Source organism: Amblyomma maculatum, chromosome 10 (assembly GCF_055883805.1).
Source record: "Amblyomma maculatum isolate TAMU_Amacu chromosome 10, ASM5588380v1, whole genome shotgun sequence".
Taxonomy (NCBI): Eukaryota; Metazoa; Arthropoda; class Arachnida; order Ixodida; family Ixodidae; genus Amblyomma; species Amblyomma maculatum.
The window spans coordinates 20,401,257-20,536,746 of NC_139353.1; the positions used below are offsets into that span (position 1 = coordinate 20,401,257).

Consider the following 135,490-nt stretch of genomic DNA (forward strand, 5'->3'; position numbering starts at 1 on the left):
TTGCGCACCTAGAAAAATCGCCCTTCGGGCAAGCTGATTTTGCCATCAGCGTCACACTTGCCGACCGACAGCAAAAATTAAATCACGATACAATCAAACAAGACACCTAGTCCATGTTTCAACGTTTATTCAACGAAAAACAATGTGTTTCAAGAAGGCAGCCGTAGCGGTAGAGTAAGATGAAGTATTTTACAAAATTGAGGACAATGAAGCATGCAGCGTTAGATTGACCTGGCACAATACAGGACACGGTGTCTCAAAGCACTGAGGCGAAAGCATGCGAAAAATATACGATACAGAGAATAAACTAGGTCACTTATCTCGATACAAGTCAAAGAGCGGACAAGACAACAAACTCGAGCAAAAGACACAATCAATGTTGGTCACACAACCCAGACCGAAGCTAAGCGAAGGATTTCCTCTAGTGGTGCGGTTTATCGGTGACACAGCGCTCTCCGAATGGGACGCTTTTAAATAGAGTTTTGAACGTGACGTTCGTGATACGTGCTGAATGTGACACGTGTTCGTGGTTTGCTACAGGAACGCGCAGTTAAGTACAGCGTTTAAGAGCTACAATATTACGCCTATCCAAGCTTTTTTTTACTTGCCAAAAACATCAATTCCCAGGAGGAAACTATTTCATGGGCAGTATTCTATTTACATGGTCAAAAACACCAAATCGTATGATTTTAGGCTATGCGAGAACAGTTAAGCGTAAGCGTGACGGTACGGAAACTTTTAAGCGTGACACATTGTCATCGCGATAGTGAAACGTCGTCCGTGCATAACCGCGGTGACTTTAAGGGTGACAGTTATACTTGCGGTTTCTTCTGTACTAGCTAAGCATCCGCTATGCGTGGTTAAAGCTAGATTTTATCAATGAAATGAGTGATGCTCACCCTTATTTCAGTCAAATCCAACCAGTGAGGTATCAAAGTTCTATTTAGAGGTCACACATCAGTCGAATGTCTCGCATCCTTCAGTAGTTATCCTTATTCACATCGATTTCGGAGGTTTCTGCCTACGTTCTGTGCTCACTAAGACAAGCTTTCTTTTCGGCTATATTACAAAGATGAAAGTGGTATCAAGCTTATCGCATAAGCAAGATTCGGCAGCCGATTAGTACTAAACACGATTTCCCCAGCACAAAGTTATTTCAAAATTAGCTACGTTAACGAGTCCTGAGCGAAGGAAACACTAAAAGGGGGAAAAAATGTGGAGATGTCACTAACCCCGAAAAGCACCACTAAGTAAAAAAATGTTATCAGTCTAATATCCACCGCCAAAGGTTCGTGTATTTACAGATAATTAGTGCCTGAACAAATTGATACGCGAGAACTCTGGAAATGTGACAACAGGGCGCAACATTATTTTACATTGCATTTTTTTTAATGCTTTGTGTGAAAGCAAATATCCAATTCGACGGTGTCCACATCAGTGCATCTAGAAGTAAGGTGTCAGGTAGCGGCGAAAATATGACAGGGGCTTACTTGCTAGGCGTAATAAGCATGTAAGTGTATAACACAGCGAGTGGTAGTTCGAGTTGTGAGATAAAACATCAGAAACGACAAGCGTACATGTTAGTGGCCATGGTTTTTACATCAAGACGCCTTAGAGACACGTTTCATTACACGAGATGGCGTGGGAACGCTATATTCTATCGAGGTGGTAAGTTGAAATTAAATCATGAAAGACGATTTAGAGTTAGGTTGCTAGAATATGCAATGTAATATGCTGCAATCCAAAAAACACCGCGGTGACATGCAGCACGGCTATTTACACAATAAATAGACACAAAACTGAAGGATACGCGTCTTAAAAGTGTGACACATATGTCACAACTGTGAGCGCTAACCACTAGAGGAGATGAAGCCACAAATATTTTATTTATTTCTAGACAAGCTACAACGTACAGCAAACTAGCTCTTATTTACAGATAAGCCACACTCCACCGCTTTCATCTTCAGAGCCGCCGTGTCGCGCTCAAGACCGTGGTCATCCCAAAAGCACATCCTGCCCCATAGAGCTCTCGAACATCATTCGGCCTTCGACGCACGACACAAGAGACAGATGCAGCTCGGCCCGCGTAAACTACAGATAGTACATTATCACAATCACGCACAGCACTATGATAAGCACTAATGCATCTCCTTGTTCCTTCTTGCTGATGTCAAAATTTATGGAATGCATGGGAGACCATCACGGAGCGTCGAGGGGTACAAAGTGCCCACAGTGTGAGGTGGATAATGATTGATTTGGTTCGTAGGGTTCAAAACCCCAACGAAACACAGGCTATGATTGTTATTAAGGGTAAATACAATAAAGAAAACGGGCTCCGAGACACCAACACAAGAGCCACGTCTTGCGCAACTGAAACAACAAATGTGTTAGTTCTTACAAACATCGATTCTCTGTAAATATTTCCGTCGACATCGACACCAGGCCTGTGCTTGCGCTTATACTGAACCTCTCAAGTTGACGTTCTCACAAAGTAGGTCACATAAAATTTGACAGCACCGTTCAGAAGGCGGCTTGTAAAGCCATGACGTGTCTCCACGGTAAGTCTGGAGCGTATTGAACGAAAGTGCGATGCTCAACTAAATTTATGGACACATTGATACGTTTAAATTAGCAAAACTAGCGATAATGTGAACAGTTTGACTATAAATGAGGTTAAATGACCAAATTAATATGTATCGGTGCGTTCCAGATTTTAAAATCCTCACTCGATAAAACGGGCCAGCGCTTACCGAATGCTGGTCACACTCCGTAAATCAAGTCAAGGGCGTGGTCTCCCATAAGCGTCGCATGCGTCAGTTATGTGAAACAACAATTCAATTACGCACCTAGAACAAACTTCACGAGACAGCGCCAAGGACTACCTCTCCACACCCTCAAGTACAATAATTAGACAGAGACCTCGTACACACGAGGAAAACACTTTACAAGGATAACGACACTGTTGCAAGAAGGAAAAATGTGACACACTACGACGACCTATGGTAGTCCTATGGATTTTATCCCTCGTCACCTCTGATTCAGCATTGCGACTGAAGGATCGCCCTCTGCAAGTCGGAACTCTGAGAAGCGGTGTCACGCTTACAGCGCTGGCCGTTCGTTTCAGCTTCAGCTGCAGCGTTGTCACGGCTAAAAGGAGAGCGAGCGGCAAGGACGCCCGTAAACACGGCGGTAGAACCTGCGTGCCAAAGACCTCTGCGCACCGCCAAGGCGATATTGTAGCGAACGTCTGCCCTAACGTACGCTTCACAGAAGAATCACGCTTAAAGTTGTAGGACACTCGTCGGGCTCGGGGGAAATATTACTGGCAGAAAGATGGTACGTTTGAACCTCAATGATCGAAGGTGTGTCGCACAAGACTATGCCTTGCATAATGCCTAAACCTCACTGCACGAGGGAGCCTCCCCACGTCTCACGTCGACGCAAGTTTTTCGAAGGATCGAGCGAGTGCGCGGATGGGCTCAGTGGCACCTCTTGATCGTTCGAAAGCAATTGGACGTTGCAGTCTACTGCAAGGACCAACGCGGTTTCGTTGATCTTATCACAGGCCGTGTGTGGAAACAACTCACCGAGAACTCGTGGGAAGTTTGTCACTGGAGCAATGGAAAACTGACCAGCCTCCCTAGGGTAGGACAACGGATCTCACGCCTTTACCCCTTTATTGAAAAGAAAAAGGTAACCTTTGAAGCAGGTCGAAAAATTCCCCCTAAATAGGGACCAGGCATGTACTGCCTAGTACCTAGATCTTGTCGAGTCGTTTAAAAACGCTTTTTGGTCAAGAATATAACATCCTTGTGGCAGAGTATGCCAAGAGTGACGCACGCTTGCGGCGACGAGAGAGCTGTTAGCGACCGACCCGTTTTTCTTATTCACCCACAGTACGTCTAACCCAGTGGCGTCTCGAGGTTAATTGCCTACCCGTTATCAAGGGGCATATAATTTAGTCTAGGTTATCAACAGCGTGATTTTTATAACCCGTACAGGGGGCCAAAGCGTGACTCTTATATATAAGGCAAACGCCAGTAAGCACGAGAGTGAGTTCATCGGCTACGAAGTAACAGTCGTAAGTGATATGTTCGTCATCGCTCTAATCCGCTGCCGCCACGAGGGCACCACGGCGTACCCTGAACAATTCAGTTACAAGAGCGTTTGAAACGGTCATTTGTTGAGTTGTGAAACTCAGTGCCAGATGGCGCCACGCGACGTGTCGCTGCCAGCGGCGCAGCTAGGAAACGCATAGGCAATGCCACAACCTCTAGGAAACATCGGCACGGAACTGCGCTTCGAGACGCTTTCCTCCGAGTCTGAGCCCACAAAACTTAATTATGGACTCACAAATCACAATCGGCAAGTGGCAGAAATAGCAGCGGTAGTATAGTATCAGTCCAAAAGTGAAGTTGGAAGTGACAATAGATACCACGATTTGTATTATTAGAGGAGCCTTCAGTGACACACGGAAAAAAATATTTTGTAAACGATTAATGCCAACCAATTTATTTACCTAACGTTTCAATGGTGAATTTTCATCTTCGCTGTGAAAAATTTGGTCTCACCCAATTATTTCAAGGCTGCCGAAAACCCATCGAAATTAATGATGTAATTAAGATGGTCAATTCACTCGCATTTTGGCATCACATTATGAGACCTGTTTAGTGCGAAACTGATACCGCGTAAGAATGTTTCAAATGAAATAACTATTGACCCCCCCCCCCCTCCCCCGCGGATGCTATGTGTTGCTGAAGGACTCGGGATACTACCTCTTGCCGGCATTACGGTCTCTCTAGGGCGGAGTTCAGGTGACCGCTGGTCCTAGGGTCTCGGTGAGCTTTCTAGCGGCGCCGCGGCTTTTCTTCAAAAACTCACTTCGGGTGTATCCTTACGCAATGTTCCGAACGTTCTCCTCCTTCAGTCATTTCCTTCCAAATCATGCATAACTGTTAGGCTACGAAACAATATTTTTTACGTCGATTTGCTATTAACGCGACGTTTGTACGTCGTAGTGGTTTTAAAAGCAGGCGGCGCGGAGCAAATTTCGTTAACGAAATTCTAGGAAACTTCGGCAACACTTCGTCACGTGACATTAAAGCCAAATAATGATAGAAGGCGCGAAAGGAAAAAAAAAGCATACTGTAAGTGCACTTACCCGAAGAAAAATCAACTCACCGCAGCGGTTCCCGAAGCTTTTGTTAAAGAGTGCAACGCATACAGTGTTACAGGTACCGCCATATTGGTTTCACACTCTGGGAGGCCGGCATAAAGTGGGCCGCACGGCGCTCTGTGTTTTCGTTGTGGTCATTATACGGTTCTGCTTCAAAGCGGGCCCTCAGTTCCTTGACGATAGGCCTTTATTTTCTCCACTTCTCTCTGACATCTACCATAACTGGCAGTCACAACTTCGCTCTACAAGTGCCTAACGAAAAACAGCAACAACACAAACGCTGCGCATTTGCGGACTTGAGCAAAATTCGGCGTCCCTTTGTAGACCAGTGCGCGCATCTTTCTTTTTTTTTTTTCCTCTCGCAAATAGCAGGCAAAGGGAACACCTCAACATGGAATGTGCTGAAAAGTACGCGCTGCGACTCGTTCTCTTATTTTTCGGCATGAATAGGGAAAAGTGAGACCAAACACACTTGCAAATGATGGGTCAGTTGTGCGTATAGGCATGTGTACAAATGCTGTAGGCCCGGGACAACTCAAGCAACATGGAGTAATTTACAAGTTCAGTTATGCGCATTTTTTCATCCGCAGACAGCTGCAGCACACGGCTAAGTGTGAAAACAAAAACCACGAATTCTTCCACGGATGGAAACAAAACTTACATCTAGCCCACGTGAATTGCTTCACAGACAGCTCTCGGAGGAAACGAGAAGCCACGCAATGCGCAAGCGCCGTAATTCAATTTTAGGAAAACCACAACCTTGGTCACGTGAACATTAGTAGCTTACTTCAACAAGCTCGGGAATGCTTTGCTTGTAAGACGCGGCGGTACATCGAATAGACAATATGTTTAGACAACTACTGCAATCGGTAAATGATGCGAAAGCGATTGACATAAGATATAACTGACGCGGACACAGAAATAGCTGACGAAACGAAGCAGACGACTTTGCGGAAAACCGCGGAACAGTCGACGACGACGACGACAACAGCGACGAGGTCGCGGGCGACGCCATCTTGGCGCCGGGCATCCGGACTCGCCGCCACCAACACCAACACCTCCACCACCACCGGGAACCACCACCACTGCCAGGTGCCGCTCAATCCTTGAGCAGCTTGGTGGCGCGCTGATTGGCCACCGAGATGCGCGACTCGTTGGACTGCGCCTGCGCAAAGGAATTTGCATTGGCCCACAACCAGTGGCGAAGCCAGAGCCGCCGCTAGGGGGCTGCGCTGCCGCGATGACGTCGCCGTCTGCGTGGCCGCGCCAGTGGACGTCGTCTGCTCCGGACTCCCTCCTCCACCACCTCTCCTGCGGCTGCGCAGTCGCGCCCCTGCTTCACTTTAGCAGCTTTGTAGCTCGTTTGTTGGCCTCTTCGATGCGGAGCTTGTTGGACTCCGTCTGTGAGTGTTTCGGTGGATTGCGATGGTGGGAGGAGGTGGAAAGGGATGGGCAAAGTTTGGGGGGACAGCATGAATGAAGTGTGTCTGTACAGTGGGTATCGTGACGCAAGGCCAGCCGACAACGCCACACACTGTAGGACAAGGTTAGAGTCCCACCGCTGCCCGGCATCAAACGTTTCCATAACAAACTTTAGTATTTTTTGGCAAGTCTACACCACATTTTCTAGGGTACTCGGGAGCCAACAAAGACGTGTCAATGCCCAACCAAATAATTTTAATTCAGAGACTTATTTATAAGCGAATGGGTGGCACAATAATTCGTACGCGCGGTAAACCTCAGAGAATTTATCTGAAGAAATCTAAGTGGACACGGTAATGACGCGTCTAGAATGAGCGCATCAGCACCGTTATGTGGTATTACTCAACATAAGCAAGAGTTCTCTGAGAACCCTCGACTGTTCATTTCAGCCGCTAATAGCTTACCACTTAAGTTACGACCAAATGAGCCATTTGTCGCTCTATATAATCAATGCTGGGAGATTCATGTCCGACCATGTCCTATAAGAAGGTGGCGTTGTCAAAGTGGCCAGACTAAGCAAATGCTGTGATTGCAAGATAAAAATCAAGATAAAAGAAATAAATTGTCAAGCAGCTACAGGTGATAAGGGTGTACATGTGAGAAGTGAATGCATTCAACACAAGTGTTGCTGAAATAAAGAAGCAGCGAATAGTTGTAACTAGAAATGACGAGGCTGAAAAAACGAGCTTAAATGCAGATATTTTGCGACAAAAAAGTACCAGATGCAGCCTTGCACGGATAAGGCACTAATGCAGAACAGAAAGAGGCTTGGTATCTTAAATGGGAGATAACAAAATGCTTTTTAGAAACGTGCAGTCTACCTGCGGACACAACAATGGACGATGGCGAAATGAGAGAGTAATGAAAAATAGTAGAGTTACAAAAAAAAATAAAAAAAAGAGGTGCAAATAGGTCAAAACGTAGTACTCGCGTTGATCTCAGTGAGATACAAAACCCAGATAGTTTCAAAATTTCTTTATCTGATCATCAAAAACAAGTTATGGGTTGGTAAGGAAGGCATTGTTCAGGTGACTGCAACCATAAAATTTTCGTGAAGATGCAATTCATAGATACAGTTGAAAACATGCAATGAAAAAAATTTACAGAGAAGAAAATCATCAGTAGAGCCAAGCAATCAATAAAATTGCAAGAACATTAAAACCCCAGCCGAACATATATCACTGGTTTACTGCCACCCAGAGTAAATAATATGCATTTGATGCAAACATGATCATAAGCCTACAGCAAGAACACAAACCCAACGAAGGCCCCTACTAAGACAAACAAAAGTTGTCATAATCTTTCAAGGCCGAATACCAGTAGCAACTCCTACAGCGAGTAGGAAAGCAACCAAACCTTCAGAGCAACTAGCGACTGCGTCAACATGTCAACAAGCACGCTCAACACTGAAGACAATATAAACGCCGTAAAAGGACGATGCGGGCGATATAAACGAGCGACCGAAGCGCCACTGCAAGACGGAATGGATTGGCGCGCTTTTCCCACCCAAAGTGCCCCTCTCACTAAAACTTGCAGCTGTACAATAAAAACTCCCGGTTGAGATCGGTACAGCATTCAAAACTATCGAACAGGCGGAGCATGCGGGTCTAAAATAAAGAAAACTATCGCCTTCAGCACTTACCATATAGCAGCCCCATGCTCAAGCCACGGCCATCTCGTATCGCGCGCAGCGCGACCTCACGTCCGCAATCGCCCAAATGTACCCTTATCGCTCCACAAGACGCCTGTCGCGGCCCAGCGTTGGACAAACAGTAGAGAAATTTAGCTTACCGCGATCCGCCAACGCGCGTTGCACTGCGCATGCCCAGATCCCCTTGACGCCGATAGATGGCGCCACATACTTGATACCGGCACATAGACCTGTCGCGTCGGGACCAATCAGCTTGTGCGCCCCGCCCACGCGCGGTGGCGGATTACGGTAAGCTAAATCTCTCTAGTATAGTGGCTAAAAGTGGTGCTTACGTCACGGCAATAATGGAGTGCCCTCCGTGTGTTTTAAAGCGCCTCAGCAGCTACAAACTGCCACACTGAACATTACGCAAGGCTGCTTCTCGATAAATCTGCCGTTGCACAAAACTATCAGCACTTTATACGATAGAGAGTCAAATGATTTGCGACCCTTTAACTTGCAAATGGTCCCGCATACGTCCCGCTATCTCACAGGTGTCAAATCCGTAGTGATGCCTTAAATTTCCGAGACGTTCGTAGTAAAGATGAAATTACTGCTATTATGTTAAAAATCAAATTGGTAGTAGTAACTTACTGGAATACGTTGCGTACCATCTTTCGGAACTGTCTATCGAGCTTTGCAACATTTAGGCTTAGCTATTTAGCCTTGATACGAGGCTCCGGTGCAAGGCTACACCTACCGTTGGCACTCCTCATCCCGCTAACGTACATTCCGGGCCAGGTCGTGTTCTAACTGCCTGTTAGCGCAACTTTCCTACTCACGGACCCGTTCGGAACAAAAACCACACCGCGCCAGGAATAACGAACACATCACTGCCACGACAAACGCGTCTTCTCCGACGAAGTTAGGAATGCATTGCTGTGTTAACTACATAAACTTCTCTGATCTACGCGGTTACGTTAAGTGTATTGTACAATGTTGCCAACCTGCCTAGCAGTGATGGCAAGCGTGAGCAAATGTTACTAAAGGAAGCTCTAAGCGCTTGTAATCGGCTATGGTGGAAGAATACTAACAAAGCCTACTGCAAATGGATAAGCGGAAACATTCGTCACAGCGTTGCCGGCGAGCAAAGTGGACTCCCATTTCCCACGTGCAGACAGACGATCGTGCTTACCCATCAGGGAAAAGAAAAAGAAAATATTGGAACAGTGCAGGAATGCAGTGTTCCATGCTTGTCGATACATTGTCAACAGTGCCCAGTAAACCTGGCAAAAAAAAGCAGCCCCGCAGTTACAGTATGGAGCAGGAAAAGGCTCGGCCAATACAACATGAGGATGCGAACAGTGTGTGCAGCAAAACAACCACGAAGAAAACCGAAGCTAAAACAAAAAGGCAATTTAAACCTGCACAGAGCTCCGTTCGTCGTGAAGCGCTGAACTACCGAAATTCTCCCCCATCAGTGCGCGCAAACTTGTAAGATGTAGCGTAAGAGCTAAATGGGAAACGCGGCGAAAAAGGAAGCCCGCTACTGCATTCTAAGCGCAGCTTACGCAGAGTGCAAAGGAGAAAACGATAAGCTAGGAAAATTATACCATCGGGGAAGGTATCTATATAGTGTTTCCCGAAAGTTCCCCTGCAATTATTTATTAAGTACACAATGATAAATGGGCCTAACAGACCTCATGCAAGGCGCTCGAAAGGCTCTTCGGTTCGTGGTTTGCGGCAAATTAGCACATAAGAAAAAATGAAAACATTGAGAGAAACAAATCGCTACAAGGGAAGATAAATCTTATTAATGGGAAGAAACTACGAAGCTCTGCGCATGAATTGCTAACGTTAAGTTCGGAAAAGTAAAAGATCCTAAAAATCAAACGATGGAGGTGATTACGCCAAGAAAACAGTGAAATAAACTTCAGAAAGGGGGTTGAAAGTTTTCAAGACAAATTACACAGGCAGGAAAAAGGGGTAATAATGAACAAAATTCCCTCTCGATTCGTTTCCATTAAGACCCCCCCCCCCCCTCCCCCCGGCCCTCGTAACACCACTGACCAAAACAAACATGAGAACCATATACTACCTTAGGTGTTTCAAGCGTTTCAACAAAGTTGAACAAATTTAAACTCGGAAGCGGCAGCTCCGTTGAGGTAAAGGATTACTGCAGTAGGCTCCAACCTGACCATTTCCTTCCGCTCCCCTATATCGGATGACGACCCCTGGCATTATAAACGGACGAGCCTTTCCGGGAGAAGTTCCGGGGACGTGCGGTCACGTCGAGTTTAGATCCAAGCCAATCCAACAGGAGAACGTGAATGCCTTAAGAGCTCGAGAAGAGCCTAAGGAACAAAGTGCGGGAGGAAATAATAAATTAAAAAAAAAAAAGAGGCAGGGCCAGAGCATCTGGGGAAGATCAGTGCAGAATTTAGGGTCAATTTTCTGGAGTGCTGCGCAGACACAAGCAAAAACATTCAAAAGGATCCCAAGAACCTACCGAGCGCGGAACACGACCTTGACATTCTGCTTCCTGTTCAATACGCGAAAAAAGTGCGGGAAAGGATGAGCGAGAAATATGGCTTTAATCTACTCGCCTGGAATGGGTGTTATTAATCATGAGCTTATAAAGCGGTCACAGCCAAGGGGGGACAAACCGACCAGCCACCACAGAGCCTTATGATCCTGTTTCATAAAGACATATAAACCTCGCCAAAAAGGCTGCTCACCATTTTTTTTCTTGGCTCTGCTTAAGAAAATATGCGGCTGAAAAAAACGAAAGAACAGCTCAATTCCCCAAAGCCTGACTCTGACGTGCCCTTGAAAAGGGATGAAGACCTGCCTATTCTCCGAGAGCAATCAATCCTGCGCTTGCCGAGAGAGAACCACGAAAAAAAAAAAATAACATTTAGGTCTACACACATCTTAAACACACATAATAGAACCTGAAATGCATTTTTCTTGCGTTCATGTGCTGTAGAATTGAGTGTTATTAACTTTAAACAACTAATGCCTTTATGATATATATGGTAAGGTGTGGAAAAGAAGGTAAATGAAGGCCGCTAGAGAAACTAGCTGCCTAGAGTACTAGAGTAAAAAAAAAAAAAAAAAAAAAAATGAAAGCTATAGGAAGTGCTCAAAAATGCTATGGTTTGCGGCGATGTGCTCGAAAGTGAAACAGGCATAATACACACACCCCAAACGGCTGTGCTCATACAAAAGCAGAGGTTGAAACAAACCAAACCGCACAATTGCATTAAACGCGAAACGAATCCCCAGAAGCAGAATCGGGGAACACACTAATAAACACAGAATTCTGTACGCACCTTGCCGATCCAGCAAATCAGTTAAAAAAATTGCAAAGTTATGTCCTAGTTAAACCGAACACAAAATGCGGAAAAGCTGTTTCGATCATAGCAAATCAAACAAAATTGAGAAATTGAAATTTGCATCAAATGCGGCAAAATAAAGATGCAAGCATTTAAAAGAAGTCGGATATGTAGGTATAATTTTTTCAGGACCAGAATATTTTTTTTTTAGTTTGATAGCTCTCACAGGAAACCTAATCTAGACATGAATCCAAGATTCGCAGTTTTGTTGACAGCACGAAACACATATATTAAAGTAAAAAAGATGTTAAAGAAGCCTTGAAGTGTATTGTTTATGAAAGGTAGGTAAAAGCAAGCCTAATGTTTCAGTGCTTGTTGCACTATCTACAAAACGCCTATCAGCATTATGCAACAAGTATCCGTACCATTTTGCGATTTTTAACAGCAGGTCAGCAATATACAAAAAGAAGGCAGTCCCGGCGTTTTATTTTGCTGAAGTTGCAAATAATTAGGCATTCTGAATCTCTGAATCAAATTTACAGCTGTTATGCTAAATATAAAGTTCCCAAACAATTCGCGCGCACACACACACACGCACACACACAAAAAAAACATCCGCACATAACTTGCGCGGTGTAAAAAGTGCAACAGTTTTCACTTCAACACTCATACGCTTGGAACAGGACTTCTCAATTCATAATCTCCCCTATCACATGAAGTCATTACCGCCTCCTAAAACTCTGCCAAAAGAACAAACAAAACGAATAAAAATAAACAAACAATAGCGATTACCAGGTGAGATAAGATGTTTAAAACCAAGAGAGCATGCGTCTCCCATGTGGGCTGCCCCCGCGTTCCACATGCATGTGACAACAAAACTCTGCACAACCGGGCTCTCACACGAACCAGCTCAGGGACACAGAAAAGCCAAGCGCAAAGTCCTCGCAACCGGACGACGAAACATTCACTCGTTTGTTGTTTTGTTTTTTTTTTTTTCTCCACAACGCTTGCGGTGCATATGTCCAAGGGAAGAGCACACGGTGACCTCTGCACGGACCGCGCTTTCTCTCCTCCGTGCGGTAGGGGTTGTCGGTGTGTGTAACATGTGTGTAGGAATATAAAACCGTGAGTGTGCAGCCGTGTGTTTTTTTAGTGTCAGTGAAAAAAAAAAATATATTCCGGCAATAGGAGCGACGCTCAACTCTTCATGAGCTTGGCTGCCCGTTCTTGCGCACCCTTGACGCGGACGACGTTGGAGGTTCCCTGTTCGCGCGAAAAAAAAAGAAAAGAATAGAAGGGAGGGGAAAAAGGAAAAAGAAAAGGAGGAAAACAAGAAAACAAACAAACATAAGCAAAATAAACAGGTAGGAGAACGTGCAAAACTTAAAAAACCTTAAAAACAGCAAGTCAACTACAGGATCCTTTACACAAACATGCCACCGGGGCATACATGGCAAAATTACCTTTGAAAAGGAATTAAATTACATTGCTCATTACTGCTCCCCAAAAGTAATGAAATTACATTACAATTGCTTCTACTGAGTAATTCAATTACATTGAAATTACTTTCTAGTTTCCATAAATGCAAAAACTAAGTAAAGCTATTAAACAAAACAACAACTTGTTCTCCAGAGTATTCTAGTTGACTATAGTTCTGCTCAATTCTGTCTCCTTCTGCCAATCCGTTACGCTGGCTTCGGATTGCAGCACGTCGTTCCTGCTTTCGCGCCCTCTACTTTGTTGTCTGTTGAAGGAGTAGTGGCGCACTTTAGTAAAAGTAATTTCGAGAGGAATTAATTACTTTGCTGCGAAATTACTACTAAAAAGTAATTCACATTACTAAATTACCAAACTGAAAAAGTAATTCATTACATTACAAATTACCGAAAAAGTAATTAACTTACTGTAATTTTATTACTGTAATTCAATTACTGCCATGTCTGCACCGGGGGACGCGCGTCTCGTTCTTTACCTCTTTCCCTATCCGGCGGATCAGCATTGCTCGCCCACTAACTATACCATCGTGCGACGATACGTGAGCCTTCCGCATTGTTTACGGGCACACTGCGCCATTTGGTATGCAATAAGACAACCAAGTTTCGTTTTCAACATTGTTCTCTTCTTTTTTTTTTTTTTTTTTTTTTTTTTTTTCTCCGGGCGCCATAATTGGCCAGCTCGAACAAGTTGCCAATCTGGTGGCTGTCTCTAGTCTGCGGTCGGTTTCACCGACACCCCGAGCAGCAACGAGTCAGAGCCTGCCGCCTTTACAGTCAGAATTCATACGAAGATATATCTCACCGTCAAATCATTCAAGTGTGTTTAGTTCGTTCAAGAAAACTTAGAATTCAATATGAGAAGGCGCGCTCCCAGTGGCATCTGACGTCAAGGCTCCGGCATTTAGCGCGCTAAACTGATCTCTAAAGCCATGCTGCAAAAATACTTAGAAGAAAGGCTAGCTTAACTGTTTCTGTCAGCCTGTCAGCAAAGCAACGCTATGCGTTCTATAAAAACACGGGCTAAAAGCGAACACTGGAATTGGGTTTTCGTAATAGTAAAAGATGGCTGTATCATTTTTGAAGTACAATGCGCCAGAATAGCAGCGGAGAGAAAAATCGGAAATATCAAAACCACTAAGGGATAGCTACTAGCTACAAACTGATACTGCTGTTATAGTACCGATCTGCACTACTACTGTTACTACTACTACCGCGAGTACTTAACACTATTATTAATAACGCTACACTAATACTACAACTACTGTAGCTACCACTAAAACAAGCACTATGATCACTACTAACATGTCTTCTACTGCCAGGTTGGCGGTCGAAATACACACAGGCATTGCAAGCGAGCGGTTGAACTCGCCAAATTTAGCGAGCACCACTCGGAGAGAGAGACTGCGCGGAACTACGTAACTACAAGAGCAGGCACTACTATCGACCTAAATGCAGGCCTGGAAGCATGCTGGGGCAGTGTGCCTTTATATCAGCGCACTAATGCTTGCCGCTGCTCCATAGCAAGGCACGATGCTGGCATAGCTACAGTGCGACTACTATCAATGAAATGCTGGCAATGTTTTGGTCCTGCCAACAAAGTCCCAATATTAGGGACGATTCGTACTACATGGGCGTATAAGAACAGAAAGCGAGGAACACATAAAAAAAAAAAAAAAAAAGCTCTGTAATCGATATAGTAACGGAGACCAAAAATTGATCATATTTTTTTAAGACATGGTAAAGCTGCATGAAAGGAACACGAATGAGACAAGGTACGGGAGAAGCGAGAACTGGCGACTGATTTCATTGAAATATGTCTAATCTCGACGCACCCCGTACACTGTCTCGCGTGCTTTTGTTTCGCGCAACTTGACCATGTCCGATGAATTACACCACTAGGCTGACATGATCTTTCCTAGGTAACATTAGATGGGAAAGCGAAGAACAGAACGCGAATACCAAGCAACTGAAACAAAACAAACACTTGATATACACAGCAACTAAAACGTACGCAACAAAAAATAAAAATGCTTATTTGCAACTTGGCAGTACGCTACAGGAAAAGCCTTGCGGTATAGATAAGCCTGTCTCGCCATTTTTTTTTTTCATTTTTTCGCTGGTACGGAAACCCAAGCGGACACTTTTATTGTATATGCCTACGCACGGTTGGCGATTGCTCATAGAGGAAGGCACCATTCGACAATAGGGTCGATTTTCACGGAAATATATCACAGCGAATACCAGAAGGGCCAGTAAATATTCGGAACTGAGGGTGAAGTTGGCAAAAGAAAAACAAACAAACAAAAACAAGTACGAGAGAATTGAAGTACACACACACACACACACAAAAAAAAAAAGAAAAAATCAGGCTAAAAAAAAACCTTCGATGTTGAAAAAGTCGATATTAAACGGCAGAGAGCAGCTCCGGTAAATTAGCTGCCTTGCCAAGATGCCCAGCATGACATCAAGGCTCTGTTTACCACTCGCTTTTACGCAATTACTGGAGAACAGCACAGCCTAAAACTTCAAACAGGATTCATTCCCTGCTGTTCCGCTTCGACGTAAATGCAGATACGAGCTGTACGATAAACCATCAAGGCGTAATCAGCGTGATAAAAAGTTATCTACGCCCGCGCCTGCCAGAAGACGTTGTTTGTGGATCGTCCAAAAAATTTAGAATAAATAAAAACAAAAAGTGTCAGACTGGGCTGTGCGTGGTGCAGAGTGCGTGAGGCGAGCAGTGCGGGTGCAGTGTCGGTGTCCCGAACAACCTTTACCGGCAGCGCGGCCGACATGACGCTGCCAGCTACACCGATGCCACCCAAGTATTGGCCGAAGTTTGACAGCGAGTCCAACGACGGAATGAAAGGTTGATATTTCAACAAATCGCCGCTGCACAACAGCTGACCCCAGTCCAATGACGCGGTCGTAAGAGAGGTGCAACAAAGCTCCACAGAACAATGGATAACTGCGACGGCCTCACAAAGCTTATTGCGTTTCATCCCTCGAAAAGAGCACATCCGAATGGCCCAAGGCCGACATGTTCGGCTTGAAAGCAATGAGAACTACGGCACGAAAAGCTACAACAAACGGAGGAAAACGGGGTAAAAAAAAAAGAAAAAGAAAGAAAAGCCCAAAACAACCCGAGAAAAGCGGCCGTCACAAAATGGAATTATTTTTTTTTTTTTCAGCCGTTTTACAACAATCAGGTTAAGCAACCGGGCATACAAAAGGGTAAACAATCAGGTAACAGTAGAGCTAACAATGGGGCAAACAGCCTGGTAAACACTCGGGCAGTACGATTTGGCTAGTCTGAATGGCTAACTACACAGTATAACGGGATAACAGCGGGCCGAGCTTTGCGGGATTCTAACAGAAAAGGAATAAAAGTTATAAACAAGAAAAGAAAACAAGCATACAAAATAGAAGCGGCCTCGTAAACAGTCGGGCAGGCTTGCCGTACCGTATACGCTTGCGAAACCGCCGGGTATTGCCTTCGCGTCTCGACAGGTAGCGCGGTGTTTATACGCCATCCGTCTACCGGATTTCCTTGGCCCGAGCCCGTTCGACAAACAAGACAATGGAGCAAGGAAAACAAAACAACGAATACACGAAACTGGCGTCGCGCACCAGCGCTGTAAACAAACCCCGCTAGGTGCGTTCAACAAAGAGTAGTCCGATCCGAGCGCCAGAGATGAGCAGCGGCAAAAAAAAAAAAGAAAAAGAGAATAAGTTTGTTTACAGGCTAAATGTTTATTGCTGCCGCTCTCCGTCTCAAATGCGAGCCACATTTGGAATGGCAAACTAGTTGAGAAAGCTTCGAAAGATCCCTCGTCGCGTTACGAACTGCGCACACGCACGCACACGCGCACACACACACACACACACACACACACACACACACACACACACACACACACACACACACACACACACACACACACACACACACACACACACACACACACACACACACACACACACACACACACACACACACACACACACACACACACACACACACACACACACACACACACACTTTTCTTTCTTTTTTGTATGGGTAATGGATAAGAACCAGGTTGTAAACGCGCGCCGGAAACTGCTCAATAAAACTCTAACGCAAGCCCAGAGCGGAAAACAAGTTGGTGCCTTAAAAAAGGCGAGGGAAACATTAACTCTTAAGTGAGGACAGTAAACACGTAATTTCGAAAATAACGAAAGCGGAAAAGCGGAAGTGAATGGGATTGAGGTACGAAGACGATAAAGTTGCGCAGAAAAAAAAGAAAAAGAATATCATGCTCAAGAAGTGATGACTTAAGGCAAGAGGTGCTTTGCGCCATTAGCTAAAACAATTCAGAGGGAAAAAGAGAAACGGCGTATAGGACGCATTTTGCAGGAGTTGTATACGTCACCGTCCTCCGCACAGCTTCTGGTGGTGGGGAAAGAGAAGGAGTTCAGAAGAGAGTGGCGGTAAACAGGCAGCATGCGAACGGGTCAAGCAGAGAATAAGAGAGACGAATGACACAGAACATGCGGATACACTTACGATGACGTCCTGTAGCGCACCAAAAAACACCAAAAACACCAGTGCAGAAATCACTAGGAGATTTTTTTTGGATGACGTCCGATGGCGGGGCACACTTGCAGGCGGAAGCAGCACAGCTTCAAGCTGAACTGAAGACTATTTAATCTCGATCAATCGTGTAGCGTACAACTTTTCTCTTTCTGAAACATCGCAGAGCCTACCAGCACCTGCCAATATTCATCACACCGTTCACCGTCACACGCAACGCCATAGTGACGCAGGCGACAACCATGGAGTCATATAATACGTGTAGCAGACGACAGCGTGAGCCAATATCGTCTAGCTCATAAAACCTGTCGCTGCGAGTAGCCTGCTTCGCAATATTCACGACGGCAGCGTGACAGCATGTTCAATAGCGCCACAGCGTTTCGAATCTCTAAAATTAAGTTACGCTTAATGCGTCGCGCAAGCCCGAACCACCGGCGTTCGCAATATGCAGACGTTAAAGCCTTTACCAAGCCAGACATATGGCCACTACAGAAAAAAAAAAGAGAGAGAATTTAGACAAGAAGCTCAGAGTCGAATTGACGTCGAATAACCAAGGCACTAACCTTATAGTATGCTAACATGCTGGTGCAGAATATTAAGCGCTTAATATGTAATCAATACGCATCGCACGAGATGAAAAAGAAAGAGTTATCAAAATAACCGCTTGAGGGGCTAGTTGGTGCTGCATATTACCCAGAAATGTGGCGCAACAAACACAAACAAACAGCGCGTGTGTTGTGTCTCTTCTCATGTGTTTGTGTTTGTTGCGCTACATTTCTGGGTAATAAAAAGAAAGAGGTTCGCTAGCCCAACTTTTATGAACAGGTTAACGGTGCCCAATGCGCTACAGGCTTCCTGACGTACTGCGCCTATAAGATTTAGGGAAAGTGTTTACATACTAACCAATTCTCCTTCCAAGGAGGAAAAAAAAATACAAGCGTCTGAAAACCGAAGTTGCATCAAAACAGCCCTCCATCGAATCGAACAGAAAAAAAAAAGGTCGCAGACGCATTTAAAAAAAAAAAAAAAAAGAGGTAAAAAAAAAAAAAAACACCGAGAGAACCGCACAACTTAGGCCTGAAGAAGCGAGAGGCAAAAGGTCAGACCGATTCGCTCCAACGTTAAAAAAAAAAAAACGATAAAAATAAAGAGGAACAAGACTGCCCCACTGAACGCCAAAGGCACAGGCAATACCGGAAATGCCTCTCCCCAAAGCAGGACGTATCGCTCGACAGCTTCAAGACACTATGCGGAGCTTCTGCCGAAGGGCGCATCTGAATTGAGGACAATTTATCTTCTTATTTCACCCCGTTCTTCGAGCACTACCCTATTTCTGAACCCTAAAAAGGGAACTTGTTTTTCCTTTCGTTCGGCTCAAAACTAACGGGCATGTGTGCCTATTCCGCACGCCACGGCAAAAGTAGCCTTCACGCTGTGGACTAAAAGATCTTTGCCGCCCAACGGCCATTTTACCCTCGTTGTTCTTCTTTTACAACTCTCCTCTGGGAGGGAGTTCTGTTCCTTCGCGCAGCGCGACAATTCTGAAGTGGCGCCTGGAGCTTATTCTATTTTGTCACGCTGCGCTGGACTTCGCCCAGCCTTTGGGGCAATACGTTGCCTGCCGTCGCGAAGAGAGGCTGAATAAAGACGCCCCCGCAAGAGCAAAGCGTAACGGGACATAAGAGTGCATTTTTCTTTCTGCCCCGTTGCAAAGGGCCGCTAAGGCGATAACCCGCGGCATTAGGTGCTTGGGCCGAAAGACAGAAGCCCTAACGGGTGAAAATGAAAAGAAGAGTCAGTGAAGAGTTTTCGCCAGAAACGAGGTTCCCGAATACGAACGACGCTTAGTCGAGACCATTCGAAACGAAGTTCCTGAATGCCGAAGCTTGGCCATATGGCTCGAGAACTGAATGAAAAAGCGCTGAATGTGTTTTCTTTTTTTTTTTTCTTTCTTACTAGCTAGACTTTCCGGCTAGCGGAGGCGGGAACCGAATAAAACAGCTCGAACATACCGTCACTTGGCGGTGAACTGAATTTCTGCTAAGCCTAGCTGTCTGAAGCGAAAAACGATATTAAAAATATAATATTCGAGAGACGCTGTAAAACGCGACGAAAACCGTCTGCGGTGCTGTTTTATTCAAGTAGCAGAGAAGCTCTGCCAATCGAATCAGGGGCACTTTATTTTAGCGCCCCAGAACTTACAGGAAGGATACACGCAAAGACACAGTGTCACAGAAGTTGTGCCTCTAATGGCAGGTAAGGTAAAGCTAAAAAATTAAAATAAATAAAACTCCGATTAGGTCTCTAAGCGCGACTTTCGCCTTATTGTCTAGAAATACAGATCCTTTAACTAAAAAAAAAAAAAAAAAGAAGATTCTGCAGGCGCTTTCGTTAGTTCTTTACTAAGAATAACTCTAGGAAGGCCTACATAAAATAGGCATAGCGAGCAGGCCTCTGTGCTCTACATGTGATGTGTGTGAAAATTTTGAACATTTGGTAACCTCCTGTCAACGGTTTACTGCACATCGCAGGACACTGCGCAATAATTTAAGCTTACCTAAAGAAACAGCCTTGCGCCTTGAACATGTCCTGGGTCCTTGGTGCGACGGATCGTCTGCTGCGCGAGCTACCAAGGCCTTACTAACTTTTCTGAAGGACACAGGGTTGATTAATACCCTTTAAAACTCATCTGTGTGTGATTATGTGCGTATGAAAGTTAACTTTTCTTAAGGACACAGGGTTGATCAATACCCTTTAAAACTGATCTGTGTGTGCTTATGTGCGTGTGAAAGTGTGCGACACCGATTCTCTTTTTTTTTTTCTCATTTATTTCCCCTTCGCCTCCCACAATCTGTCACCCTCATCCCTCAACCCTCATCAGGAGTAGCATGCTAGGCTTACCACCAGGCAGACATCTCCTGTTGCCATTAAAATATATCTCTATCTCTATCTCTCTAGGAAGGAAAAAGACAAATGATGCTTACTTCACTATCGTTATTTACAAATGCGAACGCTTTGAACGAAGCTAAGACAGGAAAAAAAAAAAAAATCCTGTTCGCACAGCAGCTTCCCTAAAGGCATTTTCATTCGTGCTCACATTTCGCTTCTTTGAAACAGGTAATGAAATTTCAGCTGTGACAAAAAAAAAAAAAAAAAAAAAAAAAAAAAAAAAAAAAAAAAAAAAAAAACGAAAACATTGTTCTTTCTGAAACTTGTTCCGCTCTCAATTCGTAGCGCCATTCCGGAGAGCTACAGAGCTCAGATTACTAGTTTATCAAAAATGACAGCCGCGCGCGATCAGGCGGCAGGTAACGTCATCACTACAACGCGTAAGCAACAGTAATGGGAGTTGACTATTTAATCTAAACCGCGATAGCGAATAAAATAATTACAGCTGAGCGGCAAACCCGTATCTGAGGAAGTACGACTAGCCCGGGCGTAGCCACCGCGCATGCATCTGCAGCTATCAGAGACAAGTCTACGCATGCGCGATAACTCCAGCCCTCAAGAGGCTTCACGCTATGGGTATCTAGAGTCAAAAAGCAAAACTGAACAAAAAGACAGACTACCCACATGACAGGCGAGTGAGGTGAGACAAGTCACGGGTGAGTGAGTTAGTGGGCACGAGAGTGAGAAAGAGTGGGCGAGTGTGGGTGAGTGAGTGAGTGGGAAAGACGTGTGACTGTGTCGAGCGCGAGCAGACGACATTGATGAGGAAGAGGTGGAGGCGCGCTGGTGCAGACGACGACCACGGCACATGTCCGGCTTGACGCCAACGGCACCGGCGGCAAGAGCAGTCAGAGATACACACAGGGGAGAAAGAGAGAGTGAGAATGGCGGGGAAGAAGGAAAAGGAGGAATGAGAGAGAAAGAAAGGGAAGAGAAACACAGCACCAGACACACACGAGACGAACAGAACACCACCACCAGTAGCAGTAGCAGACGTCACTGGCTACGTCACGAGCACCATCACCACCACTTTTTGCCAAGTACGTTCGCGCAGCAGCATTTCGAACAAGTTCAAGAAATTCCTTAGTAAAAAAAAAAAAAAAAAAAAAAAAAAAGAAATAAAAAAATAGAGATCCGCACACAAAACGTGTAGACTTTTTAGTCATGCTGCTAGTTTAGACTAAGAATACCGCTAAAAACCAGACCGACGCAGTAACTGCGTCGTATCACGACACGTTGCTCACTCAAAGCTTAAATATTTGTTGGACAGATTACTAATGTCACGGTCACATTTAAAAAAAAAGCGGTAAAAAAAGAGAAGCGTCCGGCAAGCCGTGGTCTCTAGAAAGGTTTTAGCAAGAATGCCGTACGCAAATGAGTACTACAAACCAGGCTATAACGGTTAACTGGTTGAAGGTAAACTTGAGCACTCTAGAGAGCGAAGTCAGCTTACGAAGACGTCAGTAAGTGCGCGCACTGCTATAGCTCGCACTACGGCAATCAAGAATTTGAACGGTTCTATTTTCTGGCCACTCGAAATTGGTACAGCGCCTCGGATAAGCTGAATCCTAGATCAAGCCAAAAAAGTAAAGGGTTCAACGCTGCTGAACCAAATTTTGAGCGAAAGCATTAGCTGCGCGTGGCCGAGCGTTCTTCTCTTCTTCTTCTTCCTCAGCCCACATATAAAGCCCCGCTTTAACCAAGCCGTATGAACGTGCCTTAGTGGCATATAGGCGTAACGTGAATACCAGGGTCCTAGCATGCCGATTCTGAGAGACTGAGAGACCCAAGTTGGCAGCTCCTACCGACCAATTGAGTTGGTAGCCCAGCTCTCGCCCTAGTGTCACGTGGGGTGTGACGTCACAGCGTCACGTGGGTAAGACGTGGCTACCGGCCGCGCTACGCTGGAGGCTCGAAACCTAGAGTAGTATTGCTTTCGCAATAAAAGAAATGAGTCGCTTTGTTTCCCGAAACTCGTAGCCTTCGTGCACTAGATAGATGAACACATATCACAATCACAACAGCTAGGTCCGCTGTTCGACAATCGCCTCTCTCACTCAGTTCCAAAGGAAGTGGCCTTTGTCCGTCTGCGGACGTAGCTTGGCTGGCTATGATAACTGTGATTATGAAAAAAAAAAGTCACTTCCCAAACTATACGGGGATAATATAGTGTTAATACAGTGTTCTTTTAGGCGGGAAATCGCTGGAGTAAGCCTTCCATAAGCGAGCCAGAAATAAAAGCTGATACTTTTTCGGCACAAGAATAGTGCGAATGGTGCGACTACAAAGAGCATAAACAAAACAAACAAAAAAAAAACAAACAAACAAAAAAAAAACGAGCCTGCCGGTCCACGAAGCGAGAAAGAAAACACTAGCTGTCAGACGATGGGGGAATTTATTTTACGTATAACACACACAAAAAAAAGAAGTGCTCGTTAGTTACGTGAAAGAGCAAAGTGACTGCCCAGGCTCCGATTCCGACTGAATGACATCCCTCAACTAGAAACCGAAACCCAGTATGACTGTGCCACCCCGAGGAAGCCGCGCCACAGGAAACAGTGGGAGAACGGTGGCGCCTTCAGTCAGGGTTCTTGTTTGTTAACGGTGACGTATACGCTGGCATCGCAAACATTGTTGGTCGTATGAGTGAGAGACAGCCGGGTGCGGGAAGGAAGCCGGTCGTTCTCGGTCTCGAATAACGTAAACGGCCTTGGTCAGTGGCTCTTTTGTAATACACCGGCTATCCTAGGGACCGTCCTTTTATTCCTTATTTCCTCGTTAGTGGCCACGTAAAACAAAAACAGGCCGCGTCTTTATACACACTCGCGAGCTCCATCTATGGGAAGAAACTGTAAGAAGAGCATTAAATGGAACAAAAGATGTCCGCTTTACATCCGCCCTGCTGTCTAGCGTGAACTGCGCCAGAAAGCACGCTTGAAACGCCCTGATAGCGGTGAAACAATTCGCAGAAATTCCTGCAACCAGTCGCAGCTTGCGGCTAGTTAACCCCTAAAGGCTAGCCGAAAAACTTAACTGCATGTCTGGGAACTGCATGTCTGGGACGAAGAAGAGCGGACGGACGGAGAAGACCGCAAAACTAATCCCAACTGGAATTAACTGCTGGCGGGAAGGGTCAAGAAACGGAATACATTATGTTCCCGTTAATGCTGACCTAAACCAAAACGGAATCCCAGTGCATTAATTTATCTTTTCGGGCAGCCTGAGAGAGAATTCTTCGGCTCTTGAGCCTTTTTTCTTTCCCAGTTCCAACCCTCGTATTTGTCCTTTTCGGGTGCGCCGGCGGCCCAGTGACACATGCAAATCCGATAATACTCTCTCGGACAGAGCGGTCGAAAAGGCGCTCCGGATCAGGCGACCCCTTCGCGTTTCCACTGTGTCAGAAAGTCGCTGGCCGCCAACTCCAATTTTCCTTTCGTTTTTTTATTCCCCCCCCCCCCCCCCCCCCCGAACCAAATCCGCAAGTCCTTTTCAGGCGCCTCACTCAATTATTCTGCCAGCGAAGCGGACGTCGCCAGAGATCATGAACTCGCCGTTCCTAAACTACACCAGCACAAACTCGCCGACACAGAGCTAGCTAGGACGGGAAACTGGTAATGCAGCTGAATTTTTCATTTTCTTAGAGCTTTCAACGAAAATAAACTTTTATTCAGATGCTGGCGCGAGTTAAACGGTATTTACGCTGTTTCGACGTTCTCACTCATCCTCACTCACGAGTTCCACAACGGAGAAAAACGAGCCACAGTCGTTATAAACTACTCTCTTCTAATCTCCGTTTCCAGAACGCTAGTAATCTTAGTTTTCCTGGTTCTGAAAAGCAGACATCGAAATCCAGACTAAACGAGTTCTACCATACATCCTGCAGACTAAGTGAAACACAGCAAAGAAAAGAAACCGAATCACCGTCCGCGCAGCGAGCGCGATTGGAATGCCATATGCGAAAACCCGCCAGTTGTTCAAGCCTAGCGTTGCACCATAAGGGCGCCTAAACAAATTAACTCCGCGCGCCAGCGCGTGCGTAATGCTTCAAGTGCGAGAGACGAGCTAAATCGGCACCGAAATTTTCAAACCGCGCGTATCGCAAAGGCATCCCACAACGGTCTCTCTCGCGCAGCGGACGAAAGGCAGCGCGTCGTTTTCCTGAATAAATTAGGCCTCGTTAGGCGTGTGCGAAGTGCGATCCTTCCGAGGCCCCCCGTCGGACGTCTCCCAGCAGCCATTCGCCAGAATTGTTCGCCGCCACAAGTGCGGTACGCGAGAGGCCACGCAGAGAAACAGTGGCCCGGGGAAGAAATGGAAATCGGCTCGGCTTCCAAGGCGGTGAAATATTTACGAATTAAGAAGACGCGGCGGCGCAGCGTTCTTTCGCAAGCTCTATAACGAGCGGGTCGTTACGGCGGCGACTGAGGGAACGTAGCGGGAGCCGCATCGTTAAAAACTTTATAACCCGAAACAGGTGGTGTATATACGCGCATCGAGAGATGTCTAGTTAGCGATTTCGAGCACCTTCTCTCGGGATGAATTTGCTCCGCTTTCAATTTGAAGCGCCCTCTGGCGGTTCCGTCTTCATTTATTTTTGCTGCCCCGATGCAAGGATTTTTAGGCACACGCATGCTGTACATGAACGGGCTCACCCGATAACGTGCACGGTAAAAAAGCAACGTGGCAGAGCCGCATTATTGTGGGGCAATGTTTTAAAATTCGCTTTAAAATTAGCTGTACGATAAAATCTGTACAGGTAATTTCAATCATTCATAGGAGGTGTCGTAAACCTGCGTTTAGTTACGCGAGTGTTGGTTACTACGAAGACCTGTCATTTAAGGGGGTGCGCCCGGTGAGTTGCGCAAACGCGAGTAGATGAGGTTACGCTAGCTTGGTCGCACAGTGGCGGAAAAAAAAAGAAAAGAAAAAAGTAAAAAATGAACAGAAAGCCCTAAAGTCTCTGTAATGCTTAGGAAATTTAAAAAAGAGCGCGCAGATAAGAACACAAGTCGCATAGACGTGTAATTTTAGGACGGCACGAGGTAGCAATAGGACGTTGTTAGGGCTCGCGAATTATGCCTTGATTCGTTCCCTGAAGGAGTCTTGTAGATGCAGTGTGCAAAAAAATAAAAATAAAAATAAATAAATAAAATAAAAATAAGACTTGAAGGTTACCGCGTGAATTATGTTGCTAGGAAACGGGAAGAAGGCTACGAGCCCACAAATTCAGGGACCATGAAGGGATTCAAATATAAACTATTTTGATTGAATATAACCTAATGAGCGGAATAGTAAGCAAAGAACTGCTCCTTGTCTCCTTCTGTTTGCTATGTAACAGAAGCGTCGTTCGGATGGGGTAAAAACGAGAGAGGGAGACAAGTATCCTCCCTTACAGATATGCGCCAGCACGGACCGTCTCTACAAACTTAAGCTCCCTCCTGGCAGTTGCCACGTGCACGCAAAGCTCCGCAGCGGGGCTTTCAAATAACAGCTCCCCGCCTTAAGCCACGTCGACAGCTGACCCAGTGCGACGACGTGTTAAAGAAGCAATATGAACAAGCATTGTACGCCTAAGAGTACCGCCCTGTTTCAACAAACGATTCAAGAAGGGCACAGAGTAAGCGTATCAGCGCATGTGACATCGAAGGAGCCGAACAACCGGAAGCTTCGGGTGCTCGAGCCGCGCTGGAATGCGCTTGGCCTAAGCGTTTATTGAAGGGTGCAAGGTTTGCCTAAATGACGCTTCATTGGAGACGGGATTTCCAGCGTGCGCTTCGCGAGGCGCCACTGGTAACGAACACTCGAGCTGGGCGCTGGCAGTTTCTCAACATCACCTAGAGGAATAAGGGGGGACTGCCTCCTACGCCAGGGATATCGTTTTGTAAATGGTTTGGCTAGTGTTGGGCCGAAAGTATCGCCTCTACTGGGGCAATTACGGCTGCGCCACACTGATGTCCCATGAGAGAAAATTAATTGACCTCATTACTCGGGAACGCTCAAATCGCAGTCAGATCCCTAAAGGAAAACCAAAACTGACTGAAACCACTAAATAAGCTATTTCCTAGTACGCAATACTGATACGAATTATGAATAAAATTAAGAATAAAATTATTAAAAAGATAAAGTATTCTTCGATTAGTGCGCTTTCCGCCGACTTTTCTGCCCTTAATGCTAGTGCACGTTTGGCGATGGACTCGCACTAATGTTACTAAAGAATTTCTTAAATGTATGCCCAGAGGAAAGTCGCAGCGTTCACACCGAGTCCACGCGAGCGCCGAGCCCTATAACCAAACCAAATACGAAGCTTGCACTGCTCGGCAACCTTGCCCCTGCCGGTTAAGGATGCGACAGCAGAGCCCATTTCTCCTCTGGGGGAAGTCTGAGGACCTATACGTGTGCTGTACCAACACAGCAAGTGCTCGTGAGAAGACGCGGTGTGGAGTGAATGAGCGTGACATGCGCCGGTGGGCGCGTGTGCTTGAGCGACAGACACGCGCTCCGTCTCGGCGACTACCGCTCGCAAAGCACTCACCCGAAGTTCTCTCGTAAAAGTTGCTTAGCCGAATCACAGTTATGCCACAAGCAGAGTACGGATGATGTTAGACGAAGCGCAGCATGGGACAGAAGGTCGATAAAAAAAGAAAAGGGCTACTAAAATCTTGAGAATAGACGAATGTATTTGAAGCCGAAATGCATTGCGGCAGCATGGCAGGGCGGCTAAAGGTGAAGCCATGAGCACAGGTTAGCAGCCTATCGCAGGCGTTGATAGATCGCGCGGCCTGCACTTTAAAGTTTATTACACTATTTCATACGATTATTCCTTTCTGATTTCAAATTGGATAATATTCCTAAACAAAGATTTTGATGAAAAGTCGGCCTGGCTGCGTATATTAGTGAATAAATTACCTATCACTGATCATCTATCTTGGCAAGCCATCGTCATCCTGAAAAGGGTCGGCTTAAATTCGCGCAAATTCGGTAATGCCGAGACGGAGCTCGCAATGTGCGCAGTAGGGCACGAGTACCAGTGACGTGAAGTGTAGGACGATCCTTTGCGTGGGCGAGCGTGCGTTTGCGCTGCGCTCGCGCCGATGGTTTTTGTTGTCTGTTTTTCTTCGCCAAAGTCTCGCCAGCCACCTGAGGCCGTGGCGGGGGGCGCGAGTGGCAGCGAGAGGGGTGAGGATGAGTCGAGGGAGGAAAGCGTACCTTCTGGTTGATCCTGTCGATCTGCCGATTTTGCGACTCAATCTCGCTGCCCATGTCGATAGCCATATTGCGCAGGTTCCCGATCATGGTGGACACTTGGACCATGTTGTCCTCCATCTCCGTCTCACGATCATCATTTGTAATCCTGGAGAAGAGGGAGGGAAAAGAAGATAGAAGGGACAGAAAAAAAAAAAAATCACACACGATTAAAAAGGTTCGCGCGTCATGTATGGGCGTGAATGTTAGTTTTTAACAGCGTGCTGTATAAATATGTTATCGCCTGCGTAAAGAAATGACAAGCATTAATCTTCGTTTGGCAATCATTTATTATGCCGAGGCAATTTTCTTTTAGGTATCCTCCAACCGACCAATACCACCTGCCAAATACATGTTCGTGATTTTTCCTGGCCATGAGGCCCATGAGAGGGAGGTAGGGGGGGGGGGGGGGGGGGGGAGGGGACGGGTGCAAGGGTCGCAGCGAGTGCTATGCTCATCTCACCCTTCCAGATGAACGGCGCTGCCTAAACTTGTAGCTCTTTCCAATTTGACCATTGTAGCTAACTTAAAAAGGTTCAAAACTACTTCATTTCCAACCTTAGTGCCAGTAGCGGGTGAAGCTTCTCGTTCCCCGCCAAGCGTGTGATAAAACAGACACAAAAATAAAGCCTTCGGAAGAATCGTACCAAAAAAGTGTCCCGCGGAAAAAAAAAGAAAAAAGGAACGTTTCATGAAAAGATAGTCCCCATTTGCGATTTAGAAAAAAAAAAAAAACAATTACAGGATTGCACTTAGCTTCACTTAAAGCTTAATGGCGAAAGCCTTTACTCCTCTTCTTCCTCTTCTGTCTACCTCTTCTCTTCTTTCTCTATCCCGCTTGCTTGTATACTCGTTACAATTTCTTTACTTTCTTTTCTTTGACCTCGTCGTCAGGACCTATTGCGCCGTCCCTAACAGGGAAATTACGTTCACGTTAAAACCTATTGCGACGTCTCGCTGACATCTCGTGAACACATCTGGCGGACATATCTCACAAACGTGTGATATTCACCAAGAGCCTAGAAAGGCTTTTGCCTAAAAAAAAAAAAAAAAAGAAACAATGTCCCCAAATGGGTGCCATCAAACCTCCTGTAAGCAAAATGCAACGAAGCGTACGGTCTAGTGAAGGATATTGATTTGCGCTTTATAATGTGCAGGATCATTTTTTAAGCTTCCATTAGGGTCACTTTTTAGTCATTTTTTAAGGATTATCTGAACTGTTTTCGGGTACTGATTTCCGTTTAGAACTGCGTGGCTTATAAATCTTATTATGCGCGCGACATTGAAGGGGTAACTATGAATGCTGTCAAGGCAGTCCTTGGATATGCTGCCATGGTCATTTGTCGTTACTGTCTTCCAAAACAGCTGGAAGAATATCGAGAGCTCGGTTTGGAGTAGCTTTACAGGCAAGATCAAGAATCGTGTACTTAGGAATGCCGGACGCCCTCCTCTTACTAGCGCTCGACGACGTCGGAGATGGAACAAGTGTACTGAAAGGCCCAATTCCAGAAGCTGTGCGATAAATACAAAGTCTATTTTCATACAACACATGTCGCCGGTACCTAAAGGTGAGTAAACAGAGCTAACATCATGGTTGCTTGGAGGCAAGCGCTTTCCGCTGATAGCCCTGCGATGGGGCGCGTCCACTCTTGATGGAGGACACGGAACAACAACAACAAAAATCATGTAGAAGCTTGGAAGAGAAGGCTGGGAAGCACGGTGGGCCAAAGCCGCCCAAAAGCACGGAAATCCATTGGCGCCTCGTGCTTGGAAGAAGCTCTAGTTTTCCACTGTACTACCAAAGCGTAGCCTGAGTTTCCCCGTGGCCAGTTACTTAGTGCTTAAAGTCTGGCTCCATCGGAGGGGGGCCTGTAGTGATTGTAGCACTAGTGGAAAGGGAAATAAAGATGGAAAGAGAGAAAGCGGCTGGTTGCCTCTTTTGCAAATCGTTTTATACAAAGGGGAGAAATCATTATTTTTCTCCACCTCTGGTTTTCGAAAATGTGCTACTGGTTCTTATTAATACTCACTGCGAAACTGTCGAAACAGTAGAGAAGAAATCTTTCGATTACACGATTACGCCACTGACAAGAACGAAAAATGGTTGCCTGCTTTGTATTCACGCATTCCTGGTCAGGGGATCTCGGACCCCTCTTAAATGTTACTGGGGGGTCTTAGACCCCCCCAAGACCCCCCCGACTTTAATCCCTGAAGCTACTAGACTGCATGCAGTGCGTAAGAAATCAAGCTTGACAAGTTGATGTTGGTTCATTAAAGAAAGAATACAACTACGATAACAAGACTAAGACGCAAGAACAGGACACGCTGCTCCCTCAATCGGCATGGAAGTAATTAAAAACAAAGCAAACAAATGACGCGGGACGAGCACCGAGAGAAATGATGGCGATGGAAAGGAAGTGGCGGAGGACAAGTGGCTTCTCTGGGCCGCCCTGCGCTTCAACGAGTTAACCGACGGAAGGGATTTTTGACGCGTTTCTTTGTGGCATCACGTGCGCTCCTTGACCATGGTTCATGTCTACATCTTTTCTCAAAGCAAACAAAGTCCACAGATGCGCAGGTTTTCGTGAAGATCGTGATATTTTAGAGATTTCATTCTTTTGAGAGTTTTTCACGTGACACCTTTTTTCTGTAGACATTTTTTTTCCCCCGTACTCATATTTAAAAGGTGATACTGTTCTGTAATTAAAGCAGAAAACGGAAATACTGCTAACAAATTAGGAAATAAATGTCGATTCACTGAATAATCGTTGGCACATGACGCTCTCCTTAAAATGAAATCACTAGGAGTAACGGAGTTATGATTACAAAAGAGGCAACTCTACGAAGTATACAGGTGATCATGCAAAAAAAAAAAAAAAAAAAAAGAAAGAGAGGAAAACAAATCTGCTTGCAAAAGAATGCGATAACGGATCAATATTGTTACGGAGGGCCCTGATATGGCCAGTTAACCCAGTCCACCTCATCTAGCACCGCGGGAAATACAGTACCACCCAGTTAACTGCGCACACTTCAGCGTCGTCGACTCTCAGTCCAATTCTTTAATTCTTCTTCGTCACAATATTCCTCCATTTGCGTTTAGGCTCGCATTTTGCGGCAATTCGTTCCTGCGATCGACTGATCTAGCAGCGGAAATCTTGGCTCGCTAATTTCAGCGCGTGCGACCGGAAAGGCGGGTACGACTTGGCGGAGAAGTGAAAAGCGGAGAAGTGAAACGCATATCCGGCACAGCTGTGGGCGGAGCATAGGTGGCGGCCACCTCGTTCGTTACCGCGTTTCCTCATCGGAAGAACCTGACGCAGTGAACACCCGTTCCACCTGGAACGCATCGCCAGTTCCTTTTCAAATTGCTCAGCAGAACGGATATCCGCAACAGCCGACGGCCTATGCATAAATCGACGTTCCGCGCCGAAGGAACTTAAAATACTCCCCCCCTTCCGCTAGCCAGCAACCCCCTCCCCTACCGCCGTGGCGGAGACCGTGGGTGCAATTACGGAAATCGTTGCAACGGTTGACCGTTGCTTCAGAGCGGGCCCGGCCAGGCGATCGAAGTCGCCGCGGAAAACAGGAAAGCCGTAAACAGTCCCGCTACCGGAGGATCAATGGTAGGCAGGCAGGTAGCTTTCAGCTTCACGACGACGCAGGTATATAGACGGACAATGCACCGATCCATTAATGTAGCAAGGAGATTGGGCGGAAAATGGCTTTGACAGTTCACAAACCCCCTCAAATAGGAGCGCGCACGCTCATGCTTATATACGTGGCGTGACTATTATGCTGTGCTGCGGTGACAGCGGTGACACGCGCGCGGTTCGAATTTAGGAACAGGCCCCCGTTCGATTGCCCTACGCGGTGTGCATAGAAAACGAACCCGTTAGCTGCTTGCAGTATGATTCAAGGCGTGACGCTACGCTTAGCGTTACGCCTATTTTAGTCCCCGTTTAGACGGCACGTAGTGAGCGTGGAGGAAACGACGTTTCAAGTTCTTAAACACCACAAAAGCGTGAACAGGAAAAAAAAAAAAAAAAAAAAAAAAGAGGAAAAAAAAAAAAACATTCGAAGGGTTTAACGCTGTTGAACCGAATATAGAGCGAAAGCATTAGCTGCGGGTGACCGAGCGTTCCTCCTCTTCTTCTTCCTCTTCCGCAGCGCCAGCTCGGGGTCCACGGACACGGCACAGCGCGATGAGCGGTTAGACCTGGCGTAGTATTGCTATTGCAATAATAAAGACACGGACACGGCACGCAGAGACGAGCGGTTAGACCTGGCATAGTATTGCTTTCGCAATAAAACGGAAGTACCCCGCATTCTCGATTACGCCGTCACCGCCGCCAGGGCATAGGTACTGCACGTTTGTTTCCTGTTGTACCGAGTTTGAAAGACAGTTATTGCGCCCTTTTGGTCTCTCACCGTGTGTCCGATAAACGGAAACCCAGCGTGAAAGTTTGTATAACTTTGACCGTTTATAACTTTGACCAGAATGACGAGCTGATTTAGTTGAAACCCAGCCCTGGAATGGCGGCGCTAACAGAGAGAGGGCAGAAGCGGCACCGTGATGTGAGGACGCACTAGACCGCAGAGAGAGAAAAAAGAAAGAAATGCAAACAAGCTTTCGCTTTTTCTAGGAAACGTGACGCACAACGTCAAATGGGCCTACATGTACTTGCGTCTGCGCAAGATATCGCTCGTCTAGATATGGTCGCAGCACAGTGACTCATAAAGTGCAAATTTCACTTGATCAGGGTGGATGTACGGGGTAGTTGCGACGTGCACCGGACCAGCGGTGAAACCGCTGGTCCGGTGCACGTCGCAGACTTGAGTCAAGGCTTCGAAACCTGGCTCAAATTTTGTTTATTCACCTTAGAAATAAAGCGCTTTGATGATAAGGACAAAACAGAGTGCGCACATGCTGCTCTTTGGCTGCAAACGCTGTATTTCCATGAAAATTTCACTTGAATGTCCGTTGGTTGCAGGCGCCTTTGTTTGTACTGTGACACCACTCACGATGAATCTACAGCTTGATAAAAACGCTCCAGCCCCGTTTGGCGCGTTCCTATCCATAACGTCATCTTTTGTCGTTTGCACTTGAGAAATAGTCTTTTTAGTGAATCACTGCGTGCTCCGCAATTTCCTCCGCGTCTTCCTTCTTTATGACGCCGCCGGCTCCCACAGATGGCGCCACGAACGAACTAGCTTGAATGCCTCTACGTTTGCTGAGCATTTGATATCGTGTGATGGCATACCCTGATGCAAGCAGGCGTTCAAATCAAAAGGCCATGGGAAGGGAACCGATGCTCGCCTCGACCGTTGAGTGCTCGGTGTCTCCTACGTGCTGGCCTAAACATAGGTCTCTAAAACAACGACGCGACCGAGGCATCATCGACCGAGAGTCGTAAACACGAAGCTGAACGACGGCGGAGCCAGATACCAACAACACGGTTCCAGGAGATATTCAGGAGTGGCGCGAAAGACGCGACTACCAAGAATCCAAAGATCACCAGCCTAAATATAAAGGCATAGAGTGAACCGTCTTGATCGGTTCCCTTGGGGTGAGGTGAAACATTCGTACTCCAAATACGCATTCTAAAACATGACGCGAACTCTTTCAACTACGTGGACGTCGCAAGAAGTTACCTGACCTGACGACCTACCACCGTTTACGTCAGTTCGCCCCGTTGTAAGCTTAGCAAGACGTTCACAGTCGGCAGAATTAATGCTAGCTAAGAAGAAAAAAAAAAACGTACTCTAAAAAGCCACATACCCACAGCATAATCGTTGCGGGAGTATTTGCGAATTAGCTCTAATTATTTCTCTAAAGGCAGTCGCAACGTCATTCAAAAGAATTTCACGAGCTCGTCGCTCCGTCTTACTCGTGGTACTGTATACGGTACGGTACTCACGGTACTCTTGACATCCTGCATGCGGTTACAGCTAAAAAAAAAGTATTACGTACTGGTAAATAGCCAACAACGCAGACCATCCTATCAATGGCGCCAACCTACTGTTTCGAGAAGCCACAGATGCCTACCGCTTTGGCGCCTGCCATAACTGCTATGGCATACACAACGTAAAAAAATAAACAGTAGTTGCTAACTACGGGTAGTGGTCCGCACCGCCGGTATTACTCTGCTGAACAGTAAACAGGACCAGTTTTTAATATTTGACTATAGAAAACGAGCCAGAGGTATCGAAACTCATGAGGTTTTAATTCGGTCTGATGGTTAGCTTTTTATTTACGCAACCAGAAAAGCCTTAACAGAGGACTAATTTCTCTCGCGGAGGAATCTTGTATGGCGGTTACTGCATACTTAAGTTGTATCTGAGTATAGAAAGTGGACGCACGCATTTGCAAGCTCGCTGACAGGCATGTCATGGCATCAGGTCGACGCCATTGCTTGGAAGGGCCCAGTTTGGAGACCCTTTGTCGGTTCATTCAAACACGAGGCACTAGTTGTAGTCAGGACGTACGACCCACTGCAGTAATGTCTTCTTTATTCTCATCAGACATCCACAACACTGTATTTCTCTCTAACCCAGAGCGACTTCGATCGTTCTGTCTGTTGCAGCTCTAACTTCGCACCTCTTGCCTCAATGCTTTTAGCCGGACGTCTAAGCATATATCTAGCCATATTTCTAGCCGTACTATTGTCCTCGAAGCTTGGGGGCTCCAAATAAGAACAGGGTAAAAGCGTGTGAGAAATTCCCGAATTTGCCTCAGCGGTTGTCCGTTTGGCTCTGAATATTAGTGCGCAAAGTATCCAACTATCCACTATAAAAGCAAGCCAGAATAAGCATTGCGAGTTTTGAATTCCTCTTTTGATTTTTTTTTTTGTACGCTTCCTAAATAGTTTTATTCAAATGCCTCCTTTCAGGAAAGCTGTACGAAAGCACCCCTAGTTTGCATACGAATAGATGCAGCAGGAAGTCGCCGGGAACACGGAGCCGCCTAAATTTCCAGCAGTACATCTTATCTTATTCGACCCTTTGAACCACCGCGTAATGGTAGCTTGGTGATTGACTGTTAAGCCATGAGTTAAACTTTCCGGCTACGAAGTAATAAATAATCTTCCAGAACAATAAAAAAAACAACAACAACAACAACAACAACAACAAAAAGTTCTGGTTTAACTCTGGCTAAACCTAGTTGAATTGCGAAAGCAACGGCGTAAACTTTTTTTGCCTGTCACATTATTCCCCTATCACGCCCTATCAGTGTAAGGTCCTACATTATTGGAGACACTTAAGCTCATCCTTTAAGGATATGACGCGAGAGCTTATGCTACCAGCTCACATATAAAATCACGCTTCAACCAAGCCGTATGGACGTGCCTGCGTGTTGTAGGGGTAACGAGAATGCAAACGGTTCTGGCAGGCTGATTTTGATATCACCCTCCCATATGAAAGGAGCGACCCGAGTTGGCAGCTCCGCAACGGCGTAGCTCCCACTTCACGGCGTAGCTCCCAAACCGGACAACCAGCCAGTGAAAGAGCGTCGCAATCAAGGCTGCATTTTCAGCACACTGACCTCGCTCGAACTTCATGCAGAACAGTCAGTGCCTTAAGCAAGCGCAAGATCTTTCCCTTGCTTTTCAATTTCACTGCATAAAGTATCAGAGGGCAGGCTAGACAAACTTCACAGACAGGTCAAAAATACAGCAGAATCGACGGGCTTGAGGAAGAAGACCAGAAAATCTAGCTCTACACCGCCAAGCGGCAGCAGTCGTTGTCGCCTAAAAAGACGCCTAGCAAAACGCGGAAGCTTCGATGGCAGAGACAGACGCCACTCCGTAATCGGGACGCCGAAAGGGGGTGAGGGGAAGGGGGTTAACGGCAGAATGAAGTGTCGCCACACTAACGATTTCCGATCGCGCCGCAAGCACTGCCTTTCAAAACAGGCCGACTTCCGGACTCCCCGGGGCCTCCCTCTCTCCACCCACATTCTCCCCGTCCCTTCCCTACTATCTCCCTTAAATTCCCCACATTTCCCCTTCTATCTCCGAACTCCCACGCGGCCATCGCCAACTCCGGTATCTCAGAAAGAGGAGACAACAGCGGCGAAAACAGTTTGCGTCCAAAGCGGGCCGCCGACGGCTGCGATCGAAGATGAGCATAAAAGAGGGCGAGGATAAGGAGAGCATTCCTATCGCTCGCTGCCTCCTTGAGCCTACTCGAAGTTGTTAGGTTTCTTCTGAGCTAGAGAAGATGCACCAGGCTGAAGCCGCTGGCCTGTTTACGAACACGGAGAAGATAAGAGAGAGCTGTCAGAACTAGAACAGCGCGCGGTACGATGGCAGATGACGGCGTCGTACGATGGCAGATGACGGCGTCATACCAGCGAGGTCCAAGGAGAGGAACGAGATGACAATTTAATTCGACGTTGCGGAACAGCGTTTGTGAGGCGGTATTGGGTCGCGAGGAGAAGCGCCGCAAAGACCCTCGCGCGCAGCAGTCACGGAACCGAATCGGAGGCGGAACTCGGAGAGACGAAGATTGCAACCCACGAAAAGTCAAGCTGTTATTCCACGCAGAACTTACATACCTCATTAGCGTAGAGTTAAACACCAAGCGGCGATTTACGACGTTACAAACGATGTTCCACGTTCTAAAGGTTGATGTTACTATCTGCCTATATTTGTAACGATTTATGTTATACTGCATCGCAGCAAGGAACGCTGCGGCAAGATTATGCGCAGCAGCAAGATGTGTCCTTGCTTTGCGGATTAAACTCATTATGGCTATGGGGGTGGGCTTCCTCATTACGGAAGGGGAGTAACTGACCAGAGCTCTTGCATTCCATTTTTTCAGCTTGGAGAATTCATTTAAACAACCACTTCTTTTCTTCCTTGACACTGTATTTAGATTTCTTTGTCTCACTTTTGAAAGATGCGCAATTTTGTTTCTTTTCGCAAGTGCACCATTTGTTGGTTCTGTTTTCATATTCTATTGAATGATCCCATGCATGCACACCCTCTGTAGCGCCAATAGGCCTTGAGGGTAAATAAATAAATAAAATAACAAACAGCGCAAACGCTACGACAAAAGCATTTGTTGGGCGAGTTGGTGTTTTTGATGATCCATAACTACAGCGCAAACGACAGGACAGAGAGGAAGGAGGGACACCACACAGCGCTGTGTGGTGTCCCTCCTTCCTCTCTGTCCTGTCGTTTGCGCTGTAGTTATGAATCAGCAAAAGCTACGGTTTACTACAGTAAAGACCGAGTAAAGATCGAGATCGAAGCCTTCGCGTCCTTCACCTTGAGAAGAGAGAGAGGGGCGGGGGGGGTGGGGGCGAAGGAGGCACGACGGGAACTAGACACAAAGTCACTGTCACTGGCTAGGTTTTTAAGTACCGAGTTTCAATCCCCACATTGCACAGCTGGGAAGAAATATGGCTACCGCGCGGCGATCGTTGCCACGAATGCAAGCAAGATAATTCGCAGGAACTTCCCCTAGAGCGATTCGCTTCCTGCACTTCATTTGTAGGACCGGCGTACATTCGCCAGCTGTTTCTCCAACAAAATGCCAAAAATTACGGACTCCTGCTTATGCTCAGTGCCCATTAAACGTCATTAGCGATGCCACCTGTGCCAGCTACACAGCGAACGACTGATGCGACTGTAGCACCAGAAACTTTGCTCAGAAGCAGCCAAGAAGCTTTCACGTGCGTCACGTGGAGAGGTGAATCGCGATGCTTTGAAAGCTTATAAACTGAATCCGGTAGACAGGAGAGTCGCTTGACTCGGTAACTCTGGTAGATAGGTACCGTAAGCGGCGCAGGCAAGGAGGACTAGCGCGCACAGTTAGCCAACAGAGAAGAGCCACTCACTTGGCGATGTATCCGCTGGTTGGGCCGGCTCCGTTGCGGTCGTCCATGACCCTGGCAGGCTGACTATTCACCACCTTGCCGTCCTCGTTAGCCTTCCACGTGCTGGCATCCTCCTTGAATTCTTTGCCCCTGTTAAGTTCGCAGAGCAGCACCCAGGCGCGGTCATCATCATCAATCCACACCAACGGGAATAGGCTTCGGAACCGTACTTCCCGCGAAAAGAGCCGTGAAAAGCTTTTGCGAGACGTCTCCGGAACATGACTGCTCCCACCACCTTACGCGGGCCCAAGAAATGCCAGACTCGACGAAAGCGTATAAGCTATACCAAAACCGCTGCCCCAACTTTTCATGTCGCAACTGAAGAATACAGAATAGGAACTAACAAAAAATAATAATAATAAAAAGAAAGCATGACATTTTTCGAGATAAGCCGAGCTCCCTAACGTGCTTCGCGTTGGCAACTCGCGAAGGGATTTTCGTTCCCTAAGGCACCACTGAGATGTGGGAAAAGAATTGTTTTTCCCCTGCGGCCCGAATATGCAAGGATAGAAAACAATAACATGAATTGATGCTCTCGACGTAAACGCGATAAAATGCAAGCCAATTTTCTCCCGTTTCAATTTCTACGCAGGTGCCTCCTGAGTTGACTGCTTAGCGCTATAATCGCTCTGCCTACCTGAACAATAGACTCACCTCTGCAGCCGAATCACTGTGGACTACATTTTGAGACCGCGTGAAGCACACATGCTATGCAGCTACCATCGTTTCAGCAAATTAAGCGAATAACCACAGCATGCTCTCACTGCAAGCTCCCCTCCTCAAGCGTGCATACGAAGAAAGATTACCACGATTTTCACTTGTAGGTTTGATAAAGCTTGCTCAATGCAAATTGAATTGACACACGCTGAAGAACCGCCCTGTTTGCTCACGTTGGTGACAATGTGCAGCCTACGCATGCCCAAAGCGGAGACATAAGCGCTACTTTTAGTTTGATGAAGCACTACAAACATACTTCATACAGTAATACATTGTTTACTACAATTAGGGAAATTTAAAGCCGCCCCCCCCCCTCGTAAACAGACAAACAGACGGCTGTTGTATAGTATATTAGATGAACACATCCGACCTTTCTTTTTTATTTTATTTTATTCGCAAACGCCGAAAGTCATGACATAGGTGTCAGGCCGAAGAGGCGCAAATAGTCGCATTTAGTTCATTTAACGTTGTTACCTTTACAACTGGAAAGTTGTAAAGGTAACAAGTTACAACTGAAATGTGCATCCAGCTTTCAGTGGGAAAAGACAATATGCACATCAAAGCATTCAGGAACACTAACAAGAAAACAGTAAAACGCTTATCGACTCTACCGATGCGGGCCTATATTGCGCCCAACGTGAGCAAACCAAGAAGGTTATATAATGTTTTATGTAACCTCCTTAGAGCAAACTCTCACCACTAACGCCCGCAAGGTTGCTTTCCCGCATAAAGACTTAAGATGCGGAAAAGCTGCCGGTAAGGCCGAGATCAGCCGGAAAGTAGCAAGGTACGGCAAGAAACGCAGAGGTGCATTGGCGGCTATAACAGTGGTGTGGCCTCAGTACGAATAGGCTATCCTCCAGTGAACGTGCAGAATGTAAAACTACAACAAAACTAAATCAGGAGGCCCGTTTCAAATTAACACAAGGGGAGAAATGATGCGTTTTACTTGCTAGCTTGATGCAACTTGGAGTTCAGCTACGCATCGGTGGTTTTCACCACAGGGACTATACTGATACGAAGACGGCTTCACAACCAATAAAACCTCGTCTAGATAGCTCTCACTAATTCGGTTACTATGCCTTTATTACTATTTAGTACGGACGGTAAAGTTGAAACAAGATATAATACTACGGTCACCTAAATAACTATTTAACCCATCTCGTAGCTCTGTCAGTTGCTTCTCTTACTACCTGGAAGAACGAAACAACTGTGCAATTTAGAGAATGAAATTAGTTTCCGTCACCAAAAAAAAAAAAAAAGAAAAAAAAAAGCTAACAATCACTAGCATGTAAGATCGGGGACAAAAGTCTCCAAGACGAGGGAAAAATGACCTGGGGGCACAACTGCCATTTTACAACAGTCTAGACCAGAGCCTTCTCGACTGGAGCGACTACAAGGGTAGACTCCAGCGACCGGGAGATGACAGAGCTGCTGGCTAAGGTCAACGCTCAGGGAGTCTAGGAGACTTTTGTTCCCAAGGGAACATCGAGTAGAGAGAAGAAGACAGACAAGAGAATGGTCCTTAACCATGTAAGAAAAAAAAAAATGGTTATCAAAGTGCGGCTAAAAAAATTCAAAACAGTGGTACACGTAAGAAGGCAAAACAGGTTTTCTCTACGAGAAAACGACACACGGAAATCATGTGCAAGTAATGGAAGCTTGCGCAAAGCAAAATGCATAGCGAGGTGCAAAACCCAACCACCAACGAGACGCAAATGCAACATGAGAGACATCCTACCTCCACCAGCACTCAGCCAAACAGACCAGCTAAGTGGGACAACGAGATATAGAGTCTTGGTCGAAAGTCTTCAAGCCGCATGGCTGACCTTTAAACGTGTACAGGAGCCACTTTGCACTCCGACTTCGCCACTTAAAACTTTCGAACGAACTATAACTAATATCTTGAGGCTGGGGACAAACATCGTGTTTACACTTCAAGACCTAGCCCTGCCCCGTTCGCTCAGTGGTTACGGCGCACGACCGCTGAACACAAAGACGCGGGATCAAGTCCCGGTGGCGACGGCCGCTTTTCAATGAAAGCGGTAAGCAAGGCGCCGTGTGCCGCGCGAAGTCAGTGCACTTTAAAGAACCCCAGGTGGTCAGAGCTTCCAGAGACAATGGCTACGGCATCCCTCATAGTCGAGTCGCTTTCAGACGTTAAACCCCATAAACTAACAAAACCAACTTCTAAGGTCCTTTGGCTTTACATTTAAAAGGCGAGCCATGTGATCTGAAGACTTCTGAGCTAGACTGTATGCGTCCCGTTATCTCACAAGGGGCTAAGGTAAAGAGGCAAACATGACAGTAGCCAAGATAAGAAGGCGCACACGACACACACACAAAGAGACGCACTTTCCCGGCGAATACGCAATACGGGACATTTACGTGAGCGTCAGAGCCACTTCTTCGGCCCTAACCAACACCCTGAAAGTAGAAAAACAGGTAAAAAGAGACGCTGCAAAGAAATATGTTAAAACATTCGGGGACACCAAAGCAATTTGAGAACTAAAAGCAAGATATACAGCAACGATGGAGAAAGAGAGAGCTCAGAAAGAGAGAGGGAGAACCGGACAGTGAGAAAGATGGTAATGTAAAAGGACGAGAGAGGAGCTTAGACAGCAGACAGAGTGCACTGTAACGAGGATTGCTAACGTGCAATTTAGAAAACATCAGTTCAAAGGGGGAAACTAAATAGTGCTTACAAAAATACGTGCGCTGCTTGAACTTACACAGAAAAAGTTAAAAGACGACATAAACGTTTAGGCGCAACGTTAGTGTCGTCGTTTAACTCTGCCTTTGTCAAACTAAGCAACGCCGGCAAGGATGCTTTCCCACATAGAGACTTACGATGCGGAAAAGCTGCCGGCAAGATCGATATCCGCCGGAAAGTGGCAAGGCATGGCAAGAAACGCAGAGGTGCGTTGGCGGCTATTCCTAAACATCTAAAATAGCTTCATGAGTGATGAACACCGGGAACTTCTCTGCTTTCACACAGGAAAAGCCGGAGAAAGCTACTGTTTCTAAGCAGAAAACGCTATACAATACAGACTAAATGCACAGTTGAATGAATAAAGGGCCACCGTTAATGCAAGCAATACTAGGAGGAAACTTCCACCGGACAGTTAAGTGGAGGACAGACGTACCACAAGACAACCCATGTCAACGGCAGTCCGAAAATGCAAAAAGCAGCACCACATCCAAGCGTTAACCCAAGTTGCCAGACAGAAATACCCATGTAACAGACTACCAGAAAACGTTGTTAAAGAAAGAGGCACGAAAACATGGCACACACAAGACCCAAATCATGTAACGAGGGGTCCACAGAATGACGCGGGCGGTTCCAAAAGACAAAGTTCCCATACTCACCATACCAACGTTTGCATAATAAGTCTTCATAAGAGAGACTTAACTTCGAGTGTTACTAGCCACTTGTCTCGGCTGTAGGTAGGGTTGGCTTTGTACAGGAACGGCATGGGTTCTGCTGACGGGCACGATGGCTACAGAGGCACATCACAGCGAGGTCTTTCTCCTCAACCTCGCTTCCTAAGTGTTAGTACAGAAAAGAGGCTACAGTCTGAATCGTTCCGAACCAGAGAGGCCCTTTCGATGGGAGGTCATTAGTCACGCTGGCAAGCAAGTAGGTCAGGTTTCATGTTATTTGGGCGATATATAGTTATCACCAGTACTGGCGAGCGGAAAAGCTACTTGATACACTTGTGGGCACTGACGAGCAGCGTACTGCACATCGGGTCATACCGAGAATCCTCTACTGTCCTTAAGAAAGAGGCCGTGGACTTGTGCTTGGAATTTACAACAAAGAAAGCCGAAAGCGCGAAAAGGAGTCGCTGCTGGACTTTTAAGAACGGGCCATTAAGTACAAACCGACGCAACAGGCACACAAAGACAAAAAAAGGAGATAAGCTACGAACGACTGGAAACCGAAAAGGTGACCAAAGAAAGAGCGACCCCCGAAGAGAAAATGAACACACAAGCCACTTAATGTAGTTTGGTTGCCAAACTTCCTCTGCCAAGGTACGCTGGTAAAAGAGAGAATATATCGCTGACAGCGTCAAAGGTTGAGGTACGCAGCAAGAAATGCCATCTCTTTTTAACAGTGGGTTACCATGACCTTGCGTGGACACAACGGGACGTTTAGTTTTGTCCGACAATTAGCAAAAACTACGAGCACAAAAAACTGATGGCAGCTGATCATACGAAAAAGAAACCTCAGTGGTAATGAAGTTCACGAACTAATGCTCGTCAAATAGACAATTTCAGCAACAAAGTCGACGCAATTCAAGGACGGAAAGTCGAACCGGAAACCTACGTGTCTAGGACGTGACGGCACAAACGCACGAACCACTAGAACGCAATCTGCCGAAGAATGGTACTGTAACTCGAATAAAAGTGGAGAGACAACGAAGAAGAAGAAAACAAAAGATATAAGGAAATGCACTACAAGAAAACTAACGGAAAGAAAGAAAGAAAGAAAGAAAGAAAAAGAAAGAAAGAAAGAAAGAAAGAAAGAAAGAAAGAAAGAAAGAAAGAAAGAAAGAAAGAAAGAAAGAAAGAAAGAAAGAAAGAAAGAAAGAAAGAAAGAAAGAAAGAATGGGCGGTTCCAGAAAGAATGGGCACCAGGAAGAAAGAAAGAAAGAAAGAAAGAAAGAAAGAAAGAAAGAAAGAAAGAAAGAAAGAAAGAAAGAAAGAAAGAAAGAAAGAAAGAAAGAAAGAAAGAAAGAAAGAAAGAGAGTCAGGAAGTCGTGCGATCACGACCCGTCACGAAATGGAACACTCCTTTCCGACAGTGCTAGCGGCGGAGCGTTTCCTCCCATTAGAGGGAAAGCGAGCCCATTAAGAGGACGACGGAGACGGTGGGTGATTGTCAGACAAAACTCCCAATTCGAGGGAGAGGGGGGTGACAAAAAGACGCGCGCTGCTTGTGTTGGTTACGTTTCCGACTACTGAGCACTAACTTCTGTACGACGTCCCACGCAAATGACCTCAGACACAACTGTCCAAAGAGGAAGCGCACACAACAGCGGACTCGTTGAAGATGGTTTTCGCTCGACTAACTATTCGCGCATCCCGCCAGTCCCTCTTCGCTCCCACTGCCTCCGCGCTCGACAGCCCTTTTGCGGCCCTTATGATTATGGAAGCAATTCAAGCCCAACTCGGTCTGTGTTCTCCCTTGGTTTCGTTTCTAGCGGAGGAGGCATCGATTAGGGTCATCCTCGTAAGAACCTGGAAAACTGGTCCGACAATGGCATTGTCTTGGTTTGGAGTTTCTTCTCTGGAGCGACCAGAAAACAGTGCTTGCTCGGGCATGTTTTTATTTGTGTTTGGTGTGCTCGTGATTTTACATTGCGAATTCGCTCCACAAAACTATACCTGCGTCGCTTATAGAGCCTTGCGGTATTCATCGGGCCAGCTCGCTCACGGTGGCCGATGGAGAGCGTTCAATAAGTCTGGTAAGCAGGCGCCCAGGAAAGGACTAGCCAAGGAGAGATGAGGTGGAGGGAAAGAGGTTTGTTCAGAACACCAGTTCCCGTAAGAAAGAAGACGCCTTGAGGTTGTTGCTGCTTGACGACGCACCGATAAGCGCCTGGAGGCGCAAGATGAATCCGCCACCCATCGCGAGAACCCAAGAAGACATCGCACGGAAATGCGCGAATGGAGAAGAGTCCGTTTTCTCAGTCGAACTCAACCAAAGAGCCCCCAGGACAGGAAAAGGCGGCGGGCCGTCTCTAGCGAAGAGGCTTTCTCGATTTGCCTTTCGTTCGGGCGGCCAATATCCCCGATCGAGGAACGCTGACGGAGCCAAGAGTGCAGGCTCTTATCGCAGACTTCGGCGTGATTGATCAACCAATCGACCCGGCAGATGTCATACGTCAGCGGACGACGCACACAAGAGAAGGTCCGGTTAACGGGGCGGGCGGAATGAACGAACAAACCGTGCACAAGTGGGGGAAAAATCGCGCCCGAAAGGCACGGACGATGAACGCGCATCTACTAGCGTATTCTCGTCGGAGTAACACGAAAACTTTGACCGATGGCTGTAGCGGAGGTTTAGTAGTCCTGCAATTTCCTTCTCTTGAAACGCTTATTGTATACGCTCGTTACAGAAAGTGCGCAGGGGCAAGAAGAAATGCAAACACTATCGTACATAAAAAGAAGAAGAAAAAAAAAAAAAAAAAACGTCGAACAAACCTTCGAGCACCCGTTAAAGTTCTCCACATGATTTTCTTAGAAACAGAATGCGGAGGGTGGGGAAGTCGTTTCGTCTCGAGGTGTTCAAGTAAATATCTCACGACACCATGGTTTGTGTGGCTTTGTAAGAGCATTTCGTTCAGATTAACGACTGAGTGTCATCTTCAAGGATACCAGGGAAACAAAAGAAACAAGCGATGGGGGTCTGCCGAAACAAGAAATTCGAAAAGTAGGAGAAAAATCCCAATGCGCGATGTATAAGTCCCTTGACTTTACGGAGAGGGAGAGTGACCAGGAATGAGGAACCATTACACGACGTGAATTAATTTGAGCACGGAATAAGTAGCTGTGCTATTCGTAACAACTTGAGACGAAAGCGACGACTAAGAATTAGCAAGGTAAACACCCTCACGGTTCGCTGAACGATCCCACCAACCTGTCAAACGCCGGAGCAGCTGTTTGCCGCTGCCTCGAAAACTGCCACGGCTAAATAGAAATGCGAACCAAGATTACGATTCAGAACAGCAAAGTTCAACGGGACTCAGCTAGCCGCATAGCTTCCAACGGACGTCATTAGCGCGCTCGTTAGGAGCTCTCTCTCTCTCTCTACAGCCTTGCCATCACGTAAGCCAGCCGTAGACAACGCGTGGTTGAACACTCACGCATGCACAACAACTGTGTCTCGTTGCGAGAGCCCGAGCCCAACAGCCATGGAATGCGACTCCTCAATGCTGGCTAAACAACGCACGCGGTGAATGTCATGCCACACCAACTGGCGTCAGGAATTCTCTCACTCTCTCTCTCTCGTTTGTAGCCTCGAAAGATGGCCGGAATGAAGGCCGAAACAAGAACACTGTGCCGGCCAGCCGACATAAAGAGAACGCTTGTCTCTCCCCCAACTCTTCCCGCGCGCGATGAGATAATCACCGGAGGAATAACGAAGCCAGACAATGCGGGCTTAAAGCGCGAGACGAAGCCGGCGATGCTGCGGCCTTCGGGCAGTGTTTATCATACTACGACATCGGATAATTCCGTGCAATGCGCAGTAAGCTCTGGTCGCTGTTCCCTCTAACAGGGGCGGCCGTATTGCACACATGCTATTCTAACCGACACTTTTCTTGTAACTAATATCACAAAGGCGTACTGCTGACGTACACCTCGCAACCTGCTGCATAGCAGTGGTGGTGGTGGCAGTTCCCCCGATACTGCTTGCTATGAACTGCGACTAGACGATCCAAACCACAGGAGGTATTATTTTAGCGAGCACATTCTTGGAAAATAAAAGTTATACAAGCTCGAAGGACAGTAGAGAGACAGGACGCGCATGGCAAGCATCGACTCTGAATAAACAAATTTCTTTCCATAGAGAAAAAAAATAATCAGACAGGTATCGGCTATTAACATAAAACCAGCTTATTCATTATGATGACCGTTCGATTCTAATACAGAAGGGGAAGCTCTGGCGACGTATGCATTGGGCTAAGGTGCTCTTGGTCTAAGCGGTGTGGTTGACATAGACAGACTCCCCCCAAAATTTCACCCAAGACAATCATCAAGGACAGAGATAAATCTGCTTTCGAAACCTTTGGGATCGAACCTTACATCTTCGGTATAAGCGAAGGACGCTACAGCAGCTAGTCTGCCCCTGCCGTGTTTATTACTTGTCCAGTGGGAGACGTTAAATCCTCGCAAGGAGGAATCCGGACACTGAAAGACGTCGCTATTGGTGTGTTATCTGCCTGCAGGCCCACGAGTCCGCCCCGCTTGCGACAATACAGCAAAACCAACATGTCCAAACGTCTACGCACGGGTCGTTCGAAGGCCGACAATATTTCTATGTGGCCCAACAGGGAGCCCGAGAGTGCGCGCCGGAAAGCGCTCTCAGACTTGTTCCTCCCCTGTGGTGCGTGGAACAAGCGCTGCTGCTGCCCTGGCGTAATGTTCCGTTGCTAGCGTGCGCTCGCGCCACGGCTGTGGGCAGCGGAAGAACTAACGAAGGGCGACGCCAGGCGGGAGCCACCCTAATTGCCAGCGAAGTGGCTTTCGCGGCCTCTAGGTCGGGGTGTTTGCGGGTCAGGGGGAGAAATGCGATACCAGGGCCGAGGCCGGACTGGCTCTGTCGTTAAAGGAAACGCAAACAAACAAACAAACAACAACAAAACGAAGGCCCCGAAAGTGCGAGAGACCCTGCAACAAAGACCGCCTTTAGAATCGGAATCTCTTAGCTTCGACGTGGACTCTGGCTGGACACAAGGAGATTGTGGCAGGCTTTTTAATTATTCAATTTTTTTTTTCATTTATTTCGGTGTCATCGGTGCGCTAAGGCCGCTGCAGCATAAAAAAAAAAGAAAAGGTCAGGAACATATAAGATACAACTGGTTACCATTAATTGCATACAATAGTGTTTCCCATTATTCTCATGTACCTTTTTGGGGCCTGCGAGCGCGTGTTAGCTCTCCTGTTTCTTCTTCCACGTACTTTTTCACGCAGCGCCCGTTACAACGCATGAAGCACCGGTTCTGACGGCGTCACGGACTTCTACTTCACAGTTGGCAAAACAACTGCGTCCTACGTATACGAGTGGGCAATAGTGAACCGATAAACGCAAAATTAATTACGGGCTTGAGAAAATAATCATGCGGCTCGCCGACAAGAGTCTACAAGCAACGAAAACGAAAGAAAGCGTAAGCGTATATGTTCGCCGCCCAAGAATTAACGGTATGCTGAACGGGATTATATTTTTTCCTATGCAGGCGATAATAACAACAATAAAAAAATGCAGAACAATAACAATAATAATAAAAAAGAACATTCGTGAGCTATAATCGCGTTTGAACAGCACGCAAACATCGCTGTTGTGTGTCGCGCAAATTTACCAGCCCACGAGATTCCCTTCTGAGCTATGCAGTCAGACAGTGACAACACACCACTGCTTCACAAACACCCGCACTGGTTCATAAAAAAGACCCCGTTCAAACTGATGCCTCAAGGCCTTCAGCTTTCCAAGCGCGATGTGCAACCGACCACAGCGCTCAAAAGCAGATCGCGTAGCCCGGGGACCTTTGCTCGACGTTGTACAGTTCAACTAGGCGGACGATAACCTTGACCGATGTCAGGTGCCTTGAAAAGCTGTTCCCTGGAGCTCTGCGTAGAAATACCCCACTGCCCTTTCTTCTCTTCTGCGCAATGTACGCAATTTTTCCAAAAAGTTATCCAACCCGGACGCTGTACGCCACAGAAGGCGAACTCAGCTGTTGAAGCCCCAAGGGCCTCTTAAATCCGTTCACGGGCGATCACTAACCAGCAAATGATAGAGCGTGCACAGTGCGACATCAAGCTCTCCAGACTCATTAGTGCACCCACTCGAACGGGGGCCCATAATTCATTGAACTTCAAACTCTCTCGAGAGAGCTGTCGGTCACGTACACGCTGGCTGCAGCCCCAATGGTCGAACGCGTGGAAAGGAAATAACTGTACGAAAAACAGGTGAACAAATAAGCCTTAGCATCCACTGCTGCGATTCGACGGATGGTAGGCTGCTATCGGCGGGAACATCGAGAGGAACTAGCAGCTTTGGGAAGATAAGGGCGCAACGGAAGGCAAACCGCGAGGGCGCGAAAGTCAGTTTCCACTGAGGCTTGCACGCAGCCAGATGTGTACTGAACTCACGCCACACGACCTCTGGGGGATGATTTGAGCTCTTTCGTCGGTAATAATTGCGAAAAGATAAGCGAGAGGAACGTGCTACACGGACAAACAAAGATACCGACCCGGCCACAGAATGCGAAGCAAGAACCCGGTAATGCCAAAGAGAGAGAGAGAGAGAGAGAGAAAAAAAAAAAAGAAACTTACACTTCGGACGAAAAGCCGCCGTCTCGTGAAAAAGAAAACGTCCAAAGGCCTCGCAGCTGTAAACGCTTATAGAAAGGCGGACATCCTTGCTTTCGATGGAAATTTCGATAACTGGGCAATCATTTCTATCTCTCTTTGACTACACGCGTTGTGATCGATGCTTCTGTGCCGCGTTCCCGTCTACAGCCCTGCTCTTCCTCCGCCTTCTTTCCCGTGTGAGCCTTCAGGACAAATAAGGAGGCAAGAGTGCAAAAATCTACAACAGCGCGCTGAAAAAAAAAAATAATAAAAAAAAAGGAAAAGTGGGGAGGCCGACGACAACAGCTGGAAACATACCAGGTCACGCGAGGCTGCACGAATAGAAAATCAAAGGGTGCCCGGCAACCAAACTAGCAACATCCGGGCCCACGATCCGAGAACAAAAACAGCACTTAGCAGCAAAACTCGGGAGACCTACGAACAGCGGCGCCAAAAAACGCCCGCGGGGAGACGCTTCGCGACAGCGGTAAGCAGGCCTAATTGGAAACACCCAAAGGGAGGAGGCGAACACCGAATCGTCACGGGTGCAAAGAAAGGGAACAACAAAATGCCGCTCTATAATGACGCCCCGGGGAAAAGGGTTTTCGGGAAACAACACGGCCAGGACAGGAAAGCAAGCATAAAAGAGGCAGCTTCACATAACGCTTTAAGAGAGCGTGGCGCTCATCATGTAGCGTTGCAGCTAAGGTTGCCTACAGAACGTCCCCATTCTCCTCCTCCCCCTTCTTCATTAGCAACAGAAACAGTGACGCTCGCCGGAATCTGCTAATACAGGGGACGAGGCACGAGAGAGAAGCGTGGGCGTTTAATTGCAGACAAGAGCTTCGATCGGGCGATTGCCAAGGGCCGAAAAGAAAGAAGAAATAATAGAAAGCAACCAAGCTCTAGCTGGCATTTGCAACACAAAAAACAAACATAACAAAACAAAACAAAAAAACAACAAATTTCCGCGCGGCTACAAACAATGAGAGAGTGTAATGAAGAAAGTGCCGTCATCCTTACTTTCGCACGGGGGATGAAAGACAGATAGCAATAAAAAAAAAAAAAAAAAAGGATAAACTGGGTCCGATAGAATCGAACGAACGACAGGCGAATAACGGGGACTGAGCTAGATGCGAAGAATCCACCGAAAAAAGCACCGAGAGAACAGAAGCGATTCGGGAAGATGCAGATATATCCAGCGAGACTGACACTCCAGCATTAAGTAGGCGATACGAACCAAATTAAAATATTCAAGCCAACCGGTACGAAAGATCACTCAAGCACAGACGCCCGCTGATAAATGAATACGCGGGAAAGGGAAACGCAAAAAAAGGGGGAAAGTTTTAAAAACAACCAAGATAAATAATAGAGCGACAAGCCCAAAACACAAGCAATGCGGATACGCTGAAAGATGTAGGAATAGGAACGCAACCTTCCATCAGGGAATAATTTAAATGAGCCAGCTCAAGTTAGCATGTCTGAGAGAGTACGACAAAGTCCGAGTGGAAAAGAAAAAAAAAATCACAGCGTACAGACAACGATACACAATTCTTAAGAGGGAACACCGCCGACTCGACGTACAAGGGGAAAAAAAAAAAAAAAAACATTTCCAAATGAAGCGCATGCGAACATGGCAGACTGTTGACTCCGAAACTGCAGACCCGCGTAGGGATAAGGAGGGAGTTTTTACAACCCCCAAATCCAAACCATTCGGAGCGTAAGCCGCAGGTTATCCTGTCCGCAGCACAAATACGGCCACAGACGCGGCCATGCGCTACACAGCGAGAGGATCTAATCAGGACGGAGCTCGTTAATTGCGCATAAAATTTGCAAGACGAGACTGCGCCGACTGCTGATCTGTACAGCTCGAGGCCGCGAATGGGCCTTATCCGCTGGGGACACGGTGCGCGGGATGGAGGGTTGGGAGGGATGAGATCCCTAAATCGTAATCCAGGCTTCGATACAGAGAGCGAAAAAAAAAAAAAACAACTTCAAAGGTCAAATACCGGGAAGCCGAGTTCTCCCCCCCCCCAAAAAAAAAAAAAAAAACAAACAAACAAACAAACGATGCAAGAAGGGAGGAAAGTCAGTGACAAAATTCACGAGCCAAAAATTTACGCCAGCCCGATCCTGCGTGCTTGCGGCGATATCATGAAACAAGTTCAAGCCATCAGCGCTCTGTTTCGACAAGCTTTTCGTGTTGTTTGCACTGTTTTTAAGGCATATACTTAAATGAGCAAAGAGAAACGTACGCATCGATAGGGCTACAACGAGTGCATTCGGAACCGTGGACACGATATAAGGGAGATAAGAGGAATGAGCCAGGGATCGTTAGGCAATTAAATTTAACGAAATGATCGCGTCGTTTTAAACAAGCATTTAAACGTGCATTGTGAGGTTGCGGAGGCGGGTTTGTGGAAAATGTTCAAAGTTAGGAAATCGAAAGAGTTGGAAAAGAAAGGGGAAAGGGGGAACGTGAAGAAAAAAAGAAAAAGAAACAAGGAGTATAAATTAGTGGCACTGAAAACAATACACAATCAAAACAAAATGAAGAATGTTTGCAACCGAAGGAATAAAACAGAAAGTCAACTTTAAATTTAAAAGTAATAAGAGAAATTGGCATACCAGGCACTGCAAAGGAAGAACAGAGAAATACAAGCACAGCAAATAATACAAAAAGAATCAAAGAGAAAAACTCTCCACTGAGCAACGCTAGTGCTGCTCTGTGCATTGGGGCCTGCTGTAGTAATACAAAGTGCTAACTGAGGTGCCACGATTTATTGCAATGCTGCCAATAATATTTAGCCATTTAAGTACCTGCTGTAGACGCACTTACGAAGGCATACGATTGTCAACCAATCAATCATGAACGCACAAGAATGATAATGAACATACCACATTACTAACTACTGGATTGACACAGTTTGCAGGTGACAACCTCTATATTGCTTTTCACAATTTAGAAACATATACAGTAATCAATGCCTTTGCGAGATCAATTAACTGTACAGGCTGGCTAGGCTGTTAAGAACGCGATCGAACAGGCTCCGTTAAAAAAGAATGAAAACGACCGGGCACTTAATTCATCACACAGAGGTCACTAGCTCGCGTTGTACACACAAAAACAAAACGCAAAAAAGAAATAAGGCTCACAGCAACTTAAAACAAGCCCCTGCATCATAAACCTCCCCCCTCCCTCCCCTGACTTAAAAAAAAAAATATAAAAATATGCGCAATGCTTCTACAGCAAACAATATGCAAAGAATGGGTACTACGACGAAAGTCGAGAAATGGGGAGTGACCTAGGGCACGCGCTGAAAATATCGAAGACATTATTAGGAAGCAAAAAAGAAATGTGATCTCGAAAAGGTTAAAGGTCACGACCGGCGTAACGTGCGATTCCAACGACGCGCATATGAGAGAGAACCATTTCGAAGTCTTACACAAACTACAGCCTTTGTGGGGCCTTTTAAAAATGTTTGGGTAAGCAGAGCGCGGGGCCAAGCTGCCTGCTTCTGCGATTATGTTCTTCTTACCGTATTTTCTTTTTTCTCGATCGGCGTCATCTATGCTACAGAGATATAGGGCAAGAGTATCCCCGAGGCGACGAGGCGGAACGGAGACATTTTGCGCACATTTTCTCGCTTATCGAGAGCAAACATTCGGGTGAGAGAGACGCCACGTGCAAGCAAGTTACGCAAAAATAGTCCGCCCGACGTCCTCCTGATTTGCATTGCACGCTGCGTCGGAGGCAAACAGTAACTGCGAGAAATACTGCCAACGGCGACCCAGCCGCTGGTGGCACGAATCGGCGTTTGAACGACTTTTTGCAGCTAGGCCTGGAGGAATGAAGAAACCCTGACGCCGAACTTCGCTATCGGCGGGCCTCTTAAGGAGTCACGACCCCTCCCCCCGTAAATGCGATCCCAAATGTTTAATGTTTGCTTAAGAATGAAAGCGAAAGGCACCGAGTACAGAGAGGGATACGTTTTCATTTACTCCTCTTTTTCTTTTCTTTTTTTTTTTTTTTTTTTTTGAAACGCTGAGTCTCGGGCCCAGCTGAACAGAAAAATTCCGCTGATAAAGCCTCCCGCGCCAAATGTATGCTTATTTTCTCGGCGAGATCGTCCTTTCAAGCGGTAAATCGCGAACCGAAGAGTAGGGGTGAAATGATAATCCAGGAATTTCTATGCATAAAAAGAAACCGCTAAAGCGGCTGACTCCGCATCAAAGAGAAATCTAAGTATATAAGTAAAACACCCCCCGCGGTTCATTTTGAGGTCACATTTAAAGCATAAATGGCCGTGCATTCAGTCATTGGCCCACTGTCGGGCGAATGCGACTTAAAAAGGTTTTCCAAGCGAATGGCAAGAATATCGCTGGAAGCGAACATAGTTCAGTCTCAGTGGCCGAAACCCGAATAGCATGTGCCGGTGTACGCTTTCGAGAAGCGTGAAAGCAAATTTCGAAAAGAACATTCCTCAAACATCCCTCCAGCCACCTACGCATTAGGACATTCCCCAATGGGGATACAAACCAGCATTCGCAGAACGACGTCAATGCGAGCAGCTCAACAGATCTTGGCAAAGCCGGCGTTCCGCGACCATATACTCCTGAACCTGAATTTTTCGCGCTGGTGAGGGCACCGAAAGTAAGGCTGCTTCCGCCGAAACTGAGCTACTGCACGTAAATATCTAGCAAAAAAGAAAGTACAGACTCTTTCGGCGAGAGGGGTTAGCGAGGCAAATGCCAGTTTGCGAGGTAGTTCATAGCGGGTAACACGCCGCAAAGAGTGGACAGCGACCGAGGGCGTCAGTGCGGCCGTTCAAGCCGAAGACGAAGTCGACGCAGCCTTTCCGTTGTCTTCCAACTCCATTCATTGAGGAAGCACGCGCTAGTGCCGTCCGGTGATGCATATGACGCGCTTTGTACAGCTCCCTACGAAAATTTTGCCTCGACCAAAATCACGAAAAAGCCTTTATTTCTTGGCTTTCAACAGGCGCGGCAACGAGGGCTGTATAATTCGGGATCTAAAACTGAAGGAAAAGCTTCGGTTATAAATTAGATGCTTTAACTGGCAAGCAAATTAGTAAGCTCTTTTTTTTTTTCTTGCAATTTCTGCCTTCCGAAAACTATTTCGGCCACCCGAAAGCAAGTTTAACGAACCCCGCATCGTTTTTTGAATTTCCAGGCTCTGTACAAGTCTTCTCATTGAGCGGCATTGCTACGCGAGAAAGCAACCTATCACAATTGAACTTTTTTTTTTATGACGTCATCCCAACGTCATCAGACACTGTCGGCGCTTTGAGGCGTGTCTCCCGCGGATAAATTTTCAACACCACTCCGTACAAATGAGAGGTCGCAAGAAAGATATAAAGAAAGGTAGATCCCACTGCATCCTAACCGCGAATGAAGAGGCGAACAGCACGAATCAGGCAATCGAAAACACCTAAGCGTGACAAAAAAAAAAAAAAGAAAAGAAAAAAGAAGAACTCACTTCTGGCAGGGGCAAACGCAGATGCCGCAGCACTTTTCCATTCCCGTGAGATTCTTCTCGGCCTCTTTCATGTCGGCGTTGATCTTGTCCATGTCCTCTTCGATTCGATCCAGTTGCTCTGCACAGCGGCGCCACGAGGTCCCGCGAGGAAGGCGTTACACGCTTGCGGTCTAATGTGGCACGACACGCGTTGAGCGTGACGCCCATGCAAATAAAGCTAGCACAGTGCAAAATGCCAGCGGTCTAAACAATCAGCCTTCGATCACAAAGAGCCAACACTAACTTGCATGGCTCGGCGTAGTTAAGCGGGATAGTTTTACGCTTCATGACCCTGCAGATTAGCGCCAAGGCTTCTAATTCTCTTCTGGCAAATTTATAGGTAACCAGTCAATAAGAAATGAAGCCTTCAAACCATTCTTTCCGACATGGTGAAACAGGCAGCTGAATAGACGACAATGCATAGAAGCTGCATGTTTCATCATGTCTGAAGACCAACTAGCTCAACGTTCTACTGTATTATTCCTCCTTTTCGTTTTACTGATCTAGAAAGAAAACTATATAATGAGACCTATTTCTCAAGCTAAAGTTACACGATGCAGGAAAAGCTCGAGTCTTCAAAATGTGATAAAGCATCATTCGAATTGAACATTAATACCGCGGTCGCTCATGCAAGCGTACAGTGCGTCTATGCGACTTATTCCAAGTGCAGAGGAGCGAAAGACGCCCGTGAAAACCGCGAAATGCTAAGCTACTCCGACGTGTCATTCCATGCGCCTTCACTGCAAGATGCTTACCGCCTTGTTTGTCGAGTTCCACGATTGTTTTGACGCCAGCATCCTGAGCCTAGCTTGCCGAAAGCCGGGTTGTGGCCACCGGTGACCACCGCAACAGAACCGTAAATCACGCCGAAAATTGCGCGGTTTAGCGCGGTTTAGCGCGTTTTTCATAATGTCGAAGTAGCAGCATTGTTTTTTTTTTTTTTTTCGCACCGCCGCAACAAGTTTTCAGACCGGAAATTGAAATACAAAGAATAGCAGTGCAGCGGCCGTTTACGCGCGTTGCAGCAAAAACAACCGCGCAACCAAAGCAGCAAGTACCACACAAGTTTCCCCGCCGGTGCGTGGGCCAAATCAAACAGAAGTCACGAACAAAAGGGTGTTCGCAAATAAGAACATTTTGAAATAATAAAGAACAAACGAAACAGACGGCGAATGCCAACGAGGTGTGCGTGCATTCGTGTTCGCAGGCAGCGGTGCAGACCCGGTGCAGGGGAGGACGCAGCGTAGGTGCAGGGCATGGGCAAAGCGTCGGAACCAAGTCGTCAGGAAGAACGAAAACATGTAAAGGAAAAAAAGAGCAAAACGGGAAAAAAAATTAGAAAAAAGGCGATACCCATTTTCTTATGAGAATTTAATGTATGGCTAAAATAGCAAAAAAAAAAAAAAAAGAGCAAGTCAAAAGTATACGCTTGCACATTCCTGTGGTTCTAAACGTGCCAAATGCAGAAAATAGCAAAAATTGAGAGAGAACAGCGAGAGTACGCAAACGAAAATATACAAAGAACGGTGCGAAACTCAGGGCAACCAGGGAAACACAAAGCACTACAAGACACAACCAAAGACCGTGGTGGGGTCGGATGGGGTGGAGTGCAGATGCGTGCACACCGAAAACGATATCGTGACGTCACGCCGGCGAGAGCGTGACGTAAAGAATCCGTTCTTACCTCCTTGTTCGTCGAGCGCAACTAAAGTTCGTATTCCTGCTTCCTTGCTCTGAGAGGGGGGAAGAGCAGCGATTCAGCCAATCGCAGGCGGGGAAAGGGAACGAAGGTCGGTAAAGAGAGGGTAGGAGCGAAGGGAAAAAAGTCGACAAGTTTACACAGGATTACTGCAGGCACGCGTACAGAGGCACCACTAATGACGCCACACAGAGGGAACAGAGATGATTAGGAAGCAAGTTACCAAGAGCCGTCAATGTGGAGCCCCCGAAATATCACGGTAAATTGTAAATTCCGGTCGTAACGGTAAAATGGTTGTGGTAATTGCAGAAAAAAATGGGTGGGTTGGCTAAGCCTGCTTTTCGATCAAAAATTGCGCCGAAAGCAGCAAAGGCGGACGTTTGTAAGGTGCGATTGTTATATCTTCAAGTCACCTGTGGCCCCTTTGGTACGTGCGGTTTACAGTAAAAAACTATCGCCTCCTTGGCAAGGCAAGTTTCATGCACATGGTCCTTAACAGCGATAAATACAGCACACCAAACACCACTTAAAGGTGCTCAAACTTCGGCACAAAACTGGAGAATTTCCCAAGCACGAGGCTGCTGAAAAGCATTTTCATGGCGCTGTTCTAATATCGGCGCCCAGGTTTAATTGCCTCTCAGCCTCGTAAACCACACTTCCATATCACACCTGCAGCCTACAGAGCAAAGCGAACTAATAAGCAGGACGCTTGCTCTTACTGAATTCAAACTAGTCAGAACACATTCAATAGATATTACATCAAAACCTTCGACGCACATCATGAAGCATCCTCCACATACACACTTCAATGAGCTATACGCCTGACTAGGTGAAGAGTCCTGAAAGACGGTCCTTTGTGGTTAACGCTAACACGCCGGATAATGTGGCACATAAACACTGGTACATAAACCGCACTGAACAAAATTACACACTTCGCACAGTGAGGACCAAGTCCACGCGAAAGCGTACGACGGGGCACTTGGTACACTGAAAGGAAACTTGAAATTATGCGCTCTTGGAACAGAAGGCTCGGGAATAGGCCCGGTATGTGACCAAGACGTGCGTAATCACCTCCCCCCCCCCCCTCCCCCCTTAAAAGTCAGTATCAGCGACGATTTCCCCAATTTGCGTTTTCCTAGCAGAACTAGGAACGCTTCCTCGCCGAACGGTTAGGTTACCGCTGAACAGCACGTTTGGCAAAGTTTAAAAGCAAGAAAACAAGACAGTAAGAATCGGAATCCGCCTTTTTCAAAAAATGTGGCGCCCTCTGGGAGTGGTTGAAAATTCGTCTGCTAGTGGTTGAAAACGTCCTTGGCGGCAGCGAAATGACGGTGTGTGTTCTTGACAGCTAACGCCATCTATCGCACACGCCTGCCACGAATATTAACTACACATGGCCTCCGAGATTAGCTGCGGCTGCGACGATTGCGGAGGCCAAGAACTGCGCATGCGCAGCTGGGGCTGCTGGTTTGTTTTCAACCAGGAGAGACTCGCGCATGCGCAGAACGGCCTTGTGAAAAAGGCGGATACAGCTCTCTGCTTTTCGATCCTTGCCCGACTGAGCCGCCAACAAGCACTGCAGACACAGTCATATACTGACGAGACTCAGCCAAAGAAACCTGCTGACACTGCTGCGCATTTAAAGAAAGAAAGAAACATTGTAACAACCTTGTAAAAACAAACCAACAACGTCACAGGGTGCAGAGCTTAACCACCTCACGGAAAATAGAATTCAGAGCGTAACAACAAAAGGAAAAAGAAAAAAAAAGCAGCCTGTCCTTCCGATGCTATTCAGCGCCAGGTATAATCAGCTGCACTACAAATCCTCTCGACACTAACATGTCATATTCGCATTTATCATAATTCCAGACCTCGGCCGTCGAGCAGTCAATTTATTTGGTGCGAAATAAGAGCTACAACTACCCGAGACAAACCGGGTAGCAAAAGAACGATGAAGTGGAGAAACGAGCGTTCCCTAGACAAGCAGCTCAATGGCGACGGAAGAGCCGCAAGAGGAAAGGAAGGGACAGTCATTAATTTGCGCAAAACCGTCTAGCGGAAACGAAGATTTGTCGGCGTGAAGCTGCGGCCGTCGCTTTCCGAGCGAAGACGACGCGTCGTGCGCTCCACGTGTGCAAACATGGTGATCGTAAATTGCGCGCGGGCTAAAAGGAACTCCTGTCGTGAACGCTTCACTGGCTCCGCGCCTTACACGGACATATCGAAAAAAAAAAAAAAAAAAAAAAGAACACATTAAAGCACTCCCGGACAGCGCTACTCTTGCCGGTTTTAAGAAGAGCCATAGAGCGGAACGCATATTTTCACCGAAAGAACAAAAAGCAGAGAAAGACGAAACACAATTTCCAGTCTATTCTCCGCTAAAATAACGGCGCAGTTTCACGCAGATACGCTCTATTCACATGTGCTCTCGTTAGCCCTACCATCACACTGCAAGGAACTGGGAAGAATGGGAGATTCGGAGCGGTGAAACACGTGGCTACCCACACATCCGTGCACACAAGACGTGCATGACGGCGCACTCGGCGATAAATTCTACCAAGTTTAAAAGGAAAGGGCCGGCGGGCAAAATTTACGACGCATTTTATTTTTTTGATCCGCACCTGCGATGAAGTTATTTTTTTCAGAATTCCAGAAAAAAAAAATGGAGCGAAAGCAAAAATGGTGGGTAAAACAAAGCGTTAAGCGCCGAAGAAAGCAAAATGGCGTTCGGGTCACGCGCATTTCTCGTGTGGTAGCAGCGGAACGAGAATAGAATGGAACAACAGATTAGAACAGAATTAAATAGAATAGAATAGAAAATAGAAGCTACATCAGTCAAGGCCTTGGAGAACAACTACAAGAAAAAAAAAAAAAAAGGACCCGACAAACTAAGCTCCACCACATTGTCGCCAAAGTTTTAGGACCGGTGCGCTGAGATATTCGCAATGTGGACACCTTTCCTGTAGCGCGCGGTGCCGCAGGGGAAAGCACTACTCGGAACATACCTGACAAGTCTTCATAAGGACGGGAGACAGCCACAGTATTTAGTTAAAGAAAAGTAAAAGCAAGAAAAAGGGAACAGAAAAAAAATCCGCACGAGTGAGCGGGCTTATTAAATCTTGCGGCGACCCAAGAAGAAGGAGAAAGAAAAAGAAAGAAAAAGAAACGCGCTTCGCGAAGCGCGCCCCGCGTCCCTACACGGACCAGTGAACACTACCTCCGCGAGCGCCACAGCTCCGCGCGGGAAAACGATGAGGAGAAAGTGTCCCGCCCGCGGCATTTGCATAGTGAAGCAGCATACGCACGTGCGGGTGTCGGCGCTATCCCCATGGGCTTACGGTACAGCCTCTGCCAACCTGTTTGAGGAGAAACCTAAAGGCCCAGTTTCCGCGGGTGAAGGGCCTAGACTCCTTTGGGGACACGCAAGGGCCTACGCTGCACCAGGTGCGACCACCCAACGCTTTAACGTCACTTTTCAGGACGGATGTTCGCTAAAGAAATCATGAAGGGGACTTGAGGGTAAGTCTTGTGCATAATTATTCAAGAGGAGGGAGACCTGCCCCAAATAGCTCGCGCGCGAACTCCTGCGACGCCCCCTAACTAACCTAATTAGACCTTCCCTATAACTCGCCAACCTGACTTGACTATGCAAAAATGTTTTTGTTTTTTTCCACCTCCGCCAGCTCCGAACGTTTTCTTCATATGTTTCACACGACTCGGGTTTGGGACGCTGATCTTAACAGGCACCAAGGGTCGCGAGCCGATTTTCTGCAAGTATAATTTTCGCGAATATTGAAAGAAAACAAAAGTATGAATCTATGCAAAACCACTTTCGGAATATGACCTATCCCCCCCCCCCCCCCCCCCCTTCCTTTTCAAGCGCATCTTGCGAAGAGCATTGTCAAGAACCTCTCTGCAGAGACCTGCGGGCTGACAACTCTGGCTTCTCTTTCCAACTACATAAGCCGGGGAAAACTCACTGGAGTGCGACGTCACATCCTAGAAAATTTAAGAAAATAATACAAGTTATACAACTTAGTCGTTTTCGCAGCTGAGCTAGACCCGCGAATTATGAAAGCTAGAGAAAAATACTGAGCTCCTGGGTTCTATTTGGAACGGCAAGAAAATCGGGAACGAGGCTATATGCGACGCTTGTCACATTTCTCCAGAAATCGAATATGCTAAAGACAGCTCCCAGAGGCAGCGGCACGTTCCATTGTGAACGTAGCACAAATTTGAGACGATGGCCTGTCGACTCGAATTGAAACTGTTGGTGGTGCGACCGAACAAACAAAAGAATAGACGTAAAACCCTATGAGGAGGAGTCTGAAAATTTCCCACTCCCTGCTGGAAAAAAAAAAAAAAAAAAAAAGAACACGGGCGAGTCTAACCAATCTGGAAGTTTCTCACGAAACGTAAGAAGAAGCTTTTGCAGGCACTTGAAAGCCAACGAAAAGAGAAAATGCGACATAATTCAACAGAAACATTTACAGGCCACAATTTGAATAGGTAACTATCGTCCGCCAGTGAACCTTTCTTTCCGGGGGCGTCCTGTTATGGCTCGATAGTAAAACTCAAATAAAGCTGAACCCAAACGGTTCCAAGTGTAACTTGAAAACAGCATGATGGCGGGATTTCGGCAACAGACGTGTGCGCAACGGAATGAACAAAAGGAATAAACAGGCGCCCTCGCGCTGGGACCGGAAACGGAAATGCCGCAGAAGCAGACGACGGGAAACCCGAAATGCGGTCGCGTCACAGACGTGCGCGAGCAATGTAGTGGCAGCGCCTGTGGCCGACCAAAAGAACAAATAAAATAAAAATAAAAACTGCCCGGGAAAGCGGCCGGCCGCTTTTCAAGATGGCGCAGCGACGGAAACCTGCGGTTCTCTTCGCCGCAGGATGGGGACTGTTGTAAACCTCTCGCCATAAACTACAGCCGCAGCTTTCTTTTCTTTTTTTTTTTTTTTTAATCCTTACTCTCTCACAACCCACATTCGGGAAGAAAGGTTTGTCTTTGTGTTAAAACTTGACTGAGGCGACGGTAATGGCCCGTTAAAGGAGAAGGCATCCATTAACAGAGCCACCGACACGTCAATTTTATTTTTCTTCTGAGCTGAAAAAGCAAACAAACAAAAACAGCACGCGGCTCTCTCAGTGTAGCGAGGTGAAACTGCATGAACAGTAAAAAAAAATAAAAATGCATACAGGAATGAAGCTCATAAGAAATGGCCGCCTTATTGAATTAGAGAACGACAAACGGTTGGACGAGCATGTAAGTTGTGTTTTCTCTTGCTTTTTTTTTTCCCCGACCGACTTCGCCTGACCTTTATTTCCGTTCTGGTACATTAAGCCTCCGTTTTATATTAGAACAGGGAGATGGTGGAGTAAAAAGTAAATGCGGAGAGTGGCAAAAAGAGGGACTCAAGAACCATCGAGACATTAGAGAAATCGTACAGAAGAGAGCAGTGCGAAGGCCGAAAGCTCTGGGTCAATGCCTGCCCGGGTTTCGAGAGAATTGTTCTCCATGAAATGAGCCCCAGAAGGGCGCCGAATATTAACCAATTTAAATGCTAATGGAGTACAGCGCATCGACGCTGGCAATGTAATTCCGAGAAAAAATGTACTCAATAGGCTGAGGCTGAAGTGTGGAGCAGGCTGGAAGGGTGGCAATTACGGGAGGCCGTGCTATAAATACTGATTGTGCGAAAGTTTTTAGAACGCCCTCTAGTACGCCTTCGCAAAAAAAAAAAAAAAAAACCCTCCCAAATAGAGAGAAAAACAAAAGGAAAACACTGGCTCATTCATCTCTCATTTGCATTTTTTTTTCTCGTATCTGGGGCGAAAAATTCGACACCGTTTTTGTCGGTGGCAATTAGGCCCGACGTCTGTCGCAGCTGTCGCAGCCTCTCTCCAAAGAAAACCGCGAAGGCTGGCAATACAGGGTTGCGTCTTCATTAAAAGAGCAATCGAAACCGCGCAACTGATCAAAACTTAAAACTCCGGTTGCTCCTAATAATTCAATGTTCAATGCAAAACCATCAAGGTCACGCGGCCTTCTTTGTCGCAGCGCAGAAGTACTCAATGTGTCCAAATACTTGGCCTAAATGCGGGAGAATCCGAACGGCAAACCTCTATTTTTGTGACGTCACAACTAATATATTGACAGTGACATTTGCGCTGCGTAATAATAATAATAATAATAATAATAATAATAATAATAATAATAATAATAATAATAATAATAATAATAATAATAATAATAATAATAATAATAATAATAATAATAATAATAATAATAATAATAATAATAATAATATAAAATAGGACAAGTTTGCTTGCGGTCGTTTCAGTCATCTGTTGAATGGAGTTATCGCTTGCAACTGCCTTTTTAGTCACTCAACGTATGCATGACTTTTGCAAAGAGGCTTGTAACGCCGACTGACGACCATTATCTCGAGAAACGAGACACACAACCTGCAACAAAACCAAAAGCATATAGAAGTGCCCCGGAGTTGGGCCTCCTAACGTGCGGCCTCGGTTCGCGACTAGAGGTTCAACGAACTGCCGCGCCATCCAGTGTATTGCGGAGAAGAAACCGAGGCGACTGCTAACACGATAACACTACAGGCTTGCTTTCTCGCTCTTGCGTTTCTCGGCGCACTGCACAACTACCGAAGCCGTACATACTGTCGCGCGGTCTCTGCTCCACACTTCAAGACCGGCCGCCAAAAACAGGTATAGGGAAACCAGAAAAAGTCTACCACACGAGACACACACTACGTCTTGGCCTGAGGTGTAAACATGAACTCGTATATCGCTGTTCTGATTCGGTCAGTTTTAACGGCCGTGAACAAGATATGAAAAAAGGCTGTCCTGTGCCGAGGCACGAAACGTCCCGTCAACGCAGCGAGCCATAGATAGGGCCTGTCGACTGAAATTTCTCTGATTGCTTAGTTAGAATTTCCTAGAACCTGCTAGCGTGCGTCTGTAAAATTGCGTAAAAGAGCGTCATCCTAAGCGATAAAAAAAAAAAAAAGAGATAAAGCGCAAAGTTTCCGTCGCTGTACCAAAGTATGATGCGCCAGCTCGGCTAGCTCACAGCATCTATCTAGTTATGGTTACGGCCTATTTTAATTGCGGCACAAGTGTCTACAACCACAATTCACAACAAATGCAAGGATAATGGGCAGTAGGTGAAAGTTATTATCTCATAGCGGAGCTCATTCCCGAACCTTCTGTTCCATGCAGTCAGAGCGCTTTGCCCGTCTATGTTTGCCAACAGGTTGTTGTAACACACACGAAGAATAAACAGAAACACATTTGACACTTGCGACACCGTGACAGAGAGGCAAACAACATCCACACTATCGCAAAGAGTACCTGAAGGCACCTGTCTACATTGTTCTAACGTATAATCTTAACAAGCTTAATCCAGTTCGAAACATGTTAAAGCGTCTTCGCAACCTCACAGACCCTTATGCACGCCCACTTCAGAATCGATTTAGCGAGCCCGCATAAATTACGCTGGGCAACATACGCACGCATCAGTCTGCACAGGGCTCCCAAAAGTTTTTCAACGAGAGGATGCTTTAAAATGAGCCTTCGCACACTGGGCGTTCAAAGTGGGCATTAGGCCCACATCGTGAACTCGCCACGTCAGAGGCGGGATTCCAACGGGGCAATGATTCGCTGAGAAGCTGCGAGTTGATGCGGTGAGATATATCCACCATCACTACGAGACCGACTGTCGAAGTGAAGCGCGGATACGCGGGGTAAGAAATAAAGGCACACAAGCACGTAAACAACACTCAAGCAAATGTTCGCCAGCTTTCCAATAAAACATACACAGAGGAACAATGATTGGAAAAGGCCAGTAAAATAGCCATATTTTATCCCAAAGTTCTCTCTAAGGAACGATACAGGAGGCTAAAAAAAAAGCAGGAATTTTTCTTCTTTTTTGCAGCATAGGAATGGTCTGAAGAAAATTTTGCGATTTTACCTCAGGGTATCGCTTTGATTGGAATATACTTCGAAGTTGCTGGCTATTCCGCCGTTCAGCGCTCGTTTCAAGGAAATAGCAAGTTTTCTTAATCCGGTCACTGAATTGAGGCATGTGCCAGTTCGCAAACGTTGGCAGGCTGACGAACATTCATTCAACGATGAATTCAGCGCTACTGCTGTGGGGTATCAGTCACGTATTTCCCCGCTGATCTCCACTACACGTTCACGCTGCCCAAGTTGGCCAAGTTAACTAGTCTTAGATTCATTATAAAGGACCAGTCTTAATTAGATGCATTCAGTCTTCGCCCCGCTAAAAAGGTGGTTGCCACAGTAGCTAGCACTGAATCGACTGCCACGCAGAAATTTTGTCAATCAGGGAGCATCGACATATTATCAGCAGGTTTGGAGACAGTGGGCCCATTAGCAGGTCGGGTAGGCCCCGAGCGCCAGAGGAAACGCTAACACTATAGCATCCAGTCAGAGTGAAAACGAAAGTTAGTAGTACAAAGTGAACAAGAAGCCAAGAAAGAGACTTACCTCTTCGCATAGCGCTATCATGTTCCGTGTCCTCTCCAACGACTGTAACGAGAGAAAGAACGGGTTGACAGTTAGAATCGCTGCACAATTAACAACAAAAGAAAACAACTGCGAACGTACGCCAGCAATTAGAGACAAACAATGTACTGTCGAAACCAGCAAACATCGCGTTTAAAGCCGAGTGAATCTACACCATAATCCGTGCCCCACCCCTGATACAGTATAAGCCACATTTCAATAACAACGTGAGGAATGCCTGCCGGAAGTGCCGTCTTATGTATAACCCTACTATCAGACATGGCAGTAATTGAATTACAGTAATGCAATTACTGTAATTTAATTATTTTTTCGGTAATTTGTAATGTAATGAATTACTTTTTCAGTCTGGTAATTTAGTAATGTAATGAATTACTTTTAGTACTACTTTCGCGGCAAAGTAATTAATTCCTCTTGAAATAACTTTTATTAAAGTGCGCCACTACTTCAATAGACAACAAAGTAGAGTGCGCGAAAGCAGGAACGACGTGCTGCAATCCGAAGCCAGCGTAACGGATTGGCAAAAGGTGACAGAATTGAGCTGAACTATAGTCAACTAGAATACTCTGGAGAGCAAGTTGTTGCTTTGTTTAATAGCTTTACTTAGTTTTTGCATTTATGGAAACTAGAAAGTAATTTCAAAGTATTTGCATTACTCAGTGTAATTGTAATGTAATTTCATTACTTTTGGGGAGCAGCAATGAGTAATGTAATTTAATTATTTTTCTGCGATTTTCAGCAAAGTAATTAGTATTGTAATTTAATTCCTTTTCAAAAATAATTTTGCCATGTATGCCTACTATATGCCCACCGTAGGACGAAAACCTTTCCCAAATCTCTCCATTTAGCCAGGTCTTAGCCGTGCCAGCTGAATCCTTTTGAGCCTTACAAAACTTCCCAATCTCATCCGCCCACTTAAACCTATGCACCTAAAAAACACAGCTTATTCACATCCAGCGTGGATACACCAGGGTTTCTTTCCATGCACTACTACTTCTTTACCGCTGCAATTAGGTAGCATAGAGGCCGACAATAAGTATTTCTCATTTTTGCTATGTTCCGGTCAAGACCTCTATCGCTGCAAAACACCCACTCAATCTAAATACAGGACTTGTCGAGTGTGCGCAAAATACAGTGACTTTATTTCTGACCCCGTCAAAAAAACATATCGGCACTCTTCTAGAAGGTAGCGTGTGTAATGATAGGTGCCTTTCACCGAAATGGGTACCGGTTTGTACCATGTAAACTAGACGGCGTGAGGCATTTTATTTACAATGAATCTCTAGCACGTAATCGAACTGCGCCAACCTTCGTGTTTTAACTTCGATCGATGTAAGATTCGGAAGGGCTTACGCAGAAACAAGTGTAATGGTCTTAAGCAGTAGCCTACATGTAAGCTTCGCTGCATTGCTAGTCATGTCTTCAGCCCAGGTAAATTTGTTTCAACGAGGTGTCCCCTTTTCGCGCGTATATGGCAGGACACAATACGACCTCTAAACGTCACACGAAAAACCTGACGTCATTGCTAAAAAAGCAAAGTGGCGAGCTGAAGTAAAGTTTTCGGTTTGCAGTATCTATTCGGCGGATGGTAAGTTACTTGTTTTTATGTGTGTTTGCAGCTTTTTGTTTTTAGTAATGTATCGAATTGGTTACCGTAATGTATAGACCAATTTCTATACTTATTTTTTTCTTTGCTGGCTCTTGAGTTCATAAATAAAAGCCATTACACTGCCTATATTGATTAGCGTTGCGGGTGACGTCATTCGTGCTAGCGCCAGAACACTGGCGCCCAATGTTTTGAAATAATAAACAACTGAATCCCGCCAGTTGTCGCTCCTAAGCCTCAGTCAAGGAAGGGTCAAGCATCTCAGCCACCCTCCGCATTATATATATATATATATATATATATATATATATATATATATATATATATATAAAAGTGAAAAATTGCTTCATACTGTTTCCAAGTTTATTTGTAGTCGACGTTTCGGCAGGAGCCCTGCCTTTCTCAAGACTTGAGTATTTCGCAGTCTTGAGAAAGGCAGGGCTCCTGCCGAAACGTCGACTACAAATAAACTTGGAAACAGTATGAAGCAATTTTTCACTTTTATGTAACCTCTAGCAACCAAGTACGTCTATTTACTTATCCTATATATATATATATATATATATATATATATATATATATATATATATATATATATGGCGTACGAAAGAGCGAAAGAAGATTCATGATACGGGAGTATTTCGGGAGCTCCAGAACTCAAACCTGATTCTCTCAGCACGCGGCCCGTCTCAAAAAAAGGCGGGCAGAATGAAAGGCGCACTGAACAACTAGGCGACCTACCAATCAGAGATTGGCTACAGCACCGGCACTCCATGCTACTTCCGAGCTGTTCAAAGCGCTATCCCACACCTGCGCGGCAGCAGCGGGAATACAGGGAAGCAGCGATAATCCATCGCCGATTTTGCTCTACACTTCCGGTGCGAAAACAGTTCCCTTGTTCGTCCAGGGACGAACAGGAAAAAAAGGACTCCGAAACCGACTCGCCATTTAAGTGCGCGAAAAAGCGAAACAACAGGCAAGTTCCGCGAAAATAAGGTCGATATCCTAAGCAGCACCAAATCCCCGAGGCGAGCTTACATTTGCACCAGGCCGTACGGAGACAGCGAAGAGGAACGGCCGACACGGCCGAGAGGCAAGAAAGCGCGGCGTTCATTAGCAACGCTTAATTAAAAAAGGGTGTCGGAGCAGTGGCGCCAGAAAATCGACGTCCCCCACTCGGCGCACACCGTACGACACACATCGACGGTGCTTGCGGGCAGAAATCAGCGAACAAGAACAACTGCACAAAAATGGCGCTTAAGATCGCGCTGAAATCGAGCAGGGATTTCACGAATACTGCGGGAGCGGAACGCAGCGTCTCCCCCTCCCTTCCCCAAACTTTTCTTCGTGCTTCTCTCTCTCTCTCTCTTCCAAACATTTATTCGTGCTTTTCCGACAGAAAGTGCAAAAAAAAAAAAAAAAAAAAAAAAGGCGCTCAAGATACCCCAGGCATCCTGTGGAAGGGGAGATGCACCCACAACGCTGTCTGACGAACTCCGTGACACGCATCCCGAAATTAAACAGGCATACCCGAACACTTAAAAGGAATAAGAAAGAAAAAGCCAAGAGTAAAGAAAAGAAAGAAAAGCGCCCCAATCGCAATCGCCGTAACATTCTTTTTTCTCTTTTTTTTTCCGCGCAGCCAATTCACTCACCCCGAGCTTGTAGCTCATTTCCTCTTGATTCCTTGTTTTTCAACGCAGAGCACTTCCGCCATCGGCAGTGCTTCCCGAATGCCGAACGCGCACCGCACGTCGGCCACTTTCGTAAAGAGCAGCAAGCCCGCACGAAGCACCCAATTTCCAATCAAGCGGGCCTCTAGCGCCACTGCTCACGCCACGCAGCAAACGCATCCGCGAACGCAAAAGCAGGAAATATTCCGCGGACGAGAAATCAAATGGGAAACAAGCTCCATTGTCTCAAACTTCACTACCCTCAGAGGCCGTTACCGGTGGCTGGAGCGGAGTAAAAAAGGACTGCAGATAACAACGCCAAAAAATCAAACGGTAACTTGAAAACTATACCTCATGCCGAGAAGAAAAAAAATGACAAAGGAACAACATGTCACATTTACCAGCGAAGAAAACAAAGAACACCGGTTGAAAAAGGGGCGCAGCGTTCTGAGGATAGCTGCCAGGAAAGGAGTATAGAACTGTTTATGGGGGCATTGCGCAGAGCGCAGAGGTGCAAGACGTGTGCTTAACCTCTTTTTAACCCCCCCTTTCCACGTTTTTTTCTCTTTTTTTTTTTTTTTGCGGATGCAATGAGATAGGACCTTAGCAACCGCTAGCTCCCTCAAACTTCCTCTATTCCTCACTTCCGCTACGCCGCTGCGTTCTCCCCCACTACTAACGCAGAGAGGAAAGGAAGGGAGAGTAAGGGGGCGGGGAGGGGAGGGGAGGATCCCATCGAACTACCAAAGTACGTCTGCGTGCAAAGGGAGCGAGCACGCCCAAGGAAGAAGAAAACGCGCTAAAAAGATACCAAACATTCCAAACGGCGTAGGCGACACAAGCAGAATTTATCGACGACGCTAATCTTCTTCCAAGCGTGACGTCGTAAATCACCTCCTGGACATCCGTCGGGAAGGCAGCCAACCAGGCAGCCAGCCAAACTATAACCAACAGCAGCGGTTCGTCGGGAACGCGATATGAATTTTAATCGATAACGCCGTTGGCTTTGCCACGAAGCGCGGCCTCTTTCTAGGCCCGTGGCGAAACAATAACGTGAACAAGGCAACAGCGATCGGGAAACAAAACATGCCGAAGCTATACAGAGATGAAGCTCGGTAGCGCGACTCACCCGACAGAACAAAAAACGCGGCTGAATACCAAGACGTTCCTCTTTTAGCGCGGATGATAAAAGCAAGTAAGAGCAAAGCAAAAGGCAGAAAAATGTTGCGGAGGTTTATCGCGGTTAAAACATCTTAGTTATAGGAGCGGAAGCTCTGTTAGCATGCATACACATTGGTTTGGTTCGTTCAATTTTTATTTCAGGCTCGCGCCTGCGCGCACTCGTGCCGGGCCAGCACGCTTCCCATCTATGGCGAGACTAAACAACCAAGCGCCGGTAGCACCGGCGAAGCGCAGCTGTCATGCCCTCGCCTAGTGACGCGGTACACAGCGGCGAGGCTCCGGGCGAGCGCAGCTTCGGCGCCTCTCCACAACGGATCACGTGACGTGACGTCATACAGACACACATCCGCTCCAGTGGCTGAAGTTCAGCCCAACTTCACCTTGGGAGTTGAACTCCGAAGAGTGGAGCTTGCGCTCCCAAAAAAGAAAACGTCCGGCAGCGCATGAGCATAACGGCACGTTCGCATGGAAAATTAAATGGCCATTGGGTGAGTTGAGAGGATAAATGTTCGCGGACGAACGGACTCGTGCCGAGGAGAGACCGCAAGGAAATGTCCATCACTCTTCAGCGTTAAAGATGCTTGAAAAAGATTACTTCCCGTTTCATTGAATCAGGCGAAAATGTGCGCCAAATGCTCCCTGAAGGAACATGCGTACAATATATTTTGTTGCTTCGGTGCACGCTGCGTAAACGTTTTCGTTTTGTTTGCGCTGCGGTCATATTTAGCGATACTTGTTGAACAACAGTATTTTGTTGTACATTGAATGGTAAAACCTGCCACTGTCCACTGGAGAATATGCCCATTCTGCCCTGATTCAAAATTTCCAAAGTCCTCCGCTACGGCGCCTCTCATAACCCGAGTCGCTTTGGGACTGTAAACCTCATAGACCAAACCGAATATTTAATTTTTTTTTTATAGCAGAGTGCGAGTTTTGTATGAAAGAACGTTTGGAATAATAACATTAAAAGACAGGTACGAAACACAATCAGGATCATAATGGGCAACCGTACGCAAACTCTATGTCTTTTATTGCGATAGCAATACGCGCTAAGTTTAGGCCCGTCGCGTGGTCCCGGCGGAGGCCACATTTGACCTTGAACAGTCGCAAGGAGGACAAGAAGAAGACGACTAAGACGAAGGAGAAGACAAATTCAGACGAAAAATACGAAGAGGAAGAGAAATTCCGACGAAAACGACGAAGAAGAAGGAAGCGAAGAAGCTTGGTCACCGGCAGCTAATGCTTTCGCTCCGCATTCGGTTCAGCAGCATTGAACCCTTCTCATTTATATGTGGGCTGATAGCTTAAGCTCTCGCGTCATAACCTTAAAGGATGAGCTTAAGTGTCCCCAAAAATGTAGCACCTTACACTGATAGGGCATGATAGGGGAATAATGTAGCAGATAAAAGAAGCTTCCGCCGTTGCGATCGCAATTCAACAAGGGTTAACCAGAGTTAAACAACTTTTTTCTTTTTTTTTTTTTTTTTTTCAGCCTTTCTCTGCAACTGCATAAATAAGAGCAAAATCCTATTGCTTTATAGTAAGCAGAAACGTACTCCCGACAGGTCCCCAGAAGAGACCGGCATACAAGGGCGAGGAAACAACAAGGAAGCATTCACAGACCTCAGAGCGGCTGACATTTTGCCACCTGTAAAGTACTGCGAAAGGCCGCGTGAGTGCCTTAAAGGACTGTCAACAGCGCTGTTAAATCGGACCACAAAATTATAGCGCCTGTGACGACAGGTGAATGCTGTCTATACACCTTTATATCGTATAGTGGCGCTCGAGATTACCTAAATCCGAGCTGGGCGCGAACATAAATTCGGCGTGAAGGATGCAATGACAGTGCAAAGCAAAGCCGTCTATGAACGAAAGCGTCACGTAAGTTCCCCGAAAGAAGCAATTTCCAGTTAGACACACGAGACGAAAAACGCCTGTTCCTGGCCCCGTATCCTCCTTCCAACACTCCGATCCTAAGCAAGGAAGAAAACGGCGCAGTCGTTTCCTTCCAGGGGACAGTCGTTTGCGGAATAGGCGCACACCACCCCTCCCCCCGAGATTAAATGGGCAGGTGTCATGCCGATGGCAATTCCACGGGTGCGCAGAAAACGGGACAAATAAAACTTTTTTTTTCGCCAGCAAGCGGCTCTTTCGGCCCTTATGGATGTTCGAGCTGTTAAGATTCCTTCCCACAACGACCACGGCGTTGTGACTTGCTTCTCCCAAAGGAAGAAGTCACACAAAAAAAAAAAGGGTGGGGGGGGAGGGGGGGCATAAAACATTTCCAACGAGCCTTAGGACTTTCGAATCATTACCGACATCAGTGCCATCCCCTCTGGGACTCTAATCCAACTCTTTTTCGCCAGCAAACTCTCCTTAGTTCCACAGTGAACGAACCGCTTCCATGAGCGAAACAACGGAGTCCCCAATGGACCACCGCCTACAGAAAGGGTTCAAGTTTCAAAGAGAAAGTGCGCACTAAATATATATCACCCAGATGAGGCGCCCCGGGAATCCGCCAAGAATCACAGCAAAGAGCCGAGCCAACTCAAAAGCCGACGGCATCGCACGTCCCTGGACTAACAAACGGGAAAACCCCAAGGACACAGAAATATATCAGCAGTAGCTAGAACTATACAGTATACTCGTCGTTGCCGATGTGATATGTGCGGTCATTCCCTGAAAACCTCGTCGCTTCTGACTACTCTCACGGTTCCATGCTTCCGAAATATACCCCCTCTCCCCTTCTTTGTCCTTCACGAATTCTCTAGCAATCTCATGTTCTCCCCTTTCTTACCTAACATGGGAACGAACGAGCCAGCGCCAAGTCCGAGCCGCGGTCCCAAGCGGCGTCACTTACTCCAGACGCGTTTCTCTCGGAAGAAGAAAGCAGAAGCCTTCTCATCAATGCGAGTCACGAACAAGGCGGGAATTCCTCGGCGCAAAACCCCTCCCCCCACCCCCCTCCTTTTTTTTCCCCCCTCAAGGTCCACGTGTCGGCGGCGTCTCCATCCAACGGCGAATTCACTCCAGAGTTTCTCCGAGCTCCGCCAAATGGGGTAAGATTAGAGCACCTCACCTCCACTATTTACAGTTTCCCGACATGGCAGGAGAAAGAGGAAGCACTTGTGCCACTGGTTCCTTTCTCCTTTATTATTTTTTCTTCTTCTCGACTCCCTGCGACGCCTGCTGGATTTCAGGGTAAAATTTGTATGATAAAACGAATGCTGAAGTAAGAACGCCGCAGCGAAGCCACCTGCCAAAGCCAAAGCACGGCTGGAATGCGGCGAAGCGAACCAAGCAGCAGTTTATATATAGAAACGGTAGACTGAAATGCCGACGCCAAGCGAATGTCTACCTTTTCTGTAAAGCTGCCCGACGGAGGATGGGGGGAAATGTTTGGTTTGGTTTGTGGGGTTTAACGTCCCAAAGCGACTCAGGCTATGAGAGACGCCGTAGTGGAGGACTCCGGAAATTTCGACCACCTGGGGTTCTTTAACGTGCACTGACATCGCACAGCACACGGGCGCCTTGCTTTTCGCCTCCATCGAAAAGCGGCCGCCGAGGCCGGGATTCGATCCCGCGTTCTTGGGAGCAGTAGTCGAGCGCCGTAACCAGTGCGCCACCCCGGCGCGAAGGGCGGGGGGGGGGGGGGGGGGGGGGGGGGGGGAATGTCATTCGATGGCCGCTTTAACCGTGACATCTATAGCCGGCGTCTGTATCCTACTTCGAGAAGCGAGTGTGGTCAGTGTGAAGAACAACCGCGGCTTGAAGAAATAAAATGTGTGGAGAAAAAAAAATAAACTAAAGCGGTCTGTTCTAACTATAACGGATCGTTTACAGTCGGGCGTGCCTCGTCTGGCAACAAGGAACGGACGGAGGTTTCGGCAACAGTAACCGCTTCCAGTGCGACTTCGCTTCGAACAGGACATGTTGGCCCGTCCAAGCAAGCGGCGATGATTTTGGAGATCACGCACGGCACGCTGGGGCAGCTCAACTACGCCCGACAATTTGAGCGTAGCCCGTGCGTACGAGCTTTTCAGCGCTTTGACTGCGATCGAAATAAGGCCGTTCATGACAGGATTCGAACCTATATACACGAAATTCCGTTCAGAAGCTGCAGAGAACAGTTGTGACATTTTGCTACTAAGCAGCCCCCCCCTCCCCCCCCCCCCCCCCAAAAAATAAAAAGGACATAACAATATTCATGTACAGGCGCGGATATAATTAAGCGGGGCTAATGAGAAATGACAGCAGGATTCAATCAGGATATTTGTTCCTCCCCTTCTGAACGGCCATTCACCGCCACGTTCTTTTTGTACGAACCACGCAAAGAGACATAAAAGGATGAGCACGACAAGACGCGCAGTTTGCCCAGTAAGTAAAATATGCTCGAAAAAGGGTTACTTCCGAGAAACAAGTTTAGCCATGAAAAAGCTATGCACTTACGCAGAAGACAAATGAGCCTATTATGTCTCTCTCAGCAGAGGGGGAAGAGATGCAAGAAAAAAAAAATGGCAGGAGCGCGCACCGGCACAAAGGAAAAGAAAACGAGAAAACGGGAGAATAAATAAAGGGGTTGCTATACATGAGCTCAGGGCTAACGGCATTCCTGAAAGCGGGAAAACCTCATTACAAAAAGCTGGCCACCGTGCCTGAACACAAAACAGACAACGCTGCCATACGCGAAATTGGGACGAGCACAACACACAGAACGATTGGGGAAAAAAAAAAAACAAGAAAAAGTTAAAAGCTAATAAATAAAAACAAAAGTGGCTGAGACAGCTGTGCAGACTCTTACCAGGACTGTGTGGCGCACAAAGAGAACACACTACAGCCAAGAGTGCCTCCTCCTAGGAGGAATGGCGGCTACACTAGGAGCAGTATAGCAGCAAGACAGCACGTGCACGAAGTCTTTGGTTCCAGCCCGTAAAGTTTCGCATCATGTTTTTCTTTTTTTTTTTCGAAAGCAACGTTGCAAAAGAAAAAAGAAAACGAGAAAGGTTCCTATTCGATTACTTCCTACGATGCATTTGGAAGAAGGAATGCCCGCCCCTCCAAATTTGCTTCCCTGAAAGTCATCCTGCTTTCTCCACTGGAAAGGTTTTTCTAGGGAAAGCGCGCACGGAGTGGAGCTAAATTAGTTTGCCCCCAAATGAGAGGGAAAAAAAGGAAGGCTCCGGAGCGCCGCCGCCGTACTGTCGAGACTGCCGAAGCGTTTCCTAATTTCAAGGCCCACGGAGAACGAGAAAGCGCAAAGTGAAGAGCTGGGGAAGAAAGGCACCCCAGAGTTAGGAATTCCTCCGAGCTTCCCTCGCGCATATCCGCCTCGGCGAGACGTAAATGACAAGACTGGGTCAAGTGCAAGGAAATTAACAAAATTAAACAGGAAACCACACACGACTTGCAATACACAGTGAGCTCGCAGCTGACTGTATTATCGGAAGAAAGCGGATTCCAACGTTAATCACTTACGAGTGCTTTATGGACTTCAATAAGGCAAGAATGCGGTCGCTAATGAAAAGAGGAAGCATAATGTCCCCACACCGGCGAGCCCCGAAAACCAAGAGGACGTACGCGTTCCGTAGTGCCGCACATGCAGAGGAGACCGGAAGTAAGATCGGCCAGAATGTATGCAAGATATCGCGATGGAGGATGCCATCATCTCTGCCATCAACCATCATCATTACCATCGCCGGCCACAATGTATGCAAGATATCGCGATGGAGGATGCCATCATCTCTGCCATCAACCATCATCATTACCATCGCCGGCCACAATGTATGCAAGATATCGCGATGAAGAGTGTCATCATCTCTGCCATCAATCATCATCATCATTATCATCACCTTCCCGCACACACAGACACTGCAGAATCACGGCCGCTTCCACTTCGCTCCAATGAGTCCCGTTACTAGGGGAAGCTGCGGTCGCTCAATCATTGCAGTTTTCCCGATCTATGTCCACTCGAGTCAGCCGCACAAAGCCTCCGGTTTCGGCCGCACGGTGTGGTCACGCAAAGTCGTGCGTGCCTGGCGCGGAGCTTGGCTTCGCGTGCAACGTGACCAGCTGACGGCAAGCTGGCGCGCCACGTGACCCGATGAGAAAGCAGCGGAGGCGGCTCGTATCGGTGGTCCGTAATCTACAGCTGTGCCGGTGCTCGGACGTCTTCGCACGTACGAAAGGGCGAACAACGAGGGCTAACGCCATCGTGTCACTTTCGTTTGGTTTATGGGGTTTACCGTCCCAAAGCGACTCAGGCCATGAGAGACGCCGTAGTGGAGGGCTCATGGAATTTTCGACCCTTGATGTTCTTCAACGTGCACTGACATCGCACAGCACGCGGGCGGCTTGCTTCTTGGCTCCATCGAAAAGCGGCGGCCGCGGCTTGGATTCGATCACGCATCCTAAGAAACAGCAGTCGCGTAACCCCGGCGAGACATCGCGTCGTCACGCGTAATAAGTATTCCCGAAGTTTTTAATCACACTGTGTTACCCTTAGCGACCACGTTAATTACCTCTCCTGTACTTCAACTATCGGTTGTTCGTAATTACCGTTTGTTTGTTAGCCTGCTCAAGAAGCACGAGTGCCAAAGCGTACAGTCAGGGACAAGAGTTTGCGGGACGGGGATTTGTGGAAAAGACATTTCTTCGTTGTCTTGCTAGTTCGTCGTCTGATATCCTTTTTTTCTCTGAATGGGGCGTGTATGTCCCCTCGTGATTCAGCACATTTAATTCTTCATATTTGGCCGACCGCACATAAATATTTTTGCATGATCCCGCGTCACGCTATCTTTTGTCCCTGACTGTACGTTCTTTGGCGGTAACGTGCCCAGTAACACTGCCAAATGTGCTTCACACCTGAGGCTAGCTTTCAAAAGAATCTGCTCGAAAACTCATCCGCAGACTCCGGCTGCAGACGCCAAAGTGTTCACAATGTAGCACCGCTGGCATAATTTATAGTCAACGGCAGAAAAACATTTTCTTCCCAAGGTGACTAGACATGCAGAATCACATTGTGATAAGCAGACCTATATCACGACTGATTCCCACTCTTCTCAACACCTTCACAGATGACAAACTATTCAGAAACGTGTATCCCATGATTATTGTAAGAAGGACGATAAAACTTCCCTTGTTTCTTGTCATAATTATTAATAGACTATGCATAGGTTATTTTCGTTCCTCATGTTCTATTATTTGTGAAGTTTCCTGCATGACTCAGTCAAGGTATACGTTGCATTTTTTCATTGAATTGTGTGATGCAAATGCATGCATTTCATTTTTATAAGTCTACAAACCGAATAAATCAGCCGTCTGTTTCAGCTGCTTTGCTTTGTAAACGGAGGTTTGCAGCCTCGCCAAGCTGTTTTTCACAGGCTTATTCTAAAGCTCCTCTGTCCATGTTTTATGGCAGAAATAAATACAATAAATTTATCGTATTGTTATTATTATTATTATTCAGATTACAGATGGTATACAAGACAAGTGTGCAGTAATCGACACAAAGAATTCCTCTGCAGTAAAAAGCGGTCCGGTGATAAAGATTTTCTTGTAACCGCCCCTCCCATCCTCCAAAGAAAAATAAACGAAATACAATCTAACCATTTGACCAAAGTATAAACATGTTGAAGTATGTGCCCTGTCTGATATGTCCAAATATAAAAAATTAATCTCAATTACTGCTCAGCGGAGCTATACACACACCATGAGTCATCGCCCATAGCAACTGCTTTCTAACTGTTGTATCCTACCACAGAACCACACGGTGCTGTCAAATGATCAATTGAAATCACATTACTTAGATTAGAACCACACGCTTCTAGTGAGAAACATGATTCAAGACTAGCGTGCTGTGATTCTTCCATTACTCTGGCCTTCCCTGAAACGCGAGTTTTCAAAAGCGGCAACTTCAACACTAAAAAGAAACACGCATGGAAGAGAAAATATGGTCCCGAGTCGCGCCGAGAGTCTAACTGCTACGAATCGCCGCCGACATGCCGTGCGTCCTGCTACCTGGCTGGGCGTTGCACTATTTACACACGAGACAGCTTCAAAGCGCGAACGGGATTTTGCCCCATTCCTCCGCTCCTCTTCGTTCCTATTCGATCCTACGCACTGGATGAACGCACAAGACCGCGCCGTATGCAAATGACCCAGCCCACTCCAACCTAAGAGCGCGGTCATTTGCGCAAACAGAATCTCAGTGAGCACGCGCGCCCATTGGCTAGGAAAAGATTATACGTGAAAGCACGCCTGGAACGGCGCTATACACACAACCGCCAGCAATTACCTTGTTACTTCAGCCGGAGACGATGTTCGGAAGCAAAAAAGAAAAAAAAAAAAAGAGAGAGTACAGCTAAAACGAAACACTCGCAAACCCTGGCTCTCTCCGTCTGGTCCTCGATCGAAAATCTGCCTTTCTCCCGCTGCAATACGGGGACCAGAGTGGGAGTCTCCCGAAAGAGGGACTGCGCAGAGGATGCGGGGCAGGAGAAGAGGCGCGTAGGGAAGCGAACGGAGAGGGTGCGAACGCGTGCCGTTAGTGGGTCAAGATTCGCTAAGGGGCACCTTGACAATAATAAAGAAAAGAAAAAGCAGGGGCAGGATGGATGCCACGACTCTTTGGGGCGTCTAATTTAATCACGCGCCTTGCAAGCTGGCGGGGCAAGGGAAGAGCTGCAGCATCTTCCGAGCCTCTTTACTGCCCCAATCCGAGGAGCGGGGGCCCGAGAGAAGATCAAAGCTCAAGAGCAGACGGGCAGCACGTGCAGTACGAAGCGGCGGAGAAGAGAAATGAAGGGGAAATTAGCACCCGAGCACAAAAGGGAGTGAACAAAGCGGTGGGAACCGCAGCGTGCTTGATGCAAATGTGCGCGGGGTACAAGACGCTGAGCCAACTCGATGGCGGAAGACGGCAGCCCAGCCAGCATCCACCGCCTCGAGACGATGCGCGTCTCGAGAGGCAAAGAGCAGCCGAGCAGAAGCACCGAAAAAAGAAAGAAACGAGACGTTACACAGAGCGTGTGTGGGATGATGGGTGCAGTGGCGAGCATGCTAAAGGAATGAGAAAAGACACGGCTCGCTTTTCTTCCCCTTTCTGGATGAAAGTACGGAAAGTGCGGCAGTGACGAGATCACAAAATATGCGCATGTAGCGCGGGGGCGAAGTGAATTAGACGCGACGATGCGGTACAAAAAAATAAATAAAAAAAATGGCTGAGGTTTAGTTCTGGTTAAACTGGGTTGAACTGCGTTAGCAAAACCTCCACGGCCGCAGCGCTTATGGTTCAGCATGTAGTGTACCTCATGGTGTAGCTGTAGACGTTAAAGCGGGGCCTTATATGTGAGCTGGCAGGAGCTGCCAACTTGGGTCACTCGTTTCACATGGCCCGCCGGGGTGGCGCAGTGGTTACGGCGCTCGACTACTGCGCCCAAGGGCGCGGGATCGAATCCCGGCCTCGGTGGCCGCTTTTCGGTGGAGGCGAAAAGCAAGGCGCCCGTGTGCTGTGCGATGTCAGTGCACGTTAAAGAACCCCAGGTGGTCGAAATTTCCGGAGTCCTCCACTACGGCGTCTCTCATAGCCTGAGTTGCTTTGGGATGTTAAACCCCGCAAACAAAACCACTTGTTTCACATGGGACGGTTATGCCAGAATCGGCCTGCCAGGACCCTGCAACATTCACGTTGCCCCTATAGGCCACTAAGACACGTTCATACGGCTTAGTTAAGGCCGTATTCGGCTCGGCTGCAGCTCAACGTCAAAACGTGGCCCTTCCCAGGACTACGCGACGGGCTGAAACCTGGCGCAGTATTGCTAACGCAAGAAAAGAACGAAGCCTGCCACGAATGGGGCCGCAAGCCACGCAGACACGACGCCTCGTCCCCGCAAGAGTAGGACGATACCGCCTCCCTAAGAGAATAGCCTTGAACTCAGAGGCTCTTGAGAAAAACCCTTTCCATTGGACGGCCTTGAAAACGTCCCTCTACAAACGCGAGCACCGGTAAGAGCGGGGACACTTCCGTAAACACAAGGAAAACTGTCCACGACGCGGCAATCCTACGCACCCCTAGCGCCGGCGCAGAAATGATATGTGGTGTTCCTCGGGTGACACCGCACGCTGCCACCTTCACCGATGTGTGCCATAATTAATGAGCCTAACCGAACATCGCTCTCCAAGCCGAATAAAGGCCTCAAAAACGAGCGCACGGTTGCGAGGACCGCTGAGAATGAGACATAACTTTTTCGTAGCACTCAAGACGCGTGAGTCACATCTGTCATTTTTTTTTTTAATAGAGGAAATCAATTCGCTTTTGGTGAAAGCAAACTCGCCAAAGCTAGCCCGTAACGTCACGCTAGTAAGTTTAGGGAGATCTATTTTAGAAAAAAACCACCTCCCCCCCACCCCCCTCCACAAAAAAAAAAAAAAAAGAAATAAAATAGAATGGTAGCGGTTACGTCGTGCTTCGTTTGTACTCGTCGTTAGTTCTCATTTCCCCAACCTTGAAATCGTCAGTGTGTTGTGCAGCAGTAGGCTGAAAAACGCCCAACCTGAGCTATTCGCGTTGCGATTCATATAGTTCTGTGTCGTCAAGAGCCCCGCCTTTCCATCTTTTCTCAACCACGTTTTTGTAAGCACAGCTTGCGCCTCTACACTGCGACGCAATGAGAGAAAAAAAAAAAAAAAAAAAAGGAAATGCCCAGCACCCCATAGCATAAGACATGGCTATGTATACAGCTGACAATACGAGTTGCACGTCCTGCAATAGAAGCACGAGCGTGCGCGTCAAAACGACTATGCGGTCTCCTGACAACACGCTTGACAACAGCACGTGGGGGGCGAAACGACACGACAAAAGAATTAAAAAAAAAATGTCGGCGTTGTGATTCAGGACCATGGCTCACATAAATATCTATGCCTGTACCCCGGTTAGAGTGTACCATGGTGTCAGAAGTACTTTGGCCTGTACGCAGTGCATACCGGGCGGATTACATTATCGTGCACCCCCCTCAGCGGATTACATATCGTGCTCCCTCCCAGACAGCGCGAGCCCTGCAAGTGACAACGAAGCGTCCATTTATTGCAATCAAAACAGGAAGGAGACGAAAGAACGTGAAACGAGGCCCCATCATAACCATGTTCCCTTCTGGCGGCGGAAAACATGCAGTCATAATTATAAGAGTCTAAAACGAGTTGACTGCGCGCGACGCGTCGTCTCATGCTCGGCACACTGCAGGTGGGCGAGCACGAGTAGACGGCACGAAGGTGAGTCGCACAATTAGATTTCCGCATTTGAAATATTACCGCACCAAGCACAGCGCGGCCCAAAGTTTGTTTGCTGCGCAACCAGGTAAAGCGGAAAGAGGATAATCACTCAGAGTTGGTTTCGCGAAGTCAAAAACGGTGTAAGCATGCGAAGCGCCCTCGTTTCCAAGGGGCCCCGACTCCAAGCGCGTAGGCTTCGTTTGCGGAACGACCGCAACATAATCCAATTTGAAGTAACTCGCTCTTGCAAATAAATATCTTGCGCTGCGCCCACAGCGTTCAAGAATGTTTAACACACACAGTCTAATACGCCGTGTAAACTCGCGAAACACACTAAATCCTGCTTTGCAATTGCTTTTTTTTGTTTGTTTAACATTTGTATCGCATACAGCATCCCCAAGTCTTGCAAGGAAGTTGCGAGGATAGCGAAACTAAACTGCATAAACAAGGGACACACCGCATTGAGAGCTAAGCATCCCAGGGTACGGTCATACGCATTTTAATGCGACGGCAATATGGGTGCTGTGAGGGCGACAACTCCACGGCTTCGGCGTCTGTGTCACACCTCCACCTACCAACTGAGGCAGGCGGTGTTTAATGGGATTCTCCCCTCCCCACCTGCCCAACCATGGTAGGTGGTGTTTAGTTTAGGGAAGTGGTGTAATATTTTCTTAGATTGCTTTTTTGTTTGCTGGCATAATGTCTAAGCCAACATGTTCTTAATTTTTTTTTTTATGTATCGTTCTTTTGTTTTTCCTGAATCAGTGCCTGTGTCCACTGCCGCTGCCCTCAGACTGGGTTTAAGGCCCGTCAAGTTGCCGTGCGCAACTTTTTCCTTAAATCCCCCATAAATTGTATGTTTATGGAAATAAAGGCAATTCAATTCAATAGTTGCGTTCACCACTCCCCACCATTGAATGCGGTGTTTGTTATGATTCTCCTCTCCCCTTATGGTAGGTGCTTCTTAAGGAGGTCTGTATCCACCTGCCGATCCCGGAAGGGGGCGTTTAATGGTATTCTCCGCTCCCCACCTGCGAGTCATGTAAGATGGTAGTTAATGGAATGCTCCCCTCCCCATCTGCGAATCATGTAAGGCGGTGTTTAACGGTATTCTCCTCTCCTCTAGTGGCAGGTAGTGTGTAGTGTTTAAATGGATTCTCTCTGCTTGCCAACCATTGAAGGTGATGTTTAACGAGATTCTCCTCTTCAGCTGATATCGTGGCGGGTGGAGAGGGAAATCACCTTCTGCATATTTGGGGAAAGAAAACACGCGGGAGGACGACTGGCTCCGGAAAAATTAAAATGACTAATGATCATTCAGCAAAATGAATAAAAAGAAGGGATCACGAATAGAAATAAGTGGAATAGTCACGCAAGTGAAAAAAAAAAAAAATGCTATCAAATTTGCTCTGGATGCCTCAAACTTACGGTCCCACAATTTTCGGCACACCAAGTTAATTAAACCAGCTACAGACCCATCCACAACGCGCACTCCTAGAGGGGCAGGTGATGCGATGACACGCAGTTCAAGGAGCGGGTCCTCCTTTCGAGTTTTAGCAGACATATCACTCCGGGCACTTAAGCAGCGAAGATTGTACCACAACAGCTATCGGCAAAGAGAATGCTACGAGACTAAAATCATTCCCACCTGACTCCATATTTCCGCAAATATTCTAACGCAATCGCTTATCATGGCACCCTGCCTTATGCACCCCGCTTATCAGATACAGTCCTCAAAATCATGTTTACCGGATGCAGAGTGGCGGGAACAGAATTATACCTGGGTTGTGTCGCTAGCCAGACAACTGACACTGGTTCCAGCGGATTGAACATGCATATCATTTCGTTCCTCCAGACTCAAGCTCATTAAGCAGTTGAGATATATTTTGTCGCTTCAGCCTTCGTCCCGTAAACATTTGTAAAAGAATGTTCTTCATTTATCTTTATACACTGTACCCTCAAGGACCGAGGGTATTGCGTATTGCACAGGGGACCGAGGCTACATAAGAGCATAAAATATTCAGCAATGACAAAGAGAAAATAAACAAGTATATAGAAATAGCCGCAAATCAAGAAAACAATGGATACAGTACAATTAGGGGTTGGAGTATTCGGCTTTTATTTTCTGAGAATTCGGCTGGACGTTTTTCGGTGTTTATTTGGAAACACAACTTCCGTTTTTTTTTTTTTTTTTTTTTTTTTGAGGGGTTAAAATTATTTTCTGCTAAAGAAATATCGTTTTTTTTTTTTTTTGTGAGATAAAGGCATCCGTGTACAGTTAAAGGTGACGTCGTGTACATTTTGGCTTTTTTTTTTCTTCCATGTTATTTCATGCACTTTTATTTATTGCACAGTTGGTCATATATACCGCTAAGATCCTGAAAAAAAATATGCTATTGCCATGATGAAATTTGCCTTAGGACAAAACTCATATTTAAAATATAAATTGACACGTTTCACAAAGGAGTAACTGAAGTATTTATTACGATCAATTTTCGCATAAACCAAATCTCTTAAAAAAAAAACGCGCTTCTCTCGGCTTGTGTCTGAAAAGTGTCACGTGGCAAGAAACTGGCGGACTTTGGTCTCCGCGATTTCCTGGATACACTTGCGCTGCAAATTCTCTGGTCTGTACTTATTGGCCCCTCGAAGTGCCTGCCTTGCCGCAGGCGCCACTTCTCGAACGCTTGACATGTCTATGATGATCGGGAAGCATGCCATTCTTTCCCATTCGTGAGACCATGAACAATGCCTCACAACCCTCAACCGCTGTACTTAAACCAACGATCCCGCTGTCTCACATTATGCCCCTTATTGAACATAGTTGTAATTTTCTCCCGTCATCGAGAGTTCGCGATGTGTATGAAAAGGTAGTGACATTTTTCGGTTTAAACTGAGCCTTTTAACACGCTTTCGGCGCACATTTATTGGCGTTTTTCGGTTTAAACCGAAAAGTCAAATCCCTAAGTACAATACAGGCGCTCTCTAAACCTAAAAAACAAGTATATGAGGTTTCTCTGCACTAGCCTCTTCAAGCGCCGACCAAAACAATTTCGTTCCATCGAGCAACTCCTCGGTGTTTACTAAAAATCCACGCAGTTCTATTAGCATGCATACTCAGTCAAAAACACTGTGCTTATCGAAAGTTCCCCTTCCACAGTTAAAGCTCTGAAATTTACCTGAACCTGACGTCAGGATACTCGATAATATCGTTCAGAGAAGGAGACTAGCGTTTCCGGTGCGCCGTTTTTTCCGCGTATATTTTCGCGAGATAGCCACACATTACGCAAAACGATGGCCATCGCAAATCTTGCCTGGAACTGCCTAAACGATATGTGTGTCCCTAAAACGATGCGCACGTGCCGTCACAATATCATCCAACGGATCGTCAAAATACCACTTCTATCTGAAGAAACCGAGCGAACACCAAAACAACGGCACGCAGCTCTACACTCGCCGTACAGATTTCTTTGTTGTTGTTGTTGTTGCTAGAGTTTTGAGCGATCGAGACGGCAGTGTTGGCTGGTGATGTCCTCTAGTACCATAAATATTCCACTTGAGGTTGAGAAGTATAAGCCGAATGCAGCATTGCAGTTCTGTTTCATTTTTCTGGAGTGGATGGAACACGACAACGGTATATGGAAATGGAACAGTCGCTGCCATCAGAGCGACGCTATTCATAAAAGAAATTTGTCGAGGCTCTTCAGTTGGAAGAACTCCTTGGATTGTGCGCAGTTCTTTTTATGGGCGTCAATTTCGTCCATCGGAATACAACTCCTCCAGCCGTGCACATTGTGAAAGCTCATTCTTTTTCCTTTTTGAACCTATACGATCGTTATACGAACACACAGGGACGGAAACGAGGGTGAGGCTCAAGTTAAAGAAAACAGAATGCAGCGGAAGCCGACAAAGGCGCTGAATCGTTTGGCACAGCGGTCCAGCTTGGAGTACAGAGGTACAGAAAAAAAAAAAAAAATAACGCACAGCCTGTACGCAGATGGCAAACAGAAATCCCCGAGTGGGTGTTAACATGGAAGCCTCTATCGGCCCCCAAGCCCCGTCTCGAACACGTGGCGACGATTTTAAGGGGGAACATATTTGCGCTGCACTTACGAACGGACCTCGAACGGACAGAAATGGACGACTGTCTTTTGCAACTATATAACCCTACACGCCCTTCACACACGCACGCTGAACGATATCGTTGCACTTCATTTTTGTTTCGTTTTCCCGGGATCGCAATAGTGGCCTTCCGGGTTGGATACTTTACCTGCGCATTTCAGACACAAAGCTAGAACATGAAAATACGATATCCCATAGACGTATACGGGACGCATATACGAGTATGTGCAACATATACCACATACATGTTCAGGATATGGCCAAAGCGCCCGACGAATGGGCATACGAGCTGTTTTCCAAGGCAAACACTTCCCTAACATCCCCTGTACTTTTCCCTATTTCCAACTTCAGAGAGAGAGAAAAAAGGACACCACTACGTCGTAAATTTGCTTATGCAGTCCATTTCCTCCCTCAAGAAGTGCCGACTACGGACGAGGAAAATGCCGACCAAAGCGCATATGTGGCCGCCTCGTCGGGCGCAGTAAATGGGGCGGTGGTGTGAGGGAGAGAGGGAGGAAGAGAGGGGGGGAGGGGGTGGCTTAGAGAGCAGGAGGAGAAAGTATGGGTGGTGAAGCGCAGTGTTTGCCGTCTCTCTTCCTGGGCGTGGAATGCGAGGCGAGGACCGTTATCCCTATGGTATTCCCCCATTTTTTCTGCCTAGCTCAAAAAGGTGGAAGAACGGGGAAAATCGGAGCACCCTTAAAGAATGGCGCTAAGGGAAAAAAGCGTCGGCAAGAGGGCTCTAAGGGAGTACCATATTGGAGCGAATACAGGCACCCTCTCGTCAGCTCGCTGCTGATTCAACATTTAATCCAGGTGGGCTTGACGGAGGCGAAACGTTGCTCTATTGCTTCAATTATTACAGCGAAGTAAATAGGGAAAACTGTGCTAGACTTTTTTCCCTAAAAAGGGTAGGTGTTCACAATCAAGCGGTTTCTTACAGTAGTAGCGCTATTCTTATTTATGCATGTCAGTGGTACATGAGTGTGATATTCAATGGAACAAGCGCTCTCACTGTGCTAAAATTCAAGCAAGTGCTCGCATGAATTTTCAGCTTGAAGTTTGCCCGAACGGTGCATAGTTTCACGCATGCTAGCGAGCAAGTCAAGTATAGCGGTTATCTAGCCACTTTTAGCCGTGACAACAGATGTATAGAAATCTGTCATCGATTACTCTTGCCCCGACTATCACAAGTAAAACATCTTGGCGTTATTCTAGGTGGTTGAATTTGACGGCGCTTTTGTTGTTTATGCATGAGAGGAGGGGTGGAGGGGGGGGGGGGCAGACTTTAAGAAGAGAAGAAATCCCTGGAGATTACCGGGATGGTATACATCAGTTACACATTCTGCTAAAACACTGACAAGAGAAAAGCAAGAAGAGCAAGGAGTCGCTCTGTATCGCAGTATTCCGGTTAACGCGCGGTTAATCTTCGCCGTTTCGTACGCAGCAAGAAACTATGCCTACTTCTCCAAGGTCGGCGTAGTTGTGCCGATTGAATCCGCGACAATGCGGTACACTGACGGTTTTATCGCAGCGCACGCTTCGAGAAGCGGTGTTGGCGGCGAAAGGCGTGCGAGAGCCCGAGTAAAGAAATCGTCTTTACCCTTTCTCCCTACCTCCGGTCCCTAGTCTCCCGCTTTTTTTTTTTTTTTTTGAATCCCTACGCGCCCTACGCGCCGCTTGGAAGAGACGCCCGGAGGTTCGTGGTGGCCGAGGGCGCGGGGCAGATGCGACGCTCCCACGGGTCAATATTGGCTCGCGCTTGCCGTTGGCGCCTGAATATGCCGCCCACGGACGCAGTATATGGCGTGCGATGTATACACAGAGGATTCGGAAAGCGAATGCGGCACGCACACCCTGCGCCGGGTCCATTCGCAGCTTTCCCCTTTCCTCCCTACCGTCCCCATCCGACCTTCTCCTTAGCCTTCTTTGGTTCCTCTGTTTCTTTCTCTGCCTGAGCAAGGGATGCATTTTCCAGATCCAACTTTACCTGAGCGACGGCGTCTTTCGCGGAAGCAGGGAATTGTTCCGTTCGAACTTGGCGGACCACCAAAGAGGCCCTATGCGCGCCAAGCCCTAATTTCCCCAGGCTCCGTCACTCTCCTCCAGTGATGTTATTTTTTCCCCTCCGTCTAGCGCGATCGGAGAGAAATAAGACGTCGGGAAAAAAAATAATGCTCATTAGGAGTCCGACTGAAAGTGGACTTGCGTAGTGTTTGCGCGTACCGTAATCCGACACGCACCTGCTTCCCAGAAAGAGCGCTCAGTCGACCTTTGACGTTTCCCGCTACTCGGCCGCGATGCGCACGAAATGATGTACAGGCGAGTGCGTTTAAGAGTGCAGCGTATGGCCCCTTGTTCGTTATAGAATATTGCCGGATATCCATCCACTAACCCAACAATAACTCTCAAGCGGCTCTCGCAGACGCCGTCGTCATAGAAGCGAACGCCAGAGAGAATTCAAGTGCGCTCACGTGACCACAGACTACACAGACTAGGATGACTGAAGGAAAAACGCCCGGAGAGAGCGTCACACGACACCTGTGAGTAAGGCCGCCAAGCAAAGCAGCAGTGCCGGCTCATCCAAATCTCACGCAACACACAGTCCGCTCCACTTCAGGTGACCCGTTCGGCCTGTAGATGGTCAGATTGCGAAAGTCAAGACGTCTGACGTCATCCACGTTGTCGCGTCTGCTTGCTTGCTTTTCCTTCATTCCATCTGTCAACGCTAAATTCGCGACGCATTAGAAAGCGCCGACTTGTCTCCCCTTAATTATATAGCACTCAAACCGCGAATAAAGGATAAGGTTTCCTTATCGATGATTTCATGCACCCACGGTGGCGGTACGTGCAATTAAGACTGTCTAAAGAACATCATTAGGGCTGGCACACGAGTTCTCCGAAACTCTGTAAGAAAGGAAACTCAAGTTCTTCCAACTGAACAACGGTAATAATTTACTTGATTAATGGCCGTCCAAAACGTCCCAGCTATCACTTGCGGAACAATGTTACATTAATTAACACCAAATGAATTAGATGGCAGGTTGGCAATCGGTGACAGGAAGATAACAAAAGAACAACCAGATTCATGCCGCTCCTTCCAGAAGGCAGCTATGAAGAGAGGTTATTCGATACTTGCGCTTTATAAGACAGCTGCGCACGGAACAGCCGGCCCGAAAAGTTCATCGGGCTAAAGGCGGCAGCTACAGCACACAAGTAAAGAAACCACGCTTCACAATCATCTTCCTAATGAGCGCCCATAGGAAGAGGAACGCTCGTAAACGATGGCGGAAAAAGCAAATCCAGCCTCTACAAATTCTCTTTCGGGCGACGGGCGGTGCAAGCTCGGAATGGCGAGCCAGTCGTTAGCGCGCGCAGCGCCGAATGATGTCCGCGGCGGGAGGCACGCGCGCTGCTCATAAACGCGCGCGTGCATGATAGCGGCGGTGATGAGTAATAGAGAAGGATCTCAGTTACTGCCTGAGCTGTTTGATCTGGGTAGTTGCGAAACCCCGCGTTGAAAATCTGTCTACCTGGAGTGGCCACTTTGCATAAGACTTAGCAAATGAATGCACGAACCCCTGAGAGAGGAACTTGTAAAACTCTCGTCGCTCCCCTTTTGTAACTTCGAAAGACAATATCTTTTTTTCTTCGTGCTTTTTCGTTTAGTTCTCTAACTTGTGCGTATATTCATTTGAATGCGACAGCGCATTACAGGTTTCGTTCTGTATATATTATGCGATGTTGTCTGCTTTAGCGTTGAGAGAGCAAAATCAATGGTACACGTGACGCTGGCAGGTGACATATGGGCGAGTAGTGGTTGGTAGGCGGGCTGAGCGACGTGCGAAACCACATGATATGACAGGAGCTGACAACTCCGGCTTCTACTTCCAGATGGGTGGATGAACGGGGATCAAATTTCCCGGGACCCTTGGGCGATAAGTAAGACACGCTAGTGTTAAGGTCATCTTACAGAAAAAAGTGCTTTTTTCCAATGGCCTCAAATTACCCTTTCTGCACTAGCCGCACCCCGTTACTACAGAGCAATTTTCTAAGCAGGTCACTCTGACTGTTTCTCTTGTCCCTCTTTTCACAGATAGGCTCGAAGAGATTGGTTGAAAAAAACAAAGATTAACCCCAAGGCAAGGCAAACAAAGTAAAATAAATAAGAAGGCACCAGCGGCGATAAAGTAAAAAAAAAAATGATTCGATAATTAAATAGTTGGTTCGCGTCAACGGTGTGGAAATTGACACCGCAACACGCTATACTACTAGAGAAAAGGGCGCCCCTTGCATCACCAGCAGGTCCTGTTCGGTCTTTACAAGGCTGTCACACGTGTCGCAACGCCATTTCGATCTGGTGAGGCTAGTCAACGAATGATCGATGTGGTGTCGTTACACGCTTACTGCAAGAACGCACGAACAACCTGGAGCCAGCCCCGCGTCGAAATACGAGAAAAAGAAAAGAACACGAGAAAAAGACAAAGAGCAAAAATAAAAGAAGAGAAAGGATAAATCAGACGGCGTCTGTTCCGTTGGGTGCTCTATCAGTTCGCAAACGGTGCCAAGGGAGGGAAGGAAGGGGAATGATCTCGGACAGTGACAGATCCGGTACTCCCATTGCTCCGAGGGCGAGTAGAATGTAGATTGACTCCCATTTCTGTTCCCCTGTACTTCCGTGTAATACACCATCCTTTCTACTCGGCACATACAGACGAAAAGCACACGCACAAGATCTTGTTCTCATTCCCGCAGAATGACAGGGCAGGCGGAACCGTAACGAATCAATACCCGCAGGCACGGAATGTGCCGATGACGTCACGGGCCGAGAGCTGCACGCCGCAGTACCGCACTACTGGTCACGTTCGCACCGGCTGCGGCGGCGTGTTCCCGAGGCATCGCCGGGAAAGGAGAGACGTGAGTGGGTCCCAAAATAACGCGGGCTGCCGTAGGGGAGGGGAGGGGGCGAAGGGGGGGGGGGGGGGGGGGGCAATCATCGCTGTCCCGCTCCCTTGCTGGGCCAAAGGTCAACGCTGCTACCGTACACCGTGCCCGGGTAAAGTACGTATCTAAGCCGCAGCAGAGGCATCGGGGCGAAGAACAGGATTCTCCGCGAACGCGGACGTAATTCGGAACAGCGGAGCTCTGGTGTAACGTAATGCAGTGGAATGAACAAGGTTATACTAACACAGGGCGCGTCCTTACCGCTGTAACCTCCAGCCTCTTTTTCATGAGAACGCGGTTTTTGAAAGGGGAGGTCGCACTATTACTGTTGTGTTATGGGGTTGTTAGGGGCCGAGCCCGAAGACGTCTATGCCCGGGTCACTAACGTGCCCTGAGAAGGGCGCGGGATGAGGCGCCCAGAAAGGAGACTGTACACATTGCTAGCGGGAGACAAACTGGTTCTCCTCGCTGTACGAGGGGAGAGCGTTTATTAACTCTTTCCCTTCCCGCTTCTTCCCCCACGCAGACCGGTTCGGCTGTCGTAGAAAAGACGCTCTGGCGGGGATACATGGGAGGGATCGTCACACTCCTCCCTCTCTTATGAAGCCTGCAGCACAGCAAAAGCGCACAACAATAGGGAGTTTTAGAATAGGGGGACCCAAGGCTTGGGGCCCCCAAGGAAATAGCGTGCGGCGGCGCAACGTGCTAGCCGAGCGGCGAGTTTTAGAATAGGGGTTTTCCCGACGCAGCGGAGCCGGGCTTGCGTTCGTCGATTGCAGCGCCACGACGGTAAACCAAGAAAAAGCATTTAAATATATAAGAGCCAACAACGCTATTTTGTTAATCAAAAAGTGCTACTATTGCACAAAACTATTGTTACGGACTTCTTCTCAAACAGAGCACGGAGGAAGAAAGAAGGAAGAGGAAGAAGTAGTGTGCGCGCCCGTTCGACCTTTGTCTTGTGGCACTTGTGTCGTCCCCGCCAGCCGTGTGTACCCAGCGTACTGAACCGACTAGAACGTCTCGGTCGCGACGCTAAGGGCGTAACATTGTGGTGGAGGTGCTGGGTACCGATCCCTGGCGCTATAGACAGAACCGACACAACTGGAGCCTCGCCGGAGTCGTCGCCTTGCGGGCCTCGAACCGCAAACCAGCGCCATGCAATCGGCCAATGACCCGCAAGCAGCCCGTGGTGACGCGGTGATCCAGGCTGAAGACCGGCCTGCGGGCGCAGCGAACAGTTCGCATCACTATCGGGAGCCCCGGACTTTCGCGGGAGCGGCAGGCGAGGACGTTGACGAGTGGTTGACCCACTACCAACGGGTGAGCCGCTACAATCGATGGGACGCCGCCGCTAAGCTCGCAAACGTGGTTTTCTTCCTGACCCATACCGCTCTTGTTTGGTTCGAAAACCACGAAGACTCTCTTACCACCTGGGACCGTTTCGTTACTGAATTGCGGCAGTGCTTCGGCGACTGTCTTGCACGAAGGAAGCGAGCTGAACACACGCTTACGCACAGAGCTCAGCTACCTGGAGAAACGTGTACAACTTACATAGAGGAGGTCTTGAAACTATGCAAAACAGCAAGCGCTAATATGACCGAGGAAGATAAAGTAGGACATCTTCTAAAGGGCATCGCAGATGATGTTTATAATTTTCTAATTGCCAAAGGTGACCTGAACGCCGTCTGTGATGTAATTCGGCATGTTCGCACATTCGAGACATTGAAGACTCGTCGCATAACGCCAAAATTTGGGCGGCTCGCCAACGTTCCATCTGTGGCGAGCATTGAAGACAACCTCATGGACTTGTCGTCGACGATCCGGCAAATAGTTCGCGAGGAACTGCAGCGGTTTGAGCCCCCTGTACGGTCTCCATCGTCTTTGCCCACTGACGTTGTCGGCTCTCAAGGGCCTACCTCCTTGCTCCCATCGATGCCCGCTGTGAATTCTATCAATACGGCACACGCGGACGTTTACTCCAACAGCCCGACGCCAAGGTTCGACAGCCCTGGTCACCCGCCTCGCTACGACTCGCGCCCGACTAACTTCTTGTCGCACTATGATCAGCACTATGAGTACCATTCTCAACCACCACCTGCTCGCTATTTCCGGCGTCCAACCCGAAGACCTGAAGATGAGTTTCGCTACCCAATGCACCCTGTCTCCTCGGAGCCCTCCATGGGACAAGTTTTTCGTCGCACAGCCCCCGTGTGCCGACGCTGCGGCATTGAGGGGCACATAGCTCGATACTGCCGCAGCCGCCCACTCACCCGTTACGATCGGCCCGTCCAAAATGCTCCGCCACGTAACCGTTTCTACGACTCTAATTGGCAATGGCCCCCATCTTCGTATGAATATCCCCAGACCAATGGACAGCGCAACCACTCTCCTGCTTCCGAACGAAGTGTCTCACCACCACCTGCCTCTTCTGCGCGCCGTTTTCCGTCACCACGACCACGACGGCGGTCGGCATCGCCTTTGCCGGAAAACTAGTCAGCGCGGCCGCTGGAGGTCAGGCCGCTGGAGACTGTGCGCTGCCTCAAGAAATTCCTCCATCTGTTGTTATGTTAAAGAACACGGTCTATGTGCTTGTGGATGGTGTGGCGACAATGGCTTTAGTGGATACCGGGGCAACCATTTCAATAATGAGTTTGTCGTTTAAGAAGCGGTTAGGACGCAAAGTTATGTTTGTTTGGGACAGAAATGTGAATTTTCATGGCGCGGGTGGTGAAGTGTTGTGTCCCCTAGGAATGTGTAGTGCTTCAGTGTCCCTGGGTGGAACGGTATTCGCAGCGGAGTTTGCAGTGCTTTCGCGATGTACGCATGACATAATTCTAGGTATTGACTTTTTGAGAATGTGTGGCGCTACGGTCGACTGCCGCTCTGGGGAACTCTGCGTCGATGGTTCCCTTCCTTCTGGACTCTTAGAGAAGCCACACGTTCGTGAGGATGTGTTCTGTGTAACACAGGATACCAATGTGCCAGCCTTGTCTATGGTGTGCGTCCCAGTTTTGTGCCCCAGCCGTGCTTCCGACACCTTCGAAGCTACAGTGGCACCGCTTCATTCTAACTGTGCAAAGAAATACATTCTGGTTCCTCATTGCCTACTGTCGGTGGTCAAGGGCTGCTCACGGCTGTGGGCCATTAATTGTTCTTCGCAACCAGTAGTTTTGCCTGTGAATATGAAGATTGCGACCTGTAGCCAAGACGACGCCCCGTCGGTGGCTTTGGTTACTGATGCACCTGGCGAAAGTGCTGCCACTCCAGCCCCTGACTCGCAACTACATCGAATGATCAGCCACTCTCTAACCAGGGACCAGCGTGATGCTTTGGAGGCCTTACTGGTGAAGTATTCTTCCATATTTGATTTTTCCGAGCCTAGCGGCTCACGGTGCATTCCCGTGACACGTACCAGGCATCGCATTGACACAGGCTACTCACACCCAATTCGACAGAAGCCGTACAGAGTGTCACCAACAGAACGCCAGGTCATCAGTGAGCAGGTTCGGGATATGCTGGAAAAGGGTGTTATTCAAGAGTCATGCAGTCCCTGGGCCGCCCCTGTAATTCTGGTGAAGAAGAAAGATGGTACATGGCGCTTTTGCGTCGACTATCGCCGTCTGAATGCTGCAACAAAGAAGGATGTGTATCCCCTTCCGCGGATCGATGACGCCATAGATTGTCTGTTCTCAGCATCATATTTTTCATCCGTCGATCTGCGATCGGGATATTGGCAGATCCCTATGCACCCTGACGACAAGGAAAAAACGGCATTTATCACACCCGATGGCCTGTTTGAATTTAATGTAATGCCTTTCGGGCTCTGCAATGCTCCTGCAACTTTCGAGAGATTTATGGACGCTATCCTACGGGGACTGAAATGGCAAATATGTATGTGCTACCTCGATGATGTCGTCATTTTTGGCCGGACATTCGAGGAGCACAACGAACGCCTCGCTCTCGTGCTTGACTGCTTCAAAAACGCCGGTCTAGTACTTAATTCGAAGAAGTGTCGCTTCGGTGAGCGTCAGATTTTGGTACTAGGACACCTCGTCGATCGTGAAGGCGTCAGACCTGACCCTCAAAAGACCGCGGCCGTTGCATCGTTTCCAACACCTCAGAACGTGAAGGAACTCCGAAGTTTCCTAGGACTGTGCTCATATTTCCGCCGTTTCATTCCCCGTTTTGCTGACATTGCTAACCCGCTTACGTGCCTTCTCCACAAAGACGCTTCCTTCGAGTGGACATCAGATTGTGACTCTTCTTTTTGCCAGCTCAAGTTTTTACTAACATCACATCCGATTCTCCGGCATTTCAACCCTTCTGCTCCAACGGAACTGCACACGGACGCCAGTGGTGTTGGCATTGGTGCTGTGCTGATTCAGCGTTACGGTGACAAGGAACATGTTATTGCTTACGCCAGTCGTTCCTTAAGCAAACCTGAACGCAATTACACAATTACTGAGCAAGAATGCCTCGCGGTAGTTTTCGCCGTTCAGCGGTTTCGCTGTTATCTATACGGGCGGCCCTTCACAGTGGTCACTGATCATCATTCCCTGTGCTGGCTGATAAACCTCCGTGACCCATCTGGCCGTCTTGCACGGTGGGCAATTCGTTTACAAGAGTTTGATTATACAGTTTCGTACAAGAGTGGACGCCGGCACGCTGACGCGGACTGTCTCTCACGTTTACCGCTTCCCACAACGGAATGTGACGCCGACAATTTTGATCATTACATCGCTGCGGTTCTGCCTCCATTCCCCGATACCAGTACGTTCCGCACTGAGCAGAGGAAAGATGAGAATCTCCAACCATTCTTTACCGCTGCAAGGGACCCTACAGCTTCCAGTCTCTATTGTATACGAAGTGGTCTTTTGTACAAGAAGGACTATTCTCCCACTGGTCTCCGCTACCTTCTCGTGGTGCCCACCAGCCTACGCTCCTCTGTTTTGCGCGTTATGCACGACGACCCCACTTCTGGACACCTGGGATCTGCGCGGACACTCTATCGCATCCAAGAACGTTTCTACTGGCCCCGGATGCGTGAAACCACTGAGAAGTATGTGGCTAGCTGTGCTCAATGTGCGAGTCACAAACGCCCCGCCGGCACTCTTCCTGGTCTTCTTCATCCAGTGACGCCTCCAAGATCCCCTTTTGAGAAAGTCGGGGTAGACCTCTTGGGACCCTTTCCCAAGTCTCATTCCTGCAACCGCTGGATCGTCATCTGCACTGATTACCACACTCGTTACTGTGAGACGGCAGCCCTTCCATCGGCTACTGCACACCAAGTCTCTCTCTTCCTGCTGCACTTTGTTATACTGCGCCATGGGCCTCCCCGAGTGTTGATCAGCGACCGAGGGCGTCAGTTCACCGCTGATGTTGTCGAAGAACTCCTTCGTTTGTGCCAAACGCATTTCCGACATGCTACCCCGTATCATCCGCAAACAAATGGGTTGACCGAGCGAACCAACCGGACACTCACCAACATGCTTTCAATGTACGTCGCCGCCGATCACAAGGACTGGGACACTGTGCTACCATTTATAACATACGCATACAACACCGCCCAACAGGAAACAACAAGTTACAGTCCATTCTTTCTCCTCTATGCCCGGTCTCCTCGACACATCCTCGACACCATGCTCCCGTTCTCCACAGATGAAGAACCTGAGATTGCTGAGATCCTGTGCCGGGCTGAAGAAGCCCGCCGGATAGCCCGCCTAAGAACTCTCGCCTCACAAAAGCGCTCGAAATCCCGCTACGACGACCACCATCGCCACGTCACCTACCTCCCTGGAGATATGGTCTGGCTTTGGCGTCCACTAAGGAAGCGTGGCTTAAGTCAGAAATTGCTCGCGCATTATATCGGTCCCTATGTTATCCTCGAGGCAATTAGTGACCTCACCTATCGGATTGCGCGCCTTACCAAAAGTGGCCGACGTTCTTCACGAACTGAGCTTGCCCACGTCGCACGTCTGAAACCCTGTCATCCTCGTGCTGACGATTAACTCGCCCGGAGGGCTTCGCCTGCGACGGGGGAAGTGTTACGGACTTCTTCTCAAACAGAGCACGGAGGAAGAAAGAAGGAAGAGGAAGAAGTAGTGTGCGCGCCCGTTCGACCTTTGTCTTGTGGCACTTGTGTCGTCCCCGCCAGCCGTGTGTACCCAGCGTACTGAACCGACTAGAACGTCTCGGTCGCGACGCTAAGGGCGTAACACTATATTAAAACTACCAGTTATACAAACTGTTTTTGTCATACAAGACGAAATCGGCCAATTGTCAATCCAGGCCGAGGCCGGGAAAACTCATTTGAACCTTCCGCGCTTTCCGCCGTCTGGTCCCCATGGCAACCGAACGAGGCGAACTCGCTAGGCCTAGCAGCTCGGTAAATCCGGAAGCAATCAGAAAATATAGGGCGTTTTATTGCTAAAATTTGGTGGTGCGGGCATCATGAGACATAGCATAAGCTTCGTTGGCCTTTCGTTTGCCATGAACGCGTGACACCATGGAGCGGTGACGACGAACGTGTGCCGAGGCGAGCGGCCGCCGCTTGGCTGGTCGCCGCCATGTTGCCGTAACCCAAGCGACCCAACGGCGGCTTGTGGCGAACGCTATTTCCGAAAAATAGGGGCCGCCCCTAGCGTTAACCCAAGACCCCAAGCGCGCCTTACGTTCTGCGCATGCGCATTTCGACGCCCCAAGCTCCTTGGGGGCCCCAAAGCTTGGGGCCCCCTATTCTAAAACTCTCTAATGTCTTGCTTGTCTTCTAAAGTCCGTAGTAATCCACAGGCTTCCGAACCCGCGAAGACCGTCGAAGCTGGCGTTCCGAGGGGATGCCGCTTGACCTTTGAAAGCGCGCCGATCCTTTTGTCGGAGGCTCGGTACTCGAGCAGGGATACGGGGAAGACGGGGGCGGCGGATCGTTGACCGCTGTCGCGGCTGATGCCGGAAAGTAATCCTCGTCGTCGTAGGTAATGGCAGGCGTCGTTTGCGGTCGCACATGGTCCGCGTGTCTATTCCACAGCGTACCGTCTTCAAGCTCTACCTGAATAGACGAAGAACTTGTGGGACAATTGACGGTACCGGAAAACCAAGATGGGCCTGGTCGGAAGTTCCGAACAAAGACGCGCTCTCCTGCTGGAGGCAAAGTGCTTCTCCGTGCGTTTCTGTCGGAGCGCACCTTTTGCCCTAACTGCTTGAATTCCATGCGTGCTCTCATGTCGGGATGCACTCGTTGAATGGGAGTTTGCAGCTGCCTGCCCATAAGAAGCTCTGCAGGAGGGGATCCTGTAAACGCGTGTGGCGTGGTTCTGTATGAAAGTAGGATCCTGTCAATGTTGGTCTGGAAGTCTCCAGGAGCCGCTTTTTTCAATTTCCCCTTAATTGTTTGTACAACACGTTCCGCTGCACCGTCGGATGCTGGATGGTATGGTGGGATCAGGATACGTCGAATGCCGTTCTTGCTTAAGAAGTCAGCGTATTTCTCGCTGGTGAATGCGGTGCCGTTGTCAGAGACAATGATGTCTGGAAGTCCATGAGTTGCAAATATGTTTCTCAGGCATCGGATCGTGGCGTCCGCTGAAGGCGTACGAACAGGAACCACCTCTACCCATTTAGAGTAGGCGTCTACTAAGACGAAGAAGTAGTGGCCTTGAAATGGACCACCGAAATCCACATGCAGTCTCGACCATGGTTTCTTCGGAAATGGCCAAGGATTCGACTGTGCTTTCCGTCCCATTCTCTGATGTTCTTGACAGGTTTTGCAGAATTGCACCTTCTTTGTGATGCTGCTGTCGAGTCCCTCCCACCAGACATGGCTTCTTGCAACTGCTTTCATTTTCTCCACACCTGGGTGGGTTTCATGAAGTAGGTCGAGAACTTCTGTTTGTAGTTGCTTGGGAACGACGACGCGTGTTCCTCGTAGAATGCAGTTTTCGTGCACGCTAAACTCTGTGCGGTTCTTTTGAAATATCGCCCACTCACTTGCTTTTGGCAGCTCATCCCCAGTAAGTAGCGCACGACGTAAATTTGATAACACAGGATCACGATCTGTGGCTTTGGCAATGGCGGATGGCGAAAGAAGTCGTGGATACGCATTTTCAAGCATGAAAATCTCAGCAGGCTTGGGCACTGCGCCGGGCTCCGTAGGAAGCGGTAAACGGCTCAGCGCGTCGGCGTTGCTGATGCAGGTGCCAGGGCGGTACACAAGCTTGTACTTGTACGCTGACAGAGTAATTGCCCAGCGTATCATTCTGGGTGATGATCTATCAGGAATAGGCTTGTCTTACCCAAGGAGTCCCAGAAGAGGCTTGTGATCAGTTATCACTTCGAAATCTTGACCCCATAAGTACTGATGGAATTTTGTGACACCGAAAATCATGGCAAGGGCTTCTTTGTCCAGTTGACTATAATTCTTCTCTGCTGGAAGAAGGCTTCTCGATGCAAATGCAATGGGATGTTCCCCAGTTTCATCTCGATGCGCGAGGACTGCTCCAATTCCGTACGGTGAGGCGTCGCAACTGAGAACAATTTGTCTTGAGGAATCAAAGTGTTGTAGTACATGCGCAGAGGTCAGTAGTTGTTTACTTTTCCTGAATGCTTGTTCCTCTACGCTTGTCCACTTCCATGCAGTTTCTTTTTTAAGCAGGAGGTTCAAAGGGTGAAGCACTGTCGAGAGGTTAGGCAGAAAACGCCTGTAAAAATTAATTAGTCCGAGGTAGCTTTGAAGTTGCTTGATGTCCTTCGGACTCGGAGCATTAACGACAGCTTCTACTTTCTTTGAGTCCATTTGCATTTATGACATGGCCAAGATACTCAACTTCTTGAGCTAAGAATGAACACTTTGCAAGCTTGAGTTTGAGACCTGCTTCTTGTAGGCGTTGTAGCACACTGGCAACGTTCTTTAGGTGATCTGCCTTGTCTAGACCCGTTACTAAGATATCGTCAAAATACACAGTGCCGTGCAGCATGCCCTGTAACAAATTTTCCATTTCTCTCTGGAAAATGGCTGGCGCTGAAGCTACTCCGAAAGGCAGTCTAGTGTATTGAAAAAGGCCTTGAGGTGTGTTGATTGTCACAAGCTTCTGTGAGTCGATATCAAGCTCTACCTGCTGGTAAGCATCTTTCAAATCTAGCCTTGTGAACTGTTGGCCTCCTGAAAGCTTCGCCCACAGGTCTTCGACTCTCAGCACGGGGTACTTTTCCAGCACTGTTGCAGAATTTATTGTTACTTTGAAATCGCCACATATGCGCACGCGGCCGTCTTGCTTGAGCACAGGAACAATAGGGGCTGCCCAATCTGACGTCCTGACGGGCGCAATGACTCCCTCTCGTTGCATTCTTTGCAACTCTTCTGCGACTTTATCTTGAAGCGCGAAATGAATTGTCCGGGGCTTGAAAAACTTGGGGACTGCATCTGCCTTGACAACAATTTTCGCTTTCACGTCTTTCATTGTTCCAAGTCCCTCTGAAAATACATATTTGTATCGAGCGAGGAGCTTATCAATATTTGTAAGGGATTCCACAGCTCTGACGTCATTTAGGTCAAGTAGCGCGCTGATCCAGTTTCTCCCGAGAAGGGTCGGACAGTGATCAGGAGCTATAAACAATGGCAATGTTGCCTCTCTCCGTCCGAATTGGACTGGCACGATGACCTTGCCCTTAACGGGTGTAAGTCTTCCGCAGTAGCTTTTTAGTATCACGTCTGAAGGCTCTACTGGGAGATCGGGAAATCGCTCTTGAAATGCAGTCTCACCCATTACGGAAACGCTGGCTCCCGTGTCCAGCTAAATTCGCAGAGACCTGCTTGCAACTTGTAAAACTGCAATGAAGGGTGGAATTGTTTGCTCGCCGTTCATTTGCCACGTCTCGTAGACCTGCGGCTTGGGGGCAGAAACATTCTCACTGCTTCCAAGACTATGCACGGGCTGCTTATGTTGCCTTTGTTTGCCGTACTTATTCGACACGTTCTTCGGCATCGTGTCTTTAGTTTTCGCAGAGCGGCATACTCTTGCTAAATGCCCTATCTTGCTGCAAGCGTTGCGCCTGGATTTGGCATGCTGGCATGTTGTCGCGTAGTGTGGCTCTCCACAGCGATAGCAGCTTACAGTCTGTTTCATCGCTCGCATTGCAGTGTGAACTGATTGAGCTTCGGCCCTCTCCTGCGCTTGCATCAGCATGCTTGAGTCAGTTTTGGCAGTCTCCATCGCAACAAGGATTTGTACTGCTGACTCGAACGTCAGGTTTGGCTCCTCAAGAAGGCGCCGCTGCATTGGCGCATCGTTAATGCCGCAAACGAGTTTGTCCCGCAGCATGTCAGAAAGGAAGGTGCCGTACTCACAGTTCGCCGACAGCTTTTTTAGTGATGCCGTGTAGTCGTTGACGTACTCATCTGGCTGGCGTTGGCGACTGTTGAACTTGAAGCGGCACACCACCACGGAAGGCTTTGGAATGAAGTGGCTGGTGAGTGCGCTGAATATCTCGTCGATGGAGACTTGGTCGGGCGTCTTGGGCGTCACTAGGCTCCGCAGCAAGGAGTATGTGTTGGGTCCGCAGCACGTCAGGAACACAGACCTTTGTTTTTCCCCGGGAACGCTGTTGGCGTCGAAAAACAGCTTCACACGCTCCAGGTACTCGGTCCAGGCTGCTCCTTCCCCATGAAACGGCTCCAAAACTCCGTAGGTAGGCATGATTGCAGGAATTGTAATGCAATGCCTTAAGAACTTTTACCTCGTCGCCAGAATTGTTATGGGGTTGTTAGGGGCCGAGCCCGAAGACGTCTATGCCCGGGTCACTAACGTGCCCTGAGAAGGGCGCGGGATGAGGCGCCCAGAAAGGAGACTGTACACATTTCTAGCGGGAGACAAACTGGCCCTCCTCGCTGTACGCGGGGAGAGCGTTTATTAACTCTTTCCCTTCCCGCTTCTTCCCCCACGCAGACCGGTTCGGCTGCCGTAGAGAAGACGCTCTGGCGGGGATACATGGGAGGGATCGTCACATGTTGCGTCACCGATTACGGCGGTCGCAGCATTGTCATCGTGGCACACTTAACGGAACATATTCGAAGACAGGATCCAAACATTTTCTTTTCCCGCGCGTGGAGTGACTGCAGGTGAAGGGACCCGGTACCACTCCTCAAAGCTAGCACGCTAACCCAATAAACCGACACATGCTTAAGACGACCCATATGCACAACACCTGTTTCCGTGCAGTGAATTTCACTACGCAAAAGCTGGCACCTGACAGCGCAGTTTCAAGAGGTCCTAAACTTTTGCCGCGACAGAGTTGTTTCGCACGCTGGAATCGCAGAGAGGCGTCAGCCTTTTCTGGAATCAGTGTGCACGTCAGTGGATACGTTTGACACCACCGATAACATCGCGATTCCATGGGAAGAGCAAACAAAATTTGCACACTGTCATGGGAAAAAAATAAAAAGGAACACCATCCGCAATGAGCAATGCGGCGTCAAAGTCGATGTAAAACATTTGAAGCTTTCCCAAATGTAACATATCGAAATTGCTTAGTATCCAACCCTGTGGCACGGCTAAAAAGCCATTTTTTAAGAAATGATTTCCACCACTAAGAGGATGATTCTGAATGGAAATAAGCATTTCATTAAAACATACGCTTTCTCTTTAATTCACGAAGTTTGGAAGCTTGGCCATACATGGATTAGAATGCATGCGGCGCTGGCAAAATAGAACTAATAAATTATATAGTTACTTAGACTAAATAGCGATTTTAATCAGGTAGCCATACAAATACACTGTTGATCGGAAAGGCTACACGGGTCTTTTTGGCACATATGTGACAATAGGAAACGCGGATTCGGCCGCACACTCCTTTCCCCGCAATTGTTGGCCGTTACTGAACCTGAAACTAACTCCAACTTTCCACTGCGCTCTTAATCTGGTTCCACATACGTGTAAAAAAGTTCCACTTACAACTGGAACTTTTTTGAGACGTATATCGAAATGTGGAATACACTCAATCTGGTTCCAAATAGATTCCAGTTATAAGTGAAATTTTTAAATATGTTCTGCTTAAAAGTGGAACTTAAGGTTCCACTTATAACCGGAACGTATGTGGAACAAGATTAAAAGTGTACGCTTGACGACAGGCGAGACGCAAGCTTGGGCCCAAATATCGAACGACATCCCCCTTTTCGAAAAAAAAAAATACTTTCGTTTTCAACATAAAGAAAATAAGCTGTATACATGAACTATCTATTCTGCTTCCTTCCAATCAACATTACTGTACGCTCGCTGGAAAGATCCGCGACGGATCGACTATTAGCGATTTCGAAACAGGGGAGCCCGAGGAACCCGCCGTCGGTGCCCAAGGCACGGGAACCACTCTGGCTGATTACGATAAGTGGTACTTCTTTGATGAACCCGTCCAAGCAAGCGCCCTTCCATTCGAGCTGCGCACTGGGAGCGTAGAGCATGTGATTACACGAAAGAAGCGCACTCCGTTGTGTAGAAGTTCCGACATGTGCTCACGCGCGTCGTATCCTAGAGAAGGCGCAAGCGTGAGCCCCGTGGCAGGCAGCTGTATCAAATAAAATCATCACGTGGCAAGGTCACGTGACCAACAGTCGCTGGCCCCGTGATTGATGGGCACATTGATGAGCAATGTAAGCCAACTGACTGTCATGAGATATGATTGTTTAGTGAGTCGTGTAACTGGCGTATCAGCCGTCGTTAGAGTTATGCAAATTGGCCCCTGAACAACCACGCACATTCCCCGTCAGATTCTTCTTATACGCCCGCGTTTATACCAGTAGCACAAACACAAATTTGTACCACTTCACGTAAATACGCTTTTTTTTACAAACAAACAAAGTGGTTTTAGCGGTACCGGGAAATTGAGGACCACGCTTAAATTTCACTGGTATTTGAAAATGTAAAGCACAGGCAAAAAACTGGGGTAACAAAGACGTCTTTCAGATGTCTTGATAGTGCGTGCGCTTGAGATCCTTTCCATAGCATTCAGTCACAGCTCTAAAAAGTATTTCACACAGAATGTTGCTTCAAAGCTTGCTCGAGCGACGTTTCTCGGTTTGCAATAATTTAACGAGCGACAAGCTTTCCTCTCCCGTTGAGAGAGAGAATCGCAGTCGGAGCCAGGAAAGACCGAAGTAACTAAAAAATGAAATAACTTATGAGACATCCGTAAGAAAGGATTGAGCCGACTCAAATGATAAATTTAAAGGATAGACTCAAACGACATGCAAAGGGCTGAAGGTGAAGCGTACAAGTTTGGAAGAAAACCGTGACATCCTTTCAAAGGAGATGAAGCAGCTGCTGTCGATAAGGACGGTGATACAAGAGTTAGCAACAAAAATAAACAAAACATTAATCCACTCCACCCCAACAGGATATTAGAGACATTTAGTTTAGCACTACCGCTCACTGCGCGATAATCAGTACGCATGCGCAGATAACCTCGAGGCCGACAGATGGCGCCACATTCCTTTTCCGCCGGACACCGCACGCAGGGATCAATCACCTCGTGCTGTGCTGACGGCGCGCGGTAGCGGTAAACTAAAAGTCTATTATATACCGGCTCAGTGGTCGCCCCGCAATCCACCGCTACTGCGAATGACACAGCGATGGTAAATTGCCTTCAACCCAGACACAGCCTATTTCATCGTCATCAGGTAACAAAGAAAGTATGAAAGGTGAAGTTATATCCAAAGCCAGGAGACTGATAGCCTTCGGTGCCGAGATGATGAAGAGGACGCGAGGCGAGCCGCGGCCTCCACCTCGACGGCGGCAGAGACGCCGGTCAAGCACCGCTGAGCATCGATTGATTCATTCCCGGCAGCAGGCGGGCCAGGCGGGCATCGGTGCAAAGGCCACCACACAGTCGCCCCGGCGAGGTTTACGAAACATGGCCTTCCGACGCATTTATAAATAGGCGCCGCGCGGCGGCGGCCTCCACACGGTAAGCACCTCAGTCCCGGCGCTTTTTTACAGTTCCTGGGTACCGTTATCTTCGACGTCACGGTCATGGATGGGTTTACACCGTTGATGGAAAAACGGTTACCGTCTTCCAACCCTTTCCTTTTTTTTCTTTCTCTCCAAAGAGGAAGCGCGTACTTCCATTTTTTCACAGCCACTGGCCGTTAGTGATGATAGCGAAAAACCGAGAAAAGCAAACAAAAAGAAAAAAGCCACTCGCACGGCAGGTAGAGATTGGTAGTTTCATTGGTTGAAGATTCCAGACAAACCCTGCAGACTTTTACGAAGCACGCCACAGTAGAAGGCCCCGGTATTAATTTAAACTAACTGGAATTCTTGCAACGCCCAGCGGAGCGCGAAACTTGGGCGCGTGAAGTAGATAGAAGTGAGGATATTGTACGCATACGTCTTACAAAGGAGCACCCCACCGTTCTTTGACATTTATGTTAATGTCAGCCTTTGTTACTTTTCCACATATGACTTCTCCGAGTTCTCAGCATCCCTGATTACGAAAGTTCCCAGTCGGCAACAACAACAACAACAAAAAGACGGCACTGAGACAATTACTCAAAATACAAGTGCACTCGAACTTAAAAAAAAAAAAAATCCGTTTACGCTTCGCTTGTCTTATTTATTCCACCAACAGGTAGTTTTCTTCGCAAACAGAAGATCCACAGTTACTTTTTGCAATACCGCGAACACATGCTATATACCCGTCGACGATATGTCAAACCATGAAACACGGCGCACAGACGAGATCTTCAACAGACCGACAGGAACTCGAGAAAGAATTCGTGAAACGCGCACTGTTCCAGAATGGCAAAGTAACCTCTGAGACTGCCATGGAGCACAGAGTTACATGATATACCTCCAATAATGAAAATACTGTTTGGATTGAAACCTAGGCGACTGCTCGAGCATATCACCACAACCTCTGAAACAGCGCGACCCTATCCCGAAAACAAAAACCTAGCGGGCATCTGTTTTACCATTCAACTTTATTCTTATTTTTTACACACTCCCATACTTACATCTAGTCTTGAAAAGCAGGCGCTAAGGAGGCACGCGCACACGCTTGGCAATAATGTTTCGCGAACGTGTTTATCAGCCCTCACAAAATCACAGAACGGCCCTCGAATGGAGCCTAATCAACCAGCCGCGTGGAGCGGACTGTTCCGGATGGTACGAGTTGAGTTCACTCACGCTAACTTCATCGCGGCGTAATTTACACTTCCCACGTTATCCGCCTGCAGACCACTCTACCCCACATCCTCTTCCCTGGCTGTTTATCTGACCGACGTGTTTACCCTGCGGTACAGACACGCTCACATAAAAAAAAAGAAGCGGGACAAGCAAACAACCGACGGGGTCCGACCCCATCGGCGAGCTCACCTTTCCTCCGTTAACCCTCTCCCCTATTATACGCCCTTCTCTCCCTACTGTCCCGAGAACACCCTCGCAGTCTGACGACGGCGACATTGTTTAGGGTCGCCTATAGCAACGAGCCAACAGCCCGCACGCCATCCGGGGACGCAGATTTCTCTTGCCGGCGCGAACCGCGGTCGAAGCGTCCGCGCCTGTCGTCCCGTGCAGCGATAGACGAACGCCCCCCCCCCCCCCCCCCCCCCCCCCCCCTCCTCGCCGCCTCTTGGCGAGGTGCAGCGGGACAGTCGCGGCAACTGCACGCCTGTTTTGTCTGGCTCACAAAGAGAGCAATGAGGTGCGTTAGGAGAGAAGATACCTGGCGCGTCCGATGACACACAGCCGGAGGTGCAAAGCGGGTAAAAACGCGATAACACAGGAGCAGTACAAAAGGTGTAGCCCAGAAAAGCGAAAAAACGGAGTACTAAGTCGTCCGTCGTGATTCACATTCCTGGAATATATCTCCTGCATAGTGCTTGCGTCTGATTTGCCCAGTGTGGCGACTGACGAGCCCGTCCTTCCAATATTTCATATACCACGCACGTGTTCTCTCCTGAGAATAAGAGCCCAAAACAACAACAAAAATTGCACGCCATGTCCACGTTGTCGCCCGCACGCTCACACCAATTCTCATTCTCTGGCTCGACTCCACTAGTCTCTCGGTCCTAAACAATGACATATGAGCACCAGACTAGGCTAGGATTTGAGGAAAGAACGATCGCGAGTGTAACCGAAGAAAACACGGCGAAATATAACTAGGGTGCGCAATGAAAATATATACGATTAATTATTTTTTTTTTTCAGCCAGTTAGAGAAATGAATTTAGGCGAACCGTTACCGCAATCTCGGTCGAGAATTTATTATCGTACCGTCTATAAAGGCAGCAGATTCTACACCTCCAAGGGACACATCGGTGTCGCTCAAATGGTCATGAACCCATATATAAAGCTGTGGCCCTAAAACTAAAGGTCAGCCCTAAAACCCATACCACTTCAATCCATCAGGTCCAACTTAACTACAATGCTTGCCCGAAAAAGGCGGGGAAGAGTACCGTTTATTATTTGCCCTAGCTTTGGCTAAGCTGTAGAAAAAAGAAATCAGGCTATGTCGTAAATCCAATAATAAGCAGAGTGTTATACTAAAGCAGATGCTGCTCTATTATACTATCTTATACTAAAAAAAAATATACAATAATTTCTGTCATAAGGTGCCCTATTCCTGATATATTTCGCGAGCGAACTGTGATAACAGAACTGAAACGCACCCTATACACCACGAGCGCACCCCGTATCCTCTGATCCCCACATTTAACTATACCTACACGACTGCACGTTACCCCACGGTTGTGGCTTAACATTTATAACCTATACCCTATAATCATTGCTTGCAAAGTGCAACTCATGATGGTCACTTATAAGCTATGACTGCGCCCCCATACGCCTCGTCACTCTGAGACGACGACGACGATGCGCAGTATCTCTCACACTTGTTCTGTGGACACTTGAACCGCGCCGTAAGAGGGAGCCGTAGTGGAGGGCTACGGAGTAATTTCGACCACCTGGGGATCTTTAACGTGCACTGACATCGCACAGCACACGGACGCCACTTCGTTTCGCCTCCATCGAAACGCAGCTGAACGATATTTATCGTAACTTCCCGTAGACTAGAGAGGCTGACTATCAGCCAACCGATGCGTTGTAGTTGAGGTGATAAATTATGAATACTGCGCCTAAATACAAAGCTCCAATACGCTTCTCTTTCATCCTGACAAATGAAAAAAAAGAAAAGCAGTTCCGCTGATGCCAACCACAACCAGGGAGCAGAGAGAATCACAATAAGGGGTTCAAGTATTCTTATCATGCGTCTCAGCTTCTTAACGACAGCAGTACCGGCTCTAATAAAAGAAAAATCCAAGAGAGAGAGAAAGAAACAACTTTTAATGCCAGAAGAGTAATAATTAAGGCACGTCGGCCTGGTGTGACCCCCAGGTGGGGGCGGCGCTCTGGGCCAACGAGACAAGCGCCAGCTGCGCCTTCTTGTCTGAGCGCGTAAGAAGTTTGTCCCAGCTCTCCTCGGAGGGAGCTGGCAATAAAGTATGAGGGGGTGGTCTTCCCCTACATCCCCAAAGGGTGTGTGTCAATGTGGCCGTTATCGCACAGTCGCAATTGGGGCAAATGGGGTAGTCCCCGTCCGTAATCAGTGCCAATCTCGAATAGCTGAGAAATCGAAGCATCAAGCGTACTAAAGCAGGTATCAGCAAGCTTCGTGCCCTTTACGCGCGAAAGAATCTTCGAGAGGCTATCATAAAGGGCTCCCCTCAAGAGACTAATGAGAGCGTGCAACGCGAACTCGAGACAGTCCTCCTTGCAAAGACATTGCAGCATCCTTAAAGGCGCCGAGGCGTCGAGAAAGGTCCTGTTTTGAATAACTTATCTCTACACCCGCCTCCAAAACTGGCAATTGCGTCCAGCTGAGGCCATCTGGTTAATATCTAATGTGCAGATCTTTGAAGCAAGGAAAAATAAAAGAATAACGTGCGGCGTCCAAGAGGCATATTTCATGCGCGTTGCGTAAGTATTCCTTAAGACGCCCAGGGCTGAAGCTATCTCTGACGGAATGACACACGCCCAGCCTTTATCGCGAAAAACAACCACTCTTTGTGCACAGGCTTTTTTTGTGCTCGCGTATGTGTCTGGCTGCATTAAAATTCGATGCATCAGCCGCGGACGATAGCTCGAATGCCATCATACCGAGTCGTACCGAAGCGTGTTACCATTTCTGGAAGCGGGTTTTACAACAATGTTGTCGCCGAAAAAAAAAATAATAATAAAAACGCAGGGCAAGAGAAGGCAATTAAAGTGGAGAAGAAAATAGCGAATTCGACCACGTCGCCCAGACGAGGTCGCCAGCTATAGATATAGGCTCGCACTGAAAAACAGACGTCGTGGCGCAACGTTTTTTTGTTTTTTAATCTATTTTATTCTCCGATCTACGTGCGACATCGCATCGCATTGGTCGCTGTCGACTTTTCATACTCTTTTATCATGTTTTATCTTCTGTTCTGTTTTTATCCAAAGCGACGTCGCCGGTGGACCGGATCGTTTGTGAGTGGCCCAAACGTGGAAGGACATGCGACTGCGCTACACGTCGCTATGACAACCGTGGCGCGTGACCTCCCGTCCCAGCAAGTCCGCGACGCGACACAAACGCCACGCAGAGAAACATGTTGCAAGGCGCAGAGATAAAACGTGCCACACGATATTCGTGAGTTTGCTTAACGGATAGACAGGGGCATTTGTTTCGGACGCGGTGCATGGCCGCTATGTGGCGCGCAAGCGCCGAATTTGATCGGGGCAGCTTGGACGAACGCGAGCAGTGACGGCCACTGACCACCATTCGCAACAACGAAATAAAGTACATAAAACACGGAACACGATGCCAGGGCGCCTACGACCAGAGTTTGACCGCACTCTACAAGAATCATATAGGAACGCAAGGCGCAGCAGCGGAAGAGCGCTCAAGCGCAAGTCACACCATGGAAGCGGCACTGTAAAGTAAACGACGCCCTCACTCTGCCCCGGATGGGCCTCCTAGGTTAGGTGTCACACGATGGTCGGAATGAAAAAACTGTCCTACAGTTAGAGCAGCTTCTCAATCATTTAGAAAGTTGTCATAAAATTTCGTGAAACGGGAATGTGCGCGGATACCAAGAAATTTTAAAACTCGAAAGTTTTTTTTTTTTTTTTTTTTTTTTTTTTTTTTACAAACTTTGATTCTGCAGTCCTGCAGGTAAAATGGGTCAGGTGTAGCAATGTATGCGTATGATTTAAGGGTTCTTTGGGCATCGGCTAGTTTAAAAGTCATCGCTTTCGCTTTACCTGAGCAGTACCAAAAAAGTTTGGTATGGTTTGGTATGTGGGGTTTAACGTCCCAAGCGACTCAGGCTATGAGAGACGCCGTAGTGGAGGACTCCGGAAATTTCGACCACCTGGGGTTCTTTAACGTGCACTGACATCGTACAGCACACCGGCGCCTTGCTTTTCGCCTCCATTGAAAGGCGGCGCGATGGAGGCGAAAAGCAAGGCGCCCGGAAAAAGTCCTGCTGCCCTGTATTTCATTTACACTTCACACGTACGTTCATTTACTGTTCATTAAAAATGACGTCGTACGCAATGAAAACAAATTGGCTAGCTAAGCCACTTACACCATTTAGACTTCTTATAGAAGAGCGACATGTATCAGAACATGTTAATGCTAGCAATCCTGAAAAGATTGCTTTCAGCTCGAATAAGACGGTACCCGACGATGCGGACACAGAAGGGCGGCTTTTCTAGACAGTAAAGCCACCGACCGACATCGAGCTAGGGAAAAGCCACGCTCACTACAGCAGACAGCGATTGCAGATCCCGCTCACTCAAGCTCAGCAAACGAAAAGACAACGGTTCACCACAAATTATATGTTTACAACACCTCTCTCGCGCTGAGAGCTGCGCAAATTAACTTTCGCAAGACAAAGCGTACGAACGTTCTCGCGCCGAAAGAAACTATGCGCACGCCAGTCGGCTCCCTGATGCAAGCACTGCTTGCCTTGGTACGAAACAGAGCCTCTTTCTCGAGATCAACACTCTCGTCACAACCGCCCGCCTTCGTAAACATCGCGTGCTTTTTCACTGGAGTGGAAACACGTCCTGTTCTCACAAGTACCCCGCACTTTACGCCCCACACTTTCCGTGCAATACCCAGAGCTACGAAGCAAATTTCCGACGCTTTCAACGACCCTCCTCTCGGGCTCTCGCCCGCGTGTCTCGGACGTGCCCACAATTCATGTCGGCATTCAGATATGAGTCGTAAACGATACACAACGCTTGCAAGCTGAAATACGATGTACACTGTGGCAGTTCGAATCACAAACTTCACGGAAGCGTGATGGGTGCAAGCGATCGTTGTACCTTGTTCATCATCATCATCATCAGCCTGATTATACCCACTGCAGGGCGAAGGCCTCTCCCATATTTCTCCACTTAACCGGTTCCCATATTTCCACTTAACCTTGTTGCGCACACACAAATCCGAGGCAATAAACCCGGGCGCCGAGCCATTTCGACCACAACTATTCTATACCTCACACCTCAACAACGTGCAGCTACAATGTTCATTATACAGATACAGCACGCAGCATAGGCGAACCTCCGTGCTGCGTCAGCAAGCCAGTCAAAAAAAGAGACCGCGTCTTCGTGACTATAGGAGGTCACTCGGCCGGGAAAATAAGAAGTTCTCGCGAGATTAAACGCGATTGCGAATTCGAGGGCCACGCTTGGCTCAGGTCCATTGTATGGGCATTCCCAAACGCAGTACGCTTTCATCCAATCAGAAACGAACAGAACCAGGACTGTAACAAAAAAACAAAAAAAAAAAAAAAAGTGCACTCCTGCGCACTCAGCGCCAGAAAATTCGACTGAGGCAACGTCACTTGTTCAGGTTATCGCAATGTGTTGCGCCCTGCGAAAACCTGCAGCTGCTGCTCCCACTGCAAAAAGCCGTATTCCACGCAACGCGGCGGAGACGGCAGCGTTTTGTCAGCGGCAGGAGCTCTAATTAAAAGTTCTCTCCGGCACGGACCAATTTAGCGGAGGCTGTCTGGCGCCACACGGAAGCCGATAACTTAAACAGCCCTAGAGTTCGAAAGCCCTTCGCATTTCCCCCATTCCGTACCCACTTTGGGGCACTACTTGTTCTTCGGTCATTAGAAAGCGCCCGAAAAAGAGCGCGCCCAGAGAACACCGGTGCCGCGCTGGCTCGAGCCGCCCTTATCTCTGACTGAGCAGCTTAATCGTGTGCGCGGCCTAATTGGAAAGGACCCGTACTTCAGCGCCGGCCGCGGCTAATGCACGCGGGCCGACAAACGTCGTATCTCGAGATACTCTTCAAGGAGAGCGAACAGAGCGCTATAGCGGGAGGGACCGTCTTAATGGATAGATAATCTTTGATCGCGCACCTGGCATCTTAAGGTCAAGGATGTCGTCGCGGCATATGCATCGCAAAGTCCACGAGCTTCCTCCCCCCCTCCCTCCAGAGTCAGCCTACGTCCGGTGACCACTGATCGCAAAATCTCTCAAGCACCACGTTTCCAGGCCGAATTAACCTTACGGCCGCAGGACCACATAAATCGAATAAGGGACCACTGAAATAAAATTCCGTTTGTCGACATGGGCCGATAAACAAATGTCAGCCGAGAGGTTGGAAGGATAAAAAATGCCGGGAAGCAATAATAATTGAAGGAGATAGAAGACAGGAAGAAACGAAGAGAAAATATAGAAATACGACGAAAGAAGGCCAAGCAAAAATTCATAGATGGTAATTACGAGTCATGCGACCAGGAAGAGGAGGATGCAGGAAAGTTATTGGCAGTCTTAATATAGAAGCAGAATGTTCAATTGGGCAAGTTTGTAGACCTTCATAATTGTAAAACAGCGCGAACAAGGGTAGACAAGAACAAGAAAGACACGTGTCTCTGCCTTTTGGTTTGGTTTTATCGACTTCATTGTGACGTAGAATGCACTGTCTTTCCTTTAAAAGCGCCAAGTTTTGGCATTAAAAACTTAGTTGAGAGTCAGCGCTCGTCCCGTGTCTTTCTCGTTCTTGTCTACCGTTGTTCGCGCTGTTTTACGATTATTAATATAGAAGCCCGATCTATCTACGGCCGGAGACACCACGGCTAGCTGCAGGTTCGCGATAGGCCCTGGTCCGCAAGGTATCATTAGCAACGTGATTATCGTGCGTACGAAAATTGCGATGAATCAGACTGCGGAAACAATGCTATATCTGAGTCTTCGTTATATCCGACGACTTCGTTAAGGCAAAATTTTTTAACGAAACCTTTTTGTTACACTTGCATTTCGCTACAATCGATCTCGTTAAATCCGTGTTTTGTTATATCCGGGTATATCGCTATACCCGAGTCTTTCGTTATATTCTCTTCTGCAAACGCTTCAGAAACACAGCTCTTATTTTTAATATTTTGTAGGCGGAACCATCGTTCTACCCATGTTTTTCCTTATATCTGAGAGTTTCGTTTGCAACCATAGAGGAATGAAGGAAAGTATTTCCTCCCTTCATTTTGCAACCTGTCAACAGTTGTAGGTGGGAGGTGGCTCTTCAGTTGTAAACTCTATCAGGTGAAAGGCCGATCTTGCCACTATCCAAGGCAAAAAGAGCCAGAAGCTCTTTTGTGGCGAAGAGTCTTACTGCCGACGCAAAAAAGTAAAGAATAATAAAAAAGATTAACAAGGAAAAGCATAACAAAAAGAGTACCGAAAATGGGAGGCGGAAAAAGAGAACGCAGAAATAAATGCTACATAGCAGGAAATAGGGGAAGAACGGAAAGTAAAGAAAATTAAATAATTGGAGTTATGGTCTGGGAGGGGGAGAAAAAGAGGTCTGGAAGCACTCACTTCGCGAGCCAGCCATCGCGTCCAGATTCTTGACAAGAACACGACTTTATGGCATGAAAATAGCGCTTATTCCGCACTTCCCCGGTTAACGCATCGCCACCCACCGAACGACGAATCGGCTACAACGTAGCAAACACTCCATACGAGAGAGACTCGAGTAATACGAAAGCGATGGCACCACAGACTCGCGGAATGAGCAAAGCGCAAACTAATATTAGGCGTATATCCGCCCAAAAAGGCGCATACAACTCAATACCAGAGAACCAACCAGGAAACGATCGAAGAAAAACAAAACAAAAAAAAAAAGAGCGACGGAAACACTGGAACCTCCGGACACCGTGGCGACTGCGCGAGAAAAGAGAGAGAGAGAGAGAGAGAGAGAGAGAAAAAGAAAAACTGCGCGGAGGAAACTACGTGTACGGCACAACGGCGACCAAGATGGGCATTGAGGATCGAGCTAGAGGGTCGGGGGAACAAGGAAAGCTCCCGCGGAAATCGCGGAACAATAGCACCCGTCCAGGAATAGGAGGACGCCGGACGTGGCAGTGGCGATGGCTCGAAAGCCCTACAAGGACGACGACGACGACAAATGGCGGCGCAATAGAAGACGAGGCCAGGATGCAAACAATGGAGAGTGAATGCCGGGAGGAGCGTCTTATCGCTCTCCGCTTTGAGGTGAGAATGTCGGACGCGTCATGGTAGGGCCGGGCTATACATAGAGGGCACCGTTAGATTTATGGGACAATGAAAGAGAGCTAGAGAGAAAGAGGGAGAATGAGGGGGTCTGGAGTCGTCCGACAGAAATCTGCTCGTGACATACACCGGCACTTGCAAATGCGAGTGGGCACATACGTCAGCGTCGCACGAAGACAATAAGATTCCATCCGGTAAGGCGAAAAGCGATTTCTGATAGCGTAATTGGGACGACGAACTGACAAGAGAATGAAAGACAAAAAATAGCGCAGAAGGAAGGAATGACCGGATCATCGCTTGCCACCGTTCGGGCCGGAACGGGCAAGTAATCTGGTTGCCACGAAAAAAAGGCGATCAACTCGACCGATGAGCCCCGCTAATCTACTGAGTGCGCAAGCAGGATGCAATTGATTCGGAAGATTAGTCCGCCCCTTATCAGATCCGCCAAGCGACACCGCCCACCGAGCTGCGGAGAACGGCTTAGCCAGAGTGGCCGGTTCGGCGGCGGGGTCATGAAGAAACAATTGTGGCGTGTTATGCGGTGCTGCCTGGCACGCAAATGAGGTCAGTGGGAGATATGATTCATAACAGGGGTCGGCGCTCGCTCGCACACTGAATCATCAATAAACAGGGCGCGGCAGATTGGTCCCCGTTCCCGGCACAGTGAGCACCAATGGAACGGTGTGAGAGCTTTTCTGTCGGTGAGGAAATTAGCGATTTTCGGAGGCCATGCGCCACGTTGAAAAACAATAATAATAAAGACTGTCTTAAATGTTCCATTCAGAATCAGAAATTTCTCACACGAAACGTGACAGAAGTTAGGCAAATTTTTAAGGAAGAAATTGACACCGCCTACGAAAACCGCGCTTATCACAAAATGAACTTCGCTGCTTACTACAGCTGGGTACGACTCAATAAAAAGGCGACAAACGCCCCTCAGAGGAGGAATCCCGGTCATCGACCGACCATCATGACATACTGGGTTTAATCCCCGGTCTCTAACAGGTAAAGGAATTTAACCATGGATTAAACTGCGACGTCGTGATAATCAGTCTACATCATGGATTAAACTGCGACGTCGTGACAATCAGTCTACGCTATTGACTGGAGAGCCTCCTTTGAGTGCCATTTGGCACTCTGCTCTTCAGTTGCATCCAACTGTAGGCAAGAAGCACACGGATATCAAAACACAACTCCAGCAGTACGCTCTGCGGCTGCAGAGGATTAAATAATACATAGAAAAAGATGGTGCGACAAGCAGGGTGATTTAAAAGTACTCTAAAGCAGGAAAACGTACAGCTCGGAAATTGAAAAGCATTATAACTCCGAACATCTCTTAACCGTGCTGCTTTGAGCCATGTCTACCGTGACACCCCTCCTTTCCTTTTCTTTTTTTTTTTTTTTTCTGTCCGTGAATGCGCGCATGAAGGAGTACGCCATCAATCAACGTTCGCCACTTGAACTGCGAGTCAGTGACGTGACTTGGGTCAGCCAGCAGCCTCAAGTTTAATCAATCAGACGGGCCGCACAGGGTGAATTCGTTTGCCATGCCTTCTAGCTTTTTTTTTTGCTTTTTTTCAGTCAACTAAAGAAGAAAAAAAGATGTGATGGAGTGGACGTTGGCCGCCGAAGGCAGAGCAGAACGGCGCCCCACCAAGACTTTCACGTGATGGAGCAGATGTCGGCCAAAATAAGGGAAGGCTCCTTCCTTACAATGCATTTTGCCCCGACGTAGACACGGACACGCGACGAAAAGAAAACAGCTACAACAAAACGGCTTATGCTGGAAGCCCAGCGCTGTATTCGCAAGCAAAGCGATGTCATTCGGAACGAATCTGACTGCCGCCAGCAGCGCTGAATAGCGACGAGCTAAAAGGTTGGTTGGTTTATGGTGTTTAACGTGCTAAAGCGACTCGGGCTATGAGGGGCGCCGTAGTGAAGGGCTCCGGAATAATTAAGACCACCTGGGCTTATTTACCCTGCAATGACATCGTACAGCACATGGGTGCCTTGCTTTTCGCCTCCATCGAAAAGCGGCCTTTGGGACTCGATCCCGCATCCTTGGGTACAGCAACAGCAGTCGAGTGGCCTAACCACTGCGCCAACGCGGACGGGTAGACCGAGTACGGCAAAAAAAAGAAAGAAAAACGTGACAAATAAGTACGCAACCACGTGACTATAAACTGCAACACACACTAGCGCTGCACGTCGCACGTCGTCTCCTCCGGCAACTTCCATCGGTGCGTAAAAGCTTTCTCACGTCCTAATCGGTTTCCATGCGTTGAGACCATAGCACTGTCTTTTTTTATTCCAATCGCACGAATCGGACGCGCCGATGGAGCAGTGACAAATTTCCAGCTGTGACGACCGAATTAAGAGCAGCTTAACGCAGACATGCCTATCCGAACCCTTTTCAGTCAGCCTCGAGCCTACGGGGGCTCGAACGAAGATCTGCGCGTAACCATTTACTCCTGGAACAGGAGCATGTCCACAAAATTATATCAACGAACCTTACGCGCTACCAGTCTCCTTGAACACGTGATCATGCCCCACCGGCACAGCACCTGTTCGCCCCAGACACCACAGTTGTTTTCAAGTGGACTAATGACGGCTACAAGTGAAGAGGAATTCCCGAACATATAAGCCGCGCAACAGTGGCAACGGCAAAGATCAACACTGTTGCAAATACGATATCCAAACCAGATAAGCGCCCTCGCCATCCTTCTTCAATGCAAGTAGTCTTAGCTACGCGCGCGCAAACGCTTTTCAGCTATTAAGGTTTTGTTACGGCATAAAGAAATTATGCAATAAACAAAAATTACAGAATTGCTCCCAGTCCGTAATGGCAGTGTTCAGCACTTTGCCGGAAAATGGGAATGAGGGAGTTCGAAGAAAAGAAAAAAAGAGGTCATGTTCGGGGACCGGCGGGAGCTGAAGGACGTACTGGAAGACTTCTTACTATGGCGCTGTGTGACGTCATGCCTGACTTATCTGCGTAATGACCAATCGACGTGGCAGGTAGTCTGCTCTTGCATATCGAAGACGCCAACGAGGCATCGAAACCGGGGTAAGATCGAAATAACAGGTCCGGCTGAAATGTCTCTGGCTAAACAACAAATGCGCATGATACAGTAAAAAAAAAAAAAAAAAAAAGAAAATGCAGCGACTACTCACTACTGATATCGCCGTGTGAGAGCAAAACTACCCCCCCCCCCCCCTTCCAGGATCCAAAATTAAAAAGAGTTCAAGATTGCAAATAAAGCAGTAAAGCAAAAAGAAATACCGAAAACTGAGAAAAAAGTAGCGAACCGCACGACCTATAAAAGCGTCGCCCAAAGCGAACAAATAGCAGTTCGTTGCTGCGAGCTCCGACGCCAACCGCACATGCGAAGCTGCCCGTCACGGGCTGCCGAGCCGGGTATTCCTGCCCGGTCGGATCTTCGATTAAGCCTACATGCGCATCAGGGGATATGCCGGCCTCTGAGACGGCAGCACAAGGAAGCACGGGCTAGGAGAAGCCCACGTTTTCCGCCTGCCCGGTTTCGTTACAGGAGGAAGCGCAAGTGAAAAAAAGGCGCGGCTTACGTTCCCCAAACATACGGGACCAAAGGAAATCGGTAGGAAACGAAGCTCTCTTTGTACTCCTGTGCTTGCTGATGCTGCACGTCCTTTCTTCTTAGCCCGGTCCGCACTCGCACCTGTATAGATACTTGTCTAGCTTTCCTGCGGTATGCTGCGTAGTGAGCATATATACGCCCAACATACATTTGTGCTCTCCATATGTGTATACCAGACATCAAGCTTCTCTACAGTCTTCTCTGCTGTATGCGCGTCAGTTTGCGTGTGTCTCCTGGAGTGCTATCTAGTGAAGCAGCGTAACGGCACAAGGCCAAGGGAAGAAAGGAACAACACCACTGATGTTCCTGGAGTGCATCTGCGTGTAGGTGGCGTTCGTCTCACGATAGAACAGGCTTAAGGGAGAAACGACATGAAAAGTCTTTCCAAAAATAACAGCGCCTGAAAAAGGAACCGCAACAAGATTTAAAAGGAAAATTGTACTTTGACTTAACATGAGTGTTTTCCGGTTTAGTACAATACATGCTAGCTGACAATTCGCCTTTCCATGATAATGCTAACATCCGTAAAATGGAGGGCACAAATGTGCTCATTGCTCAGTAGTAGGAGAAACAATGAAGGGAAAAGAATGCCTCCATTTTATTGTGTTCTTCATAGAAACAGAAGTGCGCTCTTGTACATAACATGGGCCCCGCAGCGGTAGAGCAGTGGTTAAGGCGCTCGACAACTGTGCCCAGGGATGCGGGATCGAATCCCGGTCGCGGCGGCCGCTTTTCAATGGAGGCGAAAAGTAAGGCGCCCGTGTGTTGTGCGATGTTAGTGAAGGCTAAAGAACCCCAGGAGGTCGATTTTTCCGGAGCCCTCCACTACGGCGTCTCTCATAGACTGAGTCACTCTGGGACGTTCAACCCCCCCCCCCCCCCCCCCCCCCCCCCAAACCAAATCATACACAACATGCACTGCTTACATAAACATCGTATGCATGGACTCCCTCAAGCATTTTTGTACGTGTCTTCTCTTGCTCTTTCCATTTTAGGTGAGGATTACAAGTGCCAAGTTCCATCAAGTTCGTCAAAAACTGCAACCACCGCGCCCCAGCTTACACCAACCTTACAGCAGATGTCCCCGCTGACTTTAGTATGAGTGCGCAAAAGCATGTCTTCAGAACGGCCGTCTGAAGATAGAGAGCTTAGCCGCATGACGTACATCCTGAGAGGTACTGCTGCTGCAACGTCCACAATCCAAAATACAAGGACCGCGGCTCAAGACCATTATGCACGGAAACCAACGCGCAGTAAGCGTCACAACTTCGGGACGAGGTCAGCTTTTCCGTCAGTCAGTAAATGCGTGGGGTAGCGTTTGCGTCCGAAAGACGACAAGACTCGGAGAGATGACACTACTGGCCTTTATCTAACCTCCAGGTTCCGGCGACACGGCAGCCTTTCCGACGGACTGCCTTCAAGAGTGGCAGAGTATTGACTGCATAAGGAACTTCTAACTCCCTAGTGTTGAGGACAACGATTTATTAGAAAAGGCTCCTTGGCCTACAGGTACGGGTTGACAACTAAGCCATAACGCACATTGGAAACGTCGTAGCATCAACCTCCCCGCGGGAAGCAGCTTCAGTATACTGTAAGCGCGCACGGAATACATAACGCTCAACGCAAGATTTGTATTCCTCACCGCTAAACTGGCCCACGGCTCTGTGTACCGAAGAAGGAATTGATAGCGGCATGAAATGTCGAAGTTAGTGCCATGCGCCAAGAGAGAGAGAGAGAGAGATAAACATGGCTGATATTTCAAAGGTAAGTGCAGCTTAAACCCATAAGTTTTGAAAGAACTTAGCTCAACTGGCTCTATGAGACCGTAGCATTCGATAGTGAGGCATGTGATCTATCGCAATAAAAGAAACCTCGCAGCTAATCAGCTATATATGGGCATGTGAAATAATATTTAGTGTGCTCTTAGTGAATCGCATTTACAGATCACTTGCGGTTCATGGTCTCCTCAAACTAGCTTCTGAATCTGTCAAAAGAAAACCAAACATGATTGCTTTTGGTATAAAGGTTCGCGGAGTGGCCCATGGTGGAGTAGAAACTTGTAATAAGGAAGTTATTGCTAACATCTCCGCAAAAGAAGCCATTTGGTTGCGTAAGGGAGCCACAGACAGGCGGCGCTCGCGGGTTCAAATTCCAGATCAGCGAGACTTTTTTTTTTTTTTTATTATGAAATTGTGGAGAAGGCTGAATAGCTTTCCCACGTTACCGTAAGGCTGCACTCGGGTGGATACCATCGAGTAATTGCCCCTTTACTACAATTTCTACTTCGCCTTGGGGAATTACCCTAAACGTTATAGCAAACACTGTTTCTACTTTGAAAATTTCAAATCGCTTGCGAGCAGTCATTTAATATGCTGGGGCGTGTTGTTTAACTCAGCTGGTATAGAGCAACTGCCCCTGACAGACGGTAGTACCGGGTACGAACCCTGAAGCAAGCTGATTTTTTCTTTAACTAACGAAGTGGCTGTGAAAGCTGCCTAGATTTTCTTCGTGACAACATGGCTGCGCTAAAGAGTGATTATTTATCATCATCAGCCTGACTATACCCACTGCAGTGCGAAGGCCTCTCCCATATTTCTCCAATTAACCCAGTTCTGTGCTAGCTGCATCCACTTGACCCCTGCGAACTTCCTAACCTCATCCGCCCACCTAACTTTCTGCCGCCCCCTGCTACGCTTTCCTTCCCTTGGAATGCAGTTTGTTACCCTAAGCGACCATCGGTTATCCTCTCTTCGCACTACATGTCCTGCCCATGCCCATTTCTTCTTAAATTCCACTAGAATGTCGGTAACCTGAGTTATTTCTCTGACCCACTCTGCACGCTTCCTATCTCTTAATGTTACCCCTACCATTTTTCGTTCCATAGCCCTCTGGGTTGTCCTCAACTTAAGTAGAACCCTCATGGTTAGCCTCCACGTTTCAGCCCCATAGGTGAGTACAGGTAAGATGCAACTGTTGTATACTTTCCTCTTGAGCGATACCGGTAAGCTGCTACTAGTCATAATCTGCGAGTGCTTGCCAAATGCGCTCCATCCCAGTCTTAGTAATTATTACTGCCTTATTATAAACCTCTCAACATCTGATTGCAGTCATCTCACTTCGCAAGACGAGCTCGGTGTGCCCCATACATGGACGAATTAAGAGGCGACGGGGAGCTTGGAACCAGTGAACCGAAAGTACCGCGATAACAACGACGTGCCGGTCCCATCATTTCACATTAGAGCGCGCGGCACACGCACGGGGCGCGAACGATGGCCGCGTTACATGAGCGTTAAACAATGAGCGTTTATAATCGACGTTCCCGGAACGCGCCGAGCTCCCATTCAACGATTAACGCCCTGTCAGTCAGCGCACATAAGCCAACTGCTCCGCTTGTGCAAAATAGAGCGATACACGCTCAGTGTTAAGCGACATCGCCTGCGGAAGTGTGAGGGAACCAGAGCTCGTAACAATGGCGCAGAAATTAACATGCTACACTGAGCGAAATTTCAAACTGGCGAAACGGTGTACATGACAGTAAAAACAGGGTGTCCCAGTTAAATGTAACCAAGGTTGTAAAAGATAAGGTAACCCTAGCCCAGTCAAACCAATTAAAGAGCTGTTCAGTGCCACCTATTGCTGGTCTCCTGTATTATCTGGTTCACCAATGTTGATTAATTAGCAAACACTAATTAGATATATTTTTAACTGTTGCCTTGAGAGGAAAAGAGTGAATGCGAAAATTGTACATCTGCTCAAAAACATTTACCTACATTGTTCTCAAGATAAATTTACGTAAATACAGTTTTTGTTTACCAACCGAAAACGATACCCAACGCAAAAATAATAAAAAAATTCCTTGTGAGAGCGCGGCACCACTAATCCGCTTTTCTCTTCAGTGCATTATACGCCAGGCTGCATTATACATTTCTCTGCAACTGGAGCAAACGAAACGAAACAAATGCCCCATTGCACGCGAATGTAGTGATACAAAACTGAGTTTTTTTTTTTTTTTTTTTTTTCGGGCCGAAGAATTATTCCCACTAAAGTCCTCGTCGACTCCAACACGCATGCAGTCATGCATTGTTATACCGGGAAACTGCATGGACACTTCCCCCTTAAATACCGCAACGGCGGAACCTTGCCCAAGACACTCACCAAAATTGACCATAAAACATCAAGGAGCAACGCAGCTGCAATACCAAAGTAAACACAACATACCCCGTTTAGTCATTAATTATTGTTAAATCCAATTTTCTTAATAATCTCCCCGCACACAAATAACTAATAGCCGGCCATTGAACATTTCCAGCTTTTTCAAGAAGAAATGAAAAAGAAACAGTTTTCGCGAGAAAATCCTACTATTCCACTTCACAGCAAAACTGGTAGCGCGTCAGACAGCCACTCACACTAACATGTCGTACCTTCGACAAAACAAGGGCATGTGCAGTATACTGACCTCGGTCGTGCCATCGTCGATCTTTTGCTGTAGCGTCTGAGCAGTAAGCTCTCCGCCGCCGTTAGCAGCGTCCGCCATGCCGTCCTTCGCGGGCAGCGGCGGCGTCGGAGCCGCCGTAGCCGCTTTCAACACCATTATTTCTAGGCGTCACCCAGTAGTGTCAGGGGACGGCGATGACAAGAGCCACGCACACAATCACTAACGGGCCGTGAAGCTCGGCGTCAAATTACTCGAAGATCGCGCCGACCTCGATGAACAGGCGTCCCACAATGCGACGAACAGTAGGTCACGTCCGGTACGCAGGTCGAAACGCAATCTTCAAACGTACGACGAGATCACAAACACACCAAGAAGCGAGAAACGATGCGCTGCTGTTCTTGCTCGCCTGATAAGTGATGCCTGGACTTCTGTGAGGAGTTTTCTTTCTTCGAAGATTTGTTCAGCCGGCCCGGAGTAAAAAAGAAAAGACCTTCGTGCTCTGTAAATGAGCTGAAACCGGCGCTTGGAGTTTGAGAAAACGATCCTGAGCTTCGAAAAAAAAAAAAACCGGTCAGCACGGGCTAGGCTTGAGTGGCGTTCGGACCGCGCAAACAACTTCTTGAGGCGTCAAAAAGCTGGGGAAAGAAAAAAAAAAGAAAAAAAAGACTCAGTGAAAGAAACTCCTTCGTGACGCGGACCTTAATTCGTCCCCCAGCGAGACGTCTGTCCCAGACGAAGTTGGAAGGATATGAACTACTCGGAACCTTTTCTTTCTTTTTTTTTTTTTTTTTCAGAAAAGAACTGCAGTAGACTCGATCACCGCTTACACAAGCATAAAACCTTTGTCGAATGCACTATAAGAAAAAAAAAAATCTTTTACCGGCATGAAAGTGTTTTAAAGTTATTTATAGGTATAAAAATACCACTCTAGATGTGCGTTGAAACCTTCTACAATAGAAAACAATCTACGCGTAAGTGCAGCCAACAACTTAGCACAGCTGTCTGCAAGGAAGTGCCGAAAACAAGTTGCCTTCTTGAGTGACACACCGGTATTCAAATAAAAAAATAGATCGACATTTGCTAGCTTTCGATTTCCTTATTGTTTACTGTTGTTTTATATTCGACAATTACTTTGAATAAGTGGCTGAAACGACACAGTTGGTTGACGCGCTAAAGATCCCGGCTTCGAAAGATGAACGCCACAAGGCCAAGCCAAACGGAACCTAAGTTGGCTGAGCTGATGCAGCCGGCCTCGGTAGGAGCAAGCGGCTCAGACTCTTCGAGCGAACACAGCGCCGATCGGTAAACAAAGCTCACTGTTGATGCCAAGATAGCACAGAAACCACAAGCCACTCGGAGTTCGCAGAGAAAGTCAACAATCAGTGCCCTGTTTTCACTTTGAATTCTGTTTTTGCAAACGCCTTTGGGAGTTAGGAACCTGGCGTCAAACTACCGAGTCAGTCAAAAATAAAAAGTTCCGAAATCTCTACGACGAGACGTTTTTTTTGTAGTCCAAACACCAACCTAAGAGGCTTAGACGCGAGTGAGGTTAGAAAAGTGTGTTTCTTGGCGAAGAGGATCGTCAGGAGGTGAGTACACTACCGTGAACGGTTAACGAATACAATGCGCTTTTCACTGAGAGCTCGCAAAAGAGGTTGGACGTGAACGCTTCGAAGTTTCACGGAGCTTAGGAGGGCTTTACTGTTTTTGTGGAAAGCTTACCGTCACCTTCAGAAAGCGCTAGAGTGCCATCGACGGTGACTGGGAGAAACAAATCTGTAGCTAAGCGCACTTCTCCAGATGCAAAGACTCTTCGCTTGCAGAACAAACAGACGCCTCGGGAAAGCCAAATGAAGCCGAGACAAACCAGCGGATACGGACGCCAAGAATACGCGTTATTTCGACTCGCTGAACAAACGGCGCTTGGGCAGCCACCAGAATTGGCCGAAGACAACGCTCACCGATGGGGGTCTCTCAATCACAACACTAGTGTTCACATGAGTGGCCAAAGCGGGAGCCCTGACAGCCGCGGTGGTCTGACAACCTGTTCACAAGCAAACACCTAGATGGCACGCAAATGGACACGGCGTCGAGTTCGCTATATATACATATTTTCTATTTCCCGAGAAGAAAGCACGACACTCAAGCGGCCGTATCACAAACGCAGTAGGAACTCGAAGCACGCACACTGCGATGAGCCGTAGGCGCGGCCGGATGTTGTTATTTTGTACTGTTAGGCACGAAGCGACGGCTTAGCCAAGAGGGCCGAAGCTTTCCACTGTTTACCAACAGCCCGGAGGTGCTCCAAATATTCTCTTCGTCTTCCTTGGAGGAGAAATATCAAGGTCGTCTAGCAAAAGCGCCCCCCTTGCACATTCCCGGAACAACAGAAAGTATTACAGGCAGCACTAGAGTGCAGGCTGGGGTGTCCAATAAGGGCGCTTGTGACTCGCCCTTGTCCTAAAGGAAATCAGCCAATCCAAAGATGAGGTCGTTAAGAAGAGAGCGGCAGCAACTAAAGCTTCTTTTTCCCTCTTGCTTTCGGCAAATGATCGAGCCCGTTCTTTGTTCGGCTGAACCAAGTTGCGAAAAGCTCGGTTCGAAACGGCCCGGAAATCAAAAATAGTTCATGTTGCGCCGCAAGGAAGGCTTCCGGTTTCTTTCTGCTCCGAGATAAAGACTCAAAAGTTTCGAGGGCTTGCCTCAAACACAGAAACGAACCGCAGATCTCGCAACTTTCTCGAGTAAGAATGTTTGCTGGAAGGAACACACGCACACACACACCACCGGGACGAACGTAGACAGTGGTTTGTTTCCGTTTCCGAAAGCCCAACTTCCGGCCGTCACACTTCAAGCGGCGGGCGCTGTCTTCAAATCTCGGAGAAAAACCAAAGAGTCGTGACCCCTTCCAACGATTATCTATATTCAAGGAAATCTGTCCACTTCGTGAGAATGTCGTTTAAGAGAATTGTCTGCAACGTACGTTGGGTGAGGCGTATACCAGGCGTATGAACAAATTTTTCATCCTTTCGTTTAGATCGCTTTCCAAAATTGTCGTGCCAATGAAATCAGATGCGATAAGCTTGACGAAAACGGTCCTCTTGATTTGTTTCTGCAGCAGAAAGTTTTCGTCAGAAAAAAAAAAAAGAAAAGTTTAGAGTCTCACTGAAACATTCCTGCACTTGTGAGACAAAGAAATCTTGTAGCAAAGACACCGCGCAGAAAAGATGACGTTGCTTTCCGGCGTCGGGTTAACGCTATGTACGGAGCCCAAACGCTCACACACAAGCACCAACGGGTACACCACTACCCGAACCAGCACTTCCAATGCGGGTCGTCAGCGTTCGTTTCTTTTTGTATCCGAAGGAAGAAGTTCTCAAGAACAGAAAAAATACACGAAAATGCACATAGAGTTGTCACGATAGTAGCAGACGAACTTTCCGAGCACGTCTCACAGGCAGTTAAGGCTTCCAAGTTTCCTACGGCGGAGACGAAACACGCTTCGCACTCTGGCGGAAGACCATAGCGAACAGGTAGGAGGCGATGCGCCGATGCACACAGGCATGTTTTGGGCCTTGCCGCTCACGAGGCCGACCAAACTATCGTCTGCGCCGAGGACGCGCCACGCATCGCTTAAATTCGCGCTGCTACGCGGGGGGCGAGAGAGGAGGAAACGGAGAGTAAGAGAGATGCAGACAGCCAGGACAAGCCACCCGAGCGCGAAAGCGCATGCGCGTGGAGATCATACGTCACGGATGACGAAAGACGGGCCGCTTTCTCGCGCGCGCGGGCGCGCGAGGGCAGCGGACGACGGAGGTTTCGATTTAGGCAGCGCGGTAAGCAAGGCTGGAGAAAAAATACTACACCCGCGTACTGCGCGCACTAAACGCACTCTATTCGGGACATTTCTGTATAGAAAAATTCCGTGCGACATTATAATGATGCTTATCAGGGAAGACAAGGCAGCGAATGAAGATGGTAGATATATGATTTACGCTGATATGTATTAAGTACAAAAACCTTACCTTTCAAGATGTTAATTTTTTAAATTACCCGTTTTTTCAAAACGTAATGAATCGATACAGCCTGAAAAACTTCATCGTACCCTCAACACAAAACGCCTGTAGAGCATGCGCCACCACATAAAGGGTCATAATGCGGGAAAGCCAACTTTAAAACTTCGCGACTAAGGCGCTTATTTTACATCATTCTGCTTACAAGGACAAATGACTTAGTTCGCAAACACCGTTCAGAAGTTCATCAGCATTGGCGCTGCAGTAAGCCCTATGCTCGAAAAGCCCTTTTCACAAACTTTGATGAGAAATGACTGAAAACTTTGATGACCCCCAAACACAAAACGCCTGTAGAGCGCGCACCACCACAAACGTGATCATAATGCCGGAAAGCCAGCTTTAAAACTTTGCGACTAAAGAGCGCATGTTTTAACACATCATTGAGTTTACAGGGACAAATCGCTTAGTTCATAAACACCATTCAGAAGTTGACCAGCAGTGACGTTGCAATGGGCCCTACGCTCGAAACGCCCTTTTCACAAACTTTTATATAAAAATAATAAAAAAAGTTAATCTCAAACAGGCTTCACGAAAGCCAAGTCGCAGATAAATGTCAAACAGCGGCAACGAAGTCAATCTTAAACAGAATAAACAACCTTGGCATAGGGTGCTGCATTCTCGCACAGCTTATTCTTGCTGTCTAAAAAACTGGAAGCAGTAAACGTAAGCTGTAAAGGCGCCACAGATTCATTTAGAACAAACAAGGTTCCCGCACTAGGGCAAAAGATTTAGAAACTTTTTATACTTCGGGCCACAGTTTTTCGATCGCTTTATGTCAACAGTGATACACATCCTGGGAGCGTGCCGACAGTTGCACAGCAAGGTGACGGTGGAAAATCCACTCCCGAGTGGAAGGGCCAGTGACAACGGGAAAGACCTTTTGCGCCAAGTAGAAAAGCTGGTCAGGCAGCCAGAAAAAGCGGTTTATAAAAAGAAGAAACGAAGGGGAACACAACGCGTGTAGGAGGAAGAAAAGACAGTGAATTTTATTTAATCGACGAACAGTGGAGAGAGAGAGAGAGTGAGAGAAAAGAAAACCACGGGGAAGGAGGGAATCGAGAATGTAGCCAACTGACAATGGGGACGGCAATCTGAGATACAGCTCGCAGTTGAGTAACTGCCCGATAATAATAAAAGAAAGAAAGGAATAGGAATTTGCACGAGGTCAGCAGTATTCACTGGCCTTAACCGCATTTTTTTTTCCTTTGTTTTGGGGGTAACCTGTGCAGCCACTAGCGCTTGTGTAATTCAGTCTATGGCTTGGGAGGCGTTCAGTGCACGCCATGAAGTATCGCAGTTTCTCTAAGTGACTAATTTGAGATCCATCAATAGCCAGTAGCCGCAGCAGCCCATACCCACTGCTCGCTTTTGAGTTATTGTTGTCTTGTAGTCCACAGCATTAGGCGCATTCTGCAGGCTTCCGATTAGAAGTGGACAAATTGCAAAAAAAAAAAAAAACAATGAATACGACCACAACGATTCCGTGTTCAGATTGGTATCAAATAAGCGACTCGGATGTTATAGTGTTACCAAAATTTGATTCCGGTCAACGAATCGGCGCTACAAAATTACTGCGCTCGATTTTAAGCATACCTATAATGGAGTTAATGATTTCACCGCAAACTTCATGTGTGGCGTTCTAAAATAATTCCCGATTTCGTCTATCAACAACGCCCGTTTCACAGTAAGAGCTGACGCATTGCCTTTCTGCACGATGTCCATCATGTGCAAACGTGTCATCACGTTAGCGTTCGAGTGATGGGCAAAACGGTGGTGGCGCATCCCACATACCAACCTTTACCGACCCAGACCAATGCTTTCGTTTTTACTAAAAAAAAAAAAAAAAAAAAAAAAAAAACTGGGTTACGCTTCTTTTTCTTTCTTTTTTTAGCGATAAAAAATGGGCATCTCCACGGTCCTCTACATTCATCGCTTCCTGAATTTTTTACTTAGAAATATTTAGAAGCAAGACAAATTTGCCAAAGAAAGTACAATAAAAACAAAATTAACACTGCTACAAAGAGTTGCATGAGGAGAAACCCAACGCTTCCTAAACAACACGAACGAAGACACCCCACTTTCTTTCACTGCAACAGGAAACAAAAACGAAGGCTTAAAAAGCGCCTCTCTCTCGTCCCCAACACGTTACCCCAAAAAAGAGGCAAGGAGAGCCCGAAAATAAGTTTTTTTCTGATTAGAAATTTCATAGGAGAGCTCCATCCTTTTCTCATCTAGTTCGTCTTCCAATAGGCTGATTTCTGCGAGAATGTACACAATGAAAGACCAATTCAGAGCGAGATCGAACACTCCGAGTCAGGTTCCTCGCAGTCATCGTGAGCATACGGTTCGATTTCAAACCTGCCTACTGGCATGCCGCAAATTACAGGGAACTAAACAAGGAAGCGCGGGGTGATCGCGCACGCACGCACGCACGCACGCACGCACGCACGCACGCACGCACACACACACACACACACACACACACACACACACACACACACACACACACACACACACACACACACACACACACACACACACACACACACACACACACACACACACACACACACACACACACACACACACACACACACACACACAAACACACACACACAGAGAGAGAGAGAGAGTGTGCGTGCGTGCGTGCGTGCGCGGGGGGGGGGGGGGGAGTGTATTTGCTTTACGACACAACGGGCATCAGACGCGGTTAGCGTGCACGCATGAATATTAACACCGAAAGAACCGCGCAGCGCGCCTTGCATTGTGTTTTTTTTTTTTTTTTTTTTTTTTTTTTTGCAAAACAAGGACCCACTAACCTCGTTCGCCTTCCAGGACCTACCTACCTATTTCGGTTGTTTCTTTTAATAACAAGACGAGTTTCTCTATAGCTCTTCCTGTTCTCGAGTGGACCATTTTTCTCCACAGGGCAGACCATCAGTACAAGAGAGAACAGCAGCAAAATACTTTATCACTTGCTTCGCCAGTTCCTTGAGCACGGTGTTTCGTCTGCCGAGCTTGCCGAAAAACAGAGCGCACAGGACGATTTATTTTCCGAATCCTCTCCGCGCGGACTGGGTAGGAGAAGGTTCAGAGAGAAAGACAAATCGCTAAAGGACTATCGCGTGCAGTAAATATGAAAAATAAAAGGAAAACAAAGCTCAAAACACTGCTGCCCCAACAACACACCCAAAATCACAGGAGCAGAGAGAATGAATGTAGATCACGACCGTCTTTCGCACAGCTTTCCTTTGTGTGTGTGCGTGTTTTCTCGGTCCCAACAAGAGATATTTTACAGAGACAGTGAGCAAAATGCAGAAGAAAAAAAAAAAAACGCACAGGTGAAGCACCCGTACACGGCAACGTCAAAGTTATAAGTGCAGAGACAAAAACCAAGGTCCTTTCAAGGTGCTGGCCGTTAAGGGTAAAGTTTTGCGAGCTAGGAAACACAATATACCCTTCGTCTTTGTACCATAAACAACCGAGCAGGGTTGAAGAAAGCTGACGACAATGTCCGGTTGAAGAGCTCACTGGCGATGACGGTGGTGAAGGCGGCAGCGAAGAAAGGATTGGTGAATGGAAGCGGTTTTGATTTTTTCTCTCTTTGAAGCATCGTAAGTTTCGGCCAACTTCACCATTTTTATTTTTCTTCTCTGATTTTCCTCTGTGAACGACAGAAGAGTGACGCACAGAGGGCTGGGCTTTCGAAAATGTCACCCGCAATGGCTCAAAAGCTTATTCGGTGTCATTACTCATTTCCGAATAGGAAAGTGAAGAACACAGTAGTGGGAGCAAGCAACCAACATCGCTAGACCCGAACTGCTGCACAAAAGACGTAATCAGTAAAGAAAAGAACACGGCCAAGTGCGCGGACACTCCCATGAACTACGATGAGGGGCTTCCCGGGACAGCTACGACCTCACAGCCTTTCAAGTTGCCCCGCGGAACGGTACGACAATTCAACAGTAATACGGTAAAAAAAAAAAAAAAAAAAAAACGGCGCCAAAAAAACTGTAAGGAGGCTTGGGCAGTTTGAGGTGCAAGCCGGTCAGAAAAAAAAAAAAGTATTAATAAAAATATCGCGCTGCCTCCAAGAAGAAAGGTTTGCAGAAAGAAATAGCGGGATTCGGGTAGCGGGAGACAGCCACAAAAAGTACAAGAACTGCAGAGATTATTTATTGAACACTTAAGCACGAAGAAAGAGTCTCGAACGATTCCTCCCTCACAGAGCGATGCATCGAAAACTTAGATTTCTAAAGTCGTTAATAATCATAATCATAATAAATATAAGAGGACAAAACACCGAAATCGTCGCTCTTGCAAAAGACTCGCCTGTGAATTGAAAAAAAAAAAGTAAAAACTCCGCTCAGATATAGACGCCTGAGAAACAGCACAGAGAATCCTTTAAGGCAGGATAAAGGGAAAAACGGGACAGACGTCCCGCTCCCGCTTTAGGATAAAAATAAAAAAACGGCTTTTCCAGATAAACAAGGATGCGAGGTTGCGTCATAAGGTAAGCACTATCGACAGGACATTCTCGTGGTCACTTGGGTAGACACGCCCACTCACCAGCTCCCAAACCCTTCGCCACAACATGAAGACTAATGTTCAGGATCACAGGTCTCTAAAAAAAAAAAAAAAGAAAAAAAAAAAAGAAAGGTGCCTTTTTTTCCCAGTGTAGAATAAATAAGTTGGTTCAGCGCATTCTTCGAAGCCGGCGAGCGCGTTGATGGATACCTCGAAATTGCCTAGCCAGCACTGCAGACGCGCGAGGGTTCAATATTTGTTGCACTTTTTCTTTTTAAACCACGCGCGCGATAGCACTGCACCTTTAGGAGAGAGAGATCTAGGGGAGTAACGTCAATTTTGTATAGCGTTGACGACGCGGTGCACTGACCGAAAGTGAAACTATTTTTAGCAGCTCAAGTGTTGACATCAGCTTCAGTTTGCTTATTTTCTGAAGAACGTTCGCCCCCTGCAGTGACGTGAAGTTCACCTACGCTCGTGTTCTAGAGCCCGATCTCATTATTTCCAAAAAGAACTTTAGCTAAAAACCACATGGCAGTGGCAGCCTGTTTAAAACCCACGGTGTTTAAAGAGAGAGAGAGAGAGAGAGAGAGTTAATGTCACGTGCCCCACGCTCCTGAACCGCGTGTTCAGTAATCTTATATTAAAGGTATGCTCAACAGCAGGCAAAGGGCAGAACGCGCCAAAACCTGAGGCTGCCCTCGTTTGCCCACAGCTTCACAGCTTTAAAGGAATTGCCGCGCGCATTCCCGAATCTCTGTGCTGTTTCGGGCAGCAAAGAGCAAGTTCAAACTAAAACGCCTTCCCGCCACTCCCCAAGTCCTGCAGATTCGAGTAATAAGCACGCAGATCACGCAAAATGCTTGAAAAAAAAAAATATATGTTCACGCCGGTTAACGCCGCTAGCCCAGCGCATAGCCACGCTTGAAAGGCACAGAGATGAACACTTAAGGGAGCGAAGCTAAAATACCATATCGAGCAAATAAACAAATCAACAACAAGCAAGCTAAAACGAAACACCTGAAGCAGAGACACGCCGAGACCAAGCTCTGCACACTGCTTATGACAAAAAAAACAGACGAAGAAACGCAGGCATCCACTCGCCGGATATCTTCAGCGCCTTTTTTTTCCCCCGCATCTTCTAACCGATGCTTTTTTCGGGCTCCGCGGCGCTTTCCCCAGCTCTGCCCACGCACAACCGGAAGCAAGTCCACGGAAGCGGAGACGACAGCGGCCTACACTTTCGCGCCTGGATGCGTCAGAATGGGATGAATGAAAGCGGGTAGTGAGAAAAAGGCAGAAAAAAAAAAAAAAAAAACGGCGCCAAAATACTCTCTTTTCCGCTGTCCCTTCAGTTCGCTTCCTGTTCCAGGAATAAAGGCCAAAAAGACATCGTATGTGCGAAGGCGGAGATCTTTAGCAACTCCATTCGTCAATGGCGGACGCCAACGGTGGTGCTAAATATAAACCGCGGCGCACTGAACGTGATCCGGTGGGAACGATAAGCGAGGGTTTCACCTGGGAGTATTGCACGAAAAAAAAAAAAAAAAAAAAAAAAAAAAATGAGAAAAAGAGAGAACGTGTTAGTAAATAACACTCACCTTCTTTGTGCCGAGCCCTTTCAAGGAAACTCCCGAACACGCTGAACAAGCTAGAACGCATGTGCAGCGACGCTTGTGCAGATGACGATTAAGCGCTCCGCATGCGGATTTCTCGACGCGCTGTTCTAGTCTTAATACCATTAAGATTAAGCGGCTTTTCCCGCGAAATCCCCGCTGCATCTAAGTCCGATGTCGACAATCGGCGGAGTTTGTGCTGCAGCTCGTTCGCGTTTGGACAGACCACGGCTACGTAAAATGAAAAATAAATAAATAAGAAATACAATAAAAAAAAAGCATTATCAGTGGCCGCATCGTGCTATGATTAATGTTCACCTTCCTTCGTAATTTCCTTTCCTCGATACGACTCCCCCCCGACTCCAACCCTCTTGCTTGTTCCCACCTCTTAATTTCCTCTCACGTGCCCCCTTGCCGTTTAACGCACGCTTCCGGTGTGTTCATAACTTAGTCGGCCGGTTATACGGTGCTCGCAGCAACGAAAGTTTCATTTTTTGTTTTTCATCAAAAAGCAGTGCCACTAATATATGACAGCATGGGAGGAAGATTTATGGAAGAGGAGCGGTAAGAGAGAGTAACTTAAATTACAAAAACAAAGATGAATGCTCTTTAGTTATAAAAAAATAATAATAATAATGTTCCCAAGAACTACACGGCTCATGTATATCCAACCCCTCCCAAACCACAGAGTCCATAAATAACCCTATGTATGGCCACTGAAAGAGTAAAATGAATTAACACGTTGAGAAGCCTAGCCAAGGAAAATATGCGGACAGTGACAAAAAAAAAAAACGAAAAGATTTGTTTGGTTTGGTTTGGTTTGTGGAGTTTAACGTCCCAAAGCAACTCAGGCTATGAGAGACGCCGTATTACAGGACTCCGGTAATTTCGACCACCTGGGGTTCTTTAACGTGCAGTGACATCGCACAGCACACGAGCGCCTTGCTTTTCGCTTCCATCGAAAAGCTGCCGCCGAGGCCGGGATTCGATCGCTCCTTGGGAACAGTAGTCGAGCGCCGTAACCACTGCGCCCTTAAAGAAGGCATTCAGTTAAGCCTAAGCAAAAGAAAGGAGCAGTGCAGCATGCATGATCTTGACAGGAGATGGAACGAGCCTTTGTTTTCAGACCACCGATGATGAACAATAAGGGGGGGGGGGGTGCTATAAAAAGAAAGGATCTCTGATCATGTACCTTGAGTTTGCTTGGAGCTAACTAGCAAATTGAACAGATTTAAAATGTAAGCAGTAACGAGAGAACTGGGCGAAGTTTTCACCAGGACAGAAATAAGAACAGATAACAAGATAATAAGAACATAATAGGATAATAAGAACAGCACATAACTTCCCCAAGACAGAAGTAAGAAGGCTGTTATACCAACAATCACAACAGCGCCAGTCACAGTCACTGGTGAACTGGAGTCAATGAGATAGACTGTGGGTCACGTCCTTAATGTAGTGATATAAGCAAAGGTGGAGGGCCTAAACTGTGGTATGTGCGATGAATATTATCAAAAAGACAAAGCGCACAGACCTAGCTAAAGTTAAGAAACCTTAGCGACAGTTGGTAACAGTAAACTAAGGCAATAAAGAGACCGAAACAAGAATTTACTGACGGACCGAAGTACCACGCTAGATGCCCCGCCGCAGTTTGTTTTATGGCCTTCTTTTCTTCCTTTTCTAGAGCTAGAAAGCAACACACCGATTAAAAAGCAAGCAATTACAGAAGACAGCATCTGCAACACAAAGCAAACGCTATCACGTCATTTAAGGTCATTGCATAGTATGAAGCAATGCGACCATTTCACGCTTAACTGCACGCAGCGGCCATACGGGAAGCGAACCTGTGTGAAGCAAGGCTATACGTCGCTAACACACGTTCAAGCGACCGAATGACAGCGTTAAATATTCATTTGACTGGAACAGAAAACTTTCCGGCCATTTAAGTGAAGGCTTAATATTAACAGATAACAGACAAAAGGCACAACGAGTACGCCTCAATAAGGTCAGGTTAGGTGTACTGGGAAGAGAGACGACCTCTTTGTCCCTGAAATAGCATTCCATAGACAGGACTCTGCACTAGGAGTCGCCAAACGATAAGCCTTCATTTTTTTTCATCATAATTGTTGCCAGGAACAACAGTGCTAGAAGAATCGTCTCCATTTGCGACAACAAGACTGATAACACTAGACACGAAAGCGAAAACATGCCTGCGCAGATAGGAACGCCGCTGGTTTCAGGTGAAAAGAATCGAAGACAAAAGTGCCCCAAATATTCGAAAATTCCCAGCATTTGTTAACACTGACGGTTCCCGGCGGTAGCACGATACGCGGGGTTTAACTAGTCTGAAAAATGATCATGGTCATGCTCGACAGTGGACGGCTTCGTATTAATATCGACCAGGTGGGAACATTCACCGTGCACAAACATCGCAAGGAAACAAATTGGCCTCCACCATCAACAAATTTCTTTATTCCCACGCACTTATTTACGCCCTATCATCAGTACGGACGGGGCACGCACAGCAGAAAAATGACAACCCATAAAACCACGATCACGAGCCTCGCCACGAAATGCTCGAGCTATATCCTTGCCACGTATTACCGAAGCGGTGGCCTTGTGCTAGAGCATTCGCCTCGCTTTCGGGAGGTACCGGGTTCGATCCCTGGTGCCGCCGGGTACACCGGTTTCTAATGGGTACAAGCTTTCCCCCGGCCTGGTGCTCGGCTCTTCTGGGGTAAAATGCTTGGGAAAAGGTGTCAGGCCGAAGTAGTTGCGCCGATGTGGCAGTGATCCGTTCCGCCATCGGACAACAATAAGTCCGCCTCGCGCGGCAAAAGCCCATTACGTGGCCCTTTTTTTTTTTTTTTTTTTTTTGTTTTTGTTCTTCAGAGCTGCTGCAGCTGAGGCTCAAAGAAAATACCTTTGCAAGACAAACATGAACCACCTTTACCAGGCTGCGAGGTTCAAAACTGGGTTTGAGCCCACCGGGGAGGGGGCCCAAACCCAGTTTCGAACCTCGCAGCCTGTACGACTCCAACGCTCGGCGGCATATCTCATCCACTGTGGGATTGCCCTGCTTTTTCTACTGGACGCTCCAAGATCAAACCCTACCGCCTGAACTACCGTTCCCTTCTAGAAAGTGATGCTAACACACCGATGATATTTGCCAAGTATGGCTCCCTTAGTGGCCTGGTCAAAGTAATATGATTTCAGTGACAACCTGTGCAAACAATGAAGATTCTGTTTACTCCTCTTTACCCCCAACCATGGCCATGGGCCTTCCCATTCAATAGAGGACATTCAATCAATATCCTTGCCGGTGACACTTACGCAACACTCATGTACTTCTGACATTCTGCGTCAGTGCGATACTCCCCGCATATAGCCTTATCTTTGTAGGTCGCGCTTAGGGCTCTCAAAGAGATACGAGGCGACATTAAAAAGGGTTAAGCTCTTTCCAAGCGGGCCTCGTAATTACGCAATACTGACCATCATCTACTCTGCTGATATCATCGGACTCGCCTATCTTCGTGCTTTTGTGGGTCCCGCCTGTGTGCTACCAGTGCATACTGCAAAAATAAAAGCCCCAAGTTCTTCCTTTTTGCGAGCAACACCAATCGAGAAGGAACTGCACCTAGCGCGCAGGCACGGGCCTCAGGCACAATAGAGCGTCTGCGGTTTGTTCACTGAAGAAACATCGTGCGTCTTAGGTGAAGCGACGGCATAAGTGTCGCGTACGTGAACAAAATAAAAAATGAACTAAAGTGTCGCACGCGTGACCGAAGGAAAAAAAAAAAAGGAAAGATAAATACGGGACCTGATCCCCCCCCCCCCCCCCCCCCCCACGCCCACATTATCTCCCAGGAGATTGCAAGGCAGCTACTTTTGGTTTGGTTATTTGGTTTGTGGAGTATAGCCCCCCAAAGCGACTGCCGCGGTCGGGATCAGCTACTTTTGAAAAGGAACACGTGGAAAATGCCACCTGAAAACCAAAAAGGGGCCTGAAACAAAACACTTCGTTGGTACGGGTCGAAAACCCGGTTAGACAGTGGCGCCATCTCTCTCTTAGACACGCAGAAAAAAGGCAATACGCAGATATAGCAGACAACATACCACGCAGCCCCGGCATAATCTGGAGACATAACTCAAAAGACGGTGATGGCGCTAATAAACCTGCGCCCGAACAAACCACGGTTCGCGGAACGCTCTGGCAGGTCATACAGCGGCGAAGGAAGTTCCACAGGCTCGAGAAAGACGAACACTAAAAGACGAAAGAGCAGCTTACACTAACTGCCATTCGACAGAGACGGCACAGCAAGGGCCACGAGGCATACAAAGTACTTAAGCTAGCCGCAATGGCTCCCCGTAACAGCCGTAGCCCAAGCCGCAGCCATAACCGCAGGGTGGAGCCGATAGCTCATCCGGAGCCATAAAGAGCCGTAACGAGCGCCCCCGAACGAAGCAACACGTCCCCCCCCCCCCCCCCCTTCTGCCCTAACGGCGATAAACAGAG

The 135,490-nt window shown here is 47.5% G+C and overlaps 1 protein-coding gene across 3 annotated transcripts; it reads right to left on the reverse strand.

Annotated features, from left to right (window-relative positions):
- Positions 1-7,618: 7,618 nt before the first annotated feature.
- On the reverse strand, positions 7,619-121,319 carry Snap25 (Synaptosomal-associated protein 25kDa). Of its 3 annotated transcripts, none has more exons than XM_084582140.1 (8): positions 120,783-121,319; positions 64,349-64,390; positions 55,793-55,841; positions 54,070-54,187; positions 40,878-40,916; positions 37,734-37,862; positions 27,854-27,998; positions 7,619-12,889 (listed from the first exon to the last, which is right to left on the reverse strand). In XM_084582140.1, exons 1-8 carry the CDS (start codon positions 120,915-120,917, stop codon positions 12,824-12,826), a joined length of 723 nt encoding a protein of 240 aa, XP_084438266.1. In that variant the 5' UTR covers positions 120,918-121,319; the 3' UTR covers positions 7,619-12,823. The 3 variants fall into 3 exon arrangements, with proteins under 3 accessions (XP_084438266.1, XP_084438265.1, XP_084438267.1); XM_084582139.1 differs by lacking the exon at positions 55,793-55,841 and adding an exon at positions 54,864-54,912 and having other exon boundaries at positions 120,783-121,307; XM_084582141.1 differs by lacking the exons at positions 40,878-40,916; positions 55,793-55,841 and adding an exon at positions 54,864-54,912 and having other exon boundaries at positions 120,783-121,304.
- Positions 121,320-135,490: the final 14,171 nt, after the last annotated feature.

Coding starts and splice junctions, on each gene's coding strand:
- Snap25 (XM_084582140.1), bottom strand. CDS start 120,917: ATGGTGTTGAAAGCGGCTACGGCGGCTCCGACGCCGCCGCTGCCCGCG. Junction 37,863..40,877: donor GAAGTGGCTCTGACGCTCAC/GTAAATGTCCCG, acceptor CGAACTTAACAG/GGGCAAAGAATTCAAGGAGG. Junction 12,890..27,853: donor TCGACAGGATCAACCAGAAG/GTACGCTTTCCT, acceptor TCGCGCGAACAG/GGAACCTCCAACGTCGTCCG.